The 141,533-nt window shown below is 48.9% G+C and overlaps 4 protein-coding genes and 2 non-coding genes across 14 annotated transcripts in view; 4 read left to right on the top strand and 2 right to left on the bottom strand.

Moving 5' to 3' along the window:
- The first annotated feature begins 5,707 nt into the window (after positions 1-5,707).
- CIDEA (cell death inducing DFFA like effector a) lies at positions 5,708-25,752 on the top strand. Its single transcript, XM_033178393.1, has 5 exons — positions 5,708-5,829; positions 12,906-13,050; positions 14,693-14,839; positions 22,215-22,396; positions 25,285-25,752. Exons 1-5 carry the CDS (start codon positions 5,792-5,794, stop codon positions 25,430-25,432), a joined length of 660 nt encoding a protein of 219 aa, XP_033034284.1. The 5' UTR covers positions 5,708-5,791; the 3' UTR covers positions 25,433-25,752.
- An 18,844-nt stretch (positions 25,753-44,596) lies between these two features.
- On the bottom strand, positions 44,597-44,698 carry LOC117064329. Its single transcript, XR_004429390.1, has one exon. It is a non-coding gene; the product is annotated as a U6 spliceosomal RNA (small nuclear RNA).
- A 3,815-nt stretch (positions 44,699-48,513) lies between these two features.
- On the top strand, positions 48,514-67,490 carry TUBB6 (tubulin beta 6 class V). The gene is made up of 4 exons (XM_033178390.1): positions 48,514-48,796; positions 49,132-49,240; positions 51,371-51,481; positions 65,962-67,490. Exons 1-4 carry the CDS (start codon positions 48,740-48,742, stop codon positions 67,023-67,025), a joined length of 1,341 nt encoding a protein of 446 aa, XP_033034281.1. The 5' UTR covers positions 48,514-48,739; the 3' UTR covers positions 67,026-67,490.
- Positions 67,491-69,853: 2,363 nt separating this feature from the next.
- Positions 69,854-119,150, bottom strand: AFG3L2 (AFG3 like matrix AAA peptidase subunit 2). 3 transcript variants are annotated; one of them, XM_033178383.1, is made up of 17 exons: positions 118,867-119,150; positions 113,934-114,033; positions 113,188-113,265; positions 109,675-109,790; positions 109,366-109,518; positions 106,585-106,659; positions 102,741-102,865; positions 101,496-101,769; positions 98,663-98,800; positions 94,656-94,809; positions 92,942-93,049; positions 92,721-92,846; positions 89,942-90,052; positions 85,917-86,032; positions 81,323-81,523; positions 78,456-78,650; positions 69,854-70,689 (listed from the first exon to the last, which is right to left on the bottom strand). In XM_033178383.1, exons 1-17 carry the CDS (start codon positions 118,978-118,980, stop codon positions 70,471-70,473), a joined length of 2,403 nt encoding a protein of 800 aa, XP_033034274.1. In that variant the 5' UTR covers positions 118,981-119,150; the 3' UTR covers positions 69,854-70,470. The 3 variants fall into 3 exon arrangements, 2 of the variants coding, with proteins under 2 accessions (XP_033034274.1, XP_033034275.1); XM_033178384.1 differs by lacking the exon at positions 81,323-81,523 and having other exon boundaries at positions 70,022-70,689; XR_004429300.1 differs by lacking the exons at positions 69,854-70,689; positions 78,456-78,650; positions 81,323-81,523 and adding an exon at positions 84,965-85,333 and having other exon boundaries at positions 85,645-86,032.
- Positions 119,140-141,533, top strand: part of PRELID3A (PRELI domain containing 3A) — a 58,906-nt gene continuing 36,512 nt past the window's right edge. For 2 of the 7 annotated variants that reach the window (XR_004429302.1, XR_004429303.1), the window contains exons 1-2: positions 135,443-135,786; positions 137,990-138,115. Coding sequence is in view for 3 of the 7 variants with exons in the window: in XM_033178395.1 (XP_033034286.1) it covers positions 138,045-138,115 (71 nt within the window). In the remaining 4 variants the exon portion in view is untranslated. Of the gene's footprint in view, positions 119,231-119,474; positions 119,826-135,442; positions 135,787-137,989; positions 138,116-141,533 lie in introns of those variants that run through there. The other 5 variants (XM_033178395.1, XM_033178399.1, XM_033178398.1 and 2 more) reach the window with 5 other exon arrangements.
- Positions 131,955-132,016, top strand: LOC117064338. Its single transcript, XR_004429394.1, has one exon. It is a non-coding gene; the product is annotated as a U7 small nuclear RNA (small nuclear RNA).

The raw sequence follows: 141,533 nt of genomic DNA on the forward strand, positions 1-141,533 counted from the left end.
TCCGCCCGTCTCGGCCTCCCAAAGTGCTGGGATTACAGGCTTGAGCCACCGCGCCCGGCCGTTTTTTTTGTATTTTTTAGTAGAGATGGGGTTTCACCGTGTTAGCCAAGATGGTCTCGATCTCCTGACCTCATGATCCGCCCGTCTCAGCCTCCCAAAGTGCTGGGATTACAGGCTTGAGCCACCGCGCCCCGCCGATCAGGACGTTTTGTATGGAGAGCCTGAGCTGGGGTCGTGGATGTGCTGCTGTTGGCGCTGACACAACCATTGCGCAAAGCAGAGTCTGCTCTGCCCTCCTGCCCAGTTGGGAAAGTCCTGGAATCAGCCCCAAACACAGGCTTCTTTGGCCACTTTTTTTGGACAGAAGAACACAGATGGAAGTCAGTGAAAAGAACATCACCTTTGTTCTTATATTTGGAAGGAAAATAAACATCCAAGCCCAGCAACAGCCACAACCAAAACAAGTGTCCGGAGTGCCCAGCTTATAACAGCACAGAGCACTGAGGGGTGGGCTGCAGCCTGCAGAGACCAGCCTCCCCTCCGAGCAGGCTTCCCAGCCTGCAGACCCCCGGAGTATGAGCACAGTGTCGGTGCGTTATGAGAGTCTTTTCTGAGAGAAGGGCTATCACTCTCTTCAGATGTTTCGGGGATCTTGAGCCCCAAAAGGTTAAGAATCAATGTATGGGGGCCCCATTAAATATCGTAGGCATGAAATAATATGAGATTGAGTTTTGTTAATTTTTATTTTATTTTTTAGATACAGAGTCTCTATCTGTTGCCCAGGCTGGAGTGCAGCAATGCAGTCGTAACTCAGTGCAGCCTTGAACTCCTGGGCCCAAGTGATCCTCCCACCTCAGCATCCAGAGTGGCTGGGACCACAGGTATCCCTCACCGCACCCAGCTAATTAGTTCATTTTTGTAGAGACAGGGTTTTACTGTGCTGCGCAGGCTGGTCTCAAACTCCTGGCCTCAAGAGATCCTCCTGCCTTGGCCTCCCAAAGTGCTAGGATTATAGGTGTGAGTCACCATGCCCAGCCCACCATATCGAGTTTTTAATGTAAGCTGCACAAGAAATCAAGAAAATCTTAATGTTCACTCCAGAATTAAAAGGACCTTTTGCTTTTCACCTAGTTGGACAAGCAATTGTCTACACTGAGAGCCCCTCACACAAGTTTCCTGACTGCCCTCACCCCGTGCAACCTTGGGTACCGACACTGAAACCTAGGACCCGCACTTCAAATCGGGCAACACTGAGGGCAGGTGAATTTCAATTCCTGTTCTGAATGTGCTGCAGCTGCCCTCTCAGATCCAGCTCTCTGCATACACAACCTCGGACACAGCAAATGCAGAGGCTGAATTTCCCTGTTTATGGTTATTCTGTGTGTGGAACTGAGGCTTGGAATTGGAATCCCGAGGAGAGATGGTGCCCTGACTTCCTGCATAATCTTTCCCACACCACGGGCTCACCAGCCCTGGGCCAACAAGTGTGAACCCACTAAAGCCCCATCTGCTGCCCTGGCCCTTCTGACTACAAACTCATTCACTTTACTAACAGACATGCCTGACCTCATTAGTCAACAATGGGAAGAAAGACATCGTAGTCAACTGCAAGCAGTGCTCCTCGATTTTGTGAAAATTCACCTTAATTTTGCTGTAACCCAGCTCATGACCAAGGCATCACTGCATAGATTTGAGGCACTAGAACCCAAACCTGAACTGCTGGAAATGCAGATGCCCAGGCAGACCTCCTGGTCAGGCCTCAAATCCCACCTTCTGCCCCTGTTCCTGGGAGAGGAAGTTTGTACCCATGGTCATCTGTCCCTCTGCCACTCCATTCAGACGTGTCCACATCCCCATGGCCCCTCCATCCAAGAGAAAGCAACACGTGTGTACCCAGGAAACACGTACAAAACTGCCTTGCAGCCCTGTGGATTCTTACTGGCCAGATAGCCATGGACTGTGGAATGGAACATAAATACCACACAGTGCAGTTCTCCTTGGCAGCAACAATGAGCGAACAAATCACATAGACAACAAAATGAATAATTTCACAGGCACAATGAGGAGCAAACAAAACCAGGCACGAATGAGAACACCCTGCGTGATTCAATTCATACAAAGTTCAAGAATACGCAAAACGAACCTGTTGTCACAGAAAGCAGAACTGTGATCTCCAGTGTGGGGTGGGTGGCACTGCCTTAAAGGGGCAAGGGGAGCCTAATGGGCGTTGCAAATATTCTGTCTTGATCTGAGCAGTTTATGAACATAAACATTCACACAAAGGTCTGTGCGTTTTAGCATGTGCACATTATTCTGCAGTACAATTGTTCTTAATTTTTTAAAGCCCAGCATGAACCAACTGGTAGCCCAAGGGCAAGGAGCAGCCCCTGGGGCAGCCTCCTGAGCACAGGGTTGGACAAAGAGGGGCGGGGAATGGACCTGGTGGAAAATAACCAGTGAGATGCTCAGAAAATGTTTGCTGAGTGGGACAGCAATCATTTACACCTTAGTATGAATAAATATAGAAAAGTTTTTTCAAACAGGGAGGCTGGAAGCAATTTGGAAATAGGAGTACACTTGGCTTTGGCAAATAGCAGAGCAAACTGAAATAAATTATTTGCCTTACCATTCTGCTGAGGATGCCCTGGCTTTAGTCCTTTTCTGGGGCTTGGTGGTTCACAATGTATTTCAAAAGCATTACCTCACTCGACTCGCACTGCACCCACTGAAACTTGGTAAGGAGTATATATCATCAGGGATCATTAGGAATAAAGAAACTGGAGCTCAAAAAAGAAAAGTTCCCGACAGTGACAGAAATTGAAAGTAGCAAGGCCAAAGTTCAGGGATGATTGTTTCCTCCACCAAAAAAAACCACCAGAAATTGGATTAGAAACTGGAGTTTCTTTGATCCCTAAGCACCAATGTTTATAACGTATTCCTGTAAGTGGGACTCAATTTCTGTTTCAGGCACTCACTCTTGGCTGGGAGTAAGGGGTGGAGCTGTTCATTTCTGTCGTGGTCTGTCCCACTCACACTGCTAGGGCTGACCAGGCCGGCCCTTCCCTCGTGGGATTTGAGTCTCATACACCCTGTGAGATAGACAGGATGCTGCCCTATGACAGATTAAGATCCAAGGCTTGGGATAGTTATGTGAGTCGCCCAAGGTCACCCAGCTAGAGGAGGTAAAGCCAGGCTAGGAAACTAGGTCTCTGCGCTCCAGAGCATGGGCTGTGCCCAGCACATGCTGAGACTCGGGGAGCGAGGAGGCATCCACACTTCCGAGAAAGAGCAGAGCCCACTGTGGCATCACCCCACAGATACTGCTGGGAGCCGAGGGAAGGCAATGCTGAGGTCCCTCCCTGAGGGTGTGGGTGTCAGGCGGAGCCCACTGTTCACAGCTGCACAGACTTTGTGACAACAAACATTTGGTGAATTGAACTAAAAAGCTATGTTCCCAATCATGGTTGCCCGGGCACACAGTAATTGTTGAACACGGATGGATGAAACCTCTCCAGTGAGAGCAGAATGAATTTGTGTGCTGGACATGGGAATGTGCTGGAAGGCTGGGCATGACTCTCACCATTTTCTTCACTGTCTGTTGCGTTTGCAGCCAAGTCCTCTGGAGCTCAGTCTGCCCTTTGCCCTCTCTCCCCACCCTCCTAGTGCAGTACTCCAGGATTCCCACTCAGCAGCAGGGCAGTGACCAACTTTTACTCCCAGCCCGAAGATTTGCATGAGAACCAATGCACACCAGGTCTGTGCTGCCTCCCTGACCGAGTGGTCCCCAGGGCCTGGTTTCACCACCATCTCCGCTTCCACCACAGACTTGCTCCCGTCCAGGGTTCCTCATCTCTCCAGTCTCCCAAGCTCAAACCCAGGGTGATCTCCCACTGGGTCCCTTCTGCCATCACCATGCCTGGAAATGTTCGCTAGTCCCCACCCCACCCCGATGTCCACACTCAGTGCGCACGTCTTCATTTTTATTTTGTTAGAAGTGACAATGTCACTGTGGTTATGAAATCACGTCCTTGTTTCTTCAGAGATGCAAGCTGAAGGAATTAATTTGGAGGGGTTCAAATAAAAATAGAGATAAGTAACAAAGAAATATGTCAAAATGTTAACAGTGGTTGAATCCAGGGGCTGGGTGTAAGTGTGCTCATTGTACTGTTCTCATATCTATGTACATATATATGTGTGTGTGTATATATATGTATTTTTCTTTCTTTAGAGAGGAGGTTTCACTCTGTTGCCCACGTTGGAGTGAGTGGCTTGATGACAGCTCACTGCAACCTCAAACTCCTGGGCTCAGGTGATCCTCCCTCCTCAGCCTCCTGAGTAGCTGGCACTACAGGTGTTTGCCATCATGCTTGGGTAATTATTATTGTGTAGAGATGGTAGTCTCACTGTGTTGCCCAGGCTGGTCTCAAACTCCTGGTTTCAAGCCGTCCTCCTGCTTTAGCCTCAGGCCCTGTTCTTTCTATTTATCTCTATATTTAGAAAATGAACTTTTTCACAATAAAAAGATTGGCGTAAGTTGACCTGAATTGATTGGACCCATTTTCTCATCGATCTAATTGGGGCTGCGAGAGGGAGGGGCAGTGAATGGCCTCCCAAGGCTGTGTCTGGCCCAGTGCCTCTGGGGGAAACTGCCCCTGTGGGCCTGGGGCCGGGGGTGCCCAGCCGGCGGAGTTCTAGACTCTGGAAGGCAGTTGCCTTTGGCTTCAACAGTCCTGGAAGTCACAAGGCTTGCTGATGACTTTCTGAGAGCCAGCGAGGAAGAGGGCAGGCACAGGGTCAGGTCTAAAGAGATCAGGCCAGTCTGCTCAAACCAGGTGGGGTCAGGAGGAGCCGGCGGGGATCCCGCTGCAGCTCCAGAAACGCAGTTCCCAGGGGGCAGTCAGCAGCTGGGCACGAGGCGATGTCCGAACAAGCCTCCCACCCAGAAAGTCACACCTCTTACTGCCGGAGTCCCACCCCTCAGCACAGAGCCCACCTCTTCGGTTCTGTAGTGAGGAGCTCTGGGAACCCCTGTGACTGCCCGCCTTCCTCGGGGGTCTCAGAGGCCCTAATTGCATCTTCTGATGGGAACAACCATGAGCGCAGGGAAACCCCCCAGCCCCAGCGAGATTCGCTCTTTGCCTCCTCACTCTGCGAAGGTTCCTCACTGCAGCTAAAACCAATTCGTGCCGTCCCAAGGTTCCCTTCCCCTCCCGTCCTCCGCGCGCTTCTCTCTGTCCCCGAACGCTGGTGACATGGCCTTGGGAGCAGCGCAGCGGGCGGGAGGCCCAGGCGCCCCGGAGACTCTGCAGGGAACCGCGGCTCGCTGAGCCTGGGGCTGGGCTCCGGGGGACTCCAGCGCCGGGGGCAAGTGGCGCTCACGCCCGTCTCCTCACTCGCCCCACCCGTGGCCTGGGCTTAAAATCCACGCACCCGTCTTTCCGCGGCCAAAGCGATGCTGCCGGGATTGGTGATGACCCCAACTGCCCCGACCCCTCAAGTGCAAACCAAACAGGCCGACACGTGACCAGAGACCCGCGGAGCATCTGGGCTTCCAAGGGCCTCGGTCCCGCCCGAGGCAGCGAAGGACACGCGGCTCCAGGCGGCAGGAGCCAGGGACCACCGCGGGCCTCCAGAGCGCGAAGCCGCGATCCCGGGCGGTGGAGAGCCGGTGCCAACGTCCTCCCCTGCGCCCGTCGGGCATTCGCCGGGCGGGCGGGCGAGGGCGGGGCCGCCGCACTTTAAGAGACGGTGCAGGCAGCGAGGCCTCCAGGCCGGCGAGCGGATCCGCGCCATGGAGGCCGCCCGGGACTACGCAGGAGCCCTCATCAGGCGAGTGCCCCGCGCCCCCGAGCCCCGCATTCCCGTGCGCTTCCAGCCGCCTTGCGTTCAGTGCCGCACATTCCCCGGGCGCCCCTCGCGCGTACCCCTCCCCATCACCCTGCTCCCCGCATTCTCGCGCTCCACGAGCCCGCGCACCTGCCCACCCGCCCCGCCGGTGCCCAAGCCGCCCAGCCGCGCCCGCGGGCAGAGCCCGAGCCCGTCCCGCGCCTCCTCACCCTCTCGCAGCGGGCGCAGGTACCAGGTGTGGCTCCCGCGAGCTGCGCGGGCGTCTGCAGACCCGGTGACCGCTGACGAGTGGCTGCATCTCCGGCCGCTGCTGCCGTCGCGGGCGCAGAAGAGGGTCCGGTCCCAGGAACCCCCAGCAAAGCCTCCACGGCGCGAGGGGACCGGACTTCGGGGGTCCTGGAAACCGCAGCGGGAGCTGCGCGCGGGAGAGGCCCAGGCTCGGCCCCTCCGGGACGCGCGGGCTCTGGTCTCCGAGGAGAGGCCCCGAGCGGCCGGCGCAGCCCCCCAGGTTGGCGGTGCTGGGAGAAGAGCTCCTGCTGCCCGCGGGTCCGAGGGCGGAGACGCTGCCCGGGGAGCAGCGGGGACAAGGGGCAGGTGGACGCTGCGGAGTCTTCCCTGCGCTTCGCGCCCGCTCGCGGTCGAACAGGCCGCGCAGGCTGTTTCCCTGCTTGGGTTAATCTTCATCTCCCAGCAGACCCGAGCCAATTCTCGGTGAAACGCTAAGTCGGTGCGAGGCAGCAACTGTAAAGTAGAAGGTCTGAGAGGGGGACCGCGTTTCTCTGAAGATCAAGTTCCTGAAAAGAGGCCAGAGACGCGCTGGCGGGCTCGCAGGTGCAGGCGTTCGGCGTCCAGCGCGCCGGATCCCCGCGTGTGCTGCGTGCGGCGGGGGGACCCCACGGGTGAAAGGGCGTGGTGCGGCGACAACACGCCATCTAGGAGCTCCCGATCCCGGGTTCTTAAATGGGCGCTGTTGTGGACACTGCAGCTTAGAGGCATCTTTCTCTTTCACAACCAGCCCGCAGTACACGTCTGGGCGGTGGCAGGGGCAGCTGAGAAACTGCGGCTTCGTGTGTGGTCGTTAACACGCTTAGGCCTAAAGGTCAGGGCCCTGTTGCTTTTGCGTTTTTCCAGCACCATCCAGCCCACAGTCCCACTTCCAGGAGGTGAGGACTTAGCAGTTTGGATGCCTCCGTCCAACCACTTAGCCAGTGAATTCACGACACACCGATGTTTCCCCGGTGCACGAGGGAAGGAGGTGTGGGCTGACTCCGCACTAACCAATCCTGGGTGGCCTCTGAGCAGGATTCAGGCTGAGCCTGTTTCTGCCTCTATGACAACAACTCATCAAAATCCAAAATGCATCTGTATGGGGTCTCCGTGAGGTCAAGTGTGAAGTGGAAGTGACTTGCTGATGAGCTGTTAACAAATGAAACATTGGGAAACCCTGAGTCTCCTAGGACTCATTCCTTCTAGCTTGGCTCCTCCCAGGAGTGACTTCACCTGTGAGGGATGAACCGTTGCTGCAGTTCTTTGAAATCCACCTGCTTCCAGGCTGAACTACTGTCATTCTGTGAAATCTGTTTCCAAACTAAACTGGAAGAAAACAATCTGTAATTCTTGTTGAAGGGAAGACGCTTTTTCTTCCCTGCCCTTCTCTAAAACCCTGTCCCGGCAAAAGAGCCAGAGGCCAGGTCCTAACACGTTTGCTAATTGCGCTCTTGCTGGACTTCTGCCTCCTCTCAGGGTTCCTTAATTTAAACCAGGTCCAGGATATCATAACTCTGTCTTTATCAGTAACTACATTTTGCCAAGGAAAGAGCTTAATCAATGTGCACAATTGCTAAAAATCAGGTACTTGTAGTCAGTGGTGAAACCTTAACCCAACAATTTTAGTCAGCTGGAATCATTAGGGGCCCTGGTCCTGAGGAAAGCAGTCTGAGGTCTCACAGCAAAGCTCCAGACATCAAGGAGGTCCACGTGCAGGTTGATGGTTACAGACAAAGTCTGCTCTGTTCATGTGTCCTGCCAGTGATAACATTCCTGCCAAACGCTGAAGTTGTTATGAAGCTGATATGTTATAAACCTCATGTGAAATGGCTGCTTTCATAGCCATCCAGCACATCTTTCCTTTCCTTGAACAAGGAACTCTAGGTTTGGTGCTGCTATTTCAGTACAAATTTCACCACAGTCTTCTTAGTGACATTAGTAAGGAATTAAGTATGCTGCAAGTGAATCTCATCTTTCTGCTTCTTGAATCTAAATTCTTATTTTAATGAAGCTGCAAAGTGTCCAAAGACTTCATGGTCATGTATTGAAAACTTGATAACGTCAAGCCTTTTTAGGGAGCTTGCGAAGAACTGAGCCAAGAGCAAGGCAGTCCTTGTCGGGCCAGTTCATCTGGGGAAGGTGTGCTCCGTATGTCACGGCCAAGAGCCCTAGGGGAGCCGGGCAGCAGGAAGCCTCATGGAGGCAGCACTCGCTTCTCTGCCTCCTGCCATGGACCCCACCACCCTCTGAGGCTGTCCCTACAGTTCAGGGACTCTTCTCTAGGCCTGTGGAGCAGTTTCCCAGCCCTCCCTTCTCTGCGTGGCTGTGCTCAACCTTACACAACCTCCATGGCATTCCTTGCCGCTCTTGGCTTGGTGACAGTGCTTGGTTGGCTTCTGTCCTACTCCTGTGTACTGCTGCATCCTCCCACGGTGGGTGCCTCCTTTTCTTCCTAACGATGAGACGCAGGGTTCCCTTAGCCATCACTGCTCCGCGAATATTCCCGGGCACCATCTGACACAGCCTGTACTGCTGCCCCTCACCCATGACACCAAAACATTTCGCTTTGAGGAAGACCTTAATCCTGGGCCCTTTTCCTCCACAGGTGGCATATAAAGAAAGCTTTTTAATTCTCTGTACAGCTCAGGTTTGTTTTACTGGAGAAGCGTTCAGGTCTACTGTCAGTGTGTGGCTTGTTGCTGTATTTCACACACTTTTGGAAGTTGGCGGCGCCTCGCCTCCCTCAGGGCGGAACACAAAGCCTTCCCTTCCTGCCTGTTCCTGGAAGACATGCCGTTTCACAGCGTTCTGTGAAGTCTGACTTTTCCTCTCTGGATTTCTCTGAAACCGCCTATTTCCTTAAACAACCTGTTTCCTTATATCTTCCCTGTTAGAGGGTTATTTCCCTTTCCGTTTCCTGTGGTTGTCTGCCCCCACTTTCACAGGAATTGGGAGCGGCAGTTCTCACATGTGGTGTGTCTAAACGCAGGATCCTAGGGCTGCTCAGTGGCCCTGCTTTTAGGCACGGTGCTGATGCCCAGTGATAGAGGTGACTGTACTCAGCGGGCTGGAGGTGAGTTGGGTGGAGACGGTGGCTTGTTCACGTAGCAACAGATTCGGTACCTGTAGGCCTGGCGTGCAGAACATCTTATTCAACCACTTTCTGCGTTACATATGACATGGTCTTGATGTTACATAATTTGACTCAGAAATCACTCACCCTCCTCTTTGACAAGAAGGTGGGGGTAAATTTCCTGTCCTCAGTGCCCCCACCAGCCTTTCCCCCAGCAATGACCCAGCTCTTGGTTGGGAAATGCTACAGGTGAGAACAATAGGTGTTTTTTCACTGACGGTGGCGATCTTGAGGGCAGGTGAAGGCAGGGAGAACCAGAAATGGTTCCAGCTCTTATCTTGTCAGACAGGTAAAGACCACAGGAACTTGGAATTCATCATTCGGGCCAGGTCACTGGAGCACAGGTGCTCACGAAGGCGTGAGCATGTTCGTCCAATGAGGAAATGCAGGGCCAGGGCTAACGAGGTCAAAGCTGCGCCTTTGATCACTGGGGCTGCATCTAGCATTGGAAGACATGGACCATGTTCTCTCATTGCTCTGATTTTGGCCTAGCATCTTTAACTCAGTAAATAGATGGTGTGCTGATAGGTTCTGCGTGAAAGTAGGAAATGCACCGCCAGACCCCGTGAGACAGATGCTAGAAGCCGTGTGCGAGACTGCGCTGACTTCCTGTATTGGGGGCAAAGAGAGGCTGTTTCTTGCTGCTGAGGCCGGGCCCTTCTCTCCCGTGGGAGCCGAGGTGCCCACTGCTGGGTGGAAGCTAGAGCTGGGCTCAGACTCTGGTCTAGCCTTTGCTGCCCTGACTACTGGCTTCCTGCTTTCCCCAGGCCTAGGTTTCACTGTCAGGTGGGTCCCAAAGAGTGGTAAGGCAAGGCACTAGCTCTCACACACGAAGGTTTGGCATCCAGTGCCCTCGGGCCTTTCTCTCTCTCTCCTTGTGGGGACTTCAGCTCGTTTAAGTCTCAGCTGCTGTGATGAGGTGGAGGCGACTCCAGGGTTCTGAATGTGAAATGTAACGTGGCCCGTCCTCGCCGCCCTCTGCCCCCGGGTCACCAGGGGTGAGAGTGTGCGAGAATTCCCCGGGGTGTCAGTACAGCAGTGTTGTTCATGGCGTTGTGTAACTGAGAACCTCGCGTCACTCTTTTAATCGAGGTGACAGTTCAGAAGCCGTGTGCCAGTCCTGGGGCTGTGTTTGGGCACAGCCCGGCTGGGCGAGGCTCTCATTGACTCGCTGGGCCCCTGGCAGAATGTGTAGGTCATTCTGACAGGTCTGGAACCCCAACCCAGCACATTTCCCTCGGGTTTGCCTCATAGAAAACAAATTGTGGCCGGGCGCGGTGGCTCACGCCTGTAATCCCAGCACTTTGGGAGGCCGAGACGGGCGGATCACGAGGTCAGGAGATCGAGACCATCCTGGCTAACACGGTGAAACCCCGTCTCTACTAAAAAATACAAAAAACTAGCCGCGCGAGGTGGCGGCGCCTGTAGTCCCAGCTACTCGGGAGGCTGAGGCAGGAGAATGGCGTAAACCCGGGAGGCGGAGCTTGCAGTGAGCTGAGATCCGGCCACTGCACTCCAGCCTGGGCGACAGAGCGAGACTCCATCTCAAAACAAACAAACAAACAAATTGTGTAGCAACTTTGTCTACGCAAAAGGGAAAGGCACTAAGGGCATGAGCTCAAAGCGCTGCTGCGCTTTCAGCCATAGAGCAGCTCTTCCTCACGACACTCTGGATAGATGTTTATTGCTTGAGATTTGAAGTTCAGAGGATGGATAACAAAACAACCTACTCCCCCAACCAAAAAAAGTCTTGGCTTTGGACAGACTTGGGATCAGGTTCTATCTTTTTCCCTTATCAACTGGCGGACTTTGAGAAGCCACTCTGAGCCTCAGTTTTCTCATCCGTGAAGTGGGGCAATACTTTCCTTGCAAGGTTGTGAGGATCATTTGTTAATATTAATTAATATTGAACTAGTGGGCGCCGTAGCTCAAACCTGTAATCCCAGCACTTTGGGAGGCCAAGGCGGGCAGATCACTTGAGGTCAGGAGTTCGAGACAAGCCTGAACAACATGGTGAAAACCCTTTCTTTACTAAAACTACAAAAATTAGCCAGGCATGGTAGCAGGCACTTGTAACCCCAGCTACTCAGGAGCCCGAGGCAGAAGAATTGCTTGAACCCGGGAAGCAGAGGCTGTAGTGAGCCCAGATTGTATCACTGCACTCCAGCCTGAGCAACGGAGAGAGAATCCATCTCCAATAACAAACAAACAAAAAGGAACTAACATGAACAAGAGCTGAAATTGCTAACACACTGCTGGCCATGGCAAGTGCTCAGGTGCCAGCAATGAGGCCCTGATGTCATCCTGGCCAAGGATACTCCAGACCAAATTCTCGCCAATGACCTTGGTCTGGTTCTAGACCAGCGCTTTGTTGGTGAAGCACCTGGAGAAAGCACAAACACTCATTATTCTGAAGAGCCTGAAACTGTGATCAAGCTGGTAGCGTGAACTCAACAAGGCGATTTTTGAGAGCCAGCTTGTTAATCTGTCAGGTTTTTTGTCTGTTTTTTGTTTGTTTGTTTTAGAGACAGTGTCACCCTTTTGCCCACGCTGAAGTGCAGTGGTGTAATCACAGCTCACTGTGGCCCCAGTCTAGGGCTCGAGCAATCACCTCGCCTCTGCCTCCTAAGTAGCTAGGACTACAGGCATGCACCACCATGCCTGGGCAACAGAGCAAGACCCTGTCTCTAAAAGGAAAAAAAAAGGTAAATGTTTGAATTAATTCTTTTTTTGTTGTTGTTGTTGAGACGGAGTCTCGCTCTGTCGTCCAGGCTGGAGTGCAGTGGCCAGATCTCAGCTCACTGCAAGCTCCGCCTCCCGGGTTTACGCCATTCTCCTGCCTCAGCCTCCCGAGTAGCTGGGACTACAGGCGCCCGCCACCTCGCCCGGCTAGTTTTTTTTTTTAGTAGAGACGGGGTTTCACCATGTTAGCCAGGATGGTCTCGATCTCCTGACCTCGTGATCTGCCCGTCTCGGCCTCCCAAAGTGCTGGGATGACAGGCTTGAGCCACCGCACCCGGCCTGAATTAATTCTTTGATAAATGAGGGCTTACTCCAAAGTGTCCTGTGATGTAAACCCTGTGGGTATTTCCTTTCTTGTGATTCCAGCCACAGTTCTAAGAGTGGTTCTGCTGTTCTTGGTTCATCCTAAGTTGATTTCAGAAACTTGATTGATTGCTATAGTGACCAATATCACACTTCTGAATTGATTTCTGGCTCACCCTTACTGTATAAACATGTAGCTGTGTCCACGTGTCTGAGAGTCCTGAATCTCTAACTCTGTGTAACTGCTTCATGGCCACTAGAAATCATTCTTTTGGATTTTTTAAATCTCTAAAACCCATCCATATTTGCAGAATATAATTTTCATTTCTTGTTTGAGTTGAATTCCCTAACCATTCCTTCTCAAAGAGTGTTGGCAAGGACTTTGGATGTTCTAGTAAAATAGGAATAAAGATGGTTGTATTTTTGGCTTGATGTGTTACTTGCTTCTTCTTTGGAATGATGTGTACGTGTGTATATAAAATTTGTAGTAATCCCAACCACTGAATTGCTTTATTTTAGATGCAAATATTAAAAATGCATTATTTTTATGTACTTTCACACTTCTCCTGAGAGACTCTTTTTAAAATGTTTTACTTTTCACCTCCATTTTCAGGCCCCTGACATTTATGGGATCACAGACTAAGCGAGTCCTGCTCAGCCCACTCACGCACCCAGCTCGGCCTTTCCGGGTCTCCAACCATGACAGGAGCAGCCGACGTGGGGTGATGGCAAGCAGCCTGCAGGAGCTCATCAGCAAGGTGCTGCAGAGCACACACGTCTCCCCCTGTCCACAGGGGTGCCTGCACTCACACAGGGCCATGGTCTTGGGCTCTAAGGCAGGGCCAGCACAGAAAGGTCAAGAAAAGCTGCATCTCACCAGGAGGAAACGGGGAGAAAAATTGGGAATGACTGCTGGTGGTTATGGAATTTCTTTTTCTTTTTCTGTTTTTGAGGCAGGGTCTTGCCATACTGCCCAGGCTGGCCTCAAACTCCTGGGCGTAAATGATCCTCCCACCTCAGCCTCCCAACTGCCTGCCAGTTTCTCTCTTGGGTGGTGAAAGTGCCGTAAAATTGACTGTGGTGACGGTGGTCCAACTCTGTGAGCGTACCAAAACCAAGGCTCTGTGTACTTTAGATGAGGGGATCGTACGATATATGAATTATATATCAATAAAGCTGGTTTTAAAAGGGGAGGAAAAGAAAGAAGGAGAAACAGCAACTGAAACTCATCAGACCTTCTCTTGGCCTCAGAGACTCTGAGAGTAAAGGTTAGATATAAATGGTCAAGGCGAACATTATATCTCTGTACCATAAAACAAACACTGAGGTACAGAGCCAAAACCTTAAAACAGTCGCTCATGGAGAATGTCACCTTGTTTCTTTGACAAGGGAGGATGCAGGGATGGAGCCGACTTTGGAAGTCTGGGTTTAGTTGTAAAGGCCGGGATCTAGAACAGGGTCCTAGACCACGAAACAAGGAAGAATCCCAGCCTCTCAGAGAAGCGTAACTCAGACTCAGGCACCCATGGAAACGAGAAACAAGCATCCAACACGCAGTCTCTGAAGCAAGAGAGATGCTCAGCTATGCACACGAGGCTGTGGCTCTTACAGCAGCAAACATGCAGGAGTTTTGTTTTTATTCATCTAAATAAATAGGTAATCTTAGAAATTACAAATATTATTTAATGTAATCATTATCTCGTGTATCTTAAGAAGACAGATCCATTAAAAATCTTAACTTCCTGGCCGCATGCAGTGGCATGTACCTGTAGCATGTACTCTGGAGGCTGTGGCAGGAAGATTGCTTGAGCCCAGGAGTTGGAGGCCGTGATGCACTATGGTTGTGTCTGTGAACAGTCACTGCACTCCAGCCTGGGTGGCATAGTGGGTCCGCATCTTAAAAAGAGCATTCTTCACTTCCCTGCTTCTGAGCAAAGACTGAGTCATAGACACAAGTCAAGGTTACCTTTACCATTAAAATTTTATCAGAATCAGCCAACACTTCTGAAAACTGTAACTTAATAAATGTCATTGGATGGTCACATGAAAATATCTGGCTAGGCCAGGTGCGGTGGCTCAAGCCTGTAATCCCAGCACTTTGGGAGGCCGAGACGGGCGGATCACGAGGTCAGGAGATCGAGACCATCCTGGCTAACACGGTGAAACCCCATCTCTACTAAAAAATACAAAAAACTAGCTGGGCGAGGTGGCGGGCGCCTGTAGTCCCAGCTACTCGGGAGGCTGAGGCAGGAGAATGGCGTAAACCCGGGAGGCGGAGCTTGCAGTGAGCTGAGATCTGGCCACTTCACTCCAGCCTGGGCGACAGAGCGAGACTCCGTCTCAAAAAAAAAATAGAAAATATCTGGCTAAATTCCATTTCTCTGATGCGTTGCCACCTAGACTCTGGATGCCCTGGTCATCACCACTGGACTGGTCACTCTGGTGCTGGAGGAAGATGGCACCGTGGTGGACACAGAAGAGTTCTTTCAGACCTTGGGAGACAACACGCATTTCATGATCTTGGAAAAAGGACAGAAGTGGATGCTGGTAAGCAAAACCCTGTCACCCCTACAGCTACTCGGTAGACTTTTTACCTACAAAAGTTCACGCCCTACTTGGCTGCTGACTTGTCCACATTCTGGTTTTTTTTTTCTGAGATGGAGTCTCGCTCTGTTGTCCAGGCTGGAGTGCAGTGGCGTGATCTCGGCTCACTGCAAGTTCTGCATCCCAGGTTCACGCCATTTTCCTGCCTCAGTCTCTTAAGTAGCTGGGACTACGGGCACCCGCCACCATTCCCAGCTAATTTTTTGTATTTTTACTAGAGGCGGGGTTTCACGGTGTTAGCCACGATGGTCTCGATCTCCTGACCTCATGATCTGCCCACCTCAGCCTCCCAAAGTGCTGGGATTACAGGCGTGAGCCACCGCACCCGGCCAACTTGTCCACTTTCTAAATATGCACTTTGTATTCACCTAACAACTGGATCCACTGCCCTCAAAGGAATTCTTACAAGTGTTTCTAGGAAACTTAGTCTCCCTGTGAACTGAGGCTATTTGACATAAAGCAAATAATTCCAAGGAACAGGTTTTGGCCAGTGAGTAGCTACAGATCCTGTAAAATGCACAGAATTGACTTGGCAACTGTTCATCATCTCTGTTCTTAGAAGGCTGGAAAAGTAAACACCGTCAAGGAAGTTAGGGAGAGGGGTGCGTGTGCATGCGTGCGCGTGTGTGAGTACGGAGATTTAGAAAAGTAAAGGGACAGAATGAAGACTTCGGTCTCTGGGAAAACTATAGATAATATGGCTCAGAAAACTTTCTCAGTATTAAATGTCTAAAAATGTAAAGCACAATATCAAAATATATCTTCATATAATAAACTGATCTCCAAGAAAGAGAAATCTTCAGTGGTTAAAATTTTGTGAGGCCAGCATCCAGAGAGGAACATGATCACTGAAGCTGGCAGCTCCCCGGGCATCTCCTCTGGGGTTCCCCCACCTGTGAGCACCCACTGACCTCAGGGACAGATGCTGGGAGGACAGAGAGAGCCTCCAGCTGACACAAAGTCGGGGGTGAGATTTGAGGGTCTGCATAAAGCAGGGGATCTTAGAGCTCTCTCCTGGGAGTTTGGGCCACAGGCTGCCCTCATGAGGGTTCAGGCATTGCTGAGTCCCAAACCCCTAAGCTGAGAGTTCGGTTTTCAGAGATCTGGGGGAGTAGCGTCAATGGAGGGCTTTGCTCATTGGATTCTCTTTGCTCCAGCCCCATTTCCAGGGTGGAAGTGCCCCAGGTAACTAGCAGGAGCTCAGGCACTTCCCTTGGGATGAAAGAGTTTTCCTGGCCTCAAAGAGTTTTCATTCCTAACGTTCTCCCAATGCAAGTTCACAGTCAAAACACAGAATGTAAGGACTCAGGCACCACATTCATGAAAGTAAGCAGAAGCAATAAAGTCAGGCCTGCCAGGACGGTAGATGTTGGAATCATCAGATACAGCATATGAAATTAGTGTACTGAAAATGCTCACCTAAGGCTAAATTTGACTAAATAAATAAATAAATAAAATGCTCAAAGAAACATTAAAAATAATCTAAAGTAAGAATAGCCAGGAATTGAACACAAGCCTAGGCAACATAGCAAAATCCTAATCTCTACAAAAAAAAAAAAATTTTAAGGATTAGCTGGACAAGGTGGTACACACCTGAAGTCCTAGCTACGCAGGAGGCTGAGGCAGGAGGATCACTTGAGCCCGGGAGTTGGATGCTGCAACGAACTATGATCGTACCACTGCACTCCAGCCTGAGAGACAGAGCAAGACCCTATCTCCAAAAAAATAAAAAATAAGAAAATACCAGCCTGGGCAACATGGCAAAATTCCATCTCTACCAAAAAATACAAAGATTAGCCTGGCATAGTGTGCATGCTTATAGTCCCAGCTACTTAGGAGGCTGAGGCGGGAGAATCACTTGTGCCTGGGAGGCCGAGGCTGCAGAAAGTCATGATTGCACCACTGCACTCCAGCCCCAGGAACAGAGGGAGACCCTGTCAAAAAATGAAAGTAAATTAAAAAGGAACAAGAGATAATAAGAACTGACTACACAGATTTGAAATAATCAAATAGAATTTTTGGAAATGAAAAATATAACAACTAAAATCAAGTAAATGGAGACTCAGGTTAGACAGAGCTGAAGGTAACGATAAAAGATCTGAAAGATGTTGCCTGTGATGTAACACAAAGCAGTAGAGGTGGGGAACACGAAGGATGTTAGAGACTAGACTGAAATCTAATCTCTTTCTTTTTGGCATCCTCAGGTAGGGAAGGATTTTTTTAAAACAAGACACAATGCACAAGTCTCTCTCTCTCTCTCTCTTTTTTTTTCTTCTTTTTGAGACGGAGTCTCACTCTGTTGCCCAGGCTGGAGTGCAGTGGCGCGATCTCGGCTCACTGCAACCTCCGCCTCCTGAGTTCAAGTGATTCTTCTGCCTCAGCCCCCAAAGTAGCTGGGATTACAGGTGTGTGCCACCACACCTGGCTAATTTTTGTATTTTACAAAATTTAGCCTCAGAGACGGGGTTTCACCATGTTGGCCAGGCTGGTCTCGATCTCCTGACCTTGTGATTCACCTGCCTCAGCCTCCCAAAGTTCTGGGATTACAGGCATGAGCCACCACACCGGGCCAACACAATGCGCAAGTCATTTTTTTTTATTTTTTTTATTTTTTTTTTATTATTTTTTTTTTTTTGAGACGGAGTCTCGCTCTATCGCCCAGGCTGGAGTGCAGTGGCCGGATCTCAGCTCACTGCAAGCTCCGCCTCCCGGGTTTACACCATTCTCCTGCCTCAGCCTCCCGAGTAGCTGGGACTACAGGCGCCCGCCACCTCGCCCAGCTAGTTTTTTTTTTTGTATTTTTTAGTAGAGACGGGGTTTCACCGTGTTAGCCAGGATGGTCTCGATCTCCTGACCTCGTGATCCGCCCGTCTCGGCCTCCCAAAGTGCTGGGATTACAGGCTTGAGCCACCGCGCCCGGCCGCAAGTCATTTTTTTTAAAAAAGAAATCAATTCATTTAAGAATATTGTCCATCAAAAGACACTATAAAGGAAGTAAAACAATAAGCCACGAAATGGGGAGAAGGTGTTTTCAACATAACCTGATAAAAGGTTAGTATTCAGTAAATGTAAATAACTCATATAAATAAATGATGAAAACAATAAGTAATCCAACTTAAAAATGAGCTAAAGAAGCCACACACGGTGGCTCACACCTGCAATCCCAGCACTTTGGGAGGCCAAGGCGGGAGGATTGCTTGAGCCCAGGAGTTCAAGACCAGCCTGGGCAACATAGCAAGACTTTGTCTCTACTAAAAATAAAAAAAAATTGGCCAGGCATGGTGGTGCGCACCTGTAGTCCTAGCTACTGGGGAGCTGCAGCAAGAGGACTGCTCGAGCCCAGGAGTTTGAGGTGGCAGTAAGCTGTGATCAAGCCCCTGCATTCCAGCCTGGGCGACGGAGCAAGTTTGAAGATAAAAAAGGAGGGAGCAAGAGACAGAGACAGGCATCTCCACAATAAACAATGACACCGTTTTTACACCATTAGATGTGGTATTGCCAGACTTCTTGATTGTTTTATTTTTAAGATACAGGGCAACACACTCCTACTACCGCCAACAGCTGCTTAATGCAGCAATATGCTTCCTCTCAGAGAGTGAGGCACAGACCATGACCCAGCAGCAGCTTTCCTGGGCGTGAACCCGAGACTCCGACACTGCCACGTCAGCAGGTGTGTGTCAGAGCATCCGCAGCAGCAGTGCAAGTGGTGAGAGCAAACACTAGAAACAAATCATGGGCCCCTGCAGTACACACGTGTGCCCAACAGCGTACTTCCAAGTAAATAGACACAAATAAACTATAATGTGGTCCCTGAACAGAATGCTCTTCAGCTGTGGAAAGGCGTGAAGTTCAGCTACAAGCGTCCATGAGGTTACACATCAGCTATGCTGGCAAAAGATCACAGGATACTACAGTAACAAGGCGTCCTCAAACTTTATCTCAGGACCTCTTTACGCTCCTAAAAATTAATGAGGACACCAAACAGCCTTTGGCATGATCTCGGCTCACTGCAACCTCCGCCTCCTGGGCTCAAGCAACTCTTGTGCCTCCGCCTCCCAAGTAGCTGGGGTCACAAGCGAGCCACTACCATGCCCGGCTAATGTTTGTATTTTTAGTAGAGACAGGGTTTCACCATGTTTTCCAGGCTGATCTTGAACTTCTGACCTCAAGGGATCCACCTGCCTCGACCTCCCAAAGTGCTGGGATTACAGGCGTGAGCCCAGGCGCCCGGTCAGACGCCCCTGTCTTAACCCTCAGCCGTGGCTGAGGGTTTAAGTGAAGGCTGTTGGGGGTTGGGGTGGGTGGATTTGTTCTGGATCATCTGGGAGGGGCCGAAGTCCTCACAAGGGTCTTTATGAGAGGGAGGCAGGTGAGCATGAGAGTCAGAGGCAGAGGAGGAGGCGGGATGTGGGGTACCCACCAAGGCAGGCGCCCGAGAAGCCGGGCAAAGCAAGAGGCTGGGCATGCCCTGCAGCCCCACGGCGTCCCTGCGCCCTGGCTTTGACTCCAGTATTGGTGTGTGGGTTTCATGCCACTGAGGTTCTTCTGGTCATTCGTTACAGAGCAGCAGGAGATGGGAAAGGCGGGTTTTGTTTTTCTAAAGGAGTCACTCGGCTAACAGGGCGGAGTTGGTGGTGGGCGCTGGGAACCCAGCCGCAGGGCAGGGCCGTGGGGGCGGTGCGACGCCACGGGTGTAGATGCCACCGCCGGCCACACGCTCCAGGGGGCTTGCAGCCCCCGTTTCGGCTCAGCCACCTTCCCTGGATCCCAGTCACCTGCAGGCCTTTCTGGGCAAAGCCAGCTCAGACTGAGACCCGAGCGCCGGAGCGGGAAGCCGCCGGCAGGTGTCTCGCGCCGCTGTCCCAGCGCCCTCCGGAGGAGCGCGGCCCCGCAGCCCGCGCCAGGCGAGGCCACCGCGGATCCCCGGCGGGAGGGCGTCATCATTTTAAGACCACGACTGAAGACATTTAGGGAGAGTAAAATTAAAACTTTCAAAAGTCAGAAAGGGATGTGAGGCCCGGGGAAAGAGGCGCTGGGTGGGAGGAGAAGCCCCCTCTGATCCCGGGATCCGAGCTTCCCAAACGCGCTTCCCGGCTGAGGGCTCGCGGGCGCCCCCGAGAGGCCGCTGAGAGAAAACAGCCTCAGCTTTGTTTTTTTTTTTTTTTTAAATGGGGTTTTTTGGGGGTTTTTTTGTTTTTGTATTTTTGGTTTTTTTTTTCTGGTGGTGGTGGTGGGTTTCTTGTTTGTTTGTTTGGGTTTTTTGTTTGTTTGTTCGTTTGTTTTGAGATGGAGCCTCACTCTGTCGCCCAGGCTGGAGTGCAGAGGCGCGATCTCGGTTCACTGAAACCTCTACCTCCCTGGTTCAAGTGATTCTCCTGCCTCAACCTTCTGAGTAGCTGGGATTACAGGCGTGCACCACCACGCCCGACTAATTTTTGTATTTTTAGTAGAGACGGGGTTTCGCCATGTTGGCCAGGCTGGTCTCAAACTCCTAACCTCACGTCATCCGCTCGTCTCTGCCTCCCCAAAGTGCTGGGATTACAGGCGTGAGCCACTGCGCCCGGCCTCAGCTTTGATTTTTAAAGTGAGAAGAGGGAGCTGCAACTGCTTAGAAAAGGATGAGGAAGTCAACCTCACCCAAGATTCCACCTCACAAAATCTTATTTTTTTCCTTCTTTTTTTTTTTGACAAGGTCTGGCTCTGTCATCCAGTCTGGAGGGCAGTAGCGCAATCATAGGTCACTGGAGCCTCAACCTCCTGCCCTGTTCCAGGGGTCCTCCTGCCCCAGCCTCCCAAAGTGCTGAGACTACAGGCATGAGCCACTGCGCCTGCCACAAAATCTTTCTTGAAAGACAAATTCAAGTCAAAGACAAATGCCTGGCATTTGTACCTTGGGGCAGCTTTGCTCTCTTACATTTTTAATGTGTCACAGGAGAGAGAGCTTTTAGGAGACAGATTCCCAATCCACACATACCCCAGATCTATTCAAACAAATTCCAGATGATTCGAATTAGAGGCTACAGCTGGAACCACAGGTGGGTTTGTCTGTATGGTGGAATGGGAATAAAGAAGGCTGGCCACAGCGAGGAGGGTTTGGGTAATTTTAAGGATGTTTATGTTTTTTTTTTTTTTTTTTTTTTTTTTGAGACAGAGTTTCACTGTGTCTCCCAGGCTGGAGTGCAGTGGCCGGATCTCAGCTCACTGCAAGCTCTGCCTCCCGGGTTTACGCCATTCTCCTGCCTCAGCCTCCCGAGTAGCTGGGACTACAGGCGCCCGCCACCTCGCCCGGCTAGTTTTTTGTATTTTTTAGTAGAGACGGGGTTTCACCGGGTTAGCCAGGATGGTCTCGATCTCCTGACCTCATGATCCGCCCGTCCTTCTCCCAAAGTGTTGGGATTACAGGCTTGAGCCACCGTGCCCGGCCAGGATGTTTATGTTTTAAGTTCCTATTCATGAGGTCACTGTCATTAGTGAATTTACCATTCACAGCTTCAGCGGCTCCCAACCCCAAAGGCTCACGAGACCCGAATTTGGGTCACGTGACCCGAATCCTGAGTGCTGCAAGATGTGGCACAAGCCCCTCAGGAAGAACCTCTCCTGGCATGGCATGTGTACTGGGGGCGGCTTTGCTCTCACATTTTTAAAGCATTTTGTGGGGAAAATTCGATTCCGGTGCTATTTATAAACCTGGGGATGTGTAGAGGTCACTGACTGTCTCCTTCAACCCAGGGGTTCTCCCTCTACCCAGGGGGTCTGCTGCATGGCTTTGGGCTGTCCCATGGAGTCCGCTGTCATCCCGGGGGATTATTAAAACACAGGGGTGCTCTGGGAAGGTGCCCACTCCACCCTCACTTCAGCCATATGATTCTGGTACTTTCCACCCAGTAGCCCCTGTAAAATGGAAGCAATGCTGCCTGCTTCTCCATGACCATCACTGCGTCATGGTGATGAGATGAGATTCTCTTGTCACCAGGTAACCATGGTGGCCTCCAGGGCATGTCCGTCCCCACCACTCATGAGAGCACAACTATCCACTGAGCAACGGGGTCCTAAAATCCAGGCCCTGATGCCACACCAGAGTCACCCTGAGACCCGGACTGAAGGCAGATTAGGGAGAGACGTCTCGTGGCTAATCGAACACAGTCATAGTGTGTGCAAATGGGTCCTGCTGAAAGCATCTCTCCATCAATTAGCCACGGAGCTGCTCACAGACCTTAAACAGACATATAGGAGAACCTGAAACTGGTATAAGAGCAGAGTGGTGACGTGGGAGGGTTAGGAAGGCTCCTGAAACCTGCCCCTCCCCCCATTGTCACAGGGCAACCAGCGCGTCCCCACTTGCTTACCGCCGAAGAGGTCGGGAATAGCACGAGTCAGCTTCAACTTGTACAGGCTGAACCCCAAGGACTTCATCGGCTGTCTTAACGTGAAGGCCACCATGTATGAGATGTACTCCGTGTCCTACGACATCCGGTGCACCGGACTCAAGGGCCTGCTGAGGTAACACACTCCAGGGGTCACCTCCGGGGGTCTGGAGACTGCACAGGTGCGACACAGGCAGCGGGTCCCCACCCTGTTCCTCTGGGCTCCCAGGCCGGCTAGCACTGGTAGGGGCATTTGGAGTCATGTTGTCTGGAGCAGGTCACCTCTTATCCCACAGGCTCATTTCACACAACAGAAAGTCTCAAGCCAAAACATTTGTTTCTTCCAAAGACCATTAACTATTCATTAGAAACAAAAGCTAAATAATAAATATAAAGAGAAACCACATTCATTTTAAGAACTAGAGCCCTTAATTCTAGGTGATGACAACTAAAATCAGAGCCATGGAGGTTGTGCCAGGTTTGTACAGAGCGGCCACCCAGACCCTGGCGAATCACATGCTTCCTGTACTCCTGATAACTTCAGCCTCACCAGGAAGGCGGCATGGGCATGGGTCTTCTCCACATAATGCCAGGGCACCGTCATCCCAAAGACGAGGACCAGGCTGGCTGCACAGCATCCCAGGAGGGAGAACTTTTAGAAGAGAGATTCCCGATCCAACCATACCCCAGACCTATTCAAACGAATTCCGTGTGATCAAAAGGAGCCTTCCTGGGTGTTCCTGCTCCATAACCGGGTGGCACCCCTGCCACTGAGCCTGGGACTGAGAGAGACACTAGCAGTCCCTGCTCTAAGGAGTCAGCTGTGTGACCTTTCACAGACTCCTTAACTTCTCTGAGCCTTGCTTTTATCTTTAAATGAGAAGGTTGGTCAGGCGCAGTGGCTCACACCTATAATCCCAGCACTTTGGGAGGCCGAGGCTGGCAGATCACTCGAGGACAGGAGTTCGAGACCAGCCTGGCCAACATGGTGAAACCCTGTCTCTACTAAATATACAAAAATTAGCTGGGCGTGGTGGCAGGTGCCTGTAATCCCAGCTACTCAGAAGGCTGAGGCAGGAGAATCGCTTAAGCCCAGGAGGTGGAGGTTGCAGTGAGCTGAGATCCACCACTGCATTCCAGACTGGGTGACAGAGCAAGACTCTGTCTCAAAAATGAAAGAAAGAAAGAAAGAGAGAGAGAGAGAGAGAGAAAGAAAGAGAGAGAGAGAGAGAGAGAGAAAGAAAGAAAGAAAGAAAGAAAGAAAGAAAGAAAGAAAGAAAGAAAGAAATAGAATGAGAAGTTTGCTTCCAAGCTCTTTACGATTGCCAAGTCTCTAAATACACCTATTTCTACTCCAGTAAATTGATCGTTGATCCTTAAAGAACTAATCTCTGTGGAGGAAGTGGACTGGAGAGCGGCTGAGTGCAGTAGAAAGGTCTTCGAGTTGAAAAGTTTTGCAGCTGCTGCCATTCCAGTGCCCCCTGCACATCCCCCTGGGCAGGGCCGCCCGTTTCTCTTTGAGGGTATTGGTTCCGTGCCGTGGCCTTGACAACTGCCCCGATCTGCGCTGAGCACAGCAAAGAGGAAATGCCTTCCTTTCAGGGGTCTCCTGGCCCCACCTGAGGTGGGACAGGGTGTGTGGCTTTTCTGTGGCCTCAGTTTCCCATTCAGAGCCATCAGTGGCTGACTCTAAACTACAGTCACTGTCATAGTGTTGGAGTCTTGACTCCCAGGAGAGCTTCATTTTTTTCTTTTTGCCAGGATAGGAGAATATAGCTTGACACTTGGATTTTAAAAGTGAGGCAAGCAAGAGAGTTACAACTGAAGTAGGTATAATGAAGAAAGCTAACCTCACCTAAAATTCCACCTCAGCAAAATCTTTTTTTCTTTTTCTTCTTCTTCTTTTTTTTTTTTTTTTTTTTGAGACTGAATCTCACTCTGTTGCCCAGGCTGGAGTGCAGGGGCGCCATCTTGGCTCACTACAAGCTCCTCCTTTCAAATTCAAGCGATTCCCGTGGCTCAGCCTCACGAGTAGCTGAGATTACAGGCACGCACCACACACCCAGCTAACTTTTGTGTTTTTAGTAGAGACGGAGTTTCACCGTGTTAGCCAGGCTGGTCTCAAACTCCTGGCCTCAGGTGATCCACCCACCTTGCCTCCAAAAGTGCTGAGATTACAGGCATGAACCACGCACCAGGCCCTTTTACTTTTTTTTAAGAAACAGGGTCTCACACTGTCCCCCAAGCTGGAGTGCAGTGGCACAATCATAGCTCACCCCTGCTTCCAACTCCTCAAGCAGTCCTCCCACATCAGCCTCTGAAAATGCTGGGATTATGGGCGTGAGCCACCACACCTGGCCACAAAGTCTTTCTTGAAAGACAAGTTCAGCCTTCTCGTTACTAATTTGTATTCTCTGACGGATCTGATGACACTGCAAGCAGCCACGGAACTCACAGCAGCCCCCACACTGGAGGCACCGCCTGCGGGGACCCTGTTGTGGGTGGTGGGAGCAGAGGGCCCTCCTGACGAGACAGCTGCCCAGGCTCGGCTATCACATCCCCATGGCTCGACCACTGCTGAATGTCCTGCTACTACCTTAGGAATGGAAGGGGTTTCAGTAGCAGGGTCCCTAGAACAGCCCAGCAGCCAAAGCCCAGGACGCAGCACACCTGTGCAGGTGCAGCCATCTGCTCCGCACAGAGCTTGCCAGCCACTCAACAAGCAGGCCACGCTTCAGCTGGCTCGTGGGAGCCGTGCTTCTTGGGGTGGTCTTGGGCCAGCAGCAGGGGGTCCTCAGGGAGCTCACAGACACCTGCTCCCGGCCAGACCCACTGCTGTGGCAGCTGCATCTGGGCCAGCCTTGGGACACGTGAGCCCTGACAGTGCTCAGACAGCCACGCTCTAAATGTGAGCCTGGCCTCCTCCGAGTGCCTTTTGGTGGGGGAGTGAAGTATCCCCATCCTGTCTGGTTCTCACTGGCCCCAGATCCCAAGCTAAAGCCTCCCGGTCTCCCTCTGTCACAGGAGCCTGCTGCGGTTCCTGTCTTACTCCGCCCAGGTGACAGGACAGTTTCTCGTCTATATGGGCACATACATGCTGCGGGTGCTGGATGACAAGGAAGAGCGACCATCCCTCAGGTCACAAGCCAAGGGCCGGTTCACGTGTGGATAGGGATGCAGGCTGTTGCGGGCTCTTGAGCCAAACACTGGGTTTCCTTTGGCTCAATGATGAGTGTTGGAGATGCTTTTATGTTCTGAGCCACATGCACTTGTAGGCACTGGTCACGCCCCTCAGGAGCAGTGCCCAGGAAAGGAAAGGGTCTGGTGGTACATGAAGTAGGGGCAGTGGGCAGGGTACCCTGGGGGGACGCATGGAGGGCCCTGGGGCCATGGGAAGGGACCACGCAGCAGGCGTGCCCAGGAGCAGTGTGCATGTGTCAGAGCCATTTGGTCCGTCATCTCCTGCAATAAACCCATCGCAAGAATGCCCTTGTGTATGATACTTCTTGCATCTCCTTTCTCTCTCAAAAGAGCAAAAAAGAAAAAAGAAAAAAAAAAAAAAACTATCCGAACAGCAAAAAAAAATTTTATGTAGAAGCAAAACTCATCCAGGAATTTTCTAACAGATAGAATCCCTCATAAGTCTTTATTCATGCTACAAAAATAACAAGCTGCAAAATGTTATTGTATGTTTTTTTCACATACGAACCTTTAGTGGGCTCAAAGGAGCCCTCATACTGAAGGACTCAAATTTTGGAGGTCTGCAAGGACTTTTTTACTTTCTACTTGTGAGAATGAAAGGACTTTACTTTTTCAGCCTCCTTTTTTTTTTTTTTGAGACAGGGTCTAGCTCTGTCACCCAGGCTGGAGTACAGCAGGGTGATCTCACTGCCACCTCGACCTCCCTGGGCTCAAGCCATCCTCCCACCTCAGCCTCCTGAGTAGCTGACATTACAAGTGCATGCCACCACGCCTAGTTTTTTAATTTCTGTAGAGATGGGGTCTTGCTATGTTGCTCAGACTGGTCTCGAACTCCTAGACTCAAGAAATCCTCCTGGCTGGGGAGGGGAGACCCCCTCATATTGAAGCAAGAGCAGACCTGAGGCTTCGAAGCGGGAAGCTCTGGGCTACAGCTTGTCCCCTCATCGGATGCCCTGGTTTACACCTCATGCTGCAGACACAGCAGCTGGTGGCTCTAGCAGATGCTAGGAGAAAAATCTTTCCCGATTAAGAAATGATGCCTGGGAGTCCTTTTCCTTCCCTAGCCATCAGCTCTGGCCATGGAAAGACACCACAGTGTGTCCTGGAACCCTAGAGGAAGAAAAACTCCCCCTCCCCTACCCCGTTCCTGGGGCTCCCAGCGGCTGCTCAGCGTGTCCGGCCTAGACGGTCCTCCCTTCACGGACAGTTTGCAGTCCCCTTTGAGAGGCCCCGTGACCAGCGTCTGCCTGAGTCCTGGGCTCTCACTGTGTCTGAGCCAGTTCTTGCAGAAGCTGAGCCAGGCCCCACAGCAGGACAGACAAAAGGAAAGGAGGTGGCGTTCCTCAAAGCACAGGCTCTACTTTCACATCACAAAAAAACAGGCACTTCCAGTCTTGTCCCTTCTTTCCTTCCAGAATGAGCTGCTGCTGCTGGTAGAGCGAGGGTTACAAGGACTGTTCAGACAGCCGTCTGCTGTGATTTCAAAACATTTCCTATATAAGGAGCTCCTGACAGCCCTGCCCCCTCGGGCCAGCAGGAGAGAAGGTGAGGAGGAGGGGCTGCAGCCAGGCGTGTGGCTGGCCTGGCCGAGGGGCGCTCACTCCTGCCTCTCACTGACTCTGGGCTTGCGTCACTTCCCAAGGATTCCACCAGCCTGGGCAGTGACTGCCTGGCTTCCAAAAAAGGAATTTTCACTCCAGTGCCTGATCCCGTTGACTCAGCCACTGCCCTCACTCGCTGGGAGGCCCTAGGCCTGCGTCCAGATGGTGGGGCCCAACCTGTTTGAAGGGAGGAACTGAGGAAGGGACAGGCCTGGCCTTCTCCCCACAGGAAGAGGGAGGGAATTCGGAAGGACCCCTGGGCATCTGGGAATTCCTGAAGGAGCTGCGGCCCCTCCTCCCTGTCCCCTGTGCCCATGGCTCACGGGTGGCCTGGGACGGAGCAGCCTCTCTGCAGAACCCTCAGGGAGCCTCCAGGCCTCAGGGAGGAGGCAGCAAAGGCTGGTTTTGCTGTCATCAAAGGCTTCTGGGGGCCCTTGGCCAGGAAACGGGCGGAACTGAAACCCACTCCCTGAGGGGAAGGGTCCCAGCAGGCGTGGCTCTCTCTTGTCGCTGGTTCTGATTAGATGACGGGCACTCCACGTGACACGTTCTTGTTCTCATTTGAGTTTCTCTATCATGTGCATTTAGCTGCTGCTCACACCAGGATGTGCCCCGTGCGGGTGGGGGTGGGCGGGGGGAGCCACGGTGCTCCGGCGGGCTCTGGGGCCTGGATTCTGCAGGGCCTGGACACCGCCACTACCTAAGCCTTCAGCTGAATTCCCCGGGGTGGAGCGTGTCCTGTTCAGGGGCTGAGTGTCCGTCTGTGTGTCTTTGATGGGGCCAAGCTGAAGAGCCCGAATTGGAAATGACTCACTTCTAGAATCACATTTCAGAAAAAAACAAATGGTTCCCATGAGCCCAGGTTCCCCACTCCTGCAGTCACTGCACGGGCCTGGACGTCACTCCTGTGTCCCCTGTTTCAGGCGCACAAACACAGGTAGCTGCCATGAGCATCCCCCACACACACGTCCCGGTGTGTTTCCACCACACCATCCCCAGGCTAGATTCAAGGAGGGCTTTCTGCCAGGAGCAGGGAACAGGGTGCAGGCCTGGGATGAACTGAGGACATTGAGGACATCAGAATGAAATGCTCTAAGAGCCATGACCTCATGGCCAGAGACAGACTCTGGCTAAAATCACCTACAGTGACCAGACTTTGCAGCCCAAGCCACTGTCTTCATCCATAAAATCAGGATCCAATCAACTTGGCCCAGGAACTCCATTCCCAGACAGATTTTCTTGGCCCAGATTTTAAAAATGTAAACACGGCCCGTCTTCCAGCCAGCACTTTTCAGCCGGCCGACCACAGCTTGCCCTTCTCCTGTACCCCAAGGAAGGTGTTGCCACCCGCTAGGTCAGGACCCAGCTCAAAGCCATGGCGTAGGCCTCTTAAGGACCAGGATTCTAAAAGTGGGGTCCAGTTCCCCAAAGGAAGTTCTCCTTTCTCCTCATGTGATGAGGTGGGGTCTGCTCATCAAGACACACGTGGGGGTCGACCTCCACCCAGGAAGGCACTGCCCCCACGCAGGGTTTCCTGGCTCCCGCTCGCTCCTGTGGTATAAATAGACTGTAGGGAAAGAAAAACTGTGGCAGCACCTTTCCCTACCACCACCTCCACGGGACGGCTGTTCCTGGCTACAACTGCCAGGCCCTCTCCAGCAGCGAAGGCCATGGGGCTACCTGCCCGCCCTCCAGGTCTGACAGCCGGACCCAGTGGGCCAGGAGGACAGATCTTTCTTCCCCAAGATTTTGTTGTATTGTGGCAAAATCAACATAACTTTTTTTTTTTTTTCTTTGAGATGGAGTTTCGCTCTTGTCGCCCAGGCTGGAGCGCAATGGTGTGATCTTGGCTCACTGCAACGTCTGCCTCCTGGGTTCAAGCGATTCTCCTGCCTCAGCCTCCCGAATAGCTGGGATTACAGGTCACCACACCCAGCTGATTTTTGTGTTTTTGGGGTTTCACCATGTTGGCCAGGCTGGTCTCGAACTCCTGACCTCAGGTGATCCACCCGCCTTGGCCTCCCAAACTGCTGGGATTATAGGCATGAGCCACCATGCCCGGCCAACATAACATTTTTTTAAATGTAGCTTCCACCTCAGCCTCCCAAGGAGTTGGCACTACAGGCGCACACCACCACGCCCAGCTCATCATCTTCTTTTTTTTTTTTTTTAAGTTTTTTTTTTTTTGTAGCAACAGGATCTTACTATGTTGCCCAGGCTGCTCTCCAACTCCTGGACACAAGTAATCCCCCCACCTCAGCCTCCCAAAGGACTGGGATTATGGGCATGAGCTACTGCTTTAAAAATCTGATGGTCAGTGCAGTGCCTTTTATTCTGAGCCTCCACTCCACTGAGTGGTCTCTTCTACCTCATGCCCCAGGGGCTCATGTGCCAAGGCACTGGGGGACACTCTCTGACTATGGCGAGTTGTGTTCCACCCAGGCCTCGCCTGAGGTGCCCACTGGCTGTGACTGTTGGAGGCCAGTCTGTGTAGTCACTGCAGCAACTCCCGCAGCCCACCTGTGAGACATGTTCAGGCTACCACTGCTGGGAGCCGGGTTCTCCCTGCCACTCCAAGCCCAGGCCAGGGCACCAGGACCCCTGTGATATTTTGATATAATAAAAAATACATATGTGGCCTCTGCCCCCATTCCTGACATAGATGTCCTAAAATCTGTCATCTCCTGAGTGATAGGAATGGCTGACACAGAGCTCCTAAATCCTTTGGAATTTCCTAGGTGATGGGGGCATCTTTTTTTTTTTTTTCCAAGACAGCATCTCGCTCTGTCACCCAGGCTGGAGTGTAGTGGTGTGATCACAGCTCACTGCAGCTTCCTGGGCTCAAATGATCCTCCCACCTCAGCCTCCTGTGTAGCTGCGACTACAGCCGCATGCCACCACGCCCGGCTAATCATTTTTGTTTTTGTAGAGATGAAGTCTCCTTATGTTGTCCAGGCTGATCTCCAATTCCTGGGCTCAAGCAATCCACCTGCCTTGGCCTCCCAAAGGGCTGGGATGACAGGCATGAGCCCCCGCACCCGGCCAGGAGCATCTTTTGAGGAAACTCTTGGTGGGCTCCTGCATGACCTCAGGATGGGGGCTGGTTGCCAGGGAAACCAGCCCTGTGATTAGTGAGTCAGGACTTTCAGCTGCATCCCCCAACCTCTGGGGAAGGGAGAGGAGCTGAAGGTTGAGTTGATCACCAGTGGCCAGTGAGGTAATTAATTATGCCTATGTAATGAAGCCTCCAGAAAAATCCCCAAGCTACAGGGCTTGGGGAGCTTCCAGAGCGAGAACACGTAGAGGCTCTGAGATTGTGGTGTCCAAGGAGGCCATGGAAGCTCCACGCCCTGCCCCACGTGCCTTCCCCATGAGTGTCTTCATCTGTGTCCTTTGTAATATCCTTCATAATACAAGGGTAAACATATATAAAGTGTTTCCCTGAGTTCTGTGAGCTACCCTAGCAAATTAACCACCTTTAAGCTGGGGATCAGGGGAACTGAGATTTGTCACAGCTTGGGGCTTGCAATGGGCATGAAAAGTGAGGGCAGCCTTGAGGTCTGAGCCCTCAGCCTGTGGTGTTTGATGCCATCTCCAAGAGGACAGTGTCAGAGTGGAAATGAATGAGAGGATACCCAGCTGGTGTCTGCTAGAGAATGGGTTGCCTGTGGAGAGAAATCCCACAGGTTTCAGTGACCTGAGGTGAAATATTCTGTATGGAGAGTGAGAGTGGAGAGAAAAAGCAGTGTTTTTTCCACAGCCCCCCACGCACCCAGCCATTGTGACGTTACTGCTTGTGATGGTAACTTGATGTGTCCGCTTGGCCAGGCCACGGCACCCAGTTTCTGGTGAAACCCCAATCCTGATGCTGCTGTGAAAGGTATTTTTGAAGATGAGACTAACATTTAAAGCCGTGGACTTTACCTAAAGCAGACGACCTCTAGGTTGCCCATTAGGGAGTGGCCTCATCCAGTGGATTGAAGGCCTTAAGAGAAAAGACCAACATTCCCTCAGAGAAAGAATTCTGCCCGCAGACGGCCCTGCGGGTGGCGCTGCGACATCAGCTCTTCCCGGGCTCCAGCCTGCAGCCGCCGAGCCCCCACAGTCACATATCTGTACACACAGCTCACGGGAATGACATGTGGGAAGACAACGAAGGCAGGATCACTTTCAAGCCATACACCAACACCTGCCTCAGACTTACAAAGGCTGTCTTCATCTGTGTGACTCACACCTGTAATCCCAGTACTTTGGGAGGCTGAGGCAGGAGGATCACTTGAGCCCAGGAGGTCGAGGCTGCAGTAAGTGATGACCACACCACTGTACTCCAGCCTGGGTGACAGAGTGAGACTCTATCTCTTTTTTAAAAAAACAAAAAAGGAAACCATGCAAACTGCGGAGTCCTAATTAGGAAAAAGGAGCCAGGCTGGCGGGACCAGGTGAAAGCAGAGATAAGGCAGATGAGCGATGGGTCTGCCTTCCTCCATGGTCCAGGACGGATAAACAAAGAGATGAAGCCGCACGCTGTGGGTCTGTTTTCCTTTATGGCCCAGGACATGTGGCCCTCCCTAGCAGAAAACGCACAGAGCTCACAAACTTCCTGCTTATCAACAAACACCTCAATTTATCAAACACCTAGGCAGATAGGAAAACGGAAGTTAGTTATCAATCTGCCCAAGTTCCATTCTGTAAACTCCCCAGCCGGCCTTGGTCTCCTGGCAGGCAGCTCCTCTTCTGCTGATTCCGCCCACTGCAACCTTGCAACACATTTTCCTACTTTCTCTAATAAATCTTCTCTTCTTTACCTACAGCTGTCTTGGTAAATTATTTTACCACCGCACCACTGGCCCAGTGGGTCACTGCTCACCTGCCACACAAACAAAATAAAAACCTGAAAGGTTCGACTCACTCCTATACCTAACAGAAGAATTAGGAGTCATGCTTTGACTTAGGATTTACTCCAAATGATAATTTACTTTAGGAAAAAATCATCTCCTCAAAGGATAAAATGCGCCAGGGTTGGGAGCTGAGTGTCAGATGTTCGGAATGTGCACAGACACCCTCCTCCTCAAGACCCCCGTGCTGTTCACCATCCTTGGCTGAACACTTAGACATGGCAGCTGCTGCAACAGGAGCTCATTCAACTTGTGCAGTTTTGTCTGTGTTAGGGTGTATTTTATTTTTTTAAGGCAAAGTCTTGCTTTGTTGCCCAGGTTGGAGCGCAGTGGCATGATCACAACTCACTGTAGTCTTGACCTCCCAGGCTCAAGAGATTCTCCCACCTCAGCCTCCCAAGTACCTGGGACTACAGGTCCACCAGGCCCAGCTAATTCTGGGGGGGGTGTTTAGCCAAATATCTGGGTCCCTAAAACTTCTACCCACAGGTTATAATTCTATCCTCTTGAGTTACTTTTTTTCTTTTAAATCCTTCCTGTCCAGCTTCCCTACCGCAGGGCAGTGCCTTTTGTGCTTGATCCAGCATCTCCCCAAAAGGGCCCCACCCCACTTCCTCCACAAGCCAACATGTAGAGACCTCTCAAGTCCACAAATGGGGCTCTCCAATGCTCTGCCCTGAACCCGCCCCAATCCTGCAGGGTATACTTCTTTCTTTAGCTTCTTTTATTTCCCTGCAGCCTCTGTCAGTGTGAAGCAGAAATGTTAAATAACAATACAATCTTTCAACAAGACCACGACAAAGGGAAGGAGTCCCTTCAGAGTGGTCACTCCAGGAGGCTCAGGGAGGCAGCCTGGGTGCAGCTGTTGAATAGGGGATGTTAGCATGGGTGCCACCTGGGGGGGTCCCCTGGGAAGGCAGGGCTGGCCTTGGGGCCACCCTGATGGTCCCCTTGTGATCCGCTTTGGGATCTCTCTGAAAGCCACCTCTCAAATCCTGGGGGTGCAGAGAAGACAAACCCATCCGGTCCTCTTCCCCTCCGGGACTGGGAGAGACCGTTGCCACAGGTGCCTCCTCAGGCGTGCTGGGTCAGCCAGGCCTCTGCAGTGCCATTGTCTACATCATCTTATTCAATTAAACCACTGGAGAGCTGAAGTCTACTCAGGAGGCTGAGATGGGAGGATCACTTGAGGCCGGGAGTTCAAGACCAGCCTGGGCAACAGAGAGACCCTTGACTCTCAAAATAAATAAAAAGCTGGGCGCGGTGGCTCAAGCCTGTAATCCCAGCACTTTGGGAGGCCGAGACGGGCAGATCACGAGGTCAGGAGATCGAGACCATCCTGGCTAACAGGGTGAAACCCTGTCTCTACTAAAAAAATAAAAAATAAAAAAAAATAGCTGGGCGATGTGGCAGGTGCCTGTAGTCCCAGTTACACGGGAGGCTGAGGCAGGAGAATGGTGTGAACCCGGGAGGCGGAGCTTGCAGTGAGCTGAGATCCGGCCACTGCACTCCAGCCTGGGTGACGGAGTGAGACTCTGTCTCAAAAAAAAAAAAAAAAAAAAATCAAAATAAATAAAAAGTGTTGTATAATGCAACAAAATACGTAAACCTGGAATTGCATTAGATTTTTTACTCCATAAACTTTTTATTTGCTCCCAGATATCTCCTAAGTGGCATAAAGAATTAACTGATGTGTCTGCCAAGCTGAGAGCTAGAGTAAGACTAGCTGGGCCTCAATGGGCAGGCTGCGGAGTCAAAACTGAAAAGGCAAATTGGCTATTTTCTTTTCTCTTTTTATTTTTTTTCTTGACAGTCTCACTCTGTCACTCATGCTGGAGGGCAGAGGCATGATCTTGGCTCACTGCAACCTCCACCTCCCAGGTTCAAGCAATTCTCCTGCCTCAGCCTCCTAAGTAGTTGGGACCATAGGCATGCCCCACCACACCCAGCTAATTTTTTTGTATTTTTAGTAGAGATGGGGTTTCACTATGTTGGCCGGGCTGGTCTCGAACTTCTGACCTCAGGTGATCTATCCACCTCAGCCTCCCAAAGTGCTGGGATTACAGGTGTGAGCCACCACGCCTGGCCAAATGGTCTATTTCAAGCTTTGCATATTCACTCTAATTTTAAAATGGGGCCGGACATGGTGGTATGCACTTGTAATCTCAGCTACTAGGGAAGCTGAAGTGGGTAGATCACTTGAGCCCAGAAGGTGGAGGCCAGCCTGGGCAACATAGCAAAACTCCCATCTCTAAATAAAAATAAAAATAAAAATAAAGAGCTTGGAGCCTGGATGGGGCTGGGCATATAGCAAGCACAGATGCTTGGGAAGTACACCCTTTAATTTTCACATTAAGGAGAAAGAAAGGGCTAAGAGTAGTTCAATATAGTATCTTCAAAATATTTGACCCATTTATTTGCCCACTTTTTCCTGAGAAGAGTGTATGAAAATATTTACTATAAATCAGATACTATCACACTCTTTTGTTTCTTTTCTTTAAGAAACAGGCACAGTTGTTAAGATCCGTTTCAAATGAAGTTGGGTGATGGATACATGAGCTTTCATTATTCTAGTCTCTGATTTGGGTATGTTTTTAATGTTCTATAATGAAAGGGGTTTTTATTGATTGGTTGATTTTTTTTTTTTTTTCTGAGACAGAGTCTCGCTCTATCCCCAAGGCTGCAGTGCAGTGGTATGGAGTGCAGTCGTGCAATCTCAGCTTGCTGCAACCTCTGCCTCCCGGGTTCAAGCGATTCTCATGCCTCAGCCTCCCAAGCAGCTGGGATTACAGGCACCTGCCACCAGGGCTGGTTAATTTTTGTACTTTTAGTAGAGATGAGATTTCACCATGTTGGCCAGGCTGATCTCAAACTCCTGACCTCAGGTGATCCGCCGGCCTCGTCCTCCCAAAGTGCTGGGATTACAGGCGTGAGCCACCACACCCGGCCTATTGATTGATTTTTTTAAATGCTTCCTCCCTCCCAGGGAACTGTGAATGCAGCCTTTCTTTAAAATATATATTTTTTATATATAAATACATATGTATATAGTTCAGATATGGGGATCTCATTATGATGCCCAGGCTGGTCTTGAACTCCTGGCCTTAAGTGATCTTCCTGCCTCGGCCTCCCAAAGCGCTGGATGACAGGCACGATCCCGGTCAAGCCCTTCCTTTAACCACAGCTCTGGAGGCTGCGCTGCCGCTTGGGGACCGGGGTTGCCCGGGTTTCCGGAGGGAGCGGCCTCCTGACTGCGCTGCGCTTCCTCCAGGTGAGCTCGAGGCCCGCAGGGCTGCCCTATGGCAAAGCCGTCGAGGCTTCCTTTGGACGCAGGTGGCCGCGAGCGCTCACGCAGGGTCAGCGCCGGCAGCCGGGTGAGCAGCACCGGCTCGGCCCGAATGAGCAGCGTCACACGGTGCGCTGAGCTCCCGCCCGCCTGCGCCCAGGCCGCCGCCTGCGCCGAAGGTGGAGAAGGACCGAGCTCCCCGCGCTGCCCCCGGCGGCGGTGCAGAGGCGTCCGCGCTCCACATTGCGGCGTCCTCGGAACAGCCGGCGCGGGCAGGGCGCGCATCAGCGCTCCCGCCGCAACCCCTGCAGGGCATTCCTTGGCCGGCTGCTGCCTGCCAGGCCGCCCCCCACGCAGGCGCCCAGGGAAAGGCCGGGGCCAGCCCGAGCTGCCCACCCAGCCGGTCCTCCCAGCAGACGCCAGGCGAGCAGGCGAGGGTGGCGGGGCGCCCCGGGAGAAAAACCTCAGCCCACGAGGAAGGCTCGGTGACCCCGTGTCTCCCGGGGCAGAACTCCCCGCCCAGGAATGGGCACTGGACAGCGGGGTCCCTCCCGTGGATCTGGTTCTGAGCGAGGCCGCTGCACCTGCAGGCCCGGGCACCCCGCGGAGCAGACCCCCCGGACCTCCGGGGCCCCGTTTCTACGGCAAGCAGCTGGGGGCCGAGTGTGCGCCCGGGCACGTCTCTTGGCCTCTCCCAGGCTCGGCTCCCTCATCGGTAAGAAAGTGGACGATGTCCGCCCTGGACAGGACCGCGGTCGCGAGAGGTGCCCCGGCCAGGCACGGGCCACCAGCGCGGATCTGCTGGTTTCCCCCTCGATTCCACGCGTGGGCGTGAAGCGCACTATTGGGAGTCAGGCACAAATGTGACTTAGTAAGGAAGGGCGAGCGTTGCTGGGCTGGGTGGGGAAAATGCTTTCTGCATCCCGGGGCCAGCTGCAGCGGGGAGTGGCCGCCGCAGGATTCCTGGGTGCAGCTGAGACAGCTGGGGCGGCGCGTGCTGGGCTCACACTGAGTTCAACTCTCCAAATAGCCCTCGCGCCACTGTCCAGAACACACGGTAAGCATTTCACGGGACTTTAGTCTGGAAGTTTGCGGTTGACAAGGCGTTTTTTACCTACATGATCACAGTAGCTTTCCCAGCAAGGCTGTTAGCTAGAGACGGTGCCTGCCCTGCCCTGGAGCCTGAGAGAGGACGAGTTGCAGGCTTGTCCAAGAGAAAGGCCGGGGGGACCCAGCCACCCACCTCCCCGCCCCCTACTACCCTTCCTTCCAAGAAGCACTCAGGACCAAGGCTAGTACTCGCTACAAAGATCGGTTCCTAGCTAGACTGGCGGGGACTGACTAGAAATGGAATCCAGGCAAACACCTGGCCCATCATAATCAGGTGCAAACCATTCAGACTCTATTTTTTAATGCCATCCTAATTTATAATATGTTAAACTCTGAGAAAGGCCTAGAGAGAGCCGCTTTGCTAAGGCAGGCATTATTCAATTTTTCCTTATTCCTATCATAATATTCTGGGTCCTCCTCTCAGAAAGGGAAAGTCCTGCACCGCAAGTTTTCTGCCGTCCTAGTCTCTCCATTCACAATCATTCGCTAAGGGCATTGGCATAGGAAGTAACACGCTGAGTCTTATGCACAACACGCAGGAAGTGTCCTCTTGAACCGTCAGGAACGTACATTCTAGTACCGGAGGTGGGACTTCTGAACGTGAACGGCGGGATCCTCTGCTGGGGCAGGGCTTGGTGAGTGCAGAGGCTGTGGTGGGTACTGTCAGGCCTCTGAGCCCAAGCCAAGCCCTCACATCTCCTGTGACTTGCACGTAACTGAAGAATCACAAAAGAAGTGCAATTGCCCTGCCCCGCCTTAACTGATGACATTCCACCACAAAAGAAGTGAAAATGGCCGGTCCTTGCCTGAAGTGATGACATTACCTTGTAAAAGTCCTTTTCCTGGCTCAAAAAGCTCCCCCACTGAGCACCTTGTGACTCCCATTCCTGCCCGCCAGAGAACAACCCCTCTTCGACTGTCATTTTCCTTTACCTACCCAAATCCTATAAAACGGCCCCACCCTTATCTCCCTTCACTGACTCTCTTTTCGGTCTCAGCCCGCCTGCACCCAGGTGAAATAAACAGCCATGTTGCTCACACAAAGCCTGTTTGGTGGTCTCTTCACACGGACACGCATGACAGGTACAGACAGGAAGTGGGATGTCCTGCCCACCTGGAATCTGGGACCTGGGACCTGAAAAAGAGCACATGGGCTCATCCTAGCCTGGAGGTGCAGACAGTGAAGATCAAGTTGATTTAATCCAATCCACAGGGGTAAAAATAGCTTAAAAAAAGAATGCACATTCCATTTGTGCTTTTAACTGAGAAAGTGCAGCACAGTTTTAGATATCTTTGCTGGCAGCTGTTCATTATGCAACAGTTCAGCTGGTGGCAGGAAGGGCAGGAAGAAAGATGAGCAGATCCAAAAGATCCAGAGATGGGGAAGGGGCCGGGAGGAGGGGAGGGAAGTGGGTGAGGGTCTTTTCAGAGGTGAAGGGCAGAAGTCCCAGAGGTGGATGGGCATTTTTTTTTAAGCTGTTTTTACCCCTGTGGATTGATTGTGGTGAGCCAAAATCACGCCATGGCACTCCAGCCTGGGCAACAAGAGCATAATTCCGTCTCAAAAAAATAATAATTATATATAATATAATATGTTATATTATGTATCTCATATATATCTATATATATGTCTCATAAAATCTTAACCATTTTTACATGTACAGGTCAGCAGCATTAAACATATTCACATTGTCCTGCAACAGATCTCCAGAATTTTTTCATCTTACAAGACTCATCTATTATCATCTATTACTTTTTTTCCTTCTTTTTTTTTTTTTTCCTGAGACAGAGTCTTGCCCTGACGCCCGGGCTGGAGTGCAGTGGTGCGATCTCAGCTCACTGAAATCTCCTCCTCCCAGGTTCAAACAATTATCGTGCCTCAGCCTCCCCACATTCTAGGATGACAGGCGCCCACCACCGCGCCTGGCTAATTTTTGTATTTTTAGTAGAGATGGGGTTTTACCGTGTTCACCAGGCTGGTCTCAAACTCCTGACCTCAGGTGATCCGCCCGCCTCGGCCTCCCAAATTGCTGGAACTACAGGTATTAGCCACTGCGCCCAACCTCATCTATTACTTTTTAATGGAGAAGTAATAAAAGAGTATTTTCAAACACATAAGCCCCAAGAGTATTTGCAAACATGTGAGCCCCAAAGGCAATAAAAGAACATTTTGAAACATGTGTGAGCCCCACGTAAGACAGTTGTTCTGTTTCTGCTGCTTTCAGAAATCCCAGGGTGAGGGTGCCTTTCCTTACTTCACCTGCTCCCACTGTCAGTCTCGGGTTGGGAGACTCCAGAGTTGGTTTTTACCTGGCTCCGCCTGCCCATCCTGGAGCTTCTCTCCCCTCCTCCCAGCTCCTGCTTCAGCCACCAGTCCCTGCCAGCGTGTGTTCAAGACCAGGGGCCAGGCTGGGAAGGTGGAGGTTGAAGGTCCACAAATGTGTTGGGGTGTGTGACAGAAGGGCTCTGGGGCAGCCCAGGAGTTTGGGCTCCTTACATGTGGCTTGATTCAACCCCCCGGTGTTGCAGAGGAAGACGCTGAGGCTCAGAGGCCACACAGCTATTTAGGGTTCATCAGGGACTAAGCCAAGGGTCCTGTCACCTCACTCAAAGCCCTTCCTACTAAAACGCACTGAAGACAGACGGGTCATGCTCCGCAGGGAAAAGCACCCCATCACAGCTGTGCGTGGGATATGCACCCCATGTGCTGAACTGCTGTACAGGACAGCCAGCCCCTTAGCATGAGAGTTGTCAGATCACACGCGTTACAGACTGGACTTGCTGCACTCACCTCTCTACACACATATTTATTCTTCATTGTGTACTTCATGGAGAGATGCTCACTATCGTCTTACAAGAGATGAAATGGGGTGGTGAGGAGATGTTGGTCAAAGGAATCACAATTTCAGTAATAGGAGGAATAAGTCGCTGAGAGCTGTTACAACATGGTGACTGTGCTTAGTGACAATGTATCGTGTTCCTGAAAATTGCTAAGAGAAAAGAGTTTGAGTGTTCTCATCACAAAAGAATAAGTATGTAAGGTAATGCATACATGAATAGCTCGATACAAGGCCGGGCGCGGTGGCTCACGCCTGTAATACCAGGACTTTGGGAGGCCGAGGCAGGCGGATCACAAGGTCAGGAGATCGAGACCATCCTGGCTAACACGGTGAAACCCTGTCTCTACTAAAAATACAAAAAATTAGCCGGGCGTGGTGGCAGGCGCCTGTAGTCCCAGGCCGCTGCACTCCAGCCTGGGTGACAGAGTGAGACTCCGTCTCAAAAAAAAAAAAAACAAAGATAGCTCGATGGTCCACAATGTATACCTCTTTCCAAACATGTTGTACACAATAACCATACACAATTTTTGTCTATTAAAAATAAATAAAGAAATGTTTTGTAAAAGAGGAAGTCAAATAAATTCCTTGATATCAAGATCTTTTAAAATAGAATAGGCAAATCAACTATAATTCATAGAGAAATAGATAAAATAGACAAAATGCGGCAAGCAGGGCTTGTAGAGGGAGTTGCATCAACTGGGTTTTGTTTTTTGGGGTTTTTTTGAGACGGAGTCTAGCTCTGTTACCCAGGCTGGAGTGCAGTGGCGCAATCTTGGCTCACTGAAACCTCCGCCTCCCGGGTTCAAGTAATTCTGCTGACCCAGTCTCCTGAGTAGCTGAGATGACAGGCACCCACCATCACATCTGGCTAATTTTTTTTTTTTTTTTTTTTTTTTTTTAGTAGAGACGGGGTTTCATCATGTTGGCCAGGATGGTCTCAAACTCCTGACATCAACTGATCACTCACCTGGGCCTCCCAAAGTGCGAGGATTACAGGCAACTGGTTTTGTTTAATTTAAGTTAGCACTTAAATTTATTGATTATTTATTGATTAGTCACTGGATGTGAGAGCTGGAGGGAATTTAAAGATCATCTGGTCTTACTCACTGGCCAAGGAGGAAACTGATTTTGTCTAAACCGAGAACTTCAAGCATGCAGGGAAAGAGGCGCTGTGAGCTTTACAATTCATCTTCTACGTGGATCAAAACCTTTCTACATGGGACTTCCTCTATCACTCTAGGGCTTTAGCACTTCCACGAAAACAGAAATACTTTCTAATCAGACATCCCAACCCTTTCTGGACTCTTGCTCTTGTCTAGGAAAAGTATATAAACAGGTTCTTTATTTTGTTTCCAACCCCACACAAAACCAGCCGAGGGGGAGGTGCAGAGCTATGCCCCGTCCCCAGACCACTGCCATCGTCTAAATGCACCCAAATACAGAACCCCGGGTGCATGTCAGCGCACGTCCTCCCCAGAGACTTTGACGGACTCCTCACCCCGACAGCGATCAGCGGTCCACTGCCTCTCTACCCAGCACGAGAGATGCTTGGTCATGCTGGTGGCGTGGAATTAGCCCGAAGGGGCTGTGCCCCTAACTGACCAGCAGGCGATGATGGGGGCACCTCAGAGCCCTGGAAGTGTAGAGATTCAAGTCTCCCTCCCCTTCACGTTTCCGTGGTGACAGAGCAAAGAGACTGCCCGTGATTGAAGACGTCCTGCCCGTGGAAGGCCTTTCCAGACACTGTCCTCTCTTCCAGCCACTGTGTCCCTCCGCCGCCTGGCACCGTGTGCTCGTCTGTCCCTTCTCTGTCCACGGGGAAGAGAGAAAGCCCAGCACTACCCTCTTGGTGGCGGCTTCTTATCTGCAGAACTTGGAGACTTGGTACCAGGATGCCTCTGTCCCCCACTCATTGGGCTGAATCATTCACACTTCATTCCCTGCCCCCAATATTTTATTTTAAAAGTTCTCAAACATACGGGACAGTTGAAAAAAGATACAGTAATAAAGCAAACGCCTGTACCGTTCTCCTAGATTCACCTCTAGTTAATTTTTCTCCACATGCACTTTCTGTCTCAGTGTGAACACGCGCACACACCCTGTTGTGAAGCATTTAAAAGTCAGTTGTATGATCATGGCACTTCAGTGTGGAGCTCCTACATAATCTCAATGTCATCATCAAATTTAAAAAATAACATCAAATGTCCGGGCGCGGTGGCTCATGCGTGTAATCCCAGCACTTTGGGAGGCTGAGGAGGGGAGATCACCTGTGGTCGGGAGTTCGAGCCCAGCCTGAGCAACATGGAGAAACTCTGTCTCTACTAACAATACCAAATCAGCCGGGCGTGGTGGCGCATGCCTGTAATCCCAGCCACTCGGGAGGCTGAGGCAGGAGAATCGCTTGAACCCGGGAGGCGGAGGTTGTGGTGAGCCAAAATCATGCCACTGCACTCCAGCCTGGGCCACAAGAGCGAAACTCCATCTCAAAAAATAATAACAACAACATCAATTATTACTAACATCATTACTGTTATTAATAACATCAATTATCCACAATTGTCCTCAAAATGCCTGTTGGAGATTTAGAAAAACAAAAACAACAAAAGGGATCAATCAACGTTTCCTAGCGCAACAAGTGGCCCATGCTGGGGCCAGGCCGCTGACCTCGAAGCTCTGGTTGAGAGCTGCCTGCGTGTGACCACTGATACGGCAGGACTCGTGCCCCACCACCTCCTGACTCATCATCACAGGAAGGAGGCCTGTGGAGGCAACTCCTCTGGGGCCACCCTGCAGCTCACACTGGGCAGGGCCTCCCAGAGAGGCCACCTCAGGTCTTTGTGAAGTTGAGGCTCCTGCTTCTTAAAGTAAAACCAGAGGTGATTGCTGTCCTTTGAAATTCTGAGCCTGGAAGGGCTTAACTCATTTTTAAAATGGTAATAACTGAAAATCTAATGACTCTGCAGGCCTCTAAAGACATTGTCCTGGGTGTTCCCTGCCATAGGAGGCACTGTTGCCCCAGATCATAGCCCAGAAGGCAGTGGCCAGACCTCCCAGACAGATTCTTCCTGCCCTGGCTGGGAGTGCCCAGGGCAGCTGGGGAGAGTGGTTTCCGGGCACCTGGAAGGCTGGGAAGTGACCAGGGCTAGCACAGGGTGGGCCCTGTAGCTGGAGCTCACCCTCCATTCCACTCCCTCAGAATTCACATTCAGAGTCCAGTCACCCTTCCCCAGATTCCTCAAACTGTTGCTCACCTGTCAGTTGGTCTTAAATCAATGTAAGAGGCAAACTGTCTTCAAAAGGCTCATGGAGAATGTGTATTATGAAAAAACTATGCATGGATTTCAGAATGTTTTTACACCAAAATAAACTCACATGAACTTGTTATAACATGTCTGAATACGATTGAGTTTGAGGCACTAAGAAAGATAAGACATCAATCAGTTTGACAGGAGCTTCTATCACAGCAACATCAATTTTGCTAAAATTGAAACCAGAACAAATATCAAGACCCTCCTTGAACGACAAAGCTCTGCCACAGCCTTCCCTGTCATTACCCACTCTAGCAGCACGGCTGGCCCTCTGTATCTGCGGGTTCCACATCGATGGATTCAACTGACCGTGGATTGGAAATACCCAGAAAAAAATTACATCTCTACTGAACACATATGGGCTTTTTTTCTTGTCATTATTCCCTCCACAACAATACAGCATAACTATTCACATAGCATTTCCACTGTGTTAGGTATAAGTAATCTGGAGATGATTTAAAGTACACAGCAGGCTAGAAGCAAATGCTAAGCCCTTTTATATAAAGGACTTGAGCATTCTTGGATTTTGGCATCCAAAGGAGATCCTGAAACCAATCCCACAAGAATACCGAGAGCCAGCTGTACTGTCCTAACACCTCTGTGTCCTCCCATCTTCCACATGGTGCCATCATCCTCTTCCTAAAATCTCTTCCATGCATTTTACACTTTCTATCTTGGCTGCCACTCCCCATCTGTTCACGTACAGTGTCCACTTTTCCACTAGATCGTCAACATGTTTGTCATAGTTGTTTTAAAGCCCTGTTGGATAGTTCCAACATCTGGGCCAGGCCTGGGGTTGGTTCTGCTCATCGCTGTCTCCTAACAATAGGTTGGGTTTTCTCTTGCCTTTTCCTATAACGTTTGTAGAGACAAACAGAAGAGATTGGGATGAATGATATTGATGCCTGGAAATGGCTGAGGGCTGGGGCCAGCTCTCCAATGTGGTCCAAATCAGCAGAGAATTCTGAGCCACCCACCGGGAAGTTCTCCGTTCAAACCTGGCCCACTAGAGCGACAGAAAAGTACATGTTTGCCAAAGCATGAAAATAAAACATATTATTAGTAATATTCCATAACTTTAAACCCAGTCATGTGCCACGTGGGTCCCCCTGTGCACACTCAGCTGGGCCCTGCAGATGCAGGGAGAGCCTGCCGTCGACAGCCAGCCTCCCGCGAGGGCCGTCCTGCCTGGTTCACACACCACCCTCAGCGCTGGGTGCTCTGGGATCCCACGTTACAGATGAGGGTCTCAAGGTGCACCGAGGCCAGTCATATGAACTACTGGCCCATCATAAAGCACATGCGTCTAGAGTCAGGCCCGCCCCAGCAGTCTGACCTGAGGACCCTTGTACTATGCTGTGTTGCCCCGTCCCAGGCACTCCCTGGGACTTTCTGGAACAGGCTCCTCTTGCATCCATTTGGCCTGTGAGCATGGTTCTCTGGTTGATCAAATATATTTTTTTAAAATATCTGTGAAATATTATTTTTCTTAAAAAAAAAATTTTTGGCCAGACACAGTGGCTCACGCCTGTAATCCCAGCACTTTGGGAGGCCAAAGCGGGCGGATCACGAGTTCAGGAGATCGAGACCATCCTGGCTAACACGGTGAAACCCTATCTCCACTAAAAATACAAAACATTAGCCGGGCGTGGTGGCAGGTGCCTGTAGTCCCAGCTACTTGGGAGGCTGAGGCAGGAGAATGGCATGAATCCGGGAGGCGGAGCTTGCGGTGAGCCAGGATCACGCCACTGCACTCCAGCCTGGGTGACAGAGCAAGACTCCGTCTCAAAAAAAAAAAATTTTTTTTAGGCCAGGCACCATGGCTCACGCCTGTAATCCCACACTTTGGGAGGCTGAGGCAGGTGGATTACCTGAGGTCAGGAGTTCAAGACCAGCCTGGCCAACGTGGTGAAACCCTGCCTCTACTAATAATACAAAAATTAGCTGGGTGTGGTGATGTGCGCCTGTGATTCCAGCTATTTGGAAGGCTGAGGCAAGAGAATCACTTGAACCCAGGAGGCGAGGTTTCAGTGAGCCAAGATTGCACCACTGCATTCCAGCCTGAGTGACGGAATGAAACTGTCTTAAAAAAAAAAAAAAAATGAAATGCTTCATGAATTTGAATGTCATCTTTGTGCAATGTCACACTAGTCTTCTCTGTATCATTCCAATTCTAATATACATGCTGCCAAAGCAAGTACGAAATATTATTTTTCAAAAGAATTAGAATCCAAGAGAATACATTAACTCGACTGCTCAAACACAGTGCAGCGTTTAGCAGGTCCCCAGACCGCCTTTATAAACTTCGACGCCCCCATTTGTAACCAAGACCACTCAGGCCGACTGACCTCAGAATATCATGGGTCAGGGTTACATTCCTCCACCCATCGATACTGGCCCCGGTGCCCACTCGCCAGATCCGGACGACCGTGGCTGCCCTTCCCAGAACCTGCAGAGAGTAAATTCTGACAACGCTTCGCTGAAGGTGCCAGAGAGCAGGAGACCTCACTCCCAGCCTAACGCAGAACTGATGCCTGCTCGCCTGGCTTGTTCCTTTCCCCAGCGAGGCAGTGGGGAGGAGCAAGCGTGTTTCTGTCCTTGAAGTCCACGTGGCAACACCCAGGACCCAGAGAGAGGTCAACACCGGGGCACCCCAGCCTTCCCAGCCTCCCCACGGCACCCTCCCGCTCTCCACTTCTTATCCCGGCCTCTGCCTCTCCCTGCACAGTTGGCACGTGGAGTGCCCACTTCTTTCTGGAGAAGCGCCATCCTTTATCCACCAAGAAGAACGTCACATAAAAACGCCAGGGTCTGATGTCACTCATTTTTCCAGATTTGGGGGTTTAGTTGAAAATGACACCACCCGTGGCCATTACCAGCCCAATTCAAGAGCCCGATCGGCCCCTCCGGGTCCCCTTCCCCAGGGACTTCTCAGCATTTGGAGAGGATGAGACCCTCCTGTCTTCTTCCTCAGTGCAGCTCAGAGAAGGGCGGGAGAGGAAGAGACACCCATCAGCCATCTCCCACGGTCCAGGTGTGTGTAAACACCAGCACTCAAACCTGGACAGTGAGCCTGGAATCCTCACTACACACGCATGAAGCAGAAGCAGGCGTTCTGAGAAACACGACTGTGATCAAAGGCATGGAAGAGACAGCAAGAGGAGGAGGAAAGCGGGCAGACAGGAGTGCATGGGTAATGTGGCTCACCCAGAGCACCAAGTCATGAATGCCATCACTGCCTTCGACTCAGGCGAGGAGCCCTGTCCTTGGCCTGCCCCCTCCCTACGGGGCCACTGGGATGTGCCCACAGCTCCTAGATGGCACCTCAGCCCCCAGACCTCAGGAGTCCCTGCCCAGACCTCCCCAAACCTACTCCTAGGGCCCCTTCCTCCTGCAGGGTGGCCTGGGATGGCTGTGAGTGGGTGAGGACTGAAGTGTCCATGGGCATGTACCAGGAGACACATCTCTGTGTGGGACAGAATTGGAGGTGGGGAGAAAGGCGGGTGTTGAAAGTGAGGACTGAGGGCTGAGACCAGCCACCCCACTTCCATGTTCTGATGCAAATCAACGAGGAGCCCAAGAATTCTACTGATTTCTTTCTCTTTTTTTATTTTCTCTCTCTTTTTTTTTTTTTTTATTGAGACAGGGTCGCACACTGTCATCCCGGCTCGAATGCAGTGGCATGATCACAGCTCACTGCAACCTCTGCCTCCCAGGTTCAAGCAATCAATCCCCCCACCTCAGACTCTGGAGCAAGCTGGGTACAGGCATGTACCACCATGCCTGGCTAATTTTTTAACTTTTTGTAGAGACAAGGGTCTCACTATATTGCCCAGGTTGGTCTCAAGGTCCTGGGCTCATGCAATCCTCCCATGTCAGCTTTGGGAAGTAATGGGATTACAGGGGGTGAACCACTGTGCCCGGCCTAGCCTGAGAATTCCAAACTGGAACCCGGCTTTCCAGATACCATGGTGTATTTTTTAAGGTAAGAGAAGAGAATGTATCCTCTATGACTCTTGCGGCTTGTGTGCATTTGGCCACACCGCGTCACAGACAGCCTCGCCCAGGGGAAGCAAGGGCAGGGGGACCAGAGCCTGGAGAGCCCCAGGCCAGGCGGACAGGTCAGGGCTTCACCTGCCGGCTCCCAGAAGGGGGTGGCCAACAGACTCCAGGGAAGTCAGGGCTGGGATTCAAAGAGAGGCCAAGGCTGCAGAGAGACCTGGAGCCATTTTAGAAAAGAAACGTGAATTCAGGCTTTGCACAGCAGAACTGTCCCCATGTCCTTCCTGGGGAGGCCTTGGTTCATTCTGCGGGGAATCCCTTGTGTCTTCCCTGTGATGGGAGGGAAGGGAGACACGCTTTGTAGGGGGAAGGTTTCCTCCCGGTCTCCTCAGTCCTCCAGCACCGCGTTGCTCCAGACAAAGCGCACTCCGCGGGTACCAATCCCTGTAGACAGCGCAGAGCGCAGAGCGAGCAGGAGCCCAGAAACCAGCAGGTTGGCTTGTCCCTTGTCAAATCCAAGTGACAACGGACTTCCTGAGGCCACGCTAACTAGACCTACTTTCTGGCTCGATCAGACCCCTGGAGTTAAATTCCAGCCCAAGGACTAGCACTGAAAGGGTGGTTATTTCAGCAAACGACCAAAGCTTCTAAAGTAGACTCTTTTAAACCACTTGATGACTGGATTTCTTGGAGAGAGAGACTAAAGCTGGAGGAAGGGTTATTCCAGGGATGCACAGGCCCTCCGCTCTCGGGCTCCCCACACTAGACTCCGGGCCGGCCAGATGGGTTAAGGTAGCACTCGTTGGAGTCAATAATTAAGCAATGGAAACAAACAGCCTAAATAAGGGTGTTGAGGACTCAGGAGAAGGTGGCTGGGTAATCTTAGGCTCAAAGTTTGAAACGGGAGCGCAGGAGCTGGGCTGTGGCCGCCTCCTCTGCTACCTGGGCGTGTAGCTGTGTAAAGAGGTGTGGGGACCCATAAGAAGGCCGAGGAGCAGCACCGGGGTGGAGAGAGCAGAGGGGAGGCGAGGACCCAAGGCTTAAAAAAAAATTCCTTAATTTGGAAACATTTGCAAAACTCCAAAAGAAAAACTTTTAAAGTTCTCCACTCCCTTCCAAACATGCAAACGTACACAAACAATTAGGATTTTCCCAAAGTCTTCATCTATCTAAAAAGAAAGTGCCAGTGCAAATTACAGAACATCGTCGCTTCCTCCTGTGCGGCGTTTCCAAGGGCCTGGGAGGGGACGCAGAGGCTAACCCGGAGGTCCCAGTCTGAAGCGTTCAAGGGAGGAAACCCCCGCAAAAGCCCTGATGCGCGCACACGGTGACCGCAGAGGCCGGAGCATCCCGCATTTTGGAGGCTGAAAGGCTCTCGGTGGTGCCCTACGGTAACCTTTTCCGTGAACAGAGGAGTCCGCTGAAGCGCCGAGCTAACTAAAAACAGCTAGAATTAAAATCCAAGTCACCTGGCCCGCATCAGAAGTCATTACTCTCCACCACACAAAACTGGCCAGGAAGACGGACTCGCGCGCCCTCCCAGGCCGAAGCGCATTTCTTCGCTAACGCGTGAGGGGCAGGCTGCGTAGACCCGGCGCAGAGGGTGTTCACTGTCGGATCCAGCCCTGTAGTCACTTGAGCTAAGCCCCGCTCCAAAGGGGTGACGGTCGTCGGAGCGCAAGGGCCCCTGTATCTCCGGAGACCGCAACAGCAGGACGGGGAGGCCCTAAGAACGTGCGCCCCGGGGCGCAGGGATCAGAGACCCCGACAAGCTCCACCGCCACCCCCAGGGCCGCCTCCCCGCTGCGCTGGCCTCGGCGCGGGCGGCTGCAGGGCTCCGGGCGCAGCGCTGGGACCCCGCGGACCACGTCGGCTCCGCCGCCCCGACGCCCCGGCCCCACTCGCGTCTCCCTCGAGCGCGGCACCGCGAAGGGCAGCAAAACGGTGGGGGGGGCGGGCGCCGCGCCCCTTCCCGTCTCCTCCCCGCCAGCCCCTGGCCCGTCCTTTTCCGCCCGCTTACCAGCAAGGGTCCCCGACTGGCGGCCCCGCGTCCTCCCTCGCCGGCTGCAGGCTGGGCCCGGCGTCGAGCGGGGACGGCGGGGCGGGGCCCACGGCCATTGGCGAGCGGCGGGCCGGGGGCGGGGGCGCGGAGAGGCGGCCCCGGGACGCTCGCAGCCGGCCGGCAGTTGCCGCCGTCGTCCGCAGAGCCAGTGCCCAGCGCAGAGCCGCGCGCGCCATGAGGGAGATCGTGCACATCCAGGCGGGCCAGTGCGGGAACCAGATCGGCACCAAGGTGGGCCTGGCGCTGCACGGGGCTTCCCCGGGGGGGCGGCTGGAGGGCCCCGGGTCTCCCGGCGCGACCCCCCACGGGCGCGCACCCGCTCTGCGCCCCTGGGTCCTCGGAGCCCGGTGCGCACCCGCGCGGGCCGCGGGGAGGGAGCGCCCAGGGCGTGGCCGGCCGGGGAACCTCCGCTTCTCGCTCCCCACCCCCACCCCGACTGGGAGCGGCTGCCGGCGGCTCAGGCGCGCCTGGAATCCGGCCGCCCGGGCGCCCGGGGTGGGCGCGGATGGCGGCGTCCGGGGCTCTGGGTTCTGAGCGTGTGTCCCCCTCGCCCGGCCCTGCCCCAGTTCTGGGAGGTGATCAGCGATGAGCACGGCATCGACCCGGCCGGGGGCTACGTGGGAGACTCGGCGCTGCAGCTGGAGAGAATCAATGTCTACTACAATGAGTCATCGTGTGAGTATCGCGGCCGCCGCGCCCTGCCCGGCCGGGACCCGCGTGGGCGCTCGGGCGCCGCCTCTGCGCGCGGCTCGTTTGCTTCGGGAAAAGTTCTCCCGGGATGTAGCTGGAGGCCCGGCCACTCCCTTAGCTCCTCCGGGGCGGGAAATCCGCCGTCCGTTTTTTCAAGCAGCTGGATTCGGCCTATCCCGAGGGCCGGAGCGCTGGTTCGCGCTGTGCAATCAGCGTAGCGGTTCCTGTCCGGCCTTCTCCGTCCAGCCGGGCGCGGTGGCTCGAGCCCCTGATCCCAGCGCTCTGGGAAGCCGAGACTGGAGGGTCATGTGGGCCCCGGAGTTCAGGACCAGCCTGGGCAGCCCAGGAGTCCACACCCCGGCCCCCTCCCGCCCCGATCTCCAACAATTTTGAAATTAGCCGGGCGTGGTGCCTCCCCCCCCCCCCCCCCACGGAGTACCAGTTAACCGGGGGCGTGAGCCGAGGAGGTCGAGGCTGCAGTGAGCTGGGATCGCGCCGCCGCACTCCAGCCTGGGTGACAGAGCGAGACCTGTTAGAGTAAATTAGAGCGTTTCTCAAGGATCCTTGGGAAAAACAAAGCTTTTTTTTTTTTTTTTTTTTAGCCTCAGTTTAAAATGTATCTCTTATTGGGGATTCTTGGCTAAAAATTTGAGAAACGCTCTCTTAAGTGACTTTTCGGGTCCCTTGCGGACCTCTAAAAAGACTTTAACCTCCCTGGAAGCTGAAACTGCAGGCAGTTCTGAGCAACTAGTGGAGTTTTATTAATTTATGCAGCAATGACTGGCCGGGAACATCAGGGCATGGAAGATGAAATTTCTAGAGGACACTGAGGACAGTTCCAGTATACACTACAATTCCTGTTAACCCCTCGCCCAGCTTGGGTACATGCATTTTCGATCTGGGGTGTGTGCACTGCAGGGCAGGAGTTGAAGAACAGGTCCTCTTTGGGATCATGTTAACCTTGTCCTCACTGGGAACGAGTTCTAGCCCAATTGGCATGAAAATTCCACACAAGAACACTCTGACTCAAAATGAGAGTGACTCTGGGGAAACAGCCAGTTGAGTGCTCCCAGTAACAAGGTGCTCAGACTGCACATGGGCACATGTATGTGTATGCATGGGGGAGGTGTCACGAAGCAGAGAATTTCATCCAAACCTGGCAATTTTCTGTAATACATAGTTTATTTCCATGGAGCTAAAGTCGTAAAACTTCCTAACAGGAAAGAGATGTCAGGGTGAGCTGGAAAATACAGTAGGCAGGAAGTCAGGGGACTTGATTTCTCATCCTGCCTCTTCCTGGAACCTCCTCTGCCAGGTCATGCCTGGGCTCGTTCCTCATTCCAGTGTTAAGGTTTTGGGATTTTTTTTCTTTTTTTTTTTTTTAAGAGACAGGGTCTCAGCTGGGCGTGGTGGCTCACGCCTGTAATCCCAGCAGTTTGGGAAGACGAGGCGGGCAGATCACAAGGTCAGGAGATCTAGACCATCCTGGCTAACATGGTGAAACCCCATCTCTACTAAAAATACAAACAATTAGCCAGGCGAGGTGGCGGGCGCCTGTAGTCCCAGCTACTCAGGAGGCTGAGGCAGGAGAATGGGAGGCAGAGCTTGCAATGAGCAGAGATCGGCCCACTGCACTCCAGCCTGGGCGACAGAGCGAGACTCCGTCTCAAAAAAAAAAAAAAAAAAAGACAGGGTCTTACTCTGTAGCCCCAGGCTAGGAGTACAGTGGCACAACTGGGTTTAGATGATCCTGCCACCTCAGCTTCCAGAGTAGATAGGACGAGAGGTGCACACCACCAACCACACTTAGCTGATTTTTCTGTTTTTTTGTTTTGTTTGTGTTTAGAAACAGGGTTTTGCTCTGTTGCCCAGGCAGGTCTTGAACTCCTGGGTTCAAGCGATCTGCCCACCTTGGCTTCCCAATGTGCTGAGATTACAGGGATGAGCCAGTGTGCCCAGCTGATTCTGTGATTCTAAGAAAGTTCCTGTACCGTCTCTGAAAAGACTCTGGTTGATCCATTCCAGGCAGCTAGAACTGGTGGGACTTGAAAGGGGGAAGTCAATTACTTCAGAAACCTGAAAGTAACTCTTGTGGGTGGTTCTTTCCTCCTCCAGCTCAGAAATATGTGCCCAGGGCCGCCCTGGTGGACTTAGAGCCAGGGACCATGGACAGCGTGCGTTCCGGGCCTTTCGGGCAGCTTTTCCGGCCTGACAACTTCATCTTTGGTAGGTTCCATCTTTCTCACTTTCTTCTTTTTTTTTAATCAAATTAGTTTATATGCCAGATTTAAAGCATCACGTGTCATAGAAAAAGTGTGAATGGAAATCAGTGGTTCCCAGCCCCACCCCTCCCATCCCTAGCTGGATTCATCACAAGGAAGTTTTTTTTTTTTAATCTTGACTATTTTGGTGGGAAGGAACCTCTATATCTCTAAATGAAATTCTTCTACTGGTAGTTCTTGATTAAAAAACAAAAACCAGGCCAGGCACAGTGGCTCATGCCTGTAATCCCACCACTTTGGGAGGCCGAGACAGGTGGATCACGAGGTCAGGAGATCAATACCATCCTGGCTGACACGGTGAAACCCCGTCTCTACTAAAAATACAAAATATTAGCCAGGCATAGTGGCACACGCCAGTCAGGAGGCTGAGGCAGGAGAATCGCTGGAACCCAGGAGGTAGAGGTTGCAGTGAGCCAAGATTGCACTACTGCACTCCAACCTGGGCGACAGAGTGAGACTTCGTCTGAAAAATAGCAAAAAACAAAAAAAAACAAAAACTAAGAAACAGTTTTAGACATTAGCTTATTTCTCCCCATCATTATAAAGTTATTTGCCATTTGTTTTTGGTTCCTATGTTGGTTTTATCAGAATTAGGTAAATCCTTTTTTTCTCACTTCTTCCACCTAAAAAATGATGGTAAACCTGTCTTTCTGCAGTCTTCTAAAGAAAATTATATAAAATTAAATGAAGTGGTACCATTAGTGTTATCAAGTAGAACCTACAGGATAGGTGGCAGATTTGGAAGTTTCCCACCTGACTATTTTAATGTTAGAGACCACGTATCTATTTACATTATTGCTTTAAAAAAAAAATGCCTCACTCAATCAAACATTTCCAATACCTGTGAAAGGCAGTGTCTTCCAAGAAAATGTGAAGAATTTCAAGACTGATTCTGGCTTAAAAGCACTATGGTGTAGGAATCAAATACATCATGAAAAATCTACATTCCAACCCCTTTCTCAAAAGGCACCAGGAAGAGATAGTTTAATTGAGGATAACAGACAATCTCCATTATCCAAACCATTCCAGAGAGAAAATGATGGAAAACTTCCCAACATTTCCTGTCAGGCTAGGTAGCTTCTACTAGAACATACAAGTAAAAGATGTATATCAAACTTACTGCAAAAATCCAAAATAAAATACTTAGAATATCCAATGCAATTGCATTTTTTTTTTTTTTTTGAGGCGGAGTCTTGCTCTGTCGCCGGGACTGGAGTGCAGTGGCCAGATCTCAGCTCACTGCAAGCTCCGCCTCCCGGGTTTACGCCATTCTCCTGCCTCAGCCTCCCGAGTAGCTGGGACTACAGGCGCCTGCCACCTCGCCCGGCTAGTTTTTGTATTTTTTTTTAGTAGAGACGGGGTTTCACCGTGTTAGCCAGGATGGTCTCGATCTCCTGACCTCGTGATCCGCCCGTCTTGGCCTCCCAAAGTGCTGGGATTACAGGCTTGAGCCACCGCGCCCGGCCTTTTTTTTTTTGAGACGGAGTCTCGCTCTGTCACCCAAACTGGAGTGCGGTGGCCGGATCTCAGCTCACTGCAAGCTCCGCCTTTTGGGTTTACGCCATTCTCCTGCATCAGCCTTGTGAGTAGCTGGGACTACAGGCGCCCGCCACCTTGCCCGGCTAGTTTTTTGTATTTTTTAGTAGAGACGGGGTTTCACCATGTTAGCCAGGATGGTCTCGATCTCCTGACCTTGTGATCCGCCCGTCTTGGCCTCCCAAAGTGCTGGGATTACAGGCTTGAGCCACCGTGCCCGGCCTGCATTTTTAAAAAAAATATTAGTAGCACATTGTGACCAATGTGCTCTTGGTCACAATAAGAGGCAGATAGTGTAATGGTTAGGAGTCTGGCTCTGCTGCCACACTCCCTGGGTTAAAATTTTGGCCCTTCCACTCACTATGTGGCCTTAGACTTATTTAACTTACTTGTGACTTAATTTCCTCACCATAAGTGGGACTGTCTACCTCTTAGTAAGATGTAAGGATTAAATAAACACTTAGAATGTCTACTACAAAATAAGTATTTGAGAAATACTAGCAACATCCCAGGAATGCAAGGATGGTTCAACATTAAGAAGTCTACTAATAGATTAAAGACAACATCTTAATAGATGCCCCAAAAAAGTGGGGTTTTCTTTGACTCCCAGCAGGAAACAATTTTTTAAAAGAGATTAAAGTTTTGGAGGCCAGGAGCAGTGGTTAATGCCTGTAATCCCAGCACTTTGGGAGGCCAAAGCGGGTGGATCACCTGAGGTCGGGAGTTCGAGACCAGCCTGACCAACATGGAGAAACCCCATCTCTACTAAAAATACAAAATTAGCCCGGTGTGGTGGTGCATGCCTGTAATCCCAGCTGCTCAGGAAGCTGAGGCAGGAGAATCACTTGAACCTTGGAGGCAGAGGTTGCGGTGAACCAAGATCATACCATTACACTCCAGCCTGGGCAACAAGAGTGAAACTCTGTCTCAAAAAAAAAAAAAAAAGATAAAGTTTTGGATGTGTTCCCGATTTGTAGAGGACAAAAAAACTTCTATGTAAGCTGGAAATAGAAAGAAACTTCCTTTATTTACAGACTATCTACCAGAAACCCATAGCAACATTATACTCCCTGGTGAAACATTAGAAGCATTCCCAGCAGAATTAGGTATAAGAAACAGATGTCCATTGTCTCTACAATTGTTCCACGTTCTGAAGGCTTTAGCCAGTGCACAAAAACCAGAGAAAGAAAATATGCAAATCATGTAAAGGAAAAGACAAAAGTGTTATTTATTGATGAAATGATTCTCTTGGAGTTTCTAGATACACGATCAGCTGAAAAATGACTAGCACTTACAAGACTTTAGTAAGGGAGCCAGACACAAGATAAAATATTCAGAAATTAATTGTTCTGCTATCAGGTTACCAATCTTTCTGATTTACCTGGAACTGGGAGGAGGTGTTCCCCAGGACACTAGACTTTGAGTGATAAAACTGTCAGGGTCCCAGCAAACTGGAACAGATGAATCACATTAAAAGCAATAATCACTGGTGAACACATCCTAGTCACAATTGTAATAAAACTATAAATACCTGGAGACAAAATTTACCAGTAACTAGAGGTGAGGGGCAATTAAAACAAAATCTTTTTCTCCCACCAGATTGGCCAGTATTTTAGAAGCTGCTAAGACCTAGTGTTGGTGAATGTGGGAAAATAACAGCTGTTCAGAGAACTACTTAGATTGAGCAAATCAGTAATTTCCATCCAAGGGTTCCAGTTCACGGAATCTGTTCTGCAGAAATGCTCACACATAGAGATCGCAGATTGGCCTCCAGAAGAGCTGAATCCATGTGCATGCCCACAGCGGGTGTCTGAGAGCTCCTCTTGCCCAGTGTCATCCTTGTCAGTTTGGAGGGACTGCTCTCTTGAGTACTGTAGCAAAGACCTGACTTGGGTAACATTAATATTCTGTATTGTGAGGAAGGAAAAAGCACGACCCTACTTTATACAGATCAGCACTGAGTAACTCACTCACTAAGTAGGTACAGACTCAGCAGCCACAGCTTCTTTCTGGACTACATTCCCAAGTCACAGAGTTAACGTGGCCAGGAAGAAAGCACTGCACCGAGAGAGGGAAACTGAGCAGCTGACCCTAGCTCTGTGCCCGTTGGCGGCATCAGTTCCCTTCTCTGGGTGTCTTCACTTTACTGTCTGAAAGGAAGGACCCCCAGGCATCTTGGGGTCACAGACCCTTGTAAGAATCTGCAAGAAGAAATGGCCCTGTCTCCCCACCTCCTTGTAGAATTCCGCCCAGTCTTGTGAGGTTCAGTGGATTTTTGGTGAGAATCTGAGCAGACAGCTAAGATTTCTTGAGTCTGAATTACAGCTGGCTGAGTCTACCGTAGTCTCAGTAAGCTTTACGAGACACAATTCATGTATTTCCACCTAATACACCTTTTAGAAATCACACTTCTTCTTTGATAGGCAGTGTGTGCACGTGGTGCGCAGCTGGAAAGGCCGTGCAGTGAAAGCCCGCCTCCCCCGCGGCCTGCCTCCCCCGCTGCCTGCCTCCCCCGCGGGAGTCCTTCCTGAGACAGGGAAACAGTTACAAGCACATCTGTGAATTTTTATAGATAAAGAAGATCTTAAAGTTTTAGTTATGTCAAGTATATACCTTCTTCAAAGAAAGATATGAAACAACAGTAAAAGACAGGCATAAATGTAGCAGTTTACAACACAGAGTCAACTGTGAGCTCAGCTGTGGCTGAGAATTAATTTTAGCTCTGGGTTTCTGGCAACTAAATCCAAAAAAGGAAGCACAGCAGGTGACACAGCTGACATTGTCTCATAAAGGGGAATATATTTAAAAGGGAGATCTCCCCACCATCCTGAGTGATTTGTGTTTATTTTTAATTTTTACTTTGCTTTGCTTTCTAAACTTTGCTTTTTTTCAGCAAAAACTAATATAACCACAGTCTTAAAAAGTTTAAAACTAGAGTTAAAAAAAATTCTGTATGCCCATCATCTTAGTTTAATCATTGTCAGCACTGAGGTATATTTTTCATCTTTGTTTCTTTCTTTTTGCTGATTTTCATTAGTTGTAATCACGGTATCATTTATATCTTTTTCCATTGGACATTATATTATAAACCATATTTAGTTTCTAAAATCCATAATTTTTAATAGCTCTATAATGTGTAATTAATTCTTTATGCAACTATATAATGGCCTATAATCAGGAAGCTGTTTCTTTCCAACTTTTTGTTCTTAAAATGAACATCTTGATTCGCTTAAATTTGTCTGTTTCTGACTTTGATTTCAGAATAGATTCTCAAAAAGCAAAATTACTGGGTCAAAGAGTGAAGAGATTTAAGCCCTTTTTACACACTTCCAATTGGATTAATGCCACCAGCAGTGTCTGAGAGCATGGTTTTTGCTGCACTTTTGCCTGAAATTAAACTTTTCAAAGAAACGTAGCAACTGAATGCTTCTTTTATGAGAGACTCAGAGCCTTACGAACTACTTTATAGGAAATGTAAGAACAGCTCTGAATTTGGCCCTTCTATTCTATGCTGACATAAATTGTCAGTGTAAAACAGAGAAACCTGCACACTATCACGCCAGGACTCACACACACAGGAGCCGGAAGACAGGATATTAAAATGCAACTCAGCGCACAATGGACTGTTCCCCAGGGGAAGGATGGTTAGCTGAAACTCATGCCACACCCATTGCTGCTTTTTGAGATAAAATAGGAAAAAAGTTTCCAATTCTACATAGTTTAGTATGTTCACACTCAGACTTGTTACACAGGGCTTCATGTACCAGTGGCTGGTTTTATTTCTTAAATGGGTAGTAGGTGTGCAGAGATTCACGGTATTATTTTTCGTATGCTTTTGCATGCCTTAACTCTGTCAAAAGAAAGATGTCAGTTGTCTAAAAGGTGTGGTCACGGAAAAGGCAGCTTTCATGGAGAAGGTTTTTAGCAGGTCATGGCTGTCTGGCTCCGGCCCAGTCTGCCCCTGGCCTGGCAGCAACTTAGGGACCCAACCCAGTCTGGATCGGTGCCCCAGGAGGCCTCACCCACCAGCTGTCAGCGCAGTGCAGCCTGGACCTGGCCAGGCCTCAAGAGAGTCAAAGCCATCAACTGATCTTTATGAAATGAGTGCATCACAAACTATCGAGGTGGTGAGAGGCTAGTTTCTCATAGCTGCCACGTTAGCAGTTGTGACGTTTTCTCTGGTTTATTTGAATTGAACATTGGGAGACCGTAAGGTCTTTCTAGCTGGTGACAAATGGGATCGCGAAGATTAAGACAAATTAAGACAGACCTACGGTGCCCGTTTAGTTGTCTAACTGCCCCTGTAAGCCCTTCAAAAACATTAGAAATGACCTTTGGCTCATAAGAGCTTCCCCGAAATTGCTTCTTGCATCTTTGCTTCGTCTGACATGCAACCCTATTTTTGACTGAGACTGTTTTAAGTTTTCAACAGGTTGTACTGACATGATACGTCTTTAATAGGAATTTTAGCAAGTTGACACCATTTTAAGAATTGTGACTTGTTTAAATGAATATGCTTATTTGTTAAAATAACATATTATGGAGAATTGAGAACTGTCCAGAATGTATAAACATTCTATATTGTTTAGCTAAATAGTTTTTAAGTCGTTCTCCAGTAAAAGAGGCAGAATTGTCTGTGAACTGGAGATGATCTATCCTCACTGGCTTTATACCATATTGTTTCAGTTAGAGTTGGTAAATTACAATAAACCAGTGTCATTCCATTTCCAAATAGAGTTTGAAATTATTAAGGAACACTCACTCACAGTAGTAGTGTACACTTTTAAGAGTGAAAGTTACTTGTAATCCAGCACTTTGGGAGGTGCAGATGGGCAGATCACCTGAGGGCAATAGTCCGAGACCAGCCTGGCCAACATGGTGAAACCTTGTCTCTACTGAAAATACACAAATTAGCCAGGTGTAGTAGCAGGCGCCTGTAATCCCAGCTACTCGGGAGACTGAGGCAGGAGAATCACTGGAACCTGAGAGGCGGAGGTTGCAGTGAGTCGAGATGAAGCCACTGCACTGCCCCTTGGGTGATGCAGCGAGACCCTGTCAAAAAAAAAAAAAGAAAGAAAAAACTTACCGGTTGGGCAGTGGCTTATGCCTATAATCCCAACACTTTGGGAGGCTGAGGCAAATAGATCACTTGAGCCCAGGAGTTGAAGGTCAGCCTGGGCAACATAGTGAGATCCTCTCTGTACAAATTTGTTTTTAATTAGCTAGGCATGGTGGTGTGCACCTGGGGTCCCAGCTCTTCAGGAGGCTGAGGTGGTAGGATCACTTGAGTTAGGGAGGCTGAGGCTGCAGTGAGCAGTGTTCGTGCCACTGCACTCCAGCCTGGGTGACAGAGCAAGACCCTGTCTCAAAAAAAAAGAAAGAAAAACTTGTCTGTAATGAATTGCTGGTTGCATAGTAGTCATGCCTATTTAATTGTTGGAAAGTTTTATGGGAAAAGAATGAAGCACCAGAAAGGTAAACATTCTTCCAGCCTCTTTCTATATTTCTTTTTCTTCCAGATTCAGGGCTAGAAGAGGGGGCAGGAGTGCACAGACCCTTGACACTTATTACTCCATCACCCAGTGTGAGCTCGAAACCAGAGGGGGGACTCAAAAAACCCTGAGTACCTATTGCAGCCCCACTGCCAAAGCTTAGCGTTGGCAGCCTCCTGCTGACTGTCTGAAGTCACTGACTGACATCACACCGTATCAGTACAGAAGATGTTCAGTTCACAACTCCCAAATATTTAACTGGAACATCTGTTGCTAGGAGACAGTGGCAAAATATTTTTCAGAAGTCACCAGCTTCCTACTTTCATCAAGAGCACAGAAAATTTCATGGCTGATCATGCTATAAGTATTGAGGAAGCTGGGTAAATGGTGTGAGCTGCAGAGGGAGTCGAGTTCAGCGTCTCCGTCCACTTACCGCTAGCTCGAGGTCTGATTGATTGGGGTTCTGTGTTTGCCAAAAGCCACCTACTATTTTCAGTTGTTGGTTTCTGCTGTTTTAATGAAATAGGCCCTAGACTACTTTGACAGCTGCCCTGGGTCTTTCCTTTGTAAAATGGGACAGTTCTGGCACAGAGTGGACCAGCCCCGAGCTTGTTCCTCCCAATGCCTATGTTGTCGTCTTGCCAGGTGCTGCCTGCGAGGTTGGGTGGGGAAAGGGTGGAGAGAAGTTGGTGGGGGCTTAGGAAGGACAGTGACTGTTTTCTTGTCTACTAAGAGAAGGCAGTCAGCCAGGTTTCACTGTGCAACACAGCTGGGCAGGAAGAAAGAGAATCCCTTGTTTGTAAGAGAACAGTCACATTCTAGATGCTGTCTACGGCTTGTGAAAAACACAAGGAAACGGCCACCTGAGAGTACTAAAATGGCCAGGCCCACGGGGTGTGCGGCGAGCACACAGCAGGCGTCTGCCCGGCCCGGCTCCTCTGCAGAGCCACAGGGTCCTGCCGTGCCAATGGCACTGGGCTTTGGACTACCAAATGGGGCAAAGGCAATAGGAGAGAGAGGCTGAGCTGACTTCTCAGTGGGACTGAGACGGAGATCTAAGGAGGCTGACGCTGCAGACAAGTGCAAGGGCCCACTGTGGTCAGTTTCGGCTGGCCAGTTCTGCTCTCTGGAAACTTCAGTGTTTAATATTTAAATGTGTGGTTTTGTTTGTTTGAGATGGGGTCTGGCCCTGTCACCCAGGCTGGAGTGCAGTGGTGTGATCATAGCTCAGTGTAGCCTCAAACTCCTGGGCTCAAGCAATCCTCCCACTTCACCTTCCTGGGCTAGGATTATCATAGCTGGCCTTAAAAAGAAAAAAAGGTGGCCAGGCGCGGTGGCTCAAGCCTGTAATCCCAGCACTTTGGGAGGCCGAGACGGGCGGATCACGAGGTCAGGAGATCGAGACCATCCTGGCTAACATGGTGAAACCCCGTCTCTACTAAAAATACAAAAAACTAGCCCGGCGAGGTGGCGGGCGCCTGTAGTCCCAGCTACTCGGGAGGCTGAGGCAGGAGAATGGCGTGAACCCGGGAGGCGGAGCTTGCAGTGAGCAGAGATTGCGCCACTGCACTCCAGTCTGGGTGACAGAGCGAGACTCCGCCTCAAAAAAAAAAAAAAAAAAGGTTTAATGTTTCCATGTCAAAGTTAAAACAAACTGCTTGTATGTGTTTTTTTCAAACAGTACACATAGATTGTGTATACAGTGCAGAAAGGGAACGCTCTAATCCCTTCTACTAGTGGCCCTGAGGTTTTATTCCCTAGTGGGATAACTGAGTGTGTAGACAGTTGGGCTGTGTCCCGTTGGCATTTTTCCTTTTTTTGAGACAGAGTTTCGCTCTTGTTACCCAGGCTGGAGTGCAATGGCACCATCTCAGCTCACTGCAACCTCTGCCTCCTGGGTTCAAGTGATTCTCCTGCCTCAGCCTCCGGAGTAGCTGGGATTACAGGCACCTGCCACCACGCCCAGCTAATTTTTTGTATTTTTAGTAGAGATAGGGTTTCCTCATGTTGGCCAGGCTGGTCTCCAACTCCTGACCTCAGGTGATCCACCTGTCTCCCAAAAGTGCTGGGATTAAGGCGTGGGCCACCGCACCCAGCCCTGCTGACTTTTTTCTGTGTCCACGTGCACTTGGGCGAGCACACACAAAGCTGATTTTGTTTGGGGAAAATGGGATACTGCTACATGCACCATTTTGCAGCCTTTTGAAAAGTTCACTAATGTATCTCAGACATCCTCCATGACAGTCACAGGGCCTACTATTGTGTGTGTGTCATCATTTAGTAATTTCCCACTTCCTGATGACATTTTAAAATTTTTCATTAAAGAGCTGGGCTCAGGGGTTCACACCTGCAATCCCAGCACTTTGGGAGACCAAGACAGGATGATCACTTGAGTTTAAAAGTTTAAGACCAACATGGGCAACATAGGGAGACCCTCTCTACAAATTTTTGTTGTTGTTAGGCAGAGTCTCGCTCTCTCACCCAGGCTGGAGTGCAGTGGCGCAATCTCAGTTCACTGCAAGCTCTGCCTCCCGGGTTCACGCCATTCTCCTGCCTCAGCCTCCCGAGCAGCTGGGACTACAGGCGCCCGCCGCCACGCCCGGCTAATTTTTTTTGTATTTTTAGTAGAGACGGGGTTTCACCGTGTTAGCCAGGATGGTCTCAATCTCCTGACCTTGTGATCCGCCCGCCTTGGACTCCCAAAGTGCTGGGATTACAAGCGTGAGCCACCGCGCCCAGCCAAAAAAAATGTTTAATTGTCCCAGCTACTCAGGAGGCTGAGGCAGGAGGATCCCTTGAGCCCAGGAGGTGGAGGCCGCAGTAGCTGTGATTGCACCACTGCACTCCAGCCTGGGTAACAGTGGAATACCCCATTTCTAAAATAATAATAATAATAAATTCCTTTATACTTTAATCTTCACTTGATTATCATAAAATACATGTTTTAGTTAAAATATCACAAGCAATATATAAAGCTAGAACTGAACTCCCTTAGGACCCCATCCTTCAAAGACAACTGCTTTCTTAATTGCATTGTACATGTTTTAATAAAGTAATTTTTTTTTTTTCCACTTTGCTAGCTAGCTAGGTAAAACATTTCCATGGCATAGGACTTAAAAGGAACAAAAGGGCATACAGTGAAAAGTTGATCTCCTTCCTACCCCAAACTACTGTTAAGATTCTTGAATGTCCTTTCAGATACGTTCAGGCAGACACCTATATTCACATACATACAGTGGAGCCAACTGTATACACTGTTCAGTACCTTAGTGTCCCTCCCTGGCTCCCCAGCAACATTTTGAAAATCTTTCCGGCCGGGCGCGGTGGCTCAAGCCTGTAATCCCAGCACTTTGGGAGGCCGAGACGGGCGGATCACAAGGTCAGGAGATCGAGACCATCCTGGCGAACACAGTGAAACCCCGTCTCTACTAAAAATACAAAAAACTAGCCGGGCGAGGTGGCGGGCGCCTGTGGTCCCAGCTACTTGGGAGGCTGAGGCAGGAGAATGGCGGGAACCCGGGGGGCGGAGCTTGCAGTGAGCTGAGATCTGGCCACTGCACTCCAGCCTGGGCGACAGAGTAAGACTCCGCCTCCAAAAAAAAAAAAAAAAGAAAATCTTTCCATTTCACAACTGTGGCTGCCTCATTCTTGTTGATGGCTGACAGTAGCCTCTGCAGAGATACTGCCATGGATTTAACCAGTCTTCAGTTAATGTTTAGGTTGTTCCCCTTTTTATTATTATAAACTGTTCCTCAGTAAACATTTGTATAGATGTCATGTTGCACATGTATGGGTCTATCTAGAAAAATTTACAGAAGTGTAATTGCTGTGTCTAGGGGGATAATTTTGATAGCTGTTCCAGAGGCCACTGCCCTTGCTATCTCCAGCAGCTGCTGTGGGAAGTGGCCTTCCCCAAACCCTCACCAGTGCAACTCAGGTGTTTTGATCTCTCTCAGTTTCATAGCAGAAAAATAGAATCTCCTTGTTTTAATTTGCCTTTCCCTTAGGAGAAGGGTTTAGCATTATTTCCAGCACCTAAGCTATTGGAATTTCCTTTCCTGTGAGCTGCATGTTTAGAGCCTTTGCCTGTTTTCCTAATGGCTGTTGTTTTTCTTACTGATTTGTAGGACTTCTTTAGATATTTAAGGAGGGTATCCTTTGTATGTGATAGGAGTTACTAACAGTCCAGTACATTGTAACATTAAGTTCAATACACTGAATGAAGAATCACGGAATTTTTCTCGCACTGAACACCTACAGTGCTTAGCACTGATAAAACGCTTCGTTCTCCCTCCGAGAGTAGGACCACTGTGTAAGGCTGCACTTGCTATGCACTGCAGAACCCAGGGGTGCCATCGGTAGACCTCACTGTGAGCAGGCCGGTGTCCCCAGTTGCATGGGAGCCCCTTGTCCACTAATTAAAGAGCGACAAGTGGAAGGCAGTTTGCTTACCCGATGTAGCACCTGCAGCTCTCAGAGGCAGCCTTGGTGGTTTCACTGCTTCATAGCTCAGTGCCCCCAGGGTGTGCGCAGCATCAGGGATGGACCTGCCCACGAGAGAGCAGAGAAGCTGGTCTTTGGGCAGTGGTTGCGAATTGTTGCCACCAGCCGTGTGTAGACAAGGGTCACGTTGGAGTAAGTGGGGAGAGGTCTGTATAATGCGATGCAGGTTTTTATGACTTGAGTTAGTTAAATCTGCAGCCCAAAATTTCATGAAAATAAATATTTAAAGCATTTTATTAAAAATTAAATTGACAAAGTCATATTAGAAATTAGTATTTCAATTTTCCCAACTCTAAGTATACTGAAGTAAATTGCCTTAAAGTGAAAGAGTGAGAGTGTATTTAGTAAGTCTTGGTTAAGCCTTTTTGGTTTACATTCAGAAACAAGAAAAGATGTAAAATGGCATGACCTGCAAGTCAGGTTGTTTCCAATTCTGCTTTCTTCAAAACTGAGTTGTTGGCCAGGCGCAGTGGCTCACGCCTGTAATCCCAGCACTTTGGGAGGCCGAGGTGGGTGGATCACTTGAGGTCAAGGGTTCGAGACCAGCCTGGCCAACGTGGTGAAACCCTCTCTCTACTAAAAAATACAAAAATTAGCCAGGTGTGGTGCCAGCACCTGTAAGCCTAGCTTCTTGGGAGGCTGAAGCAGGAGAATTGCTTGAATCTGGAAGGCGGAGGTTGCAGTGAGACAATACTGTACCACTGCACTTTAGCCTGGGTGACAGAGTGAGACTCCATCTCAAAATAAACAAATCAATAAACAAACAAAATTTAGTTATTACGTGACAGATGATTGAAAATACTTTTTTTTTGAGACAGGGTCTTGCTCTGTCACCCAGGCTGGAGTGCTGCAGCACAGTCTTGGCTCACTACAACCTCCATCTTCTGTGCTTAAGTGATTCCTCACACCTCAGCCTCCCGAGTAGCTGGGACTACAGGCATGCACCACCAAACTCAGCTAATTTTTGTATTTTTAGTAGAGACAGGGTTTTGCCATGTTGCCCAGGCTTGAAAATACTTTTTGATAATAGCTCACTATTTGAATTTTGGGATGTAACTCTGAAGACAAAAAACTGAATGACATTGTAGAACATAATTCATTCCCATTTACATGTATCTGGACAAGATTTCTCAGATATGTAAAAATTAAGAGGAATAGAGTTGATCCCAAGCCTTGGCCCATTCTGGCAGTATTTAATATTCACCCTTGGATAAATGAACTAATAGGAAAAAAAAAAAAAAAATATATATATATATATATATATGTATGTAGATAACATTATTTAACACTTTGTAATCACAGGAAATTAAAAAGAATCAGCTTCAACTGATTGGAATCATTTCTGATTTTTAAATATAGTCTATCGATATATTTAACAGAATAAGTGTTTTTTCAAGTGATATTATTTCCAGAAAATAAAATTATATGCAACTATTTGATTTATGAAAAATAATAATGTTAACTTTAAAATGAATGAGAAGTATCTAGTTTTTTCAGATGTTCATTAACCAAGTGTAGTGGCATGTGCCTGTAGTCCCTGCTACTCAAGAGGCTGAAGTGGGAGAATCACTTAAGCCCAGAAGTTCAAGGCTGCAGTCAGCTAGGGTGGTGCCAGTGTTCGCCACCCTGGGTGACAGCGCGAGACCTTGTCTCTAAATAAATAAATACAAATGTTGACAGCAGTGTATGAAAGTCATTGCATTATGTGAAACTTGTAGTGCCAGAAAAGCAAAAGCAAAAATTAGTTCCTCCCACTCCTCTTTAAGCACATCTGTTCATATGGACATACAAACCTGTGTAATTTTTACAGCTGGGAAAAAATGCTTCCGCTAGTGAAATACTCCATTTTAAAATGAGATAAAATGAAAAATAGGATTTTAAATTTAAGAGCCAATCTTTTAGATTCAAATATTTTTTAGGTAAAGGTATACATAAGCCTGTCTGGCAAAAATGCACCATTATGCAGAAAACAGACTAACTAGGTCTCTTTCTTGTTACTTGAACTCTGCATAAAATACAGATGTCTTTCAGGCATATTAAGCTCCTTTTCTCAACTGGCCTGGAAGGAATTTGAGGGCAGGAATTACTTCCTGTGCTTAGTATTTAATTATAGGGGCAGAATAAATAATTGAGTCTGCAAACATTTTGCAACAGTAATTCTGGTTGATTAATGAGGGAGGGGCTCCATTAACATGAAAAAGTGTCAGTTTTGAAAATAAAATACTTGATACATAGTACAACATTCAGAAAGCCCAAAGGAGAGAACTTTATTTTGTTGTTTTTTTGAGATGGAGTCCCACTCTTGACACCCAGGCTGGAGTGCAGCGGCACCATTTCAGCTCACTGGAACCTCCACCTCCCAGGTCCCAGGTCCAAGCAATTCTCCGGCCTCAGCCTCCCAAGTAGTAGCTGGGACTACAGGCTCCCCACCACCACGCCTGGCTAGTTTTTGTATTTTCAGTAGAGATGGGATTTCCCCATGTTGCCCGGGCTGGTCTCTAAGTCCTGACTTCAAGTGATCCACCCGCCTCGGCCTCCCAAAGTGCTGGGATTCCGGGCGTGAGCCACGGCGCCCGGCAGGTAACTTATTTGTTTAATGTATAGCTTTTGTTCCCTTTGAATTCTACCATGTGCATGAAGTAACCTATTTAACATGCAACGACCAGTCCAAATGTATATACATCCTTACAAGTGACCGGTAGCTACTCTGACTGGCCCAGACACGTAGCAGTGCACCTGCTCAGCCGGCTCCTTGGTGGGCGCGTTTCCCCGGCCCCTGCCTGTGGCTAACAGCGCACCGCGGCATCACCTCCCGCCCTCCTTGTCGGTGCCCAAGCACGGGGACGGCGCCGTCCTTCCCTGTTTAAACGGCACGGGACTCTCTCTGTTGCAGGCCAGACGGGCGCAGGGAACAACTGGGCCAAGGGGCACTACACGGAGGGCGCGGAGCTGGTGGACGCGGTGCTGGACGTGGTGCGCAAGGAGTGCGAGCACTGCGACTGCCTGCAGGGCTTCCAGCTCACGCACTCGCTGGGCGGCGGCACGGGCTCGGGCATGGGCACGCTGCTCATCAGCAAGATCCGCGAGGAGTTCCCGGACCGCATCATGAACACCTTCAGCGTCATGCCCTCGCCCAAGGTGTCGGACACGGTGGTGGAGCCCTACAACGCCACGCTGTCGGTGCACCAGCTGGTGGAGAACACGGACGAGACCTACTGCATCGACAACGAGGCGCTCTACGACATCTGCTTCCGCACCCTGAAGCTGAGCACGCCCACCTACGGCGACCTCAACCACCTGGTGTCGGCCACCATGAGCGGGGTCACCACGTCGCTGCGCTTCCCGGGCCAGCTCAACGCCGACCTGCGCAAGCTGGCGGTGAACATGGTGCCCTTCCCGCGCCTGCACTTCTTCATGCCCGGCTTCGCGCCGCTCACCAGCCGCGGCAGCCAGCAGTACCGCGCGCTCACGGTGCCCGAGCTCACCCAGCAGATGTTCGACGCCAGGAACATGATGGCCGCCTGCGACCCGCGCCACGGCCGCTACCTGACCGTGGCCACCGTGTTCCGCGGGCCCATGTCCATGAAGGAGGTGGACGAGCAGATGCTGGCCATCCAGAGCAAGAACAGCAGCTACTTCGTGGAGTGGATCCCCAACAACGTGAAGGTGGCCGTGTGCGACATCCCGCCCCGCGGCCTGAAGATGGCCGCGACCTTCATCGGCAACAGCACGGCCATCCAGGAGCTGTTCAAGCGCATCTCCGAGCAGTTCTCGGCCATGTTCCGGCGCAAGGCCTTCCTGCACTGGTTCACGGGCGAGGGCATGGACGAGATGGAGTTCACCGAGGCCGAGAGCAACATGAACGACCTGGTGTCCGAGTACCAGCAGTACCAGGACGCCACGGCCAATGACGGCGAGGAAGCCTTTGAGGACGAAGAGGAGGAGATAGACGGATAGCCGGCACGGAGCAGCCGCCCCAGCTCAGATCCTACCACACGCAAGTTCCTGCTTGAACCCTGGTGCCTCCTGCCCCGTGGCCCTGAATGGGGCACTGGTCCGTTGTGTAGGTGTCGGCCCCTCACAGATGCAGCCAAGTCGTGTCACTAGTCATCTGGAACAAAGACAATACTTGAAAACAGCAGAGAGTTACTTGCGGGTTCTACCCAGTCAGAAGATCACACCATGGAGACTTTCTACTGGAGGACTTGAAAGAGAACTGAGGGGGCCACGAAATAAACTTCACCTTCCATTAAGTGTTCAAGCATGTCTGAGAATTAGCAGGGGAGGAGTTAGAAACAGCCCTTGTCATCCTTTGTGATGAAGCCTGAAGTTGTGCCGTGTTGCCTTATATGAATATGCAGTATGGGACTTTGAAATAATTGATTCATAATAAATTACTAAACGTGTGTCTTCACCTCTCTAGCCATGTGCATAAATGACGTTACTTTGTATGGTTACAATGGCTACTCGGGTCACTGGTCTCTCCCTGGGGTGAACTCCTCCCCGCTTCACGAAAACAACAGAGAAAGGGCTCTTTAAATGGAGGCTTTAAGCGGGGCAGCCAAAACTGTTGACAGCTGGAAGGCAATGTAGCACAAACAAAAGCCCCTCTTCCATCAGCAGCCACCTTTCAGACTCCCACAGAATCCCAAGTCAGGTCCTGGGCTAGGGTTCCCCAACCTTCTAGCCAGAGGAGCCACAGGAAAGGCCGTCTGGCCTCTAGACAAAGCCAGGGGTGCTGGGTGGGAGCTGGGGTACCAACCGCCTGCACCGCGTGGAAGGGATGGGCCCTTTTCTGCTGTGGCCCATCACACCTGATGGCTTCTACCACCGGCCACGCCTTTGGAGTTTCCACAGACAGACTCCACGGGGCACGCATGGTGCCCTGCTAGTGCCTGCTACAGACCTCACTGTTGACAATATTTCTGCTTTACTTCTTCCTGCCCTCTTGAAGCTGTGGACATGGGACTTGCTCTGAGTACAGCATGTCACCCCCGGGTCGAAGCGTCATGTGCCAGTGCCAGCCCTCCTGCTTTGCCTCCCATGTGGGCAGCCCCCCCAATCCCTCCTGTCCACCCGTCTGGCTTCCTGAGTGACCATCCTGGGCAGAGCCCACTCTGACCTGTGTCGGACAGGAAATGAGACAGACAAAGCTTTGTCATTCAGGGCCACTGAGGGTTAGGATGCCCCACAGCACAACCACAACACCCTTGGTCTGTGACCCCAGGCCTTCCATTCACTAGCTGTTTTGTTAAGCCCCAGCCTTGGGGAGATGGAAACTTTATCACTGAACACAGCAGCATGACTTGAGGTGATTAAAGATCATTTTGCAGAAATCTGAACTATTCTGAGACCACAGTAAAAATCTTACCAGCTCACCACCTACATCTGTCCTGAAAACATGTTCCGTGTGACTGTGGAGAGGAAAGATCCATGCGTGAGCAGGCCCCACATGGTGGTGGCACAGGTAGCCACGGCTCCTCCTAGCACAGAGGGCCACTTACACAGGCTGAGCAGTGGCTCTAGGCCACGCTGGCAGCCGTCCAGGGCCCAGAGCTTAACGTGCCTCACCTCACCCAGAAACACGGGTGACATGGTGCTGTCTGGCTTTGTCACCCTCACTGTATCAAGCCTACCACAGAGTGGGCCCCACTCTCATCCCCTGGGAGGCCTCACAGCCAAGGCCTGTGAGAGGGCAGCCCACGCTGGCTCCACATCTTGCAGTGGTTGGGTAAGGAGTAGAGAGCGACTCCTACCTAATTGTCTACTGCCTGTGTGGTGAAAAGCACGCCCGCCACCCTCACAACTGTGTGAGCCTCGGCCTGGAAACCATGCTTCACTGGGCACCTCCCAAAAACACCCCTTGAGGAAAGGAAGTGGCCAGTGTGGCATGCCTGCAGGTGCAGAGGTCAAGCAGGGGACGCCTGTTCTCCTGGCATGCTGAGCTATGGAGTCCAAACAGCTGCTTCCATGGCCTGCCAGGGGACAGGTGGGCATTTCAGGATGCTGGAAAGTAGCCATGGATGGAGCATGCTTGGCCTGGGACCATGGCAGGGATGCCACTAGATTGTGTTAATTCTAAAGCCACTGTTCTGACATCAACACCACACAAGGCAAGCTGGAGTAATGTTAAAAAGCTGGAGTGCTGTTAAAACAGACTGCTAAAAATGTAAATAGTTAAAAATGCCAGTGTCTCCTCCATGTCCAAATAGCAGCAATTGATAGAAGACTCAGCAAATCTTTCTCATGCCATCTTTTTTTAGGAATTATGATAATAGGTTTGCAACGCTACAGACTCACTTTTCTGGAAGCACATAACCAATCCCTTCTAATAGACAATAGGAGCAGGTTACCATTCAGTCCACTCCTGAGATGTCCCCAGAGAGCTAGGGCCCAGGGGACTCCAGCTTAGTTCCACTTTTCCTTCTCTGAAATCCAGGTGACAGCTCAGGTCAGCCTGCCAGGCCCGCTACAGTTATGCGTTAACTTCTAGACCCAGGAGGTGTGGTCAACATCTGGCCATGGCTGGCCTCTTGAGGACCTGCACTGGGTGGTTATCATGAATTCAGGCCATGACCAACCCCTCAGGACCCATGTACTTTATATCTAGAGCTCAGTGCATCTTTGCAGAACATATAACTCTGGAAGGTTCCAACCTCCTGTGGGAGCCGATGAGAACCAGCGAGGCTGAGATTTTGAAGGACTCTCCTCTAAAAAGCAAGAGAATTTAATTTCTTGCCATTATGTTTTCTAAAAATATCCAGAGCATAAACAGAGACCCTTTATGTGTTCTGAAACAAAGTACAGTGTGGACATTTTATTATGTAAAGAAGCCATATTTACATAATACATTCATAGTTTTAAGTATGTTACAGCTCCTGTAGAAAACCATTCCATTAAGACAGCAACAGGTGATCTGGATTGAATCTTTAAAATATTAAGTCAAATTAAAATGTTCTTATCAGGACTCCAATTTAATTTCACAGCCCATCTGCACAGGGAACTGAGGAGAAACAGGAATGAAGAGTGGGCGACAAAGAGAAAGCATCTTCCCACACGCTAAGAGTCCAGTGCACCGATCCCTGCCGCACGGTCAGCCGACCCCACTTGGTGTCACAGGGTCCAGCCTCGGCCACTCTGGGCTCAACCTTTCCAGCCCATGTGGGAGCCCAATGAGGCTGTGGGACAGTGTGCATTTCCCTCAAGGCCTCGGGAAAGTCACCTGGCACCCACTGTGACCTCCGAGGCTGAAAGGACTAAGGACTCCTCTCCCCATCATTTCAGCTGGGCCAGTGGCTGGCTCCAATCAGCACAGCCTTTCCATTCTTCTGAAGGCCACAGCCGAAATAATGCACCAGCTGAAACCACAGTGGACAGACTGAGATGGCCTCCCTCTGGGTGTCTAGTTGGCAACTTTCTCACCCGGGGGCTCCTCTTTCTCCTTTTCCCGCTCCTTGTTCCAGTCCTTAAGGCCTTCTGGAAGCGAGGTGTCCTCATCCAAGCTGCCAGTGCCTTCCACAAATTCTTCATAGGTAGATTTTTCCGCAAAAGGTCTGGGGCCCAAAAGTTCAACCATATCATTCTTATCTAATACTTCTTTTTCTAACAACAGAAGAGCAACCTGAAATATGAACAATTTCCATTAAATACAGTTACTCAGCAAAGTCTATTCAGAAATATTAATTTATTAAAATGAGTGACCCCATTCCACAAAAGGATTTAAGACCAAAAAAGGATTTAAGATATACATAAGGTTGCATAGTTTTAGAGTAAGATGTGCAAAATATCAAAGCAACCAATGTCCATCTGTAAGGGACACATTTCCATACATCTGCACAATAAACGCTGACCATCTATAATAAAGGAGGAAGCTGGCCGGGCGCAGTGGCTCGTGCCTGTAATCCCAGCACTTTGGGAGGCCGAGGCGGGCAGATCACAAGATCAAGACTACCCTGCAGAACATGGTGAAACCCTGTCTCTACTAAAAATACAAAAAAATAGCTGGACATGGTGGCGCACACCTGTAGTCCCAGCTACTTGGGAGGCTGAGGCAGGAGGATCACTTGAACCCGGGAGGCAGAGGTTGTAGTGAGCCAAGATTGCACCACTGCACTCCAGCCTAGCGACAGAGCAAGACTCCTGCTCACAAAAAAAAAAAAAAAAAAAGAGTAAGCTGTGCATGTTCTGTATACATCTCAGAGACACACTCTTCAATTAAAAAAACAAAGATGTTCAGTGTGCACAGCATCTTACGTTTGCTTTTCTGAGGCAACAGGAATGTATCTTTTCACGTGTGTTAAAGCACAATAGGCAGCCAGGCACGGTGGCTCACACCTGTAATCCCAGCATTTTGGGAGACCGAGGCGGGTGGATCACCTGAGGTCAGGAGTTCAAAACCAGCCTGGCCAAAATGGCGAAACCCTGTCTCTACTAAAAATACAAAAAAATAACCAGGCGGTGGTGGATGCCTGTAAACCCAGCTACTTGAGGCAGGAGAATGGCTTGAACCCGGTAGTCGAAGGTTGAGTGAGCCAAGATCGCGCCATTGCACTCCAGCCTGGGCAACAGAGCAAGACTCGGTCTCAAAAAAAAAAAACAAAAATAAAAAACACAAAAACCAGACTAGGCAGGAGCCATGAGCTTAGGGCTTTTTCTGTACCCAGAACCCATCCATACACAAACAAACAAACTGGAACTTAACCTAGAGGCATTCTTTGTAACTAATTTCAAATTAAGCTTCTACCAATCATGAACAGCCAATCAGCCAGCTGGTGGCGGAACTTGGGACCATGCATTGGACCACACAAATAAGGCAAACGCCCAGCAGCAGCCACTCAAGCAGTCATGCATCGCTAACGACGTTTCAGTCAACGATGGGACAGTGGTCCTGTGAGATTATAATGCTTTATTTTTACTGTACCTTTTCTATGTTTAGATGTGTTTAAATACCATTGTGTCGGCCGGGCACAGTGGCTCAAGCCTGTAATCCCAGCACTTTGGGAGGCCAAGACGGGCAGATCACGAGGTCAGGAGATCGAGACCATCCTGGCTAACACAGTGAAACCCCGTCTGTACTAAAAGCTACAAAAAACTAGCCAGGCGAGGTGGTGGGCGCCTGTAGTCCCAGCTACTCGGGAGGCTGAGGCAGGAGAATGGCATGAACCCGGGAGGCGGAGCTTGCAGTGAGCTGAGATCCGGCCACAGCACTCCAGCCTGGGTGACAGAGCGAGACTTTGTCTCAAAAAAAAAAAAAAAAAAAAAAAAAATACCATTGTGTTACAATGGCCTGAAGCATTCAGTACAGTCACATGCGAGCAGTTCTGCAGCCTCAGAGCAATAGGCCGTACCACAGAGCCTAGGGGTGTAGCAGGTGTAGTGCACTCTGATGCCTGCATGGTGACAAAATCAACTAAAAGCAAACTCCTCAGACCGTATCCCCATCTTTAAGCAACACGTGACTGTAGTTCCTTTACTTTGCTTCTATGCTCAGCCTATAAAAGCTTGCTGCTCATGCTGCCAGGCCAGAGCTCTGAACTTCTAATTCTGAGGGCTGCCCGATTCCCAAACTGTTCTTTGCTCAAATAAACTTGTTTGTTAAATTTTGTCAAAAGTTTCTTTTAAATGGTACATAAAAAATATATGGCCAGGCGCAGTGACTCACACCTGTCATCCCAGCACTTTGGGGCAGCAGATCACCTGAGGTCAGGAGTTCGAGACCAGCTTGCCCAACATGGTGAAACCCTGTCTCTACTAAAAATACAAAAATTAGCCGGGCGTGGTGGCACCTGCCCGTAATCCCAGCTGCTCAGGAGGCCGAGGCAGGAGAACTGCTTGAACCCAGGAGGCGGAGGTTGCAGTGAGCCAAGATGGAGGCACTGCACTCCAGCCTGGGCAACAGAGCGAAAGTCCGTCTAAAATATATATATAAATATATATATATTAAAAACATAAATTTATATATATATATAAATATGTATTTACATATATTTACATATATTTATAAACAAAGGCAGAGATACAAAATGAAGGCAGGAAGGTTAATGTGACAATAGTTTACTTCAAAGTTCTATTCATTTGTTATGGCTGCACCATAAATTTGACACGACATGTTTTACAGGCTACAGAAAAGGGACCCCTACTGGATTACAGACATGGAGGTGCGACGGTATCATGAGAGGAGGGAACAGTGTTTATGTTAGATCATCTGCCTAGTGTAAAGAATATTAAGCAGTTTAAATTATAAGCTGATCTCATAAAATAACATTTCTGTTTTTCTTTTTTGAGACAGTCTCACTGTCGCCCAGGCTGGAGTGCAATGGTGCGATGTTGGCTTACTGCAACCTCCGCCTCCCAGGTTCAAGCAATTCTCTTGCCTTAGCCTCCCAAGTAGCTGGGATTATGGGCGTCCACCACCACGCCTGGCTTATTTTTTGTATTTTTAGTAGAGACGGGGTTTCACCATGTTGGCCAGGCTGTTCTTGAACTCCTACCTCAGGTGATCCCGCTGCCTCAGCCCCTCAAAGTGGTGGGATTACAGGCGTGGACTTATTTCTTGAGATAACTCCTTACTTTGAAATTTAATCTATCTGTAGTTTGCAATAAATGTTATGTTTTTAAAGATATAAAATTATAAAAGTTTTATCTTTTCAGTTTTTAAAAATATTATAAAATGCTTCAAATAGGTATAAAAGTGGAAAGAATGGATAATCCCCATGTAACCACTATCAACAGTGATCAATTTAGAAACACTCTTGTTTCAACTGTCTAGATTATTTTTAAGAAAATCCCAGAATGTCATATCATTTTATCCATATATATATATATATTTTTTTTTTTTATCTACATCTCTAAAAGGTTAGGATTGTTTACAAAACCAGAATACTATAATGCTCTGATTTTTAAAATATATTGTCTGCATATACGTAAAGAAAAAAAAGCTTTAGGATTCCTTCTTAGACAATTTTTAATTCTCAATTTGCTTATACACACACACGCACACAGACACCATAGTTGTGGGTGATCACTTAAATTTCAATAATTTAATCCAATATATCAAAAACATATATACACACATATATATGTGTGTGTATATATATGTGTATATATATATTTTTCCCCTGAAACAGGGTCTCACTCGTCACCCAGGCTGGAATGCAGTGGCATGATCACAGCTCACTGTAGCCTCTAGTCTCAAGTTCCTGGACTCAGGTGATCCTCCCACTTCAGCCTCCAAGTGGCTGGGATTACAGGTACACGCCACCATACCAGGCTAATTTTTAATATTTTTAGTAGAGATGAGGTTTCATTATGTTGCCCAGGCTAGTCTCCAATTCCTGGGCTCAACTGATCCACCTCAGCCTCCCAAAGTGCTGGGACTATAGACACGTGCCACAGTGCCTGGTCAAAATATTATTTCAACATGTGATGATACGAAACATGACGAGGTTTTTTACATTCCTTTCTTCATGCTGAATCTTCAGTAACCAGCACGCACCTGACCCGAAACAGGTCTCGATTCACAGTGGCCACCACATGCTCAGCAGCCCTCTGCAGCTGCCTAGCAGGGCCTCACAGGCTCAAGGAGAGGGGAACCACCAGGGCTCTGCAGGCAGGATACCTGGGTCAGACCCTGGCTCTGCCGCTTACCCACTGTATGACCCTAAGCAAAGCTACTGATCTCTCTCCGTAACAGCTTCTTCACCTGAAACTGATGTAAGAGGTCACTGTTAGCCACCTCATGAGGTCACAGGGTTTTCAGAAAGGAAGCCCCAGGCAGTGCCTGGTACACAGGTGTTGGGTGAATGCTGGCAAGCCCTCAGGTACGCACTCCATGCCCTCGCAGAGTCTGCAAGGGAATGGTTTCAGGAGCACAGGCCCCAGCCCCTCTTCTCCATCGCCTCCGTACCTCCTGGCTGGCTCTGCAGTATTCTGCACGTGGCTCATTTTCTCTGATGGACCAGAAAGTACTTCACAACTTAGTGTTTCAAGAGCCTCACCATGCTAACCCAATTTTCCTTTCAATAAACAGACCTTGGTTGTGCAGCGTGAGTTGTGTAAGTACAGGCACTGGGACTGTGGATGGGCAGGATAACTGGAGAGATTCTCACAGCACTGCAGACCTCCTCAGTGCCTCACAGAGACCTCATCCGCACTGGGCTCTTCTGCCTTCCTGTCCTTCACAGCTCAACACCTGGCTATCTGGCAACCCTGACCCTGTTCATATTTCGATGTCAAATGCGCCTTGCTCAAATTCTCTTGGGTGTTGAGACCAAACCCTTTATCATTCCCTTTCCTCCCCCTGCCCAGGGATGTCTTGGAGTCATTCTCAGGCTTTCTTCTCTTTTGTTCCCTATGAAGTCCTGGTTTTCCAGCTCTGCCTTTGCCTTTTTATTTCCATGACCATCCCTGCAGGCACCACCTGAGGAGTGCTGAGATGCTCCGCTGCTTCCAAGCTGGTCTGGTCTGTGTTCCTGTTCCAATCTAGCTGGCATGCTGCCGCCACACTCTCCTGAAATGATCTTTTCATCATTTCTCCTCAAGATTCTTTAAGGACTCCTTTAAGAACTACTATAAAATAAGGAGGCTGGGTTAGATCTTTTTTTTTTTTTTGGAGACGGAGTCTCACTCTGTCGCCCAGGCTGGAGTGCAGTGGTGTGATCTCAGCTCACTGCAAGCTCCGCCTCCCAGGTTCATGCCATTCTCCTGCCTCAACCTCACGAATAGCTGGGACTACAGGCACCCGCCACCACACCTGGCTAATTTTTTTTGCATTTTTAGTAGAGACGGGGTTTCACCGTGTTAGCCAAGATGGTCTCGATCTCCTGACCTCGTGATCTGCCCACCTCTGCCTCCCAAAGTGCTGGGATTACAGGCGTGAGCCACTGCGCCCAGCGATCATTTTTAAGATCACTTTTACTTCTAAAGCTGTATGCCTCAGCTTTCTACCTAGTTCTGGAGGGCCTGGGACTTGTGAAAAGAAAATAAAATCTCAGGACTCTAAACTCATTATGCCAAGGGGAAAAGTTAAGCTTGGAAACTGAGCTGCACAAGAACTGCCTTCCTTTTGTTCCTAAAGAGATGGTTGCAAAAACAGAAACCATTTATCTCCCGAGGTGTCCTCCCCCACTCATTGCTCATAAGGAAATTCCTTGTGGGCCCTAAAACCTTTACCCTGAAACAAAGTTCTGCTGGACCTCACCCTGACAAGTTAACAGCTTATCTCACAGAAACAGACAAAGACCAGACCAGAAATCAACCCTCTGATAACCTGAGACAAATGCGCATTTGACTCCTTCTTCTACTCTATGTTTACTTTATTGCATGTAAAATGCGGATTTACTGAACAAGAGATGCATGCGTAACTGACATCCCTCTACCCCTCCTTTCACATGTCACGTGGTTCAGTGGGCGAAAATCAAGAATGCGACCACTTACCTCACCGCCTACCCTCCCCTTTTTTCCCTTCCTCCTTCCCTTCCTGCCACTCTTTCCCGTTTAAATATTCAAGCCCTCAAAGCTCTCTATGGAAAAAGCAAAGGCCACAGATCCCACTTTAACTGGTGTTTCTTTTTCCCTGGGTACATCCTCAACCTTGACAAAACAAACCTCTAAGCTGACAGAGCTCTGTCTCAGCCCCTCTTGGGTCTACAGGGTCCACCACCCACAACTGCAGCAGGCTCAGGGCTGCCCCTGGGCTCCACGCCGCACACTCCTCCTTCCCCTTCCTTCCGCTCTGTGACCTGCTCATTCTTCTGGGTACCTCGGCTCTATCTCCTACAGGGCCTTCCTGGACCACTCTGCCCATGCTGGACTTTCTTCCGCAGAGCCCTGCTGCATGCTTTCCAGTGTTTTGGGGATGCTGGTGCTCACTCATTTCACTGCACACTTTTGTAAACTGACAGCATGGATTCTTCTGCATCGCCTAACACAGGGGTTATAGTCAGCTTCTTGAAGACTTGCTGACTGAACGGCACAACTTAGTGAAACTGCCTTTGCAAAATTGTAACAGGACAAGAAATTTGGCATGGCTGACTCCCTCTTGCTTCTAGCCTCACACACTGCCCTCGCTCTTTCCCAGCTGTGGGCCAAACTAACTTTGGGAGGAATTTATAGTTTAAATGATAATAACACTTCCCCAAAACTAAACTGCCCTTGTAAAACTAATGAAAGGCCACCAAGTTAGGAGGATGAGAGGAGCCTGAATTGTACTAAGATGTAGACATGGTTAAGTAATTACCAGCCATTATTCTGGAGGTCAGATTTGCAACTTCCCCAATTACTCCTGCAGATAACAACATCTCTACTGTAAACCTTAAGCTTGGCCTTTTGAGAAGCTTTTCAGCTTTTTACATTTCTGACAACCAATGGCTCCACCTGGGCTCACCAACTGGTCTCGTGGCCCCACCCAGGAACTGGCTTGGCACAGGACGACAGCTTCCACGCCCGATGATTTCACCTCGGCCCCATCCAAACCGCATTCACCACTCCCGGGCCCTTACCCGACAAACTATTCTTGAAAAGCCCTGGTCTCCATGGAGACTGATTTGAGTAATAATAATAACTCCAGGCTGCCATTCGGTCAGCTCTGCATGAATTAAGCTCCTTCTCTGCGATTCCCCTGTCTTGAGAAACCAGCTGTACCTGGGCTGCAGGCAAAATGAATCTATCAGGTAGCTGTGTCAATCCCTTATAAAAGGGTTTTTCATTTGTGCTTCTTTCATTAGAGTACAGAATATTCAAAGCTTTTTAAAATTCTAGTTTTTTTTCCACATGGACTCTGGAAAATTAAGAGGTTACCAAACGCGAGAAATCCACTGAGTTCAGAAAGGGTCCCTTCCTTTTGTAGGTGCTATCAAATGAGGCACAACAACGACAAACACAATGCTTTCTCGTGGAAACTCATCAGCAAGCCACAAGTAAGGTGATGTTCACGTACCAATTTCCTACTTATCAGTTCGGCTGCGTCTTTTACTTGCCCTTTCATCTTTCACTACCTATTTATTTTAGAAGTGCAAAACAATGGTAAACCAGGCAATCATGCTTCTCATTAGGAGTACTGTGAACGATCTGGTGAGGGAGCCCTGATTTGTTTACTTTGTGGTTACTGACAGACTTCATTAACCATTCAGTCACGTTCCTAAGAGTCACAGGAGCCGGGACAGTGTCAACTTCTGTTCACCACCACATTGCAACCCCCCCCCCATGAAGACAGAGCAGACAATGAAACATCAGAATGAATGGACCTATGGGTGAGCCAGAGAGAGGGAATTCTGCAGTCTACAATCCAAACAAAACACTCCATCCATCGCTTCAATCTTTTTTTTGCAAAACTGTAAAGAATTATTATTTGCAAAACTGTAAAGAATTATTCCCACAACTGGCACCTACCTTCTCCACGTCGGCTTTCTTTTCTGTGAGAAGAGCTACTGTTCTTTTATAAGCATCATTAATAAGGATTCGTACTTCATCATCTATCAATCTTGCAGTGGCTTCACTGTAAGGTTTCTCCAATACCATGTCCCCCTGACGTGGGAGATCAAAGGAGATTTGCCCAACCTTTTCATTCATGCCAAACTGAACAATCTGAAAAATACATGATTCGCGGTGGTTATATATGATTGCTGTTCAACCAGACAAAATCTACATAGCAGCCCGAGCCAGCTAAAGTGCATAGGGTGCTCTGTGTAGCCGGCAACAGCAGCACAGTGCTTTAAACTCACAACTAGAAACATAGAGCCAAAAGCCCAGGCATCACACCCACAACAAAGTTAGGATGCAGATCCCAACAACTGTATGACATTACTACCTGGTTTCTTGTTTTTTTCTTTTTAGACAGTCTTGGTCTGTCGCCCAGGTTGTAGTGCAGCAGCACCGTCTTGGCTCACTGCAACCTCCACGTCCCAAGTTCAAGCAATTCTCATGCCTCAGCCTCCCAAGTAGCTGGGATTATAGGCACCCGCCACCACTCCCGGCTAATTTTTCTATTTTTAGTAGAGATGGGTTTCTGTCATGTTGGCCAGGCTGGTCTTGAACTCCTAACCTCAGGTGATCTGCCCGCCTCGGCCTCCCAAAGTGCTGGGATTACAGGCGTGAGCCACCCCGCCCAGCCACTACCTGGTTTCTTTTTGTTTTTGTTTTGAGACAGGGTTTTGTTCTGTCGCCCAGGCTGGAATGCAGTGCATGATCATAGCTCACTGCAGTGTTGACCTCCTGGGCTCAAAATATCCTCCCACCTCAGCTTCCCAAAGTGTGGGATTACAGGCGTGAGCCACCGTGCCTGGCCTGATATTACTATCTGTACAAGAGAAAGCAGAGAAGAAGCAAGAAGCATCTGACAGACCTGAAGAAACAAGAACCCCCAGCTGCCAAAAGGTTCTTCCCAGGAAGGGTGCTATGCCACTCATGCTGAGAACACGGGAGACCGGAAGGGCACCTGCATTTCCCCGTTCACTGAGTCCATGGGGCCCAGGGGACAGTCTGGAGAGGCTCATCCAGTGTGGACCCATGAGCCCCCAAAACTGATCAGTACCACACAGGAGGAGGCTTCTGCAAGTAAGACCCAAACTGACTGGAAAAAGAGAAGGCCCAGGTAAGAGTGGGGATCAAAAATAGCCAGGGGTGCTCGAAGGGAAGAAACCACATTCCTAGCACTTCACGAACACAGCCAGAAAAACTCCTGGACCTCCTCCTGCCTAAGAGAGCAGCAAAACAAATTCATGTAAAAACAGGCAATAGAAAAATCCCTTAAAAAGTTATAAGAAAAAATCAGCTGAATAATGTCTCCAGATAAGAAAAGTGGGACGAAAAGACGTGTCAATACTACAGAGGAAATTCCTATCTTAGTACTTCAAAACAGGCTAAAAGAAATCAGGGAAATGACACATGGTATGAAAGATCTACTTAAATCGGAACTAGAAAAGCTTCAATGAAGTGCTAGAAAAAAATACATAACAAAGCCACCACACCCGGCCTGAAATAAACTTTAAATACTGCACTAAAAAAATTTCTCGGGGCCGGGCGCGGTGGCTCACGCCTGTAATCCCAGCACTTTGCGAGCTGAGGCGGGCAGATCATGAGGTCAGGAGATTGAGACCATCCTGGCTAACACAGTGAAACCCCTCCACTAAAAATACAAAAAATTAGCTGGGCGTGGTGGCAGGCACCTGTGGTCCCAGCTACTTGGGAGGCTGAGGGAAGAGAATGGCATGAACCCAAGAGGTGGAGCTTGCAGTGAGCCAAGATGGTGCCACTGCACTCCAGCCTGGGCAACAGAGTGAGACTCAGTCTCAAAAAAAAAAGTTTCTCAGCCAAGCGCAGTGGCTCATGCCTGTAATCCCAGCGCTTTTGAGAGGCGGAGGAGGGCAGATCACCTGAGGTCGGGAGTTCAAGACCAGCCTGACGAACACGGAGAAACCCTGTCTCTATTAAAAATACAAAACTAGCTGGGTGTGGTGGTGCATGCCTGTAATACCAGCTACTCGAGAGGCTGAGGCAGGAGAATGGCTTGAACGTGGGAGGCGGAGGTTGCGGTGAGCCGAGATTGCACCACTGTACTCTAGCCTGAGCAACAAGAGCAAAACTCTGTATCAAAAAAAATTTAGCCAGGCATGGTGGCGTGTGCCTGTAATCCCAGCAACTCAGGAGGCTGAGGCAGGAGAATCACTTGAACCCGGGAGGCAGAGGTTGCAGTGAACCAAGATAGAGCCACTGCACTCCAGCCTGGGTGACAGAAGGAGACTGTGTCTCAAAAAAAAAAAAAAAAAAAGTTTCTCTTCATAAGTTTTAATTGCTTTAAAAATGGACTTCTTGCCGGGCGCGGTGGCTCAAGCCTGTAATCCCAGCACTTTGGGAGGCTGAGACGGGCGGATCACGAGGTCAGGAGATCGAGACCATCCTGGCTAACACGGTGAAACCCCGTCTCTACCAAAAAATACAAAAAACTAGCCAGGCGACGTGGTGGGCGCCTGTAGTCCCAGCTACTTGGGAGGCTGAGGCAGGAGAATGGGGTAAACCCAGGAGGCGGAGCTTGCAGTGAGCTGAGATCTGGCCATTGCACTCTAGCCTGGGCAGCAGAGCCAGACTCCGTCTCAAAAAAAAAAAAAAAAAAAAAAAAGGACTTCTTTTAAGAGATAATCCTTGCCTAAAAAGCCTAACACAGTGAAGCAACAATATTGTTTCAGAGCCCTTCATGGAATGTCAATTTCTCATGCAAATATGAACAAATGAGGAGGAAACGCCCTCTTTCACATACTCACTTGGGCATATGCACTCTGAGTTACTTTTCTCAAGTCATCTTGAGCACCAGTTGTAATTCTTCCAAAGAAGATTTCTTCAGAGACTCGACCACCTAAAGTCATACACATCCTATCCAAGAGCTGCTCTTTGGTATACAGGTATTGTTCTTTCGGTAAATACTGAGCATAACCTAGTCCTTTGCCACGTGGGATGATGGATACCTGGTAAGTAGAAAACAGTGCTGAAGATCCTACTACAGATGAAGACTTGATCAAAACATCTGTGTATAAACAGATAAACTCAGTCACTAAAAATAAGCACAACAGCCGCACAGTCCATCAGCCTTGGTGGGATGTGATCTAGTAGCAGTGACTGCTCAGGAGGGATATTTTCTCTCAGGATAGTTTCACCTTAGATTTTTGTTGCTGTTTTTGTTTTTGAGATTGAGATTGAGTTGCTCTGTCACCCAGGATGGACTGCAGTGGCAAGATCTCGACTCACTGCAACCTCCACCTCCCAGGTTCGAGCAATTCTTCTGCCTCGGCCTCCTGAGTAGCTCGGATCACAGGCGCCCACCACCAAGCCCAGCTAATTTTTGTATTTTTAGTAGAGAAGGGTTTCACCATGTTGGTCAGGCTGGTGTCGAACTCCTGACCTTGTGATCCTCCTGCCTCAGCCTCCCAAAGTGCTGGGATTACAGGCATGAGTCACTGTGCCCAGCTTCACCTTTGAGTTCTAAATGGCTTTTTTTTTTTTTTTTTAATAAAAACAGGATCTCACTTTGCCACCGGGGATGGTCTTAAACTCCTGACTTTAGGCATTTCTCCCACTTTTACCTCCCGAAGTGCTAGGATTACAGGCATGCGCCACCACACCCAGAAAGTTTTTCTTTTTTTTTTTTTTTTGAGAAGGAATCTTGCTCTGTCACCCAGGCTGGAGTGCAGTGGCACGATCTTGGATCATTGCAAGTTCTGCCTCCCGGGTTCACGCCATTCTCCTGCCTCAGCCTCCCAAGTAGCTGGGACTACAGGTGCCCGCCACCACACCTGGCTAATTGTTTTGTAATTTTAGTAGAGATGGGGTTTCAACGTGTTAGCCAGGATGGTCTCGATCTCCTGACCTTGTGATCCGCCCACCTCGGCCTCCCAAAGTGCTGGGATTACAGGCGTGAGCTACCGTGCCGGGCCCAATTTCTTGTCTTCTTGTAAAACTCAATTGAAAGTATTCCATCTTGACATTCTGACAGTTCTGATGCTGTGCAAGCATGCAGGCTTCATTCAACTCTGCTGTTGGACGTGGCCACATCCTCCTTCAAAGGAAGGAGGGTACAGCAGGCCACGATGCTCGGCAGCCTTTCCTTTCCAGTCCTCTTTTGCAATTAAGTAAATTCCTTTAACTTTAAAAAACTTCAGTTTATTGAGAGACGACATATATGGTTAAATGCACCCATGTGAAGTGTAGAGTTCAATGAGTTTTGACAAACATAACCTCCAGCCACAATTAAGATACAGAATATTCTCGTCATGCCCAGAAAGTTCCCTTGCACCCACTGGTAGAGTCTTTCTCTCCACACCCAACCTCAGACAACCACAGACATACTTTCTGTCCCTACAGATTAGTTTAGCTTCTAGAATTGCAAATAAATGAAATCGTATGGCATATACTTCATTGTGTTTGGTCTCTTTCCCTGTTTTTGAGATCCACAGATACTGTTGTGTGTATTAATAGTCATTCATTTTTACTGCTGTGTGGCACTCCACTGCTACAAACATACCAAATATCCATTTCATTCTTGATGCAAGTCAGGGTTATTTTCAGTTTACTGATACTATAAATAAAGTAGTAACAGTCTTTGTGCAGACACAGGTTTTTGTTTCTCTTGGGGAATTAAGAGTCAAATTGTTTGGTCGCATGGAAGTGTTCGTCTGCCTTTATAAGAAACTGCCAAACTGTTTTCCAAAACAATGGTACCACTTTACATTCCTTTTTTTGGCAGAGTCTCATTCTGTCCCCTGGGCTGGAGTGCAGTGGCACCATCTCTGCTCACTGCAGCCTCCGCCTCTTGGGTTCAAGTGATCCTCCCAGTTTCCAGTGATTCTCCTGCCTCAGTCTCCCGAGTAGCTGGGACTACAAGCGTTCACCACGTCTGGCTAATTTTTCTATTTGTACTAGAGACAGGTTTTGCCATGTTGGCCAGGCCGGTCTCAAACTCCTAACCTCAAGCAATCTGCCCGCCTCGGCCCCCCCAAGTGCTGGGATCACATGAGCCACTGCATCTGGCCCCATTTTACATTCCTATCAACAACATGTGTGCATTTCAACTGCTCCATATCCTTATCAACAATGAAGACTGTCTCTTTTTCATTTTAACCATTCCAGCAAGTATTTTCAAGTAGCTCATTATGGGTGATTTGCATGTCCCTGATGAATAATGATATACCCTGTGTGTGCTTAACGCCCACTCATACACCTTCTGGGAAATGCATGTTTAAATCTTTCACCCACTGTTTTACTGGGTTGTTTTCTTATTATTGAATTCTACGAGTTCTTTATATGTTCTAGATATAAGTCCTTGCAGTACATATAAAGGACAATATATGTGTGCCGCATATATATATATATACACGCACACACACACATATTGTCCTATATATGTACTGCAAGTATTTTCAGAGGGTGTGGCTTGCCTTTTTATTTTCTCAATCTGGTCTTTCAAAGAAAGAGAGTCTTAAATTTTGATGAGTCCCACTTGTCAACTTTTTCTTTTGTGGCTCATGCTTTTTGTGTCCCAAGAAATTTCTGCATACTCAAGGCCCCAAAGATTTTTACCTGTATTTTCTCCTAGAAGTTTTATGGTTTTAGTTTTTATGATTTCAAATAACTTTTTGCATATGACGCAAGGGTTCATGTCCACCATTTTTCCTGTGAATCCTCTGTTGCCAGAACCTCCTGTAGATAAGACAGTTCCTTCCCCTTGAATCATCCTGGTACCTCTGTTGGAAATCAATGAACCAAAAGTTTGTGGTTCACTTTCCAGGCTCCATTCCATCCCGCTGGCCTGCGTGCCAGTCCTTCTACCAGCACCACACTCTCTCCGCTTTGGCTGCACACAGTCTTACTACTGGAGTGAGTCACTTACACTGTTCCACCCATTACCTAGAGGACCTTCGTCCAGCGGTAGCGTCAGTGCCTAGAAAAGGCATCCGTTACTTAGCAGACTGGGAAAGGGGGTCTCCCTTTCCCCGGGGGAGTTAGAGAAGACTCTGCTCCTCCACCTCTTGTGGATGGCCCGACATCAGCCAGGCCCGCCCGCAGTTCTCCAGAGGCCTGACCGTCTCTCTGTGATGCTGTGCGTCGGTGGTCACGCTCCTGGTCTACTTTCATGTTCCACCCTGTACACCTGGCTCTGCCTTTTAAACAGCAGTAGCAGACTTAGTGAAAGTACTAAAAGTCTTTGAAATGCAGAAGTAATGGCACAAGGTGTCTCCTCTCTCTCTCTGCCTCGGCTGCCAAACAGGGAAGGGCCCCCTGTCCAGTGGACACGTGACTCACGAGGCCTCCTCTATCACTGGAGATGACTCACGCGCCTTTCCCTGCCCCTGTCTTGTATCCAGTGAGTAGCAGCGCAGCTGGCGTTCGGGGCCACTACGGTCTCCGCGTCTCGGTAGTGCCCCCGGACCCAGCTGTCTTTTCTTCTCTTCGTCTTGTGTCTTTATGTCCTACGATCTCATCTCCACACACGAGAGGAAAAACCCACAGACCCTGTAGGTCTGGTCCCTACAACCCTTTTGCCAGGCTCTCTGGGATGGCCACTGTGCATGTGTAGTTTAGTGGTCGGCCTGGGCTTTGGGCAGTTCCTACTCAGATTTGGGCCTTGCCCCTTTGTAGTTTTCTTGCTTCTGGGATTTTCCTGTTAAATTTCCAGTATTCTTCAAGTCCTGGACTATCTCCTCTACCACCTCAGGATAGTAAAGCCTATGTCTCATACCACCGTAGTGTGGAGATTACGAAAAACCCTCAGGTAAGAAAGCCTTGCTGGGTGCAGTGGCTCAAGCCTGTAATCCCAGCACTTTGGGAGGCCGAGACAGGCGGATCACGAGGTCAGGAGATCGAGACCATCCTGGCTAACACGGTGAAACCCCGTCTCTACTAAAAAATACAAAAAACTAGCCGGGCGAGGTGGCGGCGCCTGTAGTCCCAGCTACTCGGGAGGCTGAGGCAGGAGAATGGCGGGAACCCGGGAGGCGGAGCTTGCAGTGAGCTGAGATCCGGCCACTGCACTCCAGCCCCGGCGACAGAGCGAGACTCCGTCTCAAAAAAAAAAAAAAAAAAAAAAAAAAGCCGCAGGCTCCCAGTTCACATCCACCTAGCAAACCCTCCTCCAGCTCTGGCCTGCTTTTGGATACTCTGTGGTCCCTTTAAATAATTTTCTGTCCAAATTTTATATCTATCTATGGGACGGTTTGTACAACCATGGTTACCAGAAGTTTTGGCTAAAGCCTTCTAAATATCATTTCTTTCTCCTTTGCGGGAGTATATCTTGCTTCTTGAGTGGCTGCAGCGAGCAGCTGCTCACACGTGCTCTGGCTGCCTAGTGCAACCACCCTGCTTCACCTTTAAAAGCGGGTCTGCGTGCTCCAGATACCAGCCGGCAACCGCATGGCCTGCTTCATGGTATGCCACGGTCTTCTTCTCCTCAGGCTGCAGAACCTGCGTTTTCTTCTCTAAGCCTAACAAAATAACAACAAAAAAAACCCAAGCCACTGTTTTAGTGACACTGACATTAAAAGACAGTTATACAGTGCTATACATTGCCTTACCTAAAATGGGGTTTGGAGATATAAGTCCTTGCAGTACACATAAAGGACAATATTATATATATATATATAATACTATATATATATGAAGTATATATTGTCCTTTATATATATATATGCAGTACATATATATTGCCCTTTATATGTACTGCAAGTATTTTCAGAGGGTGTGGCTTGCCTTTTTATTTTCTTAACTGTCTTTCAAAGAAAGAGAGTCTGCCTATCACAATCCAAAAATTCCTAATCAAGGCCAGGCGCAGTGGCTCATGCCTGTAATCCCAGCACTTTGGGAGGTCGAGGTGGGCCGATCACTTGAGGTGAGGAGTTCGAGACCAGCCTGGCCAACATGGTGAAACCCGGTCTCTACTAAAAATACAAAATTAGCCAGGCGTGGTGGTGTGTGCCTGTACTTCCAGCTACTAGGGAGGCTGGGGCACGTGAATCACTTGAACCCGGGAGGCGGAGGTTGCAGTGAACTGAGATCATGCCACTGGACTCCAGCCTGGGCTACAGAATGAGACTCTGTCTCAAAAAAAAAAAAAATTAAGTTAAATTGTCTTAAAAAAATCAAATAGAATTCCCAATGTCAGAATAAAAGCAAAAGGTCAAGTTCAAAATACAACTACAGCAAAAATGCACTCACTCCCCCATCCCCAGGCCTGCTTTCTCACTTTTAAGCCACACACCCTGTGTTTTGGGAAACAAATTGAAATGTAAAATAAAATTCAGCATTGAGGTCATTTTAAAACGTGCAAAATTACAGAAACCAAAACTCCGGAAAGGTCCTCACTGCATAGTCCAGGTGTTCAGAATTATCGAATACTGGGCACATGAAGATGCCCTGCCATAAGACACTACCTGTTGTCCATTCTGCTGGAAGGCAGACGAGTCTGAGAAAGCAGGGAGCCAGTTCAAGACCCGGAGCTACCCTACATGGAGCCAGCCAGGCTGCTGCTGGTGCACCCTCACCTAGCCAGCCGGCCCTAGGGCGCAGAGCAAGCCACGGAAGTGGCAGAGCAGACCCAGAGGGCAAACCCCAGAGACACAGGGCCCCCAAAACCCGTGCTGGAGCCCACGTCCACCACAGTGCTGGCCGGACTCCAGTCTGAGCAGGATTCTTCTCTGGCCTGGATCAAGGTGGGCTCTGCCCCTCACTCCGTACCTCTGCTGTAAAAACTAACTGCACTATTTGTACTAAACAAATCATCACATAGTGGCAACAGCAGTTTTGCCGTGTTCATGGTAATCCACCTGAGAGAATTTCTCAGCTCATGTTAAGGAGACTGGAAGACAAAAACAAAAGCTGTCTTCCCAGTGACACACCCCAGGAGAAACACATGCCAGAGGGCGGGAAGTTACAGAACAGGAGTGAAGTCTGTCTGCCGATGAGCACTTCTGGCTTATCTGTAAAAACAGAGCCCTCCCCACAGTTCACCTCAGGAGTCATTCATTTTCTCAGTGCCTATCTCACTACACAACACTGCCTGCGGGGCCAGCACCTGCCTCAGAACAAAACCTGCGACTGGGTGGCTGCCTGCTCTGCCCCGCCCTCTCTGATCACTTCTCCTTAACCTAAAAAAAGGAATAAATACACAGTTTTCACCTGTCTCTACAGTGAATTATTATATTTTGCTTCATTCCATTCACAACTCTCATCATCTGAGGTTCTTCTTTTCAACAACAAATTTATAAAATAAGAGGTCTGGTGATTCATTCAATCATTGTTTACTGAGAACCTATCCCCAGAGAACCACATTGCTCTACCAGCCTCTACGTCCTCACTGGAAGCCCCACTAATCTGGTTTTGTACCCTCTACTCAGCTGAACTGTCAAAAGTCACCCTAACACCCTCACTGCCAAATCCAAAGTTCCTCTTCCTCCTCCACACCCCTGTGCCTCGCCCTGCTGCTGGCGCCTCACCTCCTGTGCCCTCCAGCCTACAGGTCCCTGTTATTGGCACATCTTCCTCACTTGTCTGCTGACGCACCTTCAGTGCTTATGGTACACCATGAGCACTTGTGACCTTGCTGACACACCTCTCTCCTCTTACCAAATGTGGGCACTGGGTAACATTTCCTCTGCAACTCCCTCTCTCCCAGGAAGGTGGCTCCAAGTGCCCCAATCGCCCACCTCACTCCACCTGGCACACCCTGGGACCACCACTGCCCATTCCCAAGTCGCACACGCATACACTGCCCCGGCTCACAGGCAGGACAGCTCATTCTCTACCAGCCAGCTGCCTCTGCGAGTGCCCCACGCTCCTGCAGTCTCTCAAGTCTGTCCTCATTTTTTTTTACGGCTGTCACTGGTGCTCCCCCATGCTAAGCTGTGGGCTCACGGTACTCACAGTGATGACTGCAAGGTTCTCTGCCTCCAGATGCTTCCCTCCTCTTCAAAGCCAGATTCATTTTCCTAAAATACCACTGGTCATTATGTTATTTAGTGGCTCACACCTGTAATCCCAGCACTTTGGGAGGCCGAGGCAGGCAGATCACCTGAGGTCAGGAGATCGAGACCAGCCTGGCCAACATGGTGAAACCCCATCTCTACTAAAAATAAAAAAATCAGCCAGGCGTGGTGGCTGGCGCCTGTAATAGCAGCTACTCGGAAAGCTGTTCATTGGAACCCTGGAGGCGGAGGTTGCAGTGAGCCGAGATTGTGCCACTGCACCCCAGCCTGGGTGACAGAATGAGAACCTGTCTCAAAAAAATAAAAAACAAAACAAAAACAAAAAACCCACCTTAATTCAATACTGGCCACAGGACAAAACTGTAAAAGCCTCTGAGCTTAACATTCAAGGCTTTCCAAAACTGACCAGTTTACTCTCCCTCCCTAAACACAGGGTAGGTAGCCTGCATCAAGTCCACTCTGCCAGGTCACTTCCAGGCCATACCCAGTTCTATCCTGGGCCAGGGGCACACCCCTCCCCTTCTGTGGAACTCTGCCTGGCACAGGGCTTCCCCCTCCTTTGAAAGCACGAGGACCTGAATTGCTACGTGCCTTTGGCGATTACATCAGAAGCCCTATGGAATGTTAAGAAAACGCATGCTCCCCCTGTGCTGGCTGAGGAAGCACTTCCAGCTCCACCTGTTACGGTTATTTTATAATTTTTTTTTTTTTTTTGAGACGGGGTCTCACTCTGTTGCCCAGGCTGGAGTGCGGTGGTGCGATCTCGGCTCACCAGCACCTCTGCCTCCCGGGTTCAAGCAATTCTCCTGCCTCAGCCTCCCAAGCAGCTGGGACTTCAAGTATGCGCCACCACCCGTACTTGTATTTTTAATAGAGATGGGGTTTCACTATGTTGGCCAGTCTGGTCTCAAATTCCTGACCTCGTGATCTGCCCGCCTCGGCCTCCCAAAGTGCTGGGATTACAGGCGTTGAGGCACCGCACCAAGCTATTACAGATATTTTACAACCATCACCTGTATCTAGCACAGAGCACCTCTAACTCATGTGATGAAACTTTTGTAAACAGGAAGAGGTTGTGAGCTTTTTAACAAACTTGATTGGTATAATTCATGGGTAGACACCTCACTGCTGGCTGCCTGTGCAAGCAAAGCATTCGTGAGCTGCCATCTCAAACTCACCCAGCACCACAGACCTCCATGCAGAGGGCAGGTGGCAGGGGATGGTGGGGAAAGAAGGAAGAGAGGCAGGAGAGGCATGGGAGGGGCCATGACACCAAGAGAACACAAGTATGGTGAGCCCCGGGGCTGGGCGGATACACTTTCTTTGCTTTCAGTTCTTGCCCAAACAGAGAAATCCCTGGCCTCAAATTCATTTTATCAGCCTTTCTACTTGAGTTATGTTCAGTTTCCTTACCACCAATCACTCGCTCAATTGCCTGTTCAAAGTGTTTCTGATTTATGGAATCTGACAGGTGCCTTGCAGCAATCAGGGCAGCTTCATTACAGACATTAGCAACATCAGCACCTAAAACATGAACATAGAACAGCTTACCCACTGAAATACGCCCAAACTCATCAGTCAAATCCATAGTTAATTTTTAAATCAGCAGTACAATGAATAAAGGTTTTGTGTAAATATAATTCTGTTTGACTCATGATAACCCTAAGCTATTCTAGCATTTAATGTAAGCCTGGTATAATTCTGGCCCTCTGAACTAAGATGAAAGTATTAGTAATCAATAGATAATTACAGGCAACTATTTACCTTAATAGACAATATGGTTCACATAATAGCAAACTAAGCATCTAAAAATGCTCATTTAAATAACTTAGTTCTATCACCTGTGTTGCGAAAATGGCTTGCATAGATATTAGGTGAAGTACTGATGTATGATGAGAAACCTAATTTTTATAATCACCTAGTACATTCAGTGAAACAACTAAATTTAAATATAGCTAAAAGCTTGTCAAATGCTTTTTAGATCCATCTCTTTAACTTTGCAGCTAAGGATATGGTAGCACAAATACGCTACAGCACACCATCTGTGTTAAATAAACAAATATTAAAACATTATAAATTTCAAAGACAAGTAAAAAGTTAGGACCCCTGGAACAAGATGATCATCTTCTGACCACACTATTGTACAAAATCTTTTCATACTTCTCAAACTGTTCTTTTTTTATTTCATTTTGTGTTTAGAAGGAGAGAAACGGAATAGGAAAGGACCATATTTTACATTAAAAAATTATTGGAATAAGCACATGAAAACATGCTCAACATCACCAGTCATTAGAGAAATGCAAATCAAAACAACCGTGAGATGCCAAATCACACCAGCTAAGATGGCTGTAATAAAAAAAGACAGTGACAAGTGCTGGCAAGGATGTGGAGGAACTGGGACCCTCACACGTTACTGGTGGGAATGTAAAATGGCACAGGTAATTAACAACCTGGCGGTTACTCAAAAAGTTAAGAGTTACAATATGACCCAGCAATTCCACTTCTAGTTATTTACCAAGAGAAACAATATGACCATGAAAAATCTGTACACCAATGTTCATGGCAGCATTATTCATAATAGCCAAAAAGTGGAAACAGCTCACATGGCCATCCACTGATGGGTGTATCAACAAGATGTGGAACAGCCAAACAATGGCACATTTACTTGGCCATGAACAGGAATCACATTCTGACGCCTGCCACGATTTGGATCAATCCTGTTCATTACGTTAAGTGAACATAAGCCAGGCACAAAAGACCACGTTTTTATTTTATTTTATTTTACTGGAGACAGAGTTTCGCTCTTGTTGCCCAGGCTGGAGTGCAATGGCGCAATCTCGGCTCACTGCAACCTCCACCTCCCAGGTTCAAGCAATTCTCCTGCTTCAGCCTCCCAAGTAGCTGGGATTACAGCCCCCCACACACACAACCAGCTAATTTTTGTATTTTTAGTAGAGACAGGGTTTCGCCTTATTGGCCAGGCTGATCTTGAACTCCTGATGTCAGGTGATCCACCTGCCTTGGCATCCCAAAGTGCTGAGATTACAGGTGTGAGCCACTGCAGCTGGCCAAAACCACATGCTTTTATATCAAATGTACAGAATAAAAAAATCTAGAGAGACAGAAAGTTTGATCGATTGTTTTGAGATGGAGTCTCGCTCTGTTACCCGGGCTGGAGTGCAATGGGGTGATTTAGGCTCACTGCAACCTCGCCTCCTGGGTTCAAGCCATTCTGCTGCCTCAGCCTCCTGAGGAGCTGGGATTACAGACATGTGCCACCATGCCCGGCTAATTTTTGTATTTTTAGTAGAGACAGGGTTTTGCCATGTTGGCCAGGCTGGTCTCGAACTCCTGACCTCAGGTGATCCACCTGCCTCGGACTCCCAAAGTGCTGGAAATACAGGTGTGAGCCACCGCGTCCAGCCCAAAATGTTTTAAAATTATAATGATGGTTGCACAACCCTATAAATATACTAGAAACCATTAATTGTACACTTTACACAGGTGATTTTTAGTTAACTTTATTTCAATAGAGCTTTTAAAAAATGCTTAGGAATAATTCCTACAATATTTATAGAAAAAAATGATACACTGTCAGCAATTTGTCACCAAATACTCCAGAGGAAGCAGAAAGAGACGAGGGCATAGGTAAAAGTAAGGGTGGATGTGAATTAGTAATTGTTCCTGAAACTAGGTGATAGCTGCAGATGGCTTCATTACACCATTTCCTCAAAATCTGTGTATGTTTGAAATTTCCCATAAAAACAAAGTAAAAACAGTCAGGCACAGTGGCTCACGGCTATAATCCCAGCAGTTTGGGAGGCCGAGGCAGGAGGATCACTTAAAGCCAGGAGTTTCAGGCCAGTCTGTGCAAAATAAGACCCTGTCTCCACAAAATCAAAAAATTAGTTGGGCACGGTGGTACATGCCTGTAGTCCCAGCTGCTCACAAGGCTGAGGCAGGAGGATCACTCGAGCCCAGAAAGTTGAGGCTACAGTAAGCTACGATTACACCACTCCGTCCAGCCTGTGCAATAAAGCAAGATCCTGTCTCAAAAAAAAATAAAATTGAGAATACAAACTTAGGTAGCCCACAGTAAAGAAGTGAAAAAGTAAGAAAGTAAACTGGTACCTGGCAACTGTTCCTGATTTTAATATACTTCTAAACAGAGTCCTCGTTACTTTCCACTCACCTGAAAACCCTGGAGTTAAAGATGCCAGTTTTCTTGCCAGTTTATCCTTCTCCAGGGTACTGTCCAGTTTTAGTGGTCGGAGGTGAACTTTGAAAATAGAAGCTCTTCCTTTTATGTCTGGTGGTCCTTTAGAAATCATTTTTAAGGAAAAGAAAATCATATTGAAACAGTCACACCTATACTCATGAGCACTGGACCTGCCCCAGCAAACATCATCTCACCAATAAAGATCTGCCTGTCGAAACGCCCCGGCCTAAGCAGCGCAGGGTCCAGGATATCTGGTCGATTAGTGCCGGCCAAAATGACGACATTAGTTGTTGTATTAAAACCTGAAAGATAACAAAAACGCAAACACTATTAAATGACAAGAGGCAGAAAGCAACAGTGCACCGTCAGGAACACATGAGCACTGCAAATTCATAGCCACAGTAAACACATTTTCTATTCATTATCCAGTGGGTTTTTGTTGTTGTTGTTGTTTGAGATGGAGTTTCACTCTTGTCCAGGCTGGAGTGCAATGGCATGATCTCAGCTCACTGCAACCTCTGCCTCTCGGGTTCAAGCGATTCTCCTGCCTCAGCCTCCCGAGTAGCTGGGACTACAGGCATGCCCCACCACACCTGGGTAATTTTTGCATTTTTAGTAGCGACAGGGGTTCTCCATGTTGGTCAGGCTGGTCTCAAACACCTGACCTCAGGTGATCCACCTGCTTGGGCCTCCCAAAAGTGCTGGGATTACAGGCGTGAAACACCGCCCCGGCCTATCCAGTGTTTTTTAAGTTACAAACTTGAATTATTTTTCTTACTATTCAGCTTGTCCTTGAAAATAATCATATGTTAGACTTAAAATTTTAAGAGTAAATTTCCTAAAGACAAATGACCAAATATTTAAATTTATTTAACTAGAAATTTAGAAGATAATGTGAATTTTAAAAATGTCTTAAAATCAGATTAAATTTGCAAAGGATGTCTCGGACACACTGGGCCATAGGACAACCAACTGCCTATCTGAAGGCAGAGATCAACCTCTACCTCCCACCTCTTCTCCACACTCAAGAGGCTCCGTGTTACTGCCCATTCTCAATGTAAATGCCATGGTCCCAGGCCCTTCACCCTCAGGACCCTGGCACGGCAGGATCTCCTGGGTGAATTTCCCTCAGATGTGGTGCTCCAATGTGAACGCAACATGGGCTGACCATTGCGGGAGGAAGGACGATCTCGACCTTCTTATTCTGACCCTATTCCTGGCTTTGTCATTGAAGCCAGTTCAGTACTGGCACTGTGCTTCCCCTTTCTGCACAAACCACCAAGCATCCACATTTTTATCTTCCAGCAGGAAGAACACGTGACATCCTAAGAAGTGCCTTTCCTAAATGAAAGAAAAGCTGGCTAGCATGGAAAGACGGCTACTCTCTTAGTAAAAAAGTATTTCAAATTTGCTAAATTCACACTGGGTTAGGCTTAGATTTTCCTTGTGCTTCAGAGACGGTGATGATTTAGAGAATGAGATGGTAATTCTTTTGTGACTCATTTCACCAATTCTTCTCTTATTCAAACACTAGACACAAACAGCATGTTAACACCAATATTAAGTTATGCAGGCTGCCAGGAAAAAAATATCTTGCTATTATTTATATTAGCATAAAAGAGCCTTTTAAAAGAACTGTTTGTTTTAGGAAATGCTTTTGTTTGTTTGTAATACTCAATATTGGAATAAGGACTCTCATTTTGGGGACATGATAGGCATAACAAAGTGCAGCTTAAACTCAGGAGGCTGAGGCAGGAGGATCGCTTGAACTCAGGGGTCAGAGGATGCAGTGAGCCGAAATCACATCACTGCCCTCCAGCCTGGACGACAGAGCCAGACTCCATCTCAAAAAAAAAAAAAACAAAAACCAAAAGTGCAGTTAAAGATACAAAAGCCTTGACCACTCACCATCCATCTCCACCAGCAGCTGGTTGAGTGTGTTCTCCTGCTCACTCTGCCCTCCAAAGTTGCCTCTTCCTCTCTTCCTTCCCACCGCATCAATTTCATCGATGAAGAGGATGCAAGGGGCATTCTTCCGGGCAAGGGCAAATAAGTCTCGGACCTTGGCAAAAACAGAAAGAGAGTCATTTGACCAGAGAATATTATTTATCCTCCGAGTAAGAAACGAAATAAATCGGCCAGGCACAGTGGCTCACGCCTGTAATCCCGGCACTTTGGGAGGCCGAGGCGGGTGGATCACCTGAGGTCAGGAGTTCAAGACCAGCCTGACCAACATGGAGAAACCCCATCTCTACTAAAAATACAAAATTAGCTAGGTATGGTGGCATGTGCCTGTGATCCCAGCTACTCAGGAGGTGAGGTAGGAGAATCACTTGAATCCGGGAGGCAGAGGTTGCAGTGAGCTGAGATCGCGCCACTGCACTCCAGCCTGGGTGACAAGACTGAAACTCTGTCTCAGAAAACAACAACGAAAAAAAAGAAATGGAATAAATCTTCAGCTTCCATGTGCAGACAACCTTTCTGTGACACACACTGTAAGGTACATTTTTTTTAAAGAATTACAAGTAGCAAAGAAGCGGCAAATGAGGAGTAACCTGGGTAACTGACTCAAGGTGAGCAAATCTTTCTCAGATCCCATAAATTACTGTGTATGTAACAAACACTGATAATATCTGCCATTTTTGTAATACCAACAAATTAACATTACATCTATGCCTACACAAAGACAACACAGTAGCGCTGTAAACTTTACATTGAGTTGAAAAGTTCAGACTTCTCTAGGGTTCACATTTCAAGCCTAAGGCAGTTATTAACAGGCTGGGGCTACTAAGGGGTCTGTGCAATCACACACGTACAATGAAGCCAAAGACCATCCAGCTCATCCCCAAAGGAGGGGGGGACAGCCTCCGTCTGCCACCCACCCCACCACAGACCATCCTGATAGCACATACCCTCAGACAAACCTGCAGTCGGGAGGAGGAGGAAGAGCCACTCAGTGCCTCACCATCCGTCACCTGCCCCTTCAGGGAGTGTCAGAGACTCTCCACCCGCCCACTCCCACCTCCGCCCCCCACCCCCACTTCACTGGCCAGAAGTCCAGGTCTTCCTGCCTGGATTTCTGGATGTTCATTCCTACACCGCTCTGAACACATCTCCTAAAATAACTCGTATCCTTCTCCAGCCTCCCCTCTGAACTCCAGATCTGTGACCTACAGACCCACACCTTCAAAGTACATCCATCCTGTCCTGGCATGAACAGGAACTCAGCTATTCCAGCAAGCCTTAAGCAGGAGTCTGCATCTTCCCTTACAGGCTGGCTGGAGCTGGGGTCCATCTCACACCCCACTGCTGCTACCAAAATAACTGCTGGAGAAGCCCCTGCTTGCTGAGGCTCAGGCCTCGCGGCAGGCACTCCACCCCGCTGTGCCGTGGGTCTCCCTGTGGGACATCACTATGTCCTCAGTGATTTCCATCCATGTGATTCTCGGTCTCTCAGTTCCCTGGCCACCTCTTCATTCACCTTTTATTTCACTCTGACAAGAAAAGCACTGACACGGTTGCCTTTTAAACCACCATCTTCAAGTCGTCTCCTCTCTGAGCACCCCCTCCTATCATCTGGTCCCACATACACACTCAGGTATCTCATGCCAACTCTTCACCACTTCTCAGCTCTCCAACCCACCAGGCCCACCCTTCCCCACCACCACCCACACAGCTCCTCTCCTTCTTCAATTTCCCCCCATCCACATTATATCTCATGGCCCATCATCATAAATGCCCAACTCCCCCTCATTCCCTATTTTTCTATGACTTACCTGCACAACAGCAGCAAAGTGTGGAACAGATTTGAAGGTGAAGCCGGACAAGGTGGCTCACACCTGTAATCCCAGCACTTTCGAAGGCTAAGGCGGGTGCATCACCTGAAGTCAGGAGTTCAACACCAGCTTGGCCAACATAGTGAAACCCCATCTCTACTAAAAATACAAAAATTAGCTGGGCATGGTGGTAGGCACCTGTAATCCCAGCTACTAGGGAGGCTGAGGCAGAATCACTTGAACCCAGGAGGCAGAGGTTATGCCACTGCACTCCAGCCTGGGCGACAGAGCAAGACTCCATCTCAGGGAAAAAAAAAAAAAAAAAAAAAAACCTCCTACAATTCAACAACCAAAAAAAAAAAAACCCACTTAAAAAATGGGCAAAAGATCTGAATAGACATCTGTCCAAGGAAGATATAAAAATATACAAATAGGCCGGGCGCGGTGGCTCAAGCCTGTAATCCCAGCACTTTGGGAGGCCGAGACGGACGGATCACGAGGTCAGGAGATCGAGACCATCCTGGCTAACACGGTGAAACCCTGTCTCTACTAAAAATACAAAAAAAACTAGCCGGGCGAGGTGGCGGGCGCCTGTAGTCCCAGCTACTCGGGAGGCTGAGGCAGGAGAATGGCGTAAACCCGGGAGGCGGAGCTTGCAGTGAGCTGAGATCTGGCCACTGCACTCCAGTCTGGGCGACAGAGCGAGACTCCGCCTCAAAAAAAAAAAAAAAAAAAAAAAAAAAATACAAATAGCCAATAAGCAGATACAAGGTGTTCAACATCACTCCTCATCATGGAAATGCAAATCAAAACCACAAGATACTATGTCACACCCACTAAGGTGGCTATCATTAAAAATCAGACAATAACCAGTGTTGGTGAGGGTGGGGAACATCAGAGCCCCTTACACACTGCTGGTAGGATGGAAAATGGGCAAGTAGTTTGGAAAACAGTCTGGTGTTTCCTTAAAATGTTAAACATAGAGTTACATTCGAAAACATGGTTAAGTGAAAGAAATCAGGCATAAAAAACCACATACTGTATAATTTCATTTACACATAATGTCTGTACTAGGAAACTCTGCTGGGTAGTTTGTCTAGGACTCCCGATTTACATTTTTTATTTTTTTTTTTTGAGACAGAGTCTCGCTCCATCACCCAGGCTGGAGTGCAGTGGCGAGATCTCAGTTCACTGCAAGCTCCGCCTCCCAGGTTCACACCATTCTCCTGCCTCAGCCTCTGGAGTAGCTGGGACTACAGGCGCCCACCACCTCGCCCGGCTAGTTTTGTTTTTGTATTTTTAGTAGAGACGGGGTTTCACCATGTTAGCCAGAATGGTCTCGATCTCCTGACCTCGTGATCCGCCCGCCTCGGCCTCCGAAAGTGCTGGGATTACAGGCGTGAGCCACTGCGCCCGGCCAGGATCTCTTCTTGATGTAATGGAAATGCTGTAAAACTGACTGTGGTGATGGCTGCACAAATCTGTGAATTACTAAAAGCTACTGAATCGCTGCTTTACAGAGATCAATTGTTTGATACGTCAATTATATCTGAATAAATGTTGTCACCAAAAAAAAAAAAACAATCCACAAATAAAGCAAATTCTTTTTTTTTTTTGAGACAGCATCTCACTCTGTCGCCCAGGCTGGAATGCAGTGGTGTGATCTCAGTTCACTGCAACTTCTGCCGCCTGGGTTCAAGAGATACTCCTGCCTCAGCCTCCGAAATAGCTGGGATCATAGGCATGTACGACCATGCCTGGCTGATTTTTCTATTTTTAGCAGAGACAGGGTTTCACCATGTTGGCCACGCCGGTCTTGAACTCCTAACTTCAAGCGTTCCGCCCACTTCAGCCTCCCAAAGTGCTGGGATTACAGGCATGAGTCACCGCGCCAAGCCATCAATTCTTGAAATTGGTCTGATATAGGTAGCAGACTGCAGTCCTAGCTGGTGCAAGGGAAGGTGGGGTAGAAGTCACAGGCCTTGCTGAAGGCTTAGGCCTGGAGGAGAGCTCAGGCCATGGACTGGTGAGAGGTCACTCCAGCACTCTAGGGGGAAGGGCCATCTCTAGCAAGTCCCCCAGCTGTGGGGAAGTGGTGGGTGTAAGGAAGCTGCACCATCAGAACAGAATGAGACTCACTCTGGCTGGGCCCACACCAACGAACATCTCCAAAAACTCAGATCCACTAACGGTGATGAAGGGGACATTGGCTTCTCCGGCTGTGGCCTTAGCTAGCAGCGTCTTCCCAGTGCCTGGAGGACCAGTGAGAATGGCGCCCTTCAGATATGAAAAAAGAAATTACATTTAATGAGAATTTCAGAAAAGTAAATTGTGTATCCGCAAATAATTCCAAGATATAACTCTGTCTCTAAATCTTATTGATATACATTAAATATTAAACACTTGCGCTATGGTAGAACATTTTTATATTAGTAAGAATAAGAAAAAGATGGCCGGGCGCGGTGGCTCAAGCCTGTAATCCCGGCACTTTGGGAGGCCGAGATGGGCGGATCATGAGGTCAGGAGATCGAGACCATCCTGGCTAACACGGTGAAACCCCGTCTCTACTAAAAAATACAAAAAACTAGCCGGGCGAGGTGGCGGGCGCCTGTAGTCCCAGCTACTCGGGAGGCTGAGGCAAGAGAATGGCGTAAACCCGGGAGGCGGAGCTTGCAGTGAGCTGAGATCTGGCCACTGCACTCCAGCCTGGGCGACAGAGCGAGACTCCATCTCAAAAAAAAAAAAACAAAAAAAAAAAAAAAAAGAAAAAGATTACCAAAAATAATTTTGTTTCAAAAAATTTGGTAATAATGTGGAATTTAAAGTGTTTCCTTTTTTTCCTAGTGCTGATTTTTAGACCTTTAATCTAACAGTATGTAAAGGGCGACTTAGGCTAGGAATATACTAATAAACCCACTAAGGTTTACTTAAATAATTCAAGAAGACACAAACACCACACTCCTGATTTATGTATTTCTTTTACTTTTTACAAGGAAAATTAGTTTTTGAGCTCAAATAATTAATAAACCCAACTTCTGACTTAACTTTCATGTACAAATCAGTACATTTTTAGCATGGTTGGACATGCAACTTAAAACCTAACTGTGAATTTATTTCCACTGACCACCCACAAACAGTGTTCTCTCGTATTTATAAATAGACATACTACCACACTACCATATCCAAACACTGTGAGGAGGTAGATAATATGGTCAAATGATATTTTTTCTAGGCTTTGTAATAAAACCTTAAGGTATTTTTAAAATTTTGCTTTTCGTCTTTAAAAGTTTCACAAATGAAGTAGAAATCTAATGACCAATGACAAACTTAACTACAAAGAAAGAATGTGTTTGCTCAAACAATGCACTTTTTTTTTTTTTTGAGATGGAGTTTCACTCTTGTTGTCCAGGCTGTAGTGCAATGGCAAGATCTTGGCTCACTGCAACCTCCACCTCCTAGGTTGAAGCGATTCTCCTGCCTCAGTCTCTTAAGCAGCTGGGATTACAGGCGCACACCACCATGCTCAGCTAATTGTTTGTATTTTTAGTAGAAATGGGGTTTCACCATGTTGGCCAGGCTGGTCTCGAACTCCTGACCTCAGGCGATCCACCCACCTCGGCCTCCCAAAGTGCTGGAATTACAGGCGTGAGCCACAACACCTGGCCCTACACAACTAATATAATAGTCAGCTAGGTGTGATGCAAATGGATACTAAGTAACAGTAAGTTATAAATTCATAAAATATGACTTTTTATCCATAGAAGGAAGACATAAAAATCAAGGAAATAATGATTATTTTTCAAAGGATTCCTTTAAAGTAAAATTTATTAATGGACTTTAAAAAGAAATATACAGGCTGGGTGCGGTGGCTCAAGCCTGTAATCCCAGCACTTTGGGAGGCTGAGACGGGAGGATCACGAGGTCAGGAGACCGAGACCATCCTGGCTAACATGGTGAAACCCCGTCTCTACTACAAAGTACAAAAAAACTAGCCGGGCGAGGTGGCGGGCGCCTGTAGTCCTAGCTACTCGGGAGGCTGAGGCAGGAGAATGGCGTGAACCCAGGAGGCAGAGCTTGCAGTGAGCCGAGATCGGTCACTGCACTCCAGCCTGGGCGACAGAGCGAGACTCCGTCTCAAAAAAAAAAAAAGAAAAAAGAAATATACATTTTTACTTTTTTTTTTTTTTTTGAGACAGAGTCTCGCTCTGTCGCCCAGGCTGGAGTTCACTGGCACGATCTCGGCTCACTGATTCAAGCTCTGCCTCCCGAGTTCAAGCCATTCTTCCGCCTCAGCGTACCGAGTAACTGGGACTACAGGTGCCCGCCACCACATCTGGCTAATTTTTTGTATTTTTAATAGAGACGGGGTTTCACTATTCACAGGATGGTCTCGATCTCCTGACCCTGTGATCTGCCCGCCTCGGCCTCCCAAAGTGCTGGGATTACAGGCGTGAGCCACTGCACCCGGCCAGTTTTTATTCATTCACTTTTTATTAATTTACTTAATAGCTGATCCATTTAACAAATGTGAAGTTACTGTCCCACGCCTAGCCCTACGGGCACCAAGCCCTAGAGGGTACAGCCCACCACCAGCACAGTCCACATTCATCCCTCGAAGGGACACTGGGTGACAGCAGTGTGTGACACGGTCAGTGAGCTACTGCAGGCCTACAGTTGCTGAGACACAGGGCATCTAAATCAGATTGGAGGAAGAGGGAAGACGAATCAAGAAAAGTCTTCCAAGAGGAGGTAACACAGATATTTTCAGGAATACATACACTACACAAGACACATTCACACAGAAAAACTGACCCAAAACGATCCTCGAGTTGGGCAGAGGCTACCCTAGTGAGCTGAGAAAGAGGAAGGACAGGAAAACAGCTATGTATAATAAGTAATCAAACTTCATAAAATTATAACTCCAGAGATCAAGAAACACTTCGAAAGTTAATCTTCTAAAAGTTCATTTTACCTTTGGGATTTTTGCTCCTAAGTCTTGATACTGCTTTGGGTTTTTCAAGAAATTCACAAATTCCATGATCTCTAGCTTGGCCTCCTCACAGCCAGCCACATCTTTGAACTTCACATCAATCTCATCCTTTAAGACCTTGGCAGTGGTTTCTCCGACACTGAAGAGTCCGCCCATCCCTCGGCCTGTCCGGCCGATGCCAGCAGGCCCCCTTCGGATGGTGTAGAGCAAGAAGGCGATGATGAGCACTGTGGGCAGCATGCTCAGCAGAAAAGAGCTGGGAACACACAGCACAACATGGGTTAGGACTGGCTGCTCACCTCCAGCCTTCACATGTGGTGCAAGGTATCAATATAAACATACATAGCTACATCAAGGTATACCTTCTGCACTTAATACAAATGAGGATTTAAATTGCAAGTGTTCTTCAAAGACCACAGAATTCCCAAATAAGTTCCATGGCAACCAACTCTTGAAATAAATGGAGCATCTGCCCAGACTTTAAGTGGGGTTACTAGCATGGTCTTATTAAAGACAACCCCCAAAGAAGAAGTTCTGATGAGAGAAGAATCACCTAAAAATCCTGGAAAACTCTGTGAAATATAAACATAAATGACAGTTCAAAGATGGGAATGCCACTCTTTGATACAAAGGGGTTCTCTATGCTAAAATCCTTCCAAAGGTCAATGCATTGAATGTTAATACCCCAAACCACTGCTTAATCAAGATAAGTATAAATGTGTAGAAAATGAATGAATCAAAAAAATAAAAATAAAAAGCCAGGTGTGGTGGCTCACGCCTGTAATCCCAGCACTTTGGGAGGCTGAGGCGGGTGGATCACCAGAAGTCAGGAGTTTGAGACCAGACTGGCCAACATGGTGAATCCCTGTCTCTACTAGAAATACAAAAATTAGCTGGACATGGTGGCAGGGGTCTATAAGCCCAGCTACTCGGGAGCTTGAGGCAGGAGAACTACTTGAACCGGGGTGGGGGCAAAGGTTGCAGTGAGTCAAGATCACACCACTATACTCCAGCCTGGGTGACAGAGCAAAACTCCATCTCAAAAACACAAGAAAATGAATGAGTCATTTGCAAAAACTAGTGAGTTACTAATAGTTTTTTTAAAATCTGGCCAAACTGAGAAAGGCCTGTTTGAGAATATAACGTGTAGCCCTGCACCCAGGGACAGAACACAGTGAACCACAGCAGCACAGCAAACAGTCTCCAAAATATGATCTTTGAGATTACCCATCACTTTCAGCAATGTAGACAACAGGCACCCGATTTTCTCCTTCTATGCCCAGTTCCTGCTGTAAAGTTTCCAGATTCCGTTCAAAGGTGTCCACACTGCCAATATTAAACCAAACGTATTGCTATAAAAACAGAAAAACAAATACCCTAAGAATGAAGTGAAACTAAAAGGTTCAATTCACTAAAGGGTTCAACTTTTTAAGAATTTTTCAGAAATACTGAAAATTTATAAAGAAAAAACAGTAATAAAAATTTGGCTTTAATAATGTGGTGATTAAACGTCACTCACTGAGAACACTTGGCAATTCTTGGCAAATAAGCATTTCTTTAGCAGCAATATCTCAGTGGCTCTAAAATTATAAACTCAAAAAACAGAATGAAAAACCTATTTGAAAACATAATCCTTTTTAAAATAAACACGCATTATTTTCCCCTTCCTCCATTCCCTAGCTCCCTATTCCCAAATTTAAAACTACTGTCAAACAGTCATAAGAATTAAAGTTGACTGGGTGTGTACTAAGTGCCAGGCATTGTTCTGGGCTCTTTAGATGCATTAGTTCATTCAATCCTGAGGATCATCCAAAGAAGCAGGTGCCATCACTGAGGATGATGTTCAAAATCCGAACACCGCACCCCCACTGTGCAACTGGAACAGATGTGCCTTGCTGTGCCAGGCACTCCCTCTTTATTCCCTGGAGCTGCAGAGACCCAGAGGGCCCAGCAGAGCGATGCCTGAGGGGCCAGGTCAAGGCTATTCTACCAACCAGCATGTAATTATTTCCTATTGTACTGAGTGAATATGAGCCCTGACTCCTGTTCCCATTCTACAGATGAGAAAACTTGCTCATGATCACACACAAAATAAGCGGCTGGGATCTGAACCCAGACAGTCTGGCTCCTGAACCAGTGTCCTAACCACAGTGTCACATTGCCTCTGCACAACCATGAGGACACTGATGTTAACAGCTCACATTTATGGAGTTTACTAGCTAAAAGACCCCATTTCAAGCACTGCACATGTATTAACTCCATTTTATAGTACAAAAAACTGTTTCTCCTTTAACCTGCAATCATCTTTTTTAAAAAAAGTATTTTTAAAATCAAAACAGTAAGTCTATGATATAAAACTCATTAGAGACGCTGGGCACAGTGGCCAGTAATCCCAGCACTTTGGGAGGCCCAGGCGGCAGATCACCTGAGGTGAGGAGTTCGAGACCAGCCTGGCCACCATGGTCTCGGGCTGTCTCTACTAAAAATACAAAAATTAGCTAGGCATGGTGGCATCTGCCTATAGGCCCAGCCACTTGGGAGGCTTGAACCCGGGAGGCACAGGTTGCAGTGACCCAAGACTGTGCCACTACATTCCAGCTTGGGCGAGAGAGTGAGACTCCATTTCACAACAAAAAACAAGGCCGGGCGTGGTGACTCACGCCTCTAATCCCAACACTTTGGGAGACCAAGGCGGGTGGATCACGATGTCAGGAGTTCAAGACCAGCCTGGCCAAGATGGTGAAACCCTGTCTCTACTAAAAATACAAAAAATTAGCCAGGCATGGTGGCAGGCACCTGTAATCCCAGCTACTCGGGAGGCTGAGGCAGAGAACTGCTTGAACCCAGGAGGCCGAGGTTGCGGTGAGCCAAGATGGCGCCACTGCACTCCAGCCTGGGTGACAAAGTGAGACTCAAAAAACAAACAAAAAAGCAAAGCCCTCGTAAGAGAGCAACATGTCATCACATGTCCTTCCCACCAGTGTCACTGAGTGAGGAACGTCCTTCCCACCAGTGTCACTGAGTGAGGAACGTCCTTCCCACCAGTGTTACTGAGTGAGGAACATCACTGTGGTATTTCTCTCCAAGAATCTAAAAATAAAGGATGAAGAGTAAGTTTTATATTATGTAACAACATAGCATTATTTGGTAAATTATTCACTGACAAAGATACAAAATTCACATGGTTACAAAACCCCAAACCTGCTCAGAATAGATTAACCACAAAGGATGGAACGTTCCCTAACTCAGCCCCTGCTATCAACTGGGCAACAGGCCAAACGCCTGGCTCCCATCACAGTAGTGTGAACCCAGGACCAGCACGGTACCACCCAGGAGCATGTTGGAAATGCAGAGTCTCAGAACACACTCTAGATAAGAAGCTCTGCGGGGGTGGGGTCCCAGAACTCAAGTTTTAATAGCTTTCCAGGTAATTCTTATGCACACTAAAATTTGAAAACCACCACTGACTGACCCTATCTCATTTAAGCATTAAGCCCTTCTCTACTGTCATACAGAAGGTAAGCCATCTACCAGTCAAGAGTAGAACTGATGTGAGGCTAAAGCCTGTGTGTGTGCAGCACTGCTGCTCCATTCACAGCAGGACACTGAAAATCTGTTTCTGAAAGCTCAAAACAAGAAGTCTTTAGTAAGCAGGAAATATACGTTCTCTATAAAAACTCCGGATATGCACGTAAAGAAAGCAAAGACATTCATAACCCCAACATTCAGACACAAACAGCATCAGCATTTCAGGCCTGTCCCTCAAGACTGTATAATACCACCTTTACAATCTTGAAATACAATTTTGAAAAGAAATCAACATAAACCTTAACTGTAATATAAAAGAGAAACACAAAGAAAGCACTTTATATACAACGGTATGAATTTCAACACATAAATGCTCGTGCATGCCAACACTGGAAAACAAGTTCCCGCCAATGTCAAAATTGCCCCTAGGGACAGCCCTGCCCCCAAGGACAACTGCTCACACGGAAACAGACACGGAACAAGGATTCCCTGTTAACCCGGTGCCGGGCATGGGCCTCTGGGTTATTTCTCATTTTTTGCTACGTACAGACAATATGTGAGAGGACGTCCTCGCAGAGACATCTCACACACATCCCTACATTCTCCCTAGGCCTCCTTCCTAGAAGCAGACGGATGGGTGTGTGCGTGCTTCCCACAGTGCTAGAACACACATTGCCCACTGGCCTCATAACAAAGTGCCAACTTAAATCCTAGCACTAAAGCCTGAAGATAAAGCATGGTTATTAATAGGTATTGCATAATTAGGTAGAGAGAATGGGGGGAAATCAAGACAATTAAAATACCTTTCCTAAACACAGGGCAACACCAGAGCCCTATGACTTTACAGATACTCTGCTATTTGCTGACATGCTATTAAACAGACAGATACGGTCACCATCACTTCTAGTTGTCCTTAACTGTTGCCCTGTCCAGGCGGCATGGCTAGAAAAGGGTTAAACACAATTACCCTAAGAGAGCTTGGCAGGAACCTCAGCTTCACCTCTCCCCTCCCTCCAGAATTCCCTCAATGCATTCAGCTTGCTCTGGGGTCTCTGAAGTATACTCCAGACTAGTTGGAGAGGAAATACAAATTATTTTTAAAATAGGAAATCAAATGGAAATGAAAACAATATCACAAAATGGTTACGAGATGGGGGGGATGCTTTTAAACTAATTTGATAAAAGCTGTCTCAAAACACAGGCAACTGAGTTTTAAAATTTTTTTCCTAATTAAATAACTACTTCTCAGTCTTGAAAAGTCATAGACTATTCTGGAATACTGAAAACTGGGATTTCACTCACTGTCTCCTAAACGTAGTCAAAATGATGATCAGAAACAAAACACCGACCCAATCCCTGTATCACTAATTCAGACACAACATTCCCATTTCCACTGACGTTAGTGAGATCACCCCGCCACACTGCCCAGTTCGGATAGATCTGGTGCGTATAACTCCTATAGTGTGAGGCAGGTTTTCCTTTCAGCTTTAAATCTGAAAAGTGAATTTACAACTAATTCACATCAATTAATAAAATGATTTACCCCATCAACAGGAGTTTTTCCTGGTGTAAAGGTCACTCGAACAAAACGCTTGTTGACGACTTCCAGTCTGTCTACCTAGAATTTTAAAAATAAATTCACACACAAATTCACAGAAAATACTTGAGATACTCTTAAGCTCATTTAAAATGCATATGATGTTTCAGCCATACAAGGAAAGAATAAAGAATCAGATAAGGATGCCCCCACGTTCCCACCTCTAATTCTGCGGAAGCTCCCAGGCACAGCCCCTCCCAAAGGGGACTATGCTCTCACTTACGGGCTGCACTGCCCAAACCACATCCTTATACTTGCACTACACATGAAGGTAATCCTACACGATATGCATATTCCCTTTTGCCTGTTTTTAAACTTTAAAAATGGTCTTGTTTTATATATAAGTATCCTTCTACAACTTTCTTTTTCCCTTCAACGTTGCATTTGTGAGGTTTATGCAAGCTGACACTTCTGAGCTGCGGGGTATGCCATGCTATGACCACACCCAAGCTACTGATCCATCCTCCTGTTAATAGACAGCTAGGCTGTTACACATTTCTCACAAGCAATGCTGTCATGAACATTCCCATATCTACCTTTGTGGGCACATCTTAAAAAATTTCTCCAGGAAACATACCTGTAGGTAGACACACTAATGCTGGGTTGCAGGCTATACGTACCTTCAGCTTTACCAGATATTGCCAAATTGCTCTCCAAAATGGCTCCTGAATTCACACTGCCATGAGCAAAATATTACTATTGCTCTACAGGACATAGACTATTGCTCTATAGGACATACCAACATTTGGTAGTATAAGACTTTTTAATTTTTGTCACTCTATAAATATAAAATCGTTTGCTTTTTAAATTGAATCACCTAATTACATAGGATCCTTTTTAAATTTTTTTTTTTAGACAGGCTGTCACTCAGGCTGGAGTGTAGTGGTACAATCAGCTCACTGCAGCCTCAACCTCTCTGGGAACAAGAGATCCTCCCACCTCAGCTTCCTGAGTAGCTGGGACCAAGAGTGCAAGCCACCACAAGTGGCCAATTTTTTTATATTTCTTTGTAGAGATGGGGTCTCCCTACATTCCCCAGGCTGGTCTCAAACTCCTAGATTCAAGTGATCCTCCCACCTCAGCCTCCCAAAGTGCAGGGATTACAGGTAGGAGCCACCACGGCCAGCCTACATAGGATTCTTAGTAACACTGTTACACACCACACCCCAAGGACTGGAGCTGATTCAGCAGCACGTGCACTCTGGGATGTGCTTACTTCCCACCGCTTGCTTTGTCAGCAAGTCTGGAAGCAAGAATGACAAAAAACAAGGGAGCCCCAGAGCAACCCCAGAGGGGCTGGAATCGGGGAGTGACTGTTCTTAAAGGCAGTCTCTGTCAGAGAGGAACGACTGGCACTGCTCCATCCCACAACCCCTGATGGGAAGACAGCAGACTAATGCCAAAGAGCCAGAGGGTCAGGAGGAACTGGAACTATGTAGAAGCCACCTCGAGGACCTGCCATCCCAATCCGAAGGACAGCTGCAGCCCAGTGCACATGCGATGACCACTGCTTCTGAGCAGCTTCTGAGTGGGAGTCCCCACTACATCTGAGAATTACACGTAGAAGATCCTCACTTTCATGAGATAAACAGGTTTCAAAAATCCGACTAGATAAGAGGACTCTGGGAAGATGGTGGCATAGGAAGCACCAGGAACCCACCTCCCTACACACAGGACAACGGTACAGGCAGGATCTGTCCAGTGTAAGCATTTGGGACTCTGGAGCCCACTGAAGGTTTAAAACTTCCAGGGGAAACATACACTGAAGTTAATCTCAGTCAACTTCAGCTCTGAGCACAGTGACAGCTGCCCATCTGAGTAGATCACCACTTCTTACATCCCTACCTTCCTGTACAACCTTTAGAATGCATTTAAATTCTTTACACTACCTCAGTAAGTATTAATGTCGTCTTACTTTTCCATTTCATGGATGAAAACCCGAGTATTAAGAGGTTAAGGGGTTTCCCCAAGGCTACACAGCAGGCCTAATCCTGGTGTCCATCACTATACTGCATCAATTCTGAGACACACGTTTTTCATATTTTAACATCAGAAATGCAGATCCATTTTATAATTGATGGCATGTCATAATTTCATCAGCCTCTCATTAGATTTGTCTTAGCAACTTATAAAATACCATGTGTCTTACAATCAATAGCATCTTAAATATGCTGAAATATGGTCTTACTTATTTCCCATTGGTTGTGGTGAATATAGTCACACGTGGGCAAGCCCAGCAAGCAGTAACAAAGGCTGCTCCGCAGACAGAGAAATGGCAGGGACCACACGCCCACCTGGCTCTCCCTTAGAGCCCCATCTGCTCTGACTTGACACACTCTGATTAGCTGCCAAGCCTGCAGGTGACTAAACGTAGTAAAGACCCACAAAGAGCCCAAAGAGGCTGGCACACGACAGCACAGCAGAGGCAGCTGAGGGCACGAGAGGAAAGCGCGCAAGCAGAGGACTGCCAAGACCATGGTCAGAAGCAGTGGTGCCAAAACCCAGTTCTGGGAGAGAGTGAAATCAAAGAATTTGGGGGTAAATGTGAGGACACCAGGTCAAAACACGGGTTCTCTGATTGCAGTACTTCTCAGCATCACAAAAATCTGAGGGAAAATAACAACCTTACAATGGACGAGCCAGGTTAACCTGCTGTCACTTCTTTCGTCTAATCTGATTAATCTCACCTTTGAACCACAACAGCCACCAATCCCATAAAATACTTACTACTCCTTTTGAAAGATAGTTATTGACAAAGTCCTTCCAAGTGATTTCTCTCCCGGATCTCTTGAGCAGGAAGTAAAACATGACTCCACCCCAGAACAGAGAAGTCCAGAGGAAGAACATCCTGAAATCCTTGTCATCCCATGGAAAGTCACCCTGGGCAGAGAGGGAGACAGCTTCTGTGAAGAACTCAATTCCACAATACGATCTATGCTCTGTGAGACACAAATCCCTCCAACACTACTAATGCCTCCCAACCTTCTCTGGGCCACTATCGTAACCTCAAAATTCACACAATGTATAGCATCAAACCTTCTGGAACCTGGACCACCAGTGAGAATCATCTTTCTTGCCACCTCGTTTTCCACCACCACCACCTCCTCCTCCTCCAGAAGAGCGTGTGGTAGCAGCTGGCTTTGACTCTGTTCCTAAACAAAGAGCACACACAGAAGCATGGCAAGGTTTTAGCTCTCTCAGCAATGTCTTCATGTATACTGTTTAATAAAAGACTTATTGCAGAATACACTGTGGCAACTGATCAGTTACTAAGTGAAGCACTATGAGAAAGAATACAAAGTTTACCAATCAGGGAGGCTCCCAAGGGCTATACTTGCATCATCTCATGAAACATGCACAATAACCCAATAACCCAAGAAATTACAGGACTGTTATACCGTTCACAGAGGGAGAAAGGATAGCTTAAGTAACTTGGTGGATAACGGGTGGCAGTGTTAGGGGACAGTGAATGAGTCACAGAGTTGGGATGCAAATTCCTCAGTCCTCACTCAAAGTTTAAAAGTGTGTTCTGGCCAGGCATTGTGGCTGACGCCTGTAATACTAGAATTTTGGGGGGCCAAAGCAGGAGAATCCCTTGAGCCCAGGAGTTCAAGACCAGACTGGGCAACAAAGCAAGACCCTGCCTCTGGCCAGATGTGGTGGCTCATGCCTGTAATCCCAGCAATTTGGGAGGCCAAAGCGGGTGTATCACCTGAGGTCGGGAGTTTGAGACCAGCCTGATTAACATGGAGAAACCCTGTCTCTACTAAAAATACTAAATTAGCTGGGCGTGGTGGCACATGCCTGTAACCCCAGCTACTAGGGAGGCTGAGGCAGGAGAATCACTTGAACCTGGGAGGTGGAGGTTGCAGTGAGCCAAGATCATGCCATTGTACTTCAGCCAGGGCAACAAGAGTAAAACTTCGTCTCAAACAAACAAACAAACAAACAAAAAACTGTCTCTACAAAAAAAAAAAAATTTAATTATCCAGGCATGGCCACACATGGTAACTCATGCCTGTAATCCCAGCACTTTGGGAGGCTGAGGCGGCTGGATCACCTGAGGTCATGAGTTCAAGACCAGCCTGGCCAACATGGTGAAACTCCATCTCAACCAAAAATACAAAAAAATTAGCTGGGCATGGTGGTGGGCACCTGTAATCCCAGCTACTTCGGAAGACCGAGGCATGAGAATCACTAGAACCTAGGAGGCAGAGGTTGCAGTGAGCTGAGATGGTGCCATGGCACTCCAGCCTGGGTGATAAGAGTGAAACTCTGTCTAAAAAAAAAAAAAAAAAATTAGCCAGGCATCGTAGTGTGCACCTGTGGTCCCAGCTACACAGGAGGCTGAGGCAGAAGGATCGCTTGAGTCCTACAGTTTGAGCCTGCAGTGAGCTGTGATTGTACCACTGCACTCCAGCCTGGGCAACAGGAAGACCCTATCTCAAAAGCAACAGCAACAACAAAACACAACAAAAGTAAGTATTCCCTTTCCCACTCCCACAAAGTATATATACATTGTTAACACTTTCTTCTGCAGGAAAGCCCATGGTTTTGACAAATGGCTAAAAAAAAAACACATCCACAGTTGGTATTCAATGGGCATCTTTGCTTTTTAAGAGAAATGTATGTAAGAAAAACTGTAATTCAGTCCCTGTTGTTTTAGACAGAGTCTCACTCTGTCTCCCAGGCTGGAGTACAATGGTGTGATCTCGGCTCACGGCAACCTCTGCCTCACGTGTTCAAGTGATTCTCCTGCCTCAGCCTTCTGAGTAGCTGGGATTACAGGTGCGCACCACCATGCCTGGCTGATTTTTGTATTTTTAGTAGAGATGGGGTTTCACCATGTTGGCCAGGCTGGTCTTCAACTCCTTATCTCAAGTGATCCACCCACTTCGGCCTCCCAAAGTGCTGGGATTACAGGTGTTGAGCCACTGCACCCGGCCCGAACACACTTCTGATGTCTTCAGTGACCTGACGCAACCCCTCCAGTGTAGCAGGATGGGAGGCTACGGCACCCGGCCATCCTCAGTGGCTACGCTAACATGTGGCTCATGACACATTCTCCCCGATGTGCTGCATATGAGGGGCTTCTGCACCTCTGTCTCAAGTGGAGTCTGAGACAGGTATGATGTACACAAGCCCCAGCCCCCTCAGTGAGGCCCAGGACTGAGAAACACGCAGTAAGCACACCACTAAAGCTGTGCAACCCTCCAAACCACTCAGGGAGAAAGAATGTCCACACAAAAGCCACCCGAAATGTTGTATGGGTTATCATTACTCGGCCCCGCACCAAGACAAAAAGAGTACCCAGCATGCACTGGGAGAACTCTAGGTGCTGCTCCAATGTAGAGCCCCGGGGCTGTTACCAGCCCACACCCGTGCTTCTCCCTCCCCATGTCCTGTGGCTCTTACTCCTTTGCATTTTTTGGGCATGTATTTGTCTAACTAGACGACAAGCAAATTTAAAAACATGGACTGAGGCCAGGTGCAGTGGTCATGCCTGTAATCCTAGCACTTTGGGAGGCTGAGACGGGTGGATCACATGAGGTCAGGAGTTCGAGACCAGCCTGGTCAACATGGCGAAACCCTATCTCTTAAAGATTAGCTAGGCGTAGTGGTGCACGGATGTAATCCCAGCTACTGTGGAGGCTGAGGCAGGAGAATCACTTGAACCCAAGAGGCAGCTGAGATCGTGCCACTGCATTCCAGCCTGGGCGACAGAGTGAGACTCCTTCTAAAAAAAAAAAAAAAAGAACTGAATTACAGTGTTCTTTACATTTCCCTAAAAAGCAAGGATGCCAATCGAAATGGGCACAAGAGGCCCACTCATTCCCCCAGCCACCGAGCTCTAAGAAAGCCTCTCCACATCCCTAGCACCGGTGAGGTAATGCTCTGAGCAGCAATTTTTAAAACACTGTCCTAAAACACAGTATGTATCAAGTTAAGTTGCATGTATTAGATTTCTAAGATTTTTCTCAATGTTTTAAATTATGTCCCAGGTATCTACCAAATATGCTTAGTATGACCAGCCAAAACCTCTAAGGTGGCCTTAAATTACTTCAATTTGCAAAATGACGGGAAAATATCAACAGAAAATTAAGGTGAAATGAAACATGCGGTCTGCAGAATTTCATATGTACTTGCAACCTACAGCTTCACAACTGACACTATAACTTTCTTTTTTTTTTTTTCTGGAGGGTCTCTCCGTTGTCCAGGCTGGGGTGCAGTTGCACAATCACAGCTCACTGCCGGGCTCAGGTGATTCTCCCACCTCAGCCTCCCAAGTAGCTGGGACTACAGGTTTGCACCACCATGTCTAACTAATTTTTTGTATTTTTTGTAGGGACGGAGTTTCACCACATTGCCCAGGCTGGTCTCAACCTCCTGGGCTCAAGTGATCCACCAGCCTAGGCCTCCCAAAGGGCTGGGATTATAGGCGTGAGATACTGCCCAACCTGATAACTCTTTTCTTTGTTCAGTGGAAACTATCACCATAATACATGAGGGGAAAACACAAAATTCAAATATAATCTTGTCAAAAGGTACCTTTTTTCTCTCCCATAACTTCTTTAGGTTCACTAGCTTTTTTTCCATTTTTTCCATTAGGAAAGTATTTTTCAAATCCTGTTAGAAAAGGAAAAAAATACATATCGTCAAACCAAAATTCATCAGGTTTTGTGTTCATTTTGTTTTCAAAGCAGCTGATGCATCACTGAAAAGCACAAGCTGGCCAGGCACCATGGCTCATGCCTGTAATCCCAGCACTTTGGGAGGCCGAGATGGGCGGATCACCTGAGGTCAGGAGTTCAAGACCAGCCTGCCCAACATGGCGAAACCCCGTCTCTACTAAAAATACAAAAATTAGCCCTGTGTGGTGGTAGATGCTTGTAATCCCAGCTACTCGGGAGGCTGAGGGAGGAGAATCACTTGAACCCAGAAGGCGGAGGTTGCAATGAGTCAAGATCACTCCAGTGCACTCCAACCTGGGCGACAAGAGCGAAATTCAGTCTCAAAAAAAGAAAAAAAAAAAAAGCACAAGTTAAAAGCATAACATTTCTTGTGTACAAGTACATCAAAGTCTAAATAATATAGTTCACAACCCAGAAGTGTTAAAGGAAAAAGCCTCCTTTTTGCATATCAATTTCATTATCTACAAATGCATTACATTTGAAGATGACATATCTTCATGGCTGTAATCAGACATAAGCTGGAGGCAGGGGAATGGATTACAGAAGGAGACAGAAGACCCAACCTAAGAACGTAGAACACTACAACCACACCTAAGCATTTACCTTTTGGGGGTCGAGAACAGAATCTTTGATAAGCAGCAATCACATCTGTCAAAAGAGAATTTCTGCTGGCCTTTGTTTGAGTTGTAACAAATCGGTAAAGCTGCAACATGACATAAAAATAAAACCATGGTTATATCAAGCTTAAAAATTTAAAAGAGCTTCACTTCCTGGTCATAAAGTCACCTTCCAAGGAAGGTGAAAACACATGTCCACACAAAAATATGCACACGAATGTTCACAGATGCCTTATTCATAACAGTCAAAAAGTAGGAACCACCCAAACGTTCACCCCCTGATGATGAACAGATAAATAAAATGTGGTATACCCACACAAGAAAATACCAGTCACTCAGACAGAGGAAGGAGGCACCCACACGGGGATGAACCCTGAAAACATTACATTAAATGAAAGAAGGCAGACACAAAAGGTCACACATTACGATTCCATTTATATGAACGTCCAGAATAGGCAAATCCATAGAGAGATACATAGCAGTAGTTGCCTAGAGCTGGGGGAATGGTTACAGAGAAATGCGAAGTGATTATTAATGGTCACAGGGCTTCTTTTTGGAGTGCTGAACATTTCTGGAATTGGGGACCGTGATGATGGTTGCGTAACTTTGTGAGTATGTTAAAAGTTAATGAACTGTACATTTAAGATGAAGAATGGTTTGTAAATAAAAATGTCAATAAGAAACAAAACAGAATAAGATGATTTAACTTCAAATAAATACACAATTCTACACAGCAAAACAAGACAGGGACACCAACACTGATGTTGTCTGAGTGCAATACTGGCCGGGGAGACTTTGGCACTTACGTTGTGTTACACCCTGCCCAACCACTGGGAACACTTGGCCTATGAAATAACCACTGATAACAGATAAGAATGCAACATAAAGGCCGGGCGCGGTGGCTCAAGCCTGTAATCCCAGCACTTTGGGAGGCCGAGACGGGCGGATCACGAGGTCAGGAGATCGAGACCATCCTGGCTAATACGGTGAAACCCCGTCTCTACTAAAAAATACAAAAAACTAGCCGGGCGACGAGGCGGGCGCCTGTAGTCCCAGCTACTCGGGAGGCTGAGACAGGAGAATGGCGTGAACCCGGGAGGCGGAGCTTGCAGTGAGCTGAGAGCCGGCCACTGCACTCCAGCCTGGGTGGCAGAGCAAGACTCCGTCTCAAAAAAAAAAAAAAAAAAAAAAAAGAATGCAACATAAGAGTTTTTTCCAATGCCAAATCCATTAAGGGTGTAGATTAAAATGAAATGTTATTCAAGCTAGACAAGTCAACAACTCCGGCCCAGGTGCTGTCAAGCAGTGGGGTGTCCAAAGGGGAATCAGAACCAGTTCCCACCCCTAAGCACAGAAACATAGGGAAGAAAGTCATGGGGACAAATCAGTTACACTATGGCATAACAATGTAACCAAACAAAAGCTCTAAGTACAAGGAACAGGGGTGGCGCAGAGGTAATATGAAGGGGTCTTTATATTGCCACGTCTTAGTGTTAGTCCTTTCTGTTCCGCTATAACAGAGTGTCTGAAGCTGGGCAATTTACAACGGAAGGTTTATTTAGCTCACAGTTCTGCAAGAGGGGAAGCCTGAGAAACAGCGTGCTGGGCTTATGGTGAGGGTCACATGCTAAGTCCAATTACGGCAGGAGAAGGTGCCATCAAAACACGGTGGGAGAAAGTCAATGGCAAGGCGGCCACGTGCCATGAGGAACTTCCACTTTCTAACAACCTAAGGTCTCTGAAACTAAGCCAGTCTCACCACAGCTCGCAGAACTCACTCACTAGCTCCAGAATGGCGCCAAGACACTCACGAGGGCTCCGCCCCCACGGCCCAAACACTTCCCACTGGGCCCCATCTCCCAATACCACCACCATGGGGAACACAACATGAGTTTTGGTGAGGCCAAACTCAAACCATAGTACCATATAAAGCAAGTCTTTATCACCACAAAGTTTAGTACAGAACTGGGCACTGTGCACACTCCATAAATACTGACTGAGGAGCCCTTTTCAGGCTCTATTTTCAAATTGTGCTGACATGGAATATCCCTAGCAATAATTTGTGACGGAATTTAACACTGAGGTGGAAATCTATGATGACATCATCAATGAAACGTCTTCTCCTCTGCGTATCTAATCCAAGCTCTGCGTGTCTCTCATTCAAGGAATAATGTAAGAGATACTAATTCACAAAACTTGAGTGCTCCGCATTTTGGAGAATTAGCCTTTACGTTTGACAACAGGAGCACTTTTCAGTTGCTTTATCATCAGCCTTATTCCTTCCGGCATAATACCTGAGAACTCATCTCTCAACACATCAGAATCTCTTCCCCAGGAAGCTCACCGTGAAAGCAGTACTTCTGTCTCTGATCTTTAATGGTAGCAGGAACAGAAAGGAAAACCTGTCCTGTCAGACTCCCACACAGCACAGTAATGCCCAGGTGTCACCAGGCAAATCTTCAGAGTACCAAAGAGTAAGTATCAGGACTGCCCCTGCCTCCCCTAACAAATTAATCAGCTACAGCTGTCAGCACAGAGCACTTCCTTACATATCAGCATCTGAGTGACATTTACAGGGACGATAGTGTCACTCAAAAGGAAGGCCTCTGGGTAACACTTCTGACATAAAACTGCAAGCTCACAACGCAGATCCCTACCTAGAACTGTATGTCTGAGTCCAATATTCATAAGCAGCAAAAGAAAAGCGGTCAGGCCAGGCGGGGGTGGCTCCTAGCACTTTGGGAGGCCAAGTGGATCGCTTGAGGTCAGGAGTTTGAGACCAGCCTGGCCAACATGGTGAAACACCATCTTTACTAAAAATACAAAATTTAGCCAGGCATAGTGGTGGGCACCTGTAGTCCCAGCTACTCGGGAGGCTGAGGCAGGAGAATCGCGTGAACTCTGGAGGTAGAGGTTGCGGTGACCTGAGATCACGCCACTGCACTCCAGTCTGGGCAGGACCCAGACTCAAAAAAAAAAAAAAAAGAAAGAAAAGAAGAAAAGGGATCAGAGCTTGGTAAAACAGGGAAATAGATACAATGCAGGAAATGGAAAAAGGACCTACCGCAGGGCAGTGTGGCCTGACCACAGCGAAGAAACTGCTCTAAGACTGGCGAGGGAGACTCAAAGAGTAAAAGTCATGAATGCAGGCACTATTATTCCCCCCTTCCATGTCCTTTTTTTTTTTTTTTAAAAGAGACAGGGTCTGTCACCCACGCTGGAGTGCAGCGGTGCAGTCACAGCTCACTAGAGCCTCAACCTCCTGAGCCAAGCGACCCGCCTTAGTCCCCCGAGTTGCTGGGACTACAATTGTGAACCACTGAGTCCAGATAATTTAAGAAAACAAAAATTTGTAGAGGCCAGGAGCTGTGGCTCAGGCCTGTAATGCCAACACTTTAAGAGGACGAGGTGGGAGGATCACCTGGGTCCTGGAGTTCGAGACCAGCCTGGGCAAGATGATGAACTCCACCTCTCCAGAAATTTTTTTTTTTTTTTTGAGATGGAGTCTCGCTCTGTTGCCCAGGCTGGAGTGCAGTGGTCACTCTCAGCTCACTGCAAGCTCCGCCTCCCAGGTTCACACCATTCTCCTGCCTCAGCCTCCTGAGTAGCTGGGGACTACAGGCGCCGCCACCACGCCCGGCTAATTTTTTGTATTTTTAGTAGAGACAGGGTTTCACCGTGTTACCCAGGATGGTCTCCATCTCCTGACCTCGTGATCCGCCCGACTCAGCCTCCCAAAGTGCTGGGATTACAGGTGTGAGCCACCGCGCCCGGCCTCTCCAGAAATTTTTTAAAAATCAACCATGGTGCTGTAGTCCCAGATACTCGGGAGGCTGAGGCGGGAGGATTGCTTGAGTTTGGAGCTGCAGTGAGCTGTGTTTGCACCACTGCACTCTGGCCTGGGCGACGAAGCAAAACCCCGTATCTAAAAAAAAAAAAAAAAAAAATTAAAAAAAATTGTAGATCGGAGGGTCTGCTACACTACCCAGGCTGGTTTCCAACTCCTGGACTCAAGCGATTCTCCCGCCTCAGCCTCCATAAGTGCTGGGATCGCAGGCGTGAGTCCCCGCACCGGCCTATCTCCCTTCACAGTGAAGACGCTGAGCTGACTACCTCAAGGGCGCTGGGATAGCAGAAGGCCAAGCCAGGTTCCCGTGGCCGACCCGGGGACCTCAACCACCACCCGTACACCACCGCGAGGCTGAGGCACAGTGTCACCTGAAGTGAGAGCGATTATTGGACACGTGAACCTTCCCTTGAGACAGATCACGGCCATGGTTCTGTCCACACACTACTATTATGTCAGCAACATGTATCAGGTCCCGTGTGTGTATCTAGAGGGATGGCTACCAACAGAGAAAGAGCCTCCCGCGGAGAGCAGGCTCTAATAGGCAACGAACACAGAGTCCCTGCTCTGAAAACGTGACATTCTTAATAATAATAGCCAATTCTGCCAGTCCTGGAACGCCCGCAATGGCCCCATTCAGCAGGCGGGAACACGGAGACCCGGAGAGGTTAGGCAGCCCGACTCCAAAACCCGTCCTTGCGACAACATCGTGCTCGTGCTGCTGACTCAAAACTACAGACGCCTTCATTCCGTGCTCCCGGGACACGAAAGCGGGGACAAGGACGGCCACCACGCCAACATGACCTTCGAGGCTTCAGCCGCCCCGGTGAAGCGCCAAGACCCGGCTCTACTGGAGCTGCGCGTTTTCAAAACTCGAATCCCACCGGCAGGGCTGGGCGCGAACCGGCGCTCAGAGGTCGGCGAAGAGACAGCGCGGGGGCCCGGGGCCCTCGGCAGGGACGGCCCGCGTGCGGCGGCAGGGCGGGGGCCAGTGACCTTGACGCCCGCTCACCCGAGCCGGAAGTGGGGCCGAGGCCGGGTGGAGGGCGCCAGGCGCCCAGGTAGGACTCACCGTCCGGAGGCAGGGCTGCTCGCCCGGGCCCACGCCGCCAGGCACGCGCAGCTGCTGTAGGCCGCGGGGCCAGCAGCCGCCCCAGCCCCACAGCCGCAAACAGCGGTGCGCCATGGCCGCCGCCGTGGCCCTCTCGGCCCAGGACGCTGCGCAGGCGCGGGCAGGCGACGACAGGCGGCCTCGGGAAGCAGGCTCCGCTCGGGGAGAGGCCGCCAAGCAGCGCAGCGCGCCCGCGGCTCACGGAAGAGCCCAAGCTCTCAACGCGGCGTCTCCCGCCGCCAGCCCCGCCCCGGCGCGCTGACGTCGGCGTCTTCTCTCCGAGGCCGGCCGCGACCTCAGACCGTGCAGGAGACCGGACCAAATGGTAGGAGCGTGGGGGCGGGACCGGAGGCGGGGGCCGACGGAGCGGCGTTGGGGGCGCGGCTGGAGGCGAGGCCGAAGAAGGACCTTAGAGGGCGAGGGGGAGCTGGAGGCGGAGCCGAGGGCGAAGCGGGGCGGAGTCGAGGGCGGACAGGGGAGGGCGAGCGAGAGCTGGGGTCAGGGCCGATGGCGCACGTGGGGGGCGTGGCTGGAGGCGGGGCCAAGGAAGAACCGGGAGGGCAAGCGGCGAGCGGCGAGCAGGAGCTGCAGGCGAGGCCGACGGAGGAGTGGCGGGGCGTGGCTGGAGGCGGGGACTAAGGGGAGACGCGGGACTGGGATCCTGGGCTCCCGGGCCTGGGCAGCTGGGTGGGCCAGCCAGTTAGGAGCGAGGTGGACGTAGCGAAGGCCCCAGCGGCGCCAGCTCAGTCATCGGGTGTTGCTAGGCTCTGGAGACACCGAAGCACACATTCCTGACCCTGGGAGGGCGATGCGAAGATTCACAAGCAGCAGGGAGTGTTGGGAGTGTTGGGGCCGTGCAGCCTGCGCTCTAGGAACCCTGTCGGGGAACTGGTTCTCGGAGAGCAAGTCGAGTCTTTCAGGTAGTGGAAACTACACATTGTTTCCTGTACCGTGACAGCGGAGGAAAAAAAAGAGAGGTCTTTGAACCGAGGTGGGGGATTTGGGGGTTTTTCTGAGACGAGCTCTCGCTCTGTCGCCCAGGCTTGCGACGCTGGACCTCAGGCAAAGGACAGTAATCCTTGAGAGACAGGAGACAAACCAAGTGAGTCCTGTGATTACCCCAATGACAGTAAAACAATAAGAAAAAGATATACCAGAAACACCATCATATCATGCACAAAAGAAAACTGAGTAGACAGATTTTAGGGCAAGGAAATTCCAAACAAAATTAATTTCAGGGGAAAGAATATCACTAAGGATGAATAGGATCGGGTTTCTTTTCTTTTCCATTGACAGGGTCTCACTCGGTCACTTAGGCTGGAGTGCCGTGGTGCAGTCGTAGCTCACTGCAGCCTCCAACTCCTGGGCTCAATGGATCCTCCCGCCTCAGCCTCCCAAGTAGCTGGGACCACACGCGCTTGCCACCACACTCGACTTTTTTTATTTTGCGTAGAGATGGAGTCTCACTTTGTTGCTCACGCTAGTCTCAAACTCCTGACTTTAAGCAGTCCTCCTGACTCAGCCTCCCAAAGTGCTGGGATTACAGATGTGAGCCACCCACACCTGGCCAAGAGGATTTTTATTATAATAAAGGGGTCAATTCATTAATAGGACATAACAACGTAAACATCTTTGTTCCCATTAACAGAAGCTTAAAATACACGGAGCAAAGACTGACAGAACAACAACTTCCAATTATATTTGGAGATTTCAAATCCTTCTTTTGATAATTTACAGAACAATTAGACAGGAAAATAGTAAGTATATAAAAGACTTAAACACAATCAACCAACTAAATCGAATAGACATTTATAGAGAACTACTCATAACAACAGAATACACATTATTTCAAGTTTTCACGGAACACTTATCAAAATAAACCATATTATAGGCCATAAAAATATGAAGAGAAATCAAGTCTTATAAAACATATTTTCTAACCACAGTGAAATTAAATTAGAAATCAGTATCAGAAATAGGCTGAGGTGAGAGGATCACTTGAGCCCAAGAGTTCCAGACAAGCCTGGGCAAAACAGAAAGACCTCATTTTCAAAAAAGAAAAAAAGCTAGACTAAGAAAATGAAGTAAAACCAAAGAAGAGAAAGAAGATAAGCGTAAAAATCAATAAAATTAAAAACTAAAAGAGAGAAATGAATGAAATCAAAGGGTGTTCTTTGAGAAGATTAATACTCAGACCAATCAGGAAAAAAGAAAATGACACAAATTGGCCTGATGCAGTGGCTCATGCCTGCAATCCCAACACTCTAGCCTAGGTGACAGAACAAGACTCTTTCTAAATAAAAAAAAAAGTTCAGTATAACTTTTTTTCATCAGTGTGGACAGAAACAAAGTTACAAAATGAAAAGTAAAAGCCTCCTCATTTCTCATGTTCACATCTTAAAGATAACTTTCTTTCTTCTTTTTTTTTTTTTGAGATGGAGTCTCACTCTGTCACTCAGGCTGGAGTGCAGTGGCCCGATCTTGGCTCACTGCAAGCTCCGCCTCCCGGGTTCACGCCATTCTCCTGCCTCAGCCTCCAGAGTAGCTGGGACTACAGGCACCTGCCACCAAAATTTTTTTGTATTTTTCGTAGAGACAGCGGGGCTTCACCGGGTTAGCCAGGATGGTCTCGATCTCCCGACCTTGTGATCCACCCACCTCGGCCTCCCAAATTGCTGGGATTACAAGCGTGAGCCGCAGAGCCTAGCCTTTTTTTTTTTTTTTTTTGAGACAGAGTCTCACTCTGTCACCCAAGCTGGAGTGCAGTGGCTGATCTCGGCTTACTGCAACCTTTGCTTCCCAGATTTCAAGCTATTCTCCTGCCTCGGCCTGCGGAGTAGCTGAGATTACAGGCACCTGCCACCATGGCTAATTTTTGTATTTTTAGTGTTTCACTATGTTGGCCAGGCTGGTCTCTAACTTCTGACCTCAGGTGATCCACCTGCCTTAGCCTCTCAAAGTGCTGGGATTATAGGCATGAGCCACCATGCCCAGCCTTTAAAGGTAACTTTCTAGGTAGTTTTTTCTGTGTGTGTGTGTCCATACATTTTATATGTATTTGCAAGCATATAAAACTAATTTTTAGGCCAGGTGTGGTAGCTGATGTCTGTAATCCCAGCACTTTGGGAAGCCAAGGCTGGTGAATTGCTTGAGGCCAGGAGTTTGAAACCAGCCTGGCCAACATGGTAAAAACCCAACCTCTACTAAAAATACAAAAAATTAGCGGGGCATGGTAGCATGTGCTTGTAGTCTCAGCTACAAGGGAGGCTGAGGCATGAGAATTGCTTGAACCAGGAGGCAGAGGTTGCAGTGAGCCAAGATGGTGCCCTGTACTCCAGCCTGGGCGACAGAGCGAGACTCTGTCTCAAAACAAACAAAAAAACTTATGTTTACATGAATGAACGTGTACTTTATGCACCTTGATTTTTTCTTTTGCTTAACATATATTTTTGTATGTGAATAACATATAGTTCCCCCCAGTCATTAATAAGCTCTATTGTATTCTCTTGTAAAGTTTTAATAGTTTTCTCAGCAAGCATCATTTAGACTACTTCTCATTTCTTTTTATTTCAGAAGCCACCGTGAGCTTTTTTTCTGAGACAGGGTCTTGCTTTGTCACCCAGACTGGAGTGCAGTGGCACGATCATAGCTCACCACGGCCTTCAGCTCCCAGGCTCAAGCCTCAACTTTCCAAATAGCTGTGACTACAGGCCTGCACCACCACAGCTGGCTAATTTTTAAACTTTTTTGTAGCGGAGTTTCACTATACTTCTGAGGCTGGTCTCAAACTCCTGGCTTCAAGTGATCCTCCCGTCTTGGCCTCCTAAAGTGCTGAGATTACAGGCATGAGCCCACGCACCCAGCCAAGTATTCTTATTGGTACATGCATATATACACATGTGCCAGCGTCCATTCAGAGGATGGTTTCCTAGCAGAGAGATTGCTTGGTAAATAGTATTTTTTAGAAAATGTGTGTTTTGTGGCTAGGGCTTGAGCTCGCTCCCCCAGAGTTGTACTGTATACAGTCGCCCACTAGGCGTCAGGAGAGCTCCATGATTCTCTAGACAACGCCATGCATTTCCAAAAAACCTTCAAATGTGTTCACAAGGCTGGTCTGGATTTTTCAAAAAATAATTTTTCTGTTGTTTGTAGTTCATCTCCACGAACAACCTAATGCTGTGTTTTCTGTAAAGTGAAGCTGACATAATCTTTTCCAGTGGTGGTCTTGGTTTGTGCTACTGTTCCTGGCAATGGGCCTCAGGTAAAGGAATAGAAGACACAGTGTCCAGTTGCTATCTTCCAGATGATAATGAATAAAACCACGAATCATGCCACCGACGCCAGTGTGCTACCAACGCATGTTGCATGAATGACAATGACAGAACATGTAGAAGATTCTTTATCACCCTTTTACTTGGTACTCATCAAATATTTTTCTAGAAGTGTTGACCACAATAGTATACTCAAATCATAAAGTTTCTAGATGTTTCCCAATTGTATCTTCTTGTAAAAAAATGTGATGATTGCTTTGGTACACCAAACTCCTTGTCATAAGCCATCTTTTGAGTACAGTACCACAATCCCAGAGGGCATTACGTGAGAAGGCATTTGAAAGCTGAGAAGGAATAGTTTGTTAGGAGCCTAGTGAGAAGCTCTATAAGTGAGATCGGATAGAATTAAAGTGCCCAGAAATAGAAGTAAGGAGGAGAACGTAAGATGTGTATTGAAAAGACTTACTTCAGCAATTTTTTTTTTTTTTTTTTTTTTTGAGCCTGTTGCCCAGGCTAGAGTGCAGTGGTGCAGTCTTGGCTTACTACAACCTCTGCTTCCTGGATTCAAGTGATTCTCCTGTCCCAGCCTCCCAAGTAGCTGGGACTACAGGCGCCCGCCACCACACCGGCTAATTTTTTTGTATTTTTTTTTTTTTTTTTTTGAGACGGAGTCTGGCTCTGTCGCCCAGGCTGGAGTGCGGTGGCCGGATCTCAGCTCACTGCAAACTCCACCTTCCAGGTTTACGCCATTCTCCTGCCTCCGCCTCCCAAGTAGCTGGGACTACAGGCGCCCGCCTCGTCGCCCGGCTAGTTTTTTGTATTCTTTAGTAGAGACGGGGTTTCACCATATTAGCCAGGGTGGTCTCGATCTCCTGACCTTGTGATCCGCCCGTCTCGGCCTCCCAAAGTGCTGGGATTACAGGCTTGAGCCACCGCGCCCGGCCAGTTTTTTTGTATTTTTATTAGAGACAGGGTTTCACCATGTTGGCCAGGCTGCTCTCAAACTCCTGACCTCAGGTGATCCACATGCCTCAGCCTCCCAAAGTGCTGGGATTACAGGTGTGAGCTACCACGTCAGCAATTCTATGTAGGTGTTGAAAGAAGACACATACCACACAAACTAAAAGGGATATGCTCTGTTTTTTCAGAGACAGGGTCTCACTTGTTGCCCAGGTTGCAGTGCAGTGGTGTGATCATAGCTCACCATAACCTTGAACTCCTGAGCTCAAGTGGTCCTCCCACCTCAGACTCCTAAGTATCTGGGACAACATGCTCACAGCACCACACCCAGGTAATTGTTCTGTTTAAAAAAAAATGTAGGCCGGGCGCGGTGGCTCAAGCCTGTAATCCCAGCACTTTGGGAGGCCGAGACGGGCGGATCACGAGGTCAGGAGATCGAGACCATCCTGGCTAACACGGTGAAACCCCGTCTCTACTAAAAATACAAAAACTAGCCGGGCGAGATGGCGGGCGCCTGTAGTCCCAGCTACTGGGGAGGCTGAGGCAGGAGAATGGCGTAAACCCGGGAGGCGGAGCTTGCAGTGAGCTGAGAGCCGGCCACTGCACTCCAGCCTGGGCGACAGAGTGAGACTCCGCCTCAAAAAAAAAAAAAAAAAAAAAAAATGTTTTTGGTCAGGCGTGGTGGCTCGAGCCTGTAATCCCAACACTTTGGGAGGCCGAAGTGGGAGGATCACCTGAGGTCAAGAGATTGAGACCTTCCTGGCCAACATGGTGAAACTCCGTCTCTACTAAAGTAATACAAGAATTAGTTGGGCGTGGTGGTGGGCACCTGTAGTCCCATCTACTCGGGAGGCTGAGGCAGGAGAATTGCTTGAACCCGGGAGGCAGAGGTTGCAGTGAGCCAAGATCACGCCTCTGCAGTCCAGCCTGGTGACAGAGTGAGACTTCATCTATAAAGAAAAAAAAGATTTTAGAAATGAGATCTGGCTACACTGTCCAAGCTAGTGTCAAAGTCCTGGCCTCAAGCTATTCTCCCCCCTCAGCTTCCCGAAGCACTGTGATTACAGGGATGAGCCACATGCCTGTCCTGCTCTGTTTTCATAATACTCAGGTACATCTTGTCCATTTGAGTCTCAAGGTGGTTGTGAATTTAGTAAGAGAACATGTCCTTGGATTCCAGTAATATTCTATAAGTTCTTAGAATAGCTAGGTGCTGGCAGGTAGCTAGGCACTAGCAGGCAGCTACTTCTGCACCTTGCTCTGACACCGTGGCAGGTTGAAGTCTCCGTAGATAAGATCTTTACTACCACTGTCTTTACAGATCAGCGAAACACTACAGCCTGAGTTTTGTTATAGTCCTGGGGTAACAGATCAGGCAAATATCTATGACAAATGGGAAACATCCCCTCAGAATCTTCTTACCTATTGGGAGAATGGTTTTCTCTCTAAGTTAAAACAAACTTTCTGATACAGCAGTTTTCAAACTTATTTATTTTTAGCAGCAGTCTTTTATAAAAATGAAAATTTGACATGGAATTTCAATGTATAGAATCTGAATATATACAAGCAAAAAGTAGGACCACTGCTTGAAAAACTCCTCAGTTTACCCCCGAGCTGGTCAGTAAGGTCACAGGGTTTCCCAGATACGGCTTGAAACACACTAGACTAGACGGCTCTGTGGTAATTACACTAGACGGAGCCCCCGCCGCCCCATGGCCAAGCCATGTTTACAATAGCTAGTTTACAACCCCTAGGAGTCACCCTTGACTCACTGAACAAGCAATGTTCAAGTGACTACTGTTTGCCACCACCTGGGTTAGACCCTGGGTACACAAAGATGAAGGAGGCTCAGGTCTCATCCTTAAGGAGCTCAGAGTCCCTGCAGAACTACTTTCTAAACTTTAGGGAGCATTGTAATTGCCTGGGCTGCTCATTAATATGTATTGTTTCTGGTTTTCACCCCAGAAATGCCCACTCAAAAGGTATGGGGTGGAGCCTAGAAAGCTGCATCTTTAATCTAGTGGGAGAAACACAAACATAAGTGCAGTAATGAGGAACCAATGCGCTGGGTGTCAACAGAGGCAGCAGGAGGACTGCAGGATGACGGAGGGATGTGACAGGCACCCAGGCGGGCATCATGAGGCAGGGAGGGCATGCCAGCAGAGGGAGCCCCAAGGAGCAAGTCCCAACTGCCTGGCTCTTAAAGTCTTCCAGAGGAGTGAGCCAGAGCCAGAGCTGAAAGGGCCGCACAGTAGGGCTGGTCATACAACAGCAACCTGAGAGGAGCTCGCTCATATGGTGCACTGCTTCGCATCACTGTGCTAAGGACTTCACACATATTCTCATTTCATTCTCACAAGTCCCACCAGGTAGTGCTACTAGTATTCCCACTTCATGAATGATGTTGACATTTAGCGAGATTAAGTGACTTGCAGAAGGGGAACCAGGACTGGAACCCAGGTTTGTTCCTTTCCAAACCCTTGTCTTTAACTATTAAATCCTATTGCCTCTTTTTTTTTTTTTTTTTTGAGACGGGGTCTCACTCTGTTGCCAGGCTGAAGTGCAGTGGCGCGGTCTCCGCTCACTGCAACCTCCTCCTCCTGGGTTCAAGCCATTCTCCTGTCTCAGCCTCCCAAGTAGCTGGGATTACAGGCATGTGCCACCATGCCTGGCTAATTTTTTTGTATTTTTAGTTAGAGATGGGGTTTCACCACGTTGGTCAGGCTGTTCTTAAACTCCTGACCTCGTGATCTGCCTGCCTCAGCCTCCCAAAGTGCTGGGATTACAGGAGTGAGCCACCGCGACCAGCCTTTTTTTGTTTTGTTTTGTTTTGTTTTGTTTTGTTTTTCGAGACAGAGTCTTGCTCTGTCACCCAGGCTGGAGTGCAATGGCATGGTCTCAGCTCACTACAATTCTCCTGCCTCCCACGTTCAAACAATTCTGCCTCAGCCTCCCAAGTAGCTGGGACTGCAGACATGCCCCACCATGCCTGGCTAATTTTTATATTTTTAGTAGAGACAGGTTTCACCATATTAGCTAGGCTGGTCTTCAACTCCTGACCTCAGGCAATCCATCCTCCTTGGCCTCTGAAAGTGCTGGGATTACAGGCATGAGCCACTGCGCCCGGCCCCTATGGCCTCTTAAAGGATGTAGACAAGGGAATGAACCAAAACAATCTGGAAGAGGTAAATTCCAGAGGACTTGAGGATTGGTTGGCTGTAAGGAGTGAACAATCATTCCCCCTTCTCCAGCCTGGGGTGCCTAAGTGATGCCACCAACCTGAAAGATTTGTGGAAGAGGAGTGTGCTGAGGAAGGAAGGCTCTGCTAGCTGCCTAGGGAAATGCCTGCAAGTAGCTGAATGTGTGGGAATGAAGCTTGGGTAGAAATCTGAGATAGAGATGTTAGTTTGGGAATCATTGGAAACTGTGAAACTCAATGAGTTCACTCAGAAAGAGAGGTGTTGAGTGAGAAGAACAGAAAAATGGAGGATCAGTAGAGTGTGCAAAGGAGGCAGCGAAAGGGAGTGTCACGGAAGCCAAGGGAGTGGAGCTTCAGGAAGAGTCACCTGAGTTCAAGTGCGTAGAGACGTCCAGAAAGACGAGGACTGAACAGTACCCACCGGATTGGCACGTTTGATGGTTACTGACGACCTTATTAAGGAGTCAAGTTTCAGCAGCCCATTATTCATTATAGCACGTCGCAGAAGAACTAAGTGGAACAACAGCAAGCTGGAGAGCGCAGGCATGGACCATTCTTTTGAATGGCTAGAATGAGAAGTGAGGGGAACAATTGCAGGACATGACAGGAGGTGGAGCAGCCTGGAAGACAGACTCCCAGTGCTTCTCTGCACGGGTTGGCATTTGCCAGCATAAACTGCTAGGATGGCGAGAGTAATCCATCCTTTGCCTTGTGAAAATGGGCTTTTGCAACCAGGCAGATGACTGTGGTTCTCAAGCCAAAGAAATGGAGAAGAGGCATCGCAGCCTTAAGAGATAAAGGCTAGGGATGAATTTTTCTTCAAAATTCTCCATTTCCTGGAAGTCTTCACTCCTAGTTCCCACACCTGCTGGTGACAAGACACAGTCCTGATTTCCCTGCCTGAGAGGCTCAGCCGGGGGCCAGAGGAACAGCTGCATCCTGGTGCCCTTCCGCCAGCCGACAGGTGGCCACCCGCCCTTCTGGGTGGCATCTTTCCAGTTCTACAGAAACTATAAAACTGAAACAACAACAAAGGGACTGCTGGGCGCCGCTGAGTCAGACCCGGTGTCACCTGGCCGCCCGCACACCCCATGCCTGCCTACGAGGGCCTTTCCGGGCTGCTGTCCAGAGCGCATGCGCCGCCCTGCGGCTAACTCTCCGCAAGGGCTGAGGGGTAGGCCAGGTCCTTCTCTGCAGGAGCGCTCCTCTAACAAAGGGCATGGCTCCACTTACTATTTACTTAAAAACGGTACATCTTTTTCTATTGGAGTGGTTGGCGATTGGGGATTGCTCCTTTGTTTCCCACAAAGCCCAGGCAATCCCCACCGGGTTTGTTTGGGGTGGGCAGGGTCCAGGTGGGTGAAACAACGGAAATGGTGTAACTCCTTTGGGGAACCACAGACAGAAGCAAGGGCTGGGAGGGGAGTTTTCTTTCTTTCTTTCTTTCTTTTTTTTTTTAAGTCAAAAGACTTGGCCATATTTATAATCAAGGGTGGGATGCAGGGTGGAAGAAACCGAAATTTGAGTAGAGAAGACTGGTAGAGCAGATCCCCCCGACCCTGGCCTGCAGAGAGTTGGTGAGGTGGGCGTCATCTGAGGACAGAGGGCAGTGGGGAGCTTGGCCTGGGTCCAGATCGTGACAGCATCTCCTGCAGACGGGATATTCGCCCTGTGTCTGACACTGCGTCAGTACTCACGACCACTTGCGGGCCGTCCAAGGCCATGAATGAGTGGTGACCCAGTGTGGGCCCCAGCAGCCCCGCTCCGGAGCCTGTGCCCTTAACCAGCACAAACCAACATACAGCTCCACCGTATCTAACCAAAGGGCCCAAAGGCAATAGAGATCACACTTCTTGGATTAATTTTCTCTACGTGGCAAGAAGCAAAGTCATCAGCCCAGAGAGAGAGGGGCCGGGAACTGACAAGGAGGTGTGGGGAGCATGGTCCAGGATGGGGGAGGGTGATGATCAAGGATGAATGTATTAGCCGTAGGGGACCTGGATAAAACAAGATACCTGGAGTGCCTTCTTTGACAATCTGTAAGATCATGCCTTTTCTCCAGTCGCACAGAGTCATCTGGGCTCCTACCAGAGAGGGCCAACTGCAGCACAGAGGGAGAGAATGGAAAGACCAGAGGCAGGAGCAGCTCAGATTAGCCCTGATGAGGTGCAGGACAGGTGGGATGGGCAGCATAGGAGGGCTGGGAATAGGAGCTAATGGAGTGTTTGAGGGCTGGGGGTGGCTGTGAGGTTAAAGAGAAGGTACCACTTGAGTGAGGTGGCCAAGAGGGAAGGACTGGAGGCAGTGCTCAGAGTGTGGGGGACCAGTGAAAGCTTAAAGATACATGTGCATTCAGATGGGATTCAACAATTCAACATTTATAATAAAGAACCACGACCAAGGCTAAGGAGGGTCCCTGGTGGGCTGAGTTGCTCTAGACTGAATGTTTGTGTTCCTCAAATTCGTATGTCGAAGCCTCATTTCCAGTGTAGTGGTATTCAGAGATGGTACCTCTGGGAGGTGATCAGGTCGTGAGGGTGGAGCCTCATGAACAGGATGACTGCCTTTATAAAAAAAGGGACCCCAGGGAGCTCCCTCACCCCTTCTGCCACATGAGAATGCAGCAAGAAAACACCATCTAAGAACCAGGAAGCCAGCCCTCACCAAACACCAAATCCGCCAGGGCCTGATCTCCTCTGCCTCCAGCACTCTTAGAACTGACTGATGTTTAAACCCATTTATGCTTGAAGTTGCAATTGTTTGAATTTTTGCTATCAGACCTCGGCAATTACTTTGAGCAGTAGGATATAAATAGCTCCCACATGCTTAGCGTTCCGATAATGGAACACTAAGCATAAATGGGTTTAAGCTGCCCAGTCTGTGGAATTTTGTTGTGGCAACCAGGGCAGCCTATGAAGGAGTGGCTGGCTATGTCCTTGAGAACTGTTTCTTTACTCTTTCTCTCTTTCTTCCTTTCTTTCTCTCTTTCTTGTCTTTCTTTCATGTCTTTCCTTTTTTCGTCTTTCTTTTTTCTTTCTGTTCTTTTTTTTTTTTTTGATAGACTATCACTCTGTCACCCAGATTGGAGTGCAATTGTGTGATCTTGGCTCACTGCAACCTCTGACTCTTGGGTTCAAGTGATTCTTCTGCCTCAGCCTCCCAAGTAGCTGGGATTACAGGTGCCTGCCACCACTCCTGGCTAAATTTTTGTATTTTTAGTAGAGATGGGGTTTTGCCATGTTGCCTAGGTTGGTCTCAAACTCCTGGTCCCAGGTAATCCGCCTGTCTCAACCTCCCAAAGTGCTGGGATTACAGGCATGAGCCACCATGCCTAGCTTTACATTTTCTTTCTTGCTGGTGACTTTTACCCTCCTGTTGGCATTGAGATGGCCACACTAGTTCCAGAAGCTAACCAATGAAAAAGACTTGTGCTTTGGACCAAGGGCCTTTTTCCTGGCAGTCTCTCAGCAGACATCCTCATGTCTCCCAGGCCTGTGCTGGGTCACATGAAGGCTCCTAAATGAACCTCAGACCCTCAGACCACAAGGCAGCCTTGCAGCAAGGGGGCGGCTTCCCTGAGGCACTGAGTATGAGATGGGTACCACCACAAAGTCAAGGTTCTATTAGGGAAGAAGAAGGTCCTCAGAGTGTGGGATACTGGAGTTTGAGATTTTTGAGGTGAAAGAGTTCAAAATGTGAGCAAGAGGCCAGGCGCAGTGGCTCACGCCTGTAATCCCAGCACTTTGGGAGGCCAAGGTGAGCAGATCACCTGAGGTCAGGAGTTCAAGACCATCCTGGCCAACATGGTGAAACTCCATCTCTACTAAAAATATAAAAATTAGCTGTGTGTGGTGGTGGGCACCTGTAATCCCAGCTACTCAGGAGGCTGAGGCAGAGAATCACTTGAACCTGGGAGGTGGAGGTTGCAGTGAGCCGATATCGTGCCACTGCACTCCAGCCTGGGTGACAGAGTGAGGCTCCATCTCAAAAAAAAAAAAAAAAAAAAATGACAGGAAGGCCCAGGGACCACAGGCCTCTGGGTGGGTCATTCTTGAGGATATTGACATCACCCGGAACTATGGCACAAGGTGGCAAGGGTATGGAGAGGGACACAGCAAGCCAACCTGCCAGACCCCATAAGTGGAGGGTGCCGGAGAGGAGCAGGTGACAGACAAAGAGGAAAGGGGGTGGGGTGTGCTGCTTTTCCTTCTCCCTGAACCCTGTTGACTATAAGCACCTTAATTCTGAGCAGGTTTCGTCCTACTGCTCTGGGCAGGCTTCGTCCTACTGCTCCGGGCAGGCTTCGTCCTACTGCTCTGGGCAGGTGCCCATGTCTTTCCTATCTAGGGCAACAGCTTCTTGCCTGGCCTCCCTGCCTGTCCCCACTCCCTCTACTCCCTGGTTTCCAACCTTCACTGCATTCCGGAATCCCCAGGGAGCTTCTCAAAGCCTAATGCCCAGGCCACACTGTAGTCCAGTGGAAGGAAAGTCCCTACGGCTGCTTCCAAGCACCAGCGCTTGCCAGAACTCCTCAGGTTATCCATTATTATGCAGCCCAGGTTGGAACGACACCTCTGCCTGTTCCCACACTTCCCATTCTCTTCTCAAAAGCCAGGTGGAAGTGGTACAGTTCTTTTAGAATTTGTCTGGCAGGTTTTCCTGTTTTTCCTGGAAAATCCTCCAAAGGAAAAAACAATAAAAAGGCAGTAGGAGCAAGTCATTCCAATTCATTCAAAAAACAGTTGTCTGGCTAGCACCGTGGCTGTCACCTGTAGTCCCAGCACTTTGGGAGGCCGAGGCAGGAGAATTGCTTGAGCCCAGGAGTTCAAGACCAGCCTGGGCAACATAGCAAGACCCTATCTCTACAATATATTTGGTTTTTATTAACTGGGCATAGTGCCCGTAGTCCCAGCTACTTGGGAGGCTGAGGAGGGAGGATCACTTGAGGCCTGGAGGTTGAGGCTGCAGTGAGCTATGATCACATGACTACACTCCAGCCTGGGTGACAGAGTGAGACCCTGTCTCTTCTTCTTCTTTTTTTTTTTTTTTTTGAGACAGAGTCTTGCTCCGTCACCCAGACTGGAGTGCAGTGGCATGATCTCGACTCACTGCAACCTCCGCCTTCTGGGTTCAAGCGATTCTCATGCCTCAGCCTCCCGAGTAGCCAGGATTATAGGCATGCACCACCACACCCGGCTAATTTTTGTATTTTTAGTAGGAGATGGGGTTTCCATGTTGGCCAGGCTGGTCTCGAACTCCTGACCTCAAGTGATCCTCCCTCCTCGGCCTCCCAAAGTGTTGAGATTATAGGCATGAGCCACCACATCCGGCTAACCCTGCCTCTTAAAAAGAGAAAAAAGGCCGGGCGCGGTGGCTCAAGCCTGTAATCCCAGCACTTTGGGAGGCCGAGGCGGGTGGATCACAAGGTCAGGAGATCGAGACCCTCCTGGCTAACATGGTGAAACCCCGTCTCTACTAAAAAGTACAAAAAACTAGCCGGGCGAGGGGGCGGGCGCTTGTAGTCCCAGCTACTCGGGAGGCTGAGGCAGGAGAATGGCGTCAACCCGGGAGGCGAGCTTGCAGTGAGCTGAGATCCGGCCACTGCACTCCAGCTTGGGCAACAGAGCGAGACTCCGTCTCAAAAAAAAAAAAAAAAAAAAGAGAAAAAGGCCAGGCATGGTGGCTCACGCCTGTAATGCCAGGCCGAGGAGGGTGGATCACGAGGTCAGGAGTGTGAGACCAGCCTGACCAACATGGTAAAACCCCATCTCTACCAAAAATACAAAAAGTAGCCTGGCGTGGTGGTGCTTGCCTGTAATCCCAGCTACTCGGGAGGCTGAGGCAAGAGAATCGCTTGCTCCCTGGAGGCGGAGGTTGCAGTGACCCGAGATCGCACCATTGCACTCCAGCCTGGGTGACAGAGTGAGACTCTGTCTCAAAAAAAAAAAAAAAAAGAAAAGAAAAAGAAAAAAGAAAAAAAAGTTTTCAAGTCCCTAATATTTTCCAGGCACTGGGAATACAAAGATGAAAAACACATGAGTGTCCCCCACAACAAAGTCGAACAAAGACACTTCCTCAGGGGACAGAAGTATACACAGCATTGTGATAGGTGCTGTGGCAGAGAACAGCTCCATGGCATCCAGTAGTCACCTGTAAACCCGAGGTGGGGAGGAGGCCAGAAGCCTTCCCAGAAAGTAGGCCCTTTCGAGCTTCGCCATCTTCATCTCCACCTGACTTTGGCCTCCCACAGACGGCCAAGGCTACTTCCTGGATCTAGCTTGAGTTAAACGGTTTTGGCTCACAAATCTCAAATTCGCAAATCTGTCTGAGCTCACCATGAATGATAAAGCCTTTTATAATTCACGTGACACCGGCCGGGCGCGGTGGCTCAAGCCTGTAATCCCAGCACTTTGGGAGGCCGAGACGGGTGGATCATGAGGTCAGGAGAGCGAGACCATCCTGGTCTACACGGTGAAACCCCGTCTCTACTAAAAAATACAAAAAAACTAGCCGGGCGAGGTGGCGGGCGCCTGTAGTCCCAGCTACTCGGGAGGCTGAGGCAGGAGAATGGCGTAAACCCAGGAGGCGGAGCTTGCAGTGAGCGGAGATCGCGCCACTGCACTCCAGCCTGGGCGACAGAGCGAGACTCCGTCTCAAAAAAAAAAAAATAATAATAATTCACGTGACAACTCGTGCCATGAGCTGTGGCTCCTGTCTCCCTTTCTGGCCTCAACTCTTGCCATTTGCCACGGGACCCTACGGTCCAGCCTCCGGCTTCTGGGCCTTGTGTATTCTGCTCTCCTCCCAGGAGGATGCCTCCAGGACCAGCCCGGAGCAGGGCTCTCTGGGTGAGGAAACTGAGCCAGTGCCTGGAATGAAGAAGGCGAGGGCGTGTGCAGGAATCACCATAGCTCAGGTAGCCTGAGGCCAGTGCACCTAGGACGGGGAGGGGTCTCCCTTAGCGTCAGCATCTCCGGAGAGCTGTCCCCACGGCCACAGACGTCCCCGGGGCGCCAGGCGCTGCTCTAAGCTGGGACACAGCAGACTCAGACAAGAGCCCTGTCCTCTCGCCCCATCTCATCCTGGAGAAGAGTACCCTCTTCTCAGAACAAGCATGTCACTTCCTTGCACTTGAACTTCGTTTGCGGCAGTGCAGGGTACTTTACAAAGCTATAAAGGAGTTTATCCTGGTGCAAAGGGAGACTCTTTTTCCTTAGAGGATTTGCTTTAGAAAACTTGTAATCACAAATTATTTTTGAGATATACATAATTTTTTTTTTTTTTTTTTTTTGAGGCGGTGTCTCGCTCTGTCGCCCGGACTGGAGTGCAGTGGCCGGATCTCAGCTCACTGCAAGCTCCGCCTTTCGGGTTCACGCCATTCTCCTGCCTCAGCCTCCCGAGCAGCTGGGACTACAGGCGCCCGCCACCTCGCCCAGCTAGTTTTTTGTATTTTTAGTAGAGACGGGGTTTCACCGTGTTAGCCAGGATGGTCTCGATCTCCTGACCTCGTGATCCGCCCGTCTCGGCCTCCCAAAGTGCTGGGATTACAGGCTTGAGCCACCGCGCCCGGCATACATTTTTTTAAAGCTAAATATTTCCCCCCGAATTTTACAACTCAAGAATGTATTTTCTCAAGGACTTGAGAGTCCTCTCTTTGAAATGTCGTCCCCGTCTCCCAGGTCCGTGGGAAGGTAGGAGCCCAGCTACCAGAGAGCACCTGGCTTCAAATTGTAAACCTACCTCCTGTCATAAAGATACGAAAAATTCATTTTTCCTTTGGATAAAGGCAATTAGCAAACGCAAACGGCCACTGCATTTACTAATGGCTACTCCACCATCAGGCGAATTTAAGATGAACTCTCTGACAAATGGTGCAGTGGAGTCCCCTCCCCCGGAGGGTTGTCTCGTTTACCTCGGGAGCATGTGTGGGGTAGGTGGCATCCTCCCGGCTGTTTGATACAGGCTGAGATTTCTGTCTTTGCAACCTATTTGCAGATTGCTTGTGATGCACATCACATGCTGGTTTAATGTTTGTTCAAGACCCAAACTGCAGTGGAGTTTTGAGGGTTGACAGGTTCGTTTTCCATCACACGTCCCCGACAGTAGAAACCGGCGTAGCTGGACAGGGCCTTGGGAGAATTTGGACAGTGGGAATAAGGACGAGCGTCGCCGCCTACGCCCGCCGCATCTGCAGCAAGCGCTCACCGCGAACCTCCAGGTAGCAGCGCAGGTCTGGGGCAGCGCCACAGCTGCGCCCGCAGAGCTATTTTTAGCCGCCGCAGCCGGCCCCGCCACCAGACGGGGTGGGCGGTACCCAAGAGCGCCCCGCCCATCGAGGCCCCGCCCACGCCGCGCCGGGAGCTGCGCGGGTCGGAGCACCCGGCTCGGATCCCAGATCCCGCGCCCTGCGCCGGCGGCAATGAAGATCTGGAGCTCGGAGCACGTGTTTGGGTGAGGCCGGGCTGAAGGCCGCGGTGGGGCCGCCCGGACGCCGGCTCCTGCTCCCGAGCCCGGCTGGAGCGGTCCGGGAAAGGCCGGACCTCACAGCGGGCCTCGCGGAGTCCCCCGCCCTGCGCCGGCGGTTCCCAGACCGCGACCTCGGCGTCCCGGAGAGGGGCACGCGCCCTTCCCCGGGACCGCGGTCTGGGCGAGGCGCTGCGCCCGGTCCGGCCTCTCCCCCGGCGTGCGCAGGAGCCTGGCTGCAGGCAGAGAGGCCCCGCTGGTGGTCCACGGCCAGGGCGGGGGCAGCCGGAGCGGGGCGGCCGGAGCGGGGACGGTGGGGGCTGGGGCGGCCGGAGCCGGGGGAGGGGGCGGGGGAGGCCTGGCGCTCGCTGCTCTCCTTTGGGTCGGGAGCCGGGCAGGGGAGAGGCCTGCAAGCTGGCGCGTTTGCTGAGATTGTCATAAATCTTCCGCGCGTTTCACTGAGGGCCCACGGCCGGCTGTGAGCTCTAGAGAAAGCTGAAGGGGAAGAAGGCATTTGGGGGACCCTGGCCCTGAACTCACTTGTAGGCACGGAAGGCCTCCAAACCAGCGTGGAAAACCCCGAACTGTTTAAAAGTGCCCCCGCCCCGGCACACGGATGGAAGTAGAGGTCATTATCTTAAGTGAAGCCAGGCCCAGAAAGACAAGTATCGCGTGTTCTCACTCCTAAGTGGGTGCGTAAGAATGTGTTCACATGGATGTAGAGAGTGAACATCAGACGATGGAGACTCTGAAGGGTGAGCGGGTGGGAACAGGGAGGATAATGAGAAATTGGTTAATGGGTGCAAGGCACCTTCCCGGGTAGTGCATACCCTAGGAGCTCTGACCTGATTACTACGAAATCTATGCATGTAACAAAATTGCACGTATACTCCATAAAATTGTGCAAATAAAAAGAAAAAAAAAGTGCCCTCCTAAGTGGTATCTTCTTAAGTCAGTGATCCATGACACACTGAAATTATTCTTTAATATTTATTTACAGCAATAAAGATGTTTAAATTATCTGACCTCACTTAAGCATTAAGCAGTTTTTTGGGGAAAAAAAGTACTGCGTGGAAGGAAATTGTCATCCTTTGACTATTTTTTTATTTTTTTGAGACCGTCTCGTTCTGTCACCCAGGCTGGAGGGTTTTTTTTTTTTTTAGAAACAAGAGTCTCACTCTGTAACCCAGGCTGGAGTGCAGTGGTGCGATCTTGGCTCACTGTAACCTCCCCATCTCGGGTTCAAGTGATTTTCCTTCCTCAGCTCCTGAGTAGCAGGGACTACAGGCATGGGCCATCAGGCCCGGCTAATTTTTGTATTTTTAGTAGAGATGGGGTTTTGCCATGTTGGCCAGGCTGGTCTCGAACTCTTGACCTCAGGTGATCCACCCGCCTCGGCCTCCCAAAGTGCTGGGATTATAGGTGTGAGTCACTGTGCCTGGCCTGACTTTAAACATGTAAAATTATAATAAAAATATATCGAGTGGTTTCAAAACCTCTGAAATTATTTTTCATGAAGTCTTTAGATTTGATGGGATCTAATTTTTTGTGTGGCCTGCAGTGTTTCTCAAGTAGGGTTCCTTCAGCAACAAGGATGGGGCATCACTGAGCCATCTGGATGCTGTGGACAGTTAGGTCATTGCATATCAGGGGTGCCCAGGCGGTTGGGGCTCAGTTTTCTCATGGAATGGCTGGAGTCTGCCCTAGAGCTTTGTTAACTGTCTGTGGACAAGCACAGATGAATAGCCAGCTGTGAAAAATCACAGTTGATGCTTTTGAAAATTGTTGCAGCTGCTAACTCCCATTTATTTTTTAAGGTTTACTGAAGTACACTTTACATACCATAAAATTATACACATTTTAAGTGTATAATTCATCAAGTTTGACTAAATGCAACCATCACACACACAGTCCTGTCTTAGAACACTTCCATCCTCCTACAGAGGTGCCCCGTGGGCATTAGCTTCCCATTTTACCCCATTTTCACCCCTGCCCCAGGCAACCAGGAATCTGTTTTCTGTTTCTATGAATTTGCCTTGTTGGGACGTTGCATGTAAATGTCATCCTGCAATGTGGGGTGTTTTGTGTCTGGCTGCTTTCGCCTCCCATGATCTTCTTGAGGCTCACCATGTGGTAGAGTATCAGTATTTCATTTCTCCCGGCATTCATTTTGTATTCCTGACACCCCCAGGGCCTGGCGCTTAGCAGGTACTCAGAAGGGGTGAGGAATCTCACATGGAGATCAGATGCCCTTCCAGGACGGGGGCAGCTATCCACCAAAGGAATCCTGGTCATCCCTGGAGCTGCTGTGGACTAGGTGCTAATTCTCCGCTATAGACTTTTGAACTTAAAAGCAAAGGGCTGTAATGAAGCCTGACAAATGTGGAATGTGGCTGGCTGAGAATGCTGTCATTGGCCTGTGGCTGGACGGGTTATGAATGATGTGATACTATGAGGTGGCACAGCATCCAGATGACAGTACAAATTAGAAGTCTGGCTTCCTGGCTGGACTTACTGTGTAGCTTTCCCCTTGTTTCGTCCATTGAAATCCCTGATTTCTTTTCCTTTGAGGATTACAGACCTTTCTTCTTCTTTCTATTTTTTTTTTGAGACGGAGTCTCGCTCTGTCGCCCAGGCTGGAGTGCAGTGGCGCAATCTCGGCTCACTGCAAGCTCCACCTCCGGGTTCACGCCATTCTCCTGCCTCAGCCTCCCGAGTAGCTGGGACTACAGGCGCCGCCACCGCGCCCAGCTGGTTTTTTGTATTTTTAGCAGAGACGGGGTTTCACCGTGTTAGCCAGGAGGGTCTCGATCTCCTGACCTCGTGATCCACCCGCCTCGGCCTCCCAAGTGCTGGGATTACAGGCTTGAGCCACCGCGCCCGGCCTTTTCTTTCTATATTTTAAAAAAATGTTTGTTTTACTGTTAGGTGAACATTTGATTGGAAATTAATTTACTTTTTTTTTTCAAGGCAGAATCTTGCCCTGTCGCCCAGACTGGAGTGCAGTGGTGCGATCTTGGCTCACCACAACCTCTGCCTCTCGGGTTCAAGCAATTCTTGTGCCTCAGCTTCCCAAGTAGCTGGGACCACAGGCCGGTGCCACCACGCCTGGTGAATTTTTTGTATTTTTAGTAGAGACGGGGTTTCACCATATTGGCCAGGCTAGTCTTGAACTCGTGACCTCAAGTGATCCACCCACCTTGGCCTCCTGAAGTGCTGAGATTATAGTACTTTTGAAATGAAGAAATAATTAGGCACACTTTTGATCTTACCAAGTTTTCTTCCTGTGTCCACATCGAGAAGAAACTCTGCAGGCCCTGAGATCACTCACAGCAGACAGCAGTGTAAACACTCGGACAAAAACAGCCCAGTGAAAGCCCATGGATTAACACGTGTGTTACCTAGACAGGGGAGAAAGTAGTTTAAATATAATTAAAAATATACGACCAAAGTATAGAAAGGGACATTTAAACATGAACAGAGTTTAAAATGTCTTCCCCCCTTGCCGGGCGCGGTGGCTCACACCTGTAATCCCAGCACTTTGTGAGGCCGAGGTGGGTAAATCACCTGAGGTCAAGAGTTCGAGACCAGCCTTAACATGGAGAAGCCCCGTCTCTACTAAAAATACAAAATTAGCCGGGTGTGGTGGTGCATGCCTGTAATCCCAGCTACTCGGGAGGCTGAGGCAGCAGAATTGCTTCAACCTGGGAGGCGGAGGTTGTAGTAAGCCAAGATCGCGCCATTGCACTCCAGCCTGGGCAACAGGAGCGAAAGTTCGTCTCAAAAAAAAAAAAAAAAGGGCCAGGCGCAGTGGCTCTCGCCTGTAATGCCAGCACTTTGGGAGGCCGAGGTGTGCGGATCACGAGGTCAGGAGTTCAAGACTAGCATGACCAACATGGTGAAACCTTGTCTCTACTAAAAATTCAAAAATTAGCCGGGCATAGTGGCACGCACCTGTAAACCCAGCTACTCAGGAGGCTGAGGCAGGAGAATTGCTTGAACCCGGGAGGTGGGGATTGCAGTGAGCCGAGATTGCACCATTGCACTCCAGTCTGGGTGACAGAGCAAGACTTTGTCTCAAAAAAAAAAAAGGTTTTCCTCCCAGAATTGAATGAGGTTTCAGGCACACCTGTAACAAAACAGTCAGTAACAAAGCCCATCACAGATAGATTTCCAGCAGAGTTCAAAGCTGCACACACCTTTGATTCTTACAGCTGCCAGGAATGTCTGGCCATGCCCGTCTCAGGGCAGGACGGGCTTTGGGGCACGGGGAGTCACTTTTAAGCAGGCTTGGCTTCCAGCCAGGAGCAAGGAAGAGAAATTGAACATTACAGGTGAATTGAAGCCTGCTCTTTCCCCTCCCCACTGCTGTTCTGCTGTGTTTCCCTCCTAGCAGGTAGCCATGAGGATTGAGTTTGGTGGGCATCCTTCTGAGGAGGTCTATGTTCCAGAGGTTCACTTTACTGCATCTGTGTATATGCATATGTCATTATCACATGTGTCATATTGTCTTCTTTTCTCTTTCTTTTGAAGTGGAGTCTCACACTGTCATCCAGGCTGGAGTGCAGTGGCAGGATCTCGATTCACTGCAGCCTCTGCCTCCCAGGTTCAAGCAGTTCTCCTGCCTCAGTCTCCTGAGTAGCTGGGATTACAAGCACCTGCAACCATGCCCAGCTAATTTTTATATTTTTAGTAGAGACAGGGTTTCACCATTTTGGCCAGGCTGGTCTCGAACTCCTGACCTCAAGTGATCCACCCACCTGGGCCTCCCAAAGTGCTAGGATTACAGGCGTGAGCCACCACGCCTAGCCCTATTGTTTTTCGAAAATCCATCCATATGAGATGTCTCTAGATGCCTATGTAAATATATGTAGATATATATTTTAATAGCTATATGAATGTGCCACCATTTATTCTTTTTCTTATTGAAGGGCATTAAATTTTCCCCTTATTACAGATCGAACTGCAGTGACCAGCCGTGTGTCTATTTCCCACTCAATCAAGGGCCCACTTAGACCCGTGGATTTCAAGCTCTTCAGCCTCAGGAACTGCTGACTTAGCAAAACCCTAAACAGTTTTGCTTCTATGGGTTATATCAGTTAGGATTTACCATATTAGAAATTAAAAATGAGAAATTGAAAGAGTTAATTCATTAAATTTAACAATAATAAACGTATTGTATTAACATAATGTTTCTGAATAAAAAACCGTATTTTCCAAAAATTAGTGAAAGGAGTGGTGCTGTTTCTTTTTTTTTTTTTTTTTTTTTTTGAGACAGAGTCTCACTCTGTCGCCCAGGCTGGAGTGCAGTGGCGCGATCTCAGCTCACTGCAAGCTTCGCCTCCTGGGTTCACGCCATTCTCCTGCCTCAGTCTCCTGAGTAGCTGGGACTACAAGCGCCTGCCATCACGCCTGGCTCATTTTTTGTTTGTTTGTTTGTTTGTTTGTTTGTTTTTGAGATGGAGTGTTGCTCTGTCGCCCAGGCTGGGGTGCAGTGGCCGGACCTCAGCTCACTGCAAACTCCGCCTCCCGGGTTCACGCCATTCTCCTGCCTCAGCCTCCCGAGGAGCTGGGACTACAGGCGCCCGCCCCCACGCCCGGCTAGTTTTTTGTATTTTTTTAGTAGAGACGGGGTTTCACTGTGTTAGCCAGGATGGTCTCGATCTCCTGACCTCGTGATCCTCCCGTCTCGGCCTCCCAAAGTGCTGGGAATACAGGCTTGAGCCACCGCGCCT

This window comes from Trachypithecus francoisi, unplaced genomic scaffold (genome assembly GCF_009764315.1).
Source record: "Trachypithecus francoisi isolate TF-2019V2 unplaced genomic scaffold, Tfra_2.0 Lachesis_group19, whole genome shotgun sequence".
Lineage (NCBI taxonomy): Eukaryota > Metazoa > Chordata > Mammalia > Primates > Cercopithecidae > Trachypithecus > Trachypithecus francoisi.

Excerpts from the sequence above, each read along its gene's own strand:
- CIDEA (XM_033178393.1), top strand. The coding sequence starts at position 5,792 with ATGGAGGCCGCCCGGGACTACGCAGGAGCCCTCATCAG. Across the intron at positions 13,051-14,692 it reads TGCAGGAGCTCATCAGCAAG|ACTCTGGATGCCCTGGTCAT; the intron begins GTGCTGCAGAGC and ends GTTGCCACCTAG. Across the intron at positions 14,840-22,214 it reads AAGGACAGAAGTGGATGCTG|GGCAACCAGCGCGTCCCCAC; the intron begins GTAAGCAAAACC and ends CCATTGTCACAG.
- TUBB6 (XM_033178390.1), top strand. The coding sequence starts at position 48,740 with ATGAGGGAGATCGTGCACATCCAGGCGGGCCAGTGCGGGAACCAGATC. Across the intron at positions 49,241-51,370 it reads CTACTACAATGAGTCATCGT|CTCAGAAATATGTGCCCAGG; the intron begins GTGAGTATCGCG and ends TTCCTCCTCCAG. Across the intron at positions 51,482-65,961 it reads GCCTGACAACTTCATCTTTG|GCCAGACGGGCGCAGGGAAC; the intron begins GTAGGTTCCATC and ends TCTCTGTTGCAG.
- AFG3L2 (XM_033178383.1), bottom strand. The coding sequence starts at position 118,980 with ATGGCGCACCGCTGTTTGCGGCTGTGGGGCTGGGGCGGCTGCTGGCCC. Across the intron at positions 81,524-85,916 it reads ACGCAGACCCGCTTTTAAAG|GTATCCATCATCCCACGTGG; the intron begins GTGAAGCAGGGT and ends TCTACTTACCAG. Across the intron at positions 70,690-78,455 it reads AGAAAGCCGACGTGGAGAAG|GTTGCTCTTCTGTTGTTAGA; the intron begins GTAGGTGCCAGT and ends TTCATATTTCAG.